Source organism: Paroedura picta, chromosome 3, assembly GCF_049243985.1.
Source record: "Paroedura picta isolate Pp20150507F chromosome 3, Ppicta_v3.0, whole genome shotgun sequence".
NCBI classification, from domain to species: Eukaryota; Metazoa; Chordata; class Lepidosauria; order Squamata; family Gekkonidae; genus Paroedura; species Paroedura picta.
In genome coordinates this window covers 113,931,116-114,075,294 of record NC_135371.1, presented here as the reverse complement: position 1 = coordinate 114,075,294, position 144,179 = coordinate 113,931,116, and the positions used below count along the sequence as shown (strand labels likewise).

The following is a 144,179-nucleotide window of genomic DNA, read 5'->3' as shown; positions in this document are numbered from 1 at the left end:
ATCCATTTGCAGGGACACAACTTTGCTTTTTAACTCCAGTTTTGTGTGCTAATCCATATTTAATTGCCTGGTTTACTCCATATTTTTTAGCCTGCCAATATAAACTTTTCTTCACTCTCCCCTGGATGCTAGATGGAAGGATGATGAATTGCTATTGTGGCAATATTAACCAATGGCTTAGCTGTGCATGCTTATATAGTGCCCCTTGGGCCTGTTGTTAGGTGCGAAGTTGTGTCCGACCCATCGCGACCCCATGGACAATGATCCTCCAGGCCTTCCTGTCTTCCCTTGGGCCTAACTAAGCATTTAGCCAGTGAGTCAAATTCCTAATTCATATGTCACATCAGCTATGAACTCAGTGATTGTGACTCACCCTCAGCCCTTCCTATGAAATAATAATATTAAACCTATCCATGCAGATGATTAATGAGACAATATATGTTAAAAGTTTTAAATGCTTCAAAAAATCCCCACTCTTCTAAATATGATTGTTATTGCTGCATTATTATTTATTGAGCTGATTGCTTACTAATAGGCAGGTATGATCATGGTTAGGAGATTTTACTGGCACAATATAGTCTGAGGTCAATGTTCTTGGGAAGGGGAAGAAATGATGGGAGGGGTGAAAGGAACTGGTTTGCTTTAATTTGGACATATACAGCAGCAGGAAAAACAGAGACTTGGTGGTGGGGGGGGGGATTGTCTGATCCAGAAACAAACAGAGGAGGGGTATCCAGGAATTAGGATGTCTCCTTTTCTGGATGTGATTGCACTCCACTTGGAGGAGCAGGTTTGCAGCCTACTGGACTCAAGCCTCCTATTGGATAAACAGGTAGTAGCAGTGGCCAGGGGCATCTTTCCCCAGCTTTGGTTTGATTTTAAAAAGGAGATGTCTGTCAATGGATGTATTTTCTAATTTGGCCCATAACATATTTCTGGAGATAGAATCAAATGCAGATTTAAAATCAATGAAGGAAATATAGAGGGTCTGTTTTTAATGAATATTTGGCTATCAAGTGATCAACTAACGTACAATGGTCCAGCATTGACCTTCCTTTTCTAAAGTCTCCTAGTTCTTCAATAAGCAGGTTTTCTTCTAACCAGCCTTGGAATTTCCAGTTTAAAAGCCTTGCATACAATTTGCTTACAATGCTCAATAAACTTATAGGCCTGTAGTTCAGTTTCCCTGAAACAAGGGAACTTGGGAAAATCAGTGTTCCCTCTTTTTGCTGTGGAATAGGACAAGACACATGTCGGGCCTAGGCCGTGCAGTTGGGAAAACTCGGGCTGTCCTCATGGGCTTTCCCTGCCCTTAAAACCACCCCCTTGGCGTCATTTCCATTGGCCCCTGCTGGCACCGCCATTTTCAGGAGTCACAAAGTAAATGGGAGAAATGCCTCATGCTGCTCCACTGTGCTGTGGGGCAGGGTAGGGCTTTTTTAATGTTTAAAAAATTGTTGTTGCATTATTACACAACAGCAGTTTCTTCAGAAGACCAAAAACGCCCCAGACTGACCTGTAATGCTGCTCTAGGTTGGGGAGGCTCTGCTGTGCTGTCAGGCAGTCTGGAACATTAAAAGAAATGCTCCAGGCCAGGCCACAACATGGCAGAACCTCTCAACCCAGAGCGGTGCTGTGAGCCAGTCTCAGGCATTTTGTTATTTTTAAGCTGTTATTGAATAATAACGCAACAACATTTTCTTAAATATTTAAAAAAGTCTCCGCCCCACAGCCCAACTATGTGCCAGGGGGCATTTTTAAATGAATAAGTGAGGATTTCCAGACATCAGGCAAGAGCTGTGGAAGAAGGAGCTGGCTAGTCAGCCAGCCACCATGTGAATGCCTCTCCTCTAGGCTTCTTCCTTCCTCCTCATCCTCGCCAGCTGTGCTCTGGAGCCCCGGCACCGGCCACCTCCTCTCTGCAGCTTGGACATCAGATATCTTCAGAGATGGAGACACTCTTGTAAAGGAGCTGTGGGGCAGCACCCATTATTGTGCATTTCTCAGTGTGCTGGCCACAAGGAAGACTCTGCCTATGGCTCAGTTTTGCACAGTGTGTTGGGTTGTGTCACAAAGCTGCTTCATGTTTTGTGTGTGGAAAGGGTTCCATTCCATAGATCTCAGTTGGCATCCCCTCTCCATACCTGGGGCCTCAGCAGCTGCCTTTGTCATCCTCCAGCTTTCCACCTTCCTGCCCCTCCCCCCCACACACACACATAGTCTGCAGGAGGCACCTGCAATTCACCATGGTGGTGGAGGGGGTAGGAGGAAGGTGGTGGGGTGCATGTGTGTGCAGTCATTGGGGAAGGGAGAAGGGAATAGGAAGAATCTGGCAAGGAAGGCACCGAGCTGCAAGGAGGATGGAGAGTTGCAGGCAATCCTTCAGAACATGTACATGCACATGCACATGCACTCCCCCCCCCCACACACACTGATCTAACCATCCAACCTGCTTGTTTTTTTGTCTCCTCCCCCCCCCCCCCCCAGCTAAGTACTATGAATTCTGCTGGGTCAAGCAGTGCTGCAAGCTGACATGGCATATTTTTGTTGTTGTGGATATGTGTAAAAATGCGATTCTAACAATTTATCAAAAAAAATTGAACGTGGAGGGGGGAGCTCAGGTGTGAAAAGATGGGGCTGGAATGTGATTGGGAATTGACACCACCTGACTTTGACTGACAGGCTGAAACTGGAAAAACAGGAGGGGAAACCAGCAAGAAGTACTGAGGGCATTTCTGCACCCTTTAAATAAAATGTAACACTTACCTTAAGTAGTCTATATATTTTGGCCCTTCTACATGACGTCGCCAGCATCCAGCATCCGGGCAGCGTCTGGCCAGCTACATCCTCCGTTTTAAAGTGCTAGTTGGTGAATCCCAAAAAGTGAATTCACCAAAAATATGTAGCGCTCCTAAATGGAGAGCAGCCAGATGGCCACCAACCAAAGAGAGGTATGGAGGAACAAGGTTTTTGCGGGGGCATCAGGGGGAAGTGATGGTGGAAAGCAGCAGCTCTTTGGAAGGGAATCTTCTAAAGCGGACCCGAGAAAAGGGCCAGGTGGCTGAACCCACCAAAAGGTTTGAGGAGGGAAGAGTTTTGTTTTTGGTTTTGCATTTACCTAGTCCACTGCGTCCTGGCGCCGAGATAGTCTTGCTGTTCAGCCTAGCCATCTTCCAAAAGGGGCTGGCCAGAGCCTGGTGGGGCGAGAAGAAGTAGAAGCAGGTGAAGATGGGGAGGGCACAGCACTCAGGCCAGCCTGCTTTCTCGCTCTGCTTGGATGTTGCAGGCTACAAGCAACCCTCAGAGCCAGGAGGAGGAGAGGCGATGCTTGGCTGCAGCTGGAGGGCAAGCCAAGGAGCTGGAACTGCTGTGAGGAGGAAGCATGCCATTTGCCACTCACCAGAGACCCAGGTGCATGCTATGGCATCAGCCTCCCCATGGGTGGCTTCCAGGCAGTCCACAGGCCCCGAGCGGCCTTTCCTGCAGGCAGCGCCAAGGCCTTCTCTCCCTTTAGGTGCACCCCCCTTGCCCAAGCCCTGGAAGAAGCCACCCACTTGGCAGCCCCATACCTGCTGCTACTCATGTGCATCCAATCGCTGGGTGCATTCTGGATGCAACAACTACATGCACCAAGAGTCTTGGTGCCGACTCCCAAAGCGACCCCAACTTCGGACTGCTTGTCATAGGAGATGGGGGGTCTCCGTGCTGCTCCATGCGCCCGCACAGTCGGCTGCTGTGCTTCCAGAGACCACATGGGGTAGCGTGTTAGTGTTAGTGTTTGTGTGTGCGCGCGTGCACACGCACGCACTTGTCTGCGTGCGCCCATGCGAGGAGAGAGGCAGTGGCTGCAAAAGAGAGGGGTTTTTTCTTAAGTGAACTGCCTGGAGCAAAGAATAGTCATTCAATCGTACAAGCAAAGGTAAAAAAATATCCTCTAAATTGTAGCACAAAGCATGCCTCTTTAAGCTCCCTCCTCAATCAGGAAGGAGATTTATTTTTAAAAGAAGCAAGCCTCAGAAAGCACTATGCATCCATGATTAGATGTAGTTGTTTCAAGGGATAACTACTGATTTTTTTGAAGAGGAAGAGGAGGAAGAGGAATAATTGCCACTTTTCTCTACCCGAAGGAGGCTCAAAGCCTCCCTTTCCTCTCCCCACAATAGACACCCTGTGAGGGGGATGAGAGAGCCCTGATATCACTGCTCGGTCATAACAGTTTTATCAGTGCCATGGCGAGCCCAATGTCACCAGCTGGCTGCATGTGGGGGAGTGCAGAATTGAACCTGGCATGACATTAAAAGTCTGCAATCCTAACCACTACACCTAGCAGGCATCTTAGGGCCTTCAAAGCATGGAGAAAGGGGATTGGCATGGAGAAAGGGGATTGAGTGGCAGGTGGAAGAGAGTCCCGCGTAAATCGTGTTGCTGTCTTCCACCATTACCAGCAACACTTGTGTAGGGGGACAAGTACGAAATGGCGGCAGAGAAGAGCAAGACAGCAGGAAAGGTGAGGAGGGGCCCAGAGAAGCGATTTTATTTATTATTATGGCAGTCAGCTGGCATAGTACTATTTTTACCCATGTGCAGAAATGCCCTGACTTCTGGTCCTTTGGCTGACTCCTGCAGAAGCAGAAATCCACAACAAAACGGAGCTGCAGCAGGCTGAAGGCTCACATGCTATAGGTGGAAAAATTGGCACTGCTAACCCCAGACCAAAAACCAGTTGACAACACAGCTTAGCACCCTCTGTTTGGTAAACATCAGAGACCATATCACTCCAGTCTTCTTCCCCTATACTGAGTCCCAGTTTGTTTCGAAGCCCCAATTCAAGATGCTTGCATTGACTTTCAAAGCCATGTGTGGTTTAGAGCTATGTTTTAAGGGTCACCTATGTCCATATGACCCTACCTGACTACTTTGGTCATCTTCAGAGACCCTGGATCAAAAGTCCCTGCAAACTAACTCTAAATGGATGGCAACCCAAGAAAGGGCCTCTTATTAGCCCACTTTCCTGTTTGTGTGTTATGACACTCCTTCTCCATTCACAGAGTGCCTACCCCCACAGTGTACAAATAGGTTATGATGTCACATCCATCCCCCTTCCCATCTCTTTTAAAATACTCTCAGTTCCCTTTAATACTTTCATTCAGACATCCTCTTTTCCCTCTGAACTTCCTAGTTTCCAACTCCCAACTGCTCACTTAACTGCAATTTTCCATCTGTCAGCTCCCCAACATTCTGTCACTTCCCATTGATCACTCCCAGGGAGAGGTACCTAGCCTGTCCATTTAATGTGTTCAAAAGTTTAAATACAAGACACATGTAATATTGTCACTATATGGAGAAGACCAGCCAAAGTCTCTCCCCCCCCCCTTTTCCTTCTTGTTCTCACCATCCAAATATTTTTGAATGTATGATGTGCACCTCCTCGGAATGCTTGTATTGGTTGGAAACGTGACGTACAAACCTTCCAAAAAGTGGCATTAGCAGATGCCTATCTCCATCACTAAAGCCATATTTGTCAATGACTGTACCTTACAGTAGGTTGCATGTGTCAAAAAAATGATTTTTCAGACACTTTTACACTCTAAATAAAATTAAGATTGCTTCTTAAACCAAAACCAAATTGAAAACTGGGAAGTGGGTGAATTTTTCAATTTCAAGCTGCAAGCCACTAAGAAAACCAAGCTCAATTAAACCAAGTACCCCATTCTGAGATAGACTGGCTTTTTGCAAGTAGCAACCTGAAGACTGAGCTTTTTGTCGAGGAGGAGGGGATGAGTATTAAAGGTGAGCAAAAGGAAGGAAAGAAATATCAGAGTTTTGCCCAAAGATATGAATGCCATTAAATTATTCTTGAAAGATCATTCTGCTCTACAGAGCATAGGTCATATACCTTCATTTCTGGAGCCAAAAGAAGAGACTGATTACTGGTGCTGATGTGACAGTGGATGGCCTTCTTCATTTTAATGTAGTTGCTGATTTTCTTCTGTTGGAATTTGTATTTGAGAAGTAAAATGGAAGGCAGGAAGGACTCTAAATGTTCATAGCTAGGAAAGTACTTTTACAATGTTTGGTGTGCAAATCCCAAATAAATGAAATATTTGGTGACAGAAGGAACAAGTTCATACTTTAATAAAAGTCACCAGAGTGCATCATCAGAACATTTTCCATATAAAAAATTAGCCTTGATTCTAGTCATGATACTTTCTGCTGGGATGCATCCTAGCTTTGTCACCAAAATGCTGCTTAAAATGGCATTTCTAATGTAAGTTTTTTTCTGTTTATAGACTTTTACCACATGACTTAGGTCCATCATAAAATGAGTATCTCTTGTTTCTGCCAACAATTACCACTCATATGAATGATACCTGTGTAACAGACCTTATCTGAACTATAAGAACTGGAATAAATTGCATGAATGAGGGCACGGAAAACAACCAAGGCAAGATTTAACCTAGCTCTCATAAATGGTCATCCACCCAAACTAGATAAACTGCCAATCCCACTTCTTCTGTATGCTGATGACACCGTTTTGCTTTCCCATTCCAGAATTGGTCTGAATAGATATCTGAATGCTTTCCACGAATATTGCCAACTCAATGACCTATCAATAAACTTAAAAAAAACCAAAGTGATGGTCTTTGCACAGAAGTGGTCTCCCTCAAACTGGCGCATTGGTGGTCATAAAATCGAGCAGGTCAAATGTTTCAAATACCTAGGAATCACCTTCCAACATAATTTGCACTGGACCAAACACAGAAATAGGATTACTTTGCAGGCTAACTGTTCCATTACCCATCTAAACCATTTTTTCTTCCTTAAAGGCAATCAGTTTGTCCCAGCTGTCTGTCGTGTGTTTGACTCTAAAATTCTTCCCCAAATTTTATATGGTATCCCTCTGTGGATTTCAGGTTTTAACAAAAACATAGAGAGGTTACAGTCTGCCTTCCTCCGGCAGATTTTGAGAACTCCAAATTGCGTCCCTTACTCCTCTTTATGTCTTGAAACTGGACACAATCTTCTCGAAACTAAGGCCTGGATTTTCACCTTTAAATATTGGCTAAAACTGCATTTTAGGGTTCGATCAGATAGTCTATTGGCCTGTTTACTGAGAGACACTTTTAAATTTAAATGGTTCTCTACCATCCTGACTTCACTCCAACAAATTGGCATTGACTACGATTACATCTTATCTCTGAATGAATCCTCCATTATGTACCAGATCAAACAAAGGCTACTTGATCAGGAATTTCAAAAAATCCATCCCACTGTGCCAGCAATCTGCTCTCCCTGTGCGCTTGGTCTCCAAGTGAAGCACGGGATAATGCCGGCTTATTTCCATAACTTGGCAAATCCCCTCCATCGCAGAGTGTTTTCGCTTGCTCGGCTTAACGCCTTTCCATCTAAAGTATTACAAGGGAGATTTGCCAAGATCCCCTTCGAAAACAGACTATGCACCTGTGAATCAAGTTCTCCTGACACCATCCAACATATCCTACTGGATTGTCCCTTGTTCACTGAACAGAGAAGGCATATCATACCTCTCATACCAAAACGGAGAAACCATTCAAGAGACCTGATTTGCCAATTTTTACTGAGCAATAAGGATGTCGACGTCACTTTTATTACGGCTGAATTTCTGTCCTCAGTTTTTAAATTTAAACTGTCTGACGTATCCTGACTAACTTTATTCATCCTGTTTATCTGCTTTATGCCAATAAAGGTATTGTATTGTGTGTGATAACCTAGCTCTCAGAAGAATATATTCGAAAGTATAGCAAAACTGGTGAGAAGCTAAAGAACAATAGGAAGACTATATTGGAATGCTGCAAGAGGCAGAGGTCAATGCCAGCCAATAGATAAAGGTAAAAGTATCCCCTGTGCAAGCACCGAGTCATGTCTGACCCTTGGGGTGATGCCCTCTAGCGTTTTCATGGCAGACTCAATACGGGGTGGTTTGCCAGTGCCTTCCCCAGTCATTGCCGTTTACCCCCCAGCAATCTGGGTACTCATTTTACCGACCTCAGAAGGATGGAAGGCTGAGTCAACCTTGAGCCGGCTGCTGGGATCGAACTCCCAGCCTCATGGGCAAAGCTTTCAGACGGCTGTCTTACCACTCTGTGTCACAAGAGGCTCTTAGCCAATAGATACATAACAGGAATTAACAATGTTTTAGAGACAAACTGCATATTAACATTTTAATAAATCTAACAAGTATAGCCCTTCTCATTTCTTCACATGCTGCCACTGGTCCCACAGTTGTCCAAAGGTCCTCTCACAACATCTCTCTGTCTCTACATAGAGCCTTACATCTACCTTAAATGCTTCGCTGTTAAAATATTTGAGCAAAGGGTTCCTGGGCGGAGCCTGTCTGGCCTCCACTTCTGGTCTGGGGGCGAATCAAGATGTGCACAGTCCTGATTGGACCAGCTCCACTTGCACCCGCCCCCAACAACCCAGCAGTGGCTGCCCAATCAGCATGTATATCCAGCCCTTGACCATCTCCTCACAGTTCTTTCATAGAATCATAGAATCATAGAGTTGGAAGGGGCCATACAGGCCATCTAGTCCAACCCCCTGCTCAACGCAGGATTAGCCCTAAGCATCCTAAAGCATCCAAGAGAAGTGTGTATCCAACCTTTGCTTGAAGACTGCCAGTGAGGGGGAGCTCACCACATCCTTAGGCAGCCTACTCCACTGCTGAGCTACTCTGACTGTGAATTTTTTTTCCTGATATCTAGCCTATATCGTTGTACTTGAAGTTTAAACTCATTACTGCATGTCCTCTCCTCTGCAGCCAACAGAAACAGCATCCTGCCCTCCTCCAAGTGACAACCTTTCAAATACTTAAAGAGGGCTATCATGTCCTCTCTCAACCTCCTTTTCTCCAGGCTGAACATTCCCAAGTCCCTCAACCTATCTTCATAGGGCTTGGTCCCTTGGCCCCAGATCATCTTCGTCGCTCTCTTCTGTACCCTTTCAATTTTATCTACGTCCTTCTTGAAGTGAGGCCTCCAGAACTGCACACAGTACTCCAGGTGTGGTCTGACTAATGCCGTATACAATGGGACTATGACATCTTGTGATTTTGATGTGATGCCCCTGTTGATACAGCCCAAAATGGCATTTGCCTTCTTTACGGCTGCATCACACTGCCTGCTCATGTTTAGTTTACAATCCACAAGTACCCCAAGGTCTCGTTCACACACAGTGTTACCTAGAAGTGTATCCCCCATCCAGTAGGCATGCTTTTCATTTTTCTGACCCAGATGCAGAACTTTACACTTATCCTTATTAAATTGCATCTTGTTTTCATTTTCCCATTTTCCCATTTTGTTCAAATCTCGTTGAACTCTGTCTCTATCTTCCGGAGTATTTGCCAGTCCTCCCAATTTGGTGTCATCTGCAAACTTGATGAGTAGTCCCTCCACTCCCTCATCTAGATCATTAATAAATATGTTAAAAAGTACCGGGCCGAGCACCGAGCCCTGAGGTACCCCACTACTCACCTCTCTCTAGTCTGATGAAACACCATTGACAACAATTCTTTGAGTGCGGTTCTCTAACCAATTCCCTATCCACTTAACTATCTGAAAATCCAGATTGCAGTCCTTCAACTTATCCATCAGAACATCATGGGGAACCTTGTCAAAAGCTTTACTAAAATCCAAGTAAATGACATCAACCGAATTTCCCCGATCCAGCAAACCTGTTACTTGGTCAAAAAAGGAAACCAGGTTGGTCTGGCAGGACCTGTTGGAAACAAATCCATGCTGACTTCCTTGGATCACCAAATTGTCCTCCAGATGTTTACAGATTGCTCCCTTTAATATCTGCTCCATTATCTTCCCCACAACAGAGGTCAGACTCACTGGTCTGTAGTTTCCCGGGTCATCCTTCCTCCCTTTTTTGAAGATTGGAATAACGTTTGCTCTCTTCCAGTCCTCCGGGACATCTCCAGTCCTTAAAGAGGTCCCGATGATGATGGACAAGGGCTGTGCAAGTTCTCTGGAAAGTTCTTTGAGCACTCTCGGGTGCATTTCATCCGTCCCAGGGGATTTGAACTCATCCAGTGCAGCTAAATGCCTCTCGACAACGTCTCTATCCATGTTAACCTGCCACCCAGACACTATCCTTTGTCTACGGCCATCTCTAGATGTGCCTAAACACTTTGACCTGTGGGAAAAAACAGATGTTCAATAGGCACTAAACCTTTCTGCTTTCTCTGCATCTTCCGTTAGAGTTTGTCCATCCGCACCCAACAGTGGGCCTATTGCCTCCTTTACTTTACGTTTGTTCGTTACCTGGTGAGTTAGCTACCCCTGGCAGCGAATTCCTTCACTGCCTTCAGGCCAGCTGTGAAGGAAGCCTCTAAAAGCCCCTGACTGAGGAGAGGGAGGTGTTTCCTTCTGAGAGCAATGCAGGGGAGGCTGTGGGTATACTTGTGGTTTCCTTTTGAGGAGGGGAAGCTTTCTCCTTCTGTTGGATGACGGCTGGGATTGGGCAGGAGCTCTAGGGTGCCTTTCATAGTCTAGGGTCCAGGGAACCAGTCAGCTGAATGGCAGGTCAAGCTCTCTTCTCATTCGTGCCAACCTTGTTTTGTGTTAATTAAGGCTGTGGCCATTTAAAAGACAGAACATCTGTGTCACATCTTCTCACAGCTTACATGCCCCACTGCAAGTCAATGGAGGAATGCCTGGCATTTCTATGATGTGCCTACATTACCAGAAGGGACATAGGCACACTGGAGGCAATACTAATTCTACCATAGCATTTCCCCCAAAACCAGAGTGGTGCTTCCTCATGTCTCCAGTATGTCTACATCATTTTCGAGTCACAAAATGGCAGCTATTTATCCCTGTTCCAAGTTCGTGTGCCTCTGATCCCCTATCAGCTGCTCAGAGGGACCAGACTACCCTATCCCCAAATGTAGGATAAAGCTGGGGGAAGCATGAAATTATAGAAGAGATTGAAACTGATTTGAACCAGCAGTTGTAGCAAAACATTTGTGACACTTAAATATACATTTACATTATGTCACCTATCCCCTGGAAACTGTAATATGATCTAGAGTTATTTGCCTTTCAGAAGCTATAAAATAGCAGTATAAATAAAACTTAACCTATGATTACCTTTGACTGTTGAATTCCTACCTGCTGTACAACCATTTGAAACTAAGAAATCCCCTTATGTATTTGCACATATTAACTGGAGGGGGGTGGGAGTGAGAGTCATATGGTAGAGTTTAGCATGTCAGTCTAGGACTGGATAGATCCTGGGAGGGTTGCTGACTGCATAGAGAAAACTCTCTTGTCCCTGTGGTAGAGGCTTAATAAGGTTCTCATTTACCATCATGCCATTAAAGACTTCAGGGACTTCTTTCCACAGATAAACCTCTATTAAAGGGATGTGATATTTCTCTTTACTTTCCAGAAAGTATACATGTGTCTATGTGTCCAAATAATTTTTTAAAAATCAAGTGTGTTCAGATGGAAAACTCCACCTTTGGGAAGGAAAGAGTCGCTAGCTATAAACAAGGCTCACTAGGGACAAGATAGGCTTTACCTGACTGCCCCTTAACAGGAATTGATTATGATTATGATTGTGATTATTATTTATTATATTTATATACCGCCCTCCCCGAGGGCTCAGGGCGGTTTACAGACAACAGGGAAGGATACAATTAACACATGGTAACAGGCAACAATAACAGCAGTAATATTATAACAATAATAATTTAACAAGATAATAACAATAATACCATAAAATAGAAATTGTAAGAGCCTCAGCTCAACTCTTACTGGACCCTGTGGGCAACCGATTAATGTTGGTCATAGATGGGGGGGAGCTTGAGGGCCAACTGGAAGCGGTGGTTTGGTCGACCTCAACCAAATGCCTGGCGGAGGAGCTCCCTTTTACAGGCCCCATGGAACTGATTATGTTCTGTCAGGGCCCTGATCTCTTTTGGGAGCTCGTTCCACCAGATGGGGGCCAGAATGGAGAAAGCTCTGGCCCTGGTTGAGGTCAAACGGGCTTCCTTGGGACCAGGGACCACCGGGAGGTTGGATGTAGTAGAGCGCAAGGCTCTCAGAGGAGTGTAGGTGGAGAGGCAGTCCCTCAGGTATACTGGGCCTAGACCGCGTATGGCCTTAAAAGTGGTAACCAACACCTTAAGCCTGATCCAGAATTCAACCGGGAGCCAGCGCAGCTGCTGGAGGATGGGCTGGATGTGGGACCTCTGAGGTGTTGCTGTGAGGACCCTGGCAGCCGTGTTCTGGACTAGTTGCAGTTTCCGGATCAAGGGTAAGGGTAGGTCAGCGCAGAGTGAGTTACAGAAGTCCAGCCTAGAGGTGATCGTCACATGGATCACTGTGGCCAGGTGTTCTGGGGCCAAGTAGGGCGCTAGTAGTTTGGCTTGGCGAAGGTGGTAAAATGCCAGCCAAGCTACCATCGTGATCTGAGCCTCCGTTGAGAGGGAGGCATCAAGTATCACTCCCAAGTTCCTGGTGGAGTGGGCCACTTTTAACTGTACTCCATCCAGATTGAGTAGGCGCGCTTCCTCGTTTGGACCTTTCCTGCCCAGCCACAGGACCTCCGTCTTTGAAGGGTTGAACTTCAGACGACTCTGCTTGAGCCATCCCGTCACCGGTTCCAGGCAGCTGGCTAATGTTTCTGGGGTGGCCATCCATCAGGAGGAAGAGCTGGGCGTGATCAGCATATTGGTGACAACCCAGCCCAAACTTCTGCACCAGCTGGGCAAGAGGGCGCATAAAGATGTTAAATAGAGTTGGAGAGAGAATGGCCCCTTGGGGGACTCTGCAAGCCCGGTGGTGGTGGCTTGATAAGTTCTCTCCTAATGTTACCCTCTGTCAGCGATTCCGGAGAAAGGAGATCAGCCATTGGAGGGCAGTCTCTCTGATCCCGGTATCGGCGAGGCGGTGAGCTAAAAGCTCATGATCTACTGTGTTGAATGCTGCTGAGAGATCTAGTAAAATAAGCAGCACCAATCCTCCCCTATCCAGCTGGTGGTGGAGGTCGTCCATCAGGGCAACTAGCACTGTCTCTACCCCATGGCCAGGCCGGAAACCAGACTGGGATAGGTCTAGGACCAAAGCTTCTTCCAAGTATGTGGACAGTTGGTCCATGACCGCTTTTTCAAGCAATTTCCCCAGAAATGCTAAGTGCGAGACAGGGCAATAGTTGGATGGCAGTCGTGGATCCAAAGAAGATTTTTTGAGTAGTGGGCAAACCACTGCCTCTTTTAGACTCTCCGGGAATTCTCCTGTTGAAAGGGAAAGGTTGATTATCTCCCAGAGGGGGGCTACTACTCTTATGTCGGATGTTTTCAGTAGCCATGATGGACATGGATCTAGAGATCAAGTGGTTGGCTTCGCTGTCTTTAGTAACTTGTCCACTTCGGTCAGCGTGAGTCATCTGAAGTTACTCTGTGAACTCTCTAAAGATGGCCGAGGGGCCTCTAGTTCACTTTCTGTCTCTAAAGTAGGAGGGAGGTTGTGGCAGAGTGACGAGATTTTATCTGCAAAGTGACTTGAAAAGGCCTCACAGATGATGTCCAATTGGCTGTTATTTTGGTGCACTTCTTCTAGGGCAGTAAGAGATCTAACTATCTTAAATAATTGCGCTGGGCGTCAGTTAGTAGATGCGATTTCAGTCAAGTAGAATTTGCATTTTACCGACTTCACCGCCATCTCATAGGCTCTTAACTGCATTCTATAGGATGCTCTTGCCACTTTGTCACAAGTCTTCCTTGGAGGAGGGCAGTCACTTGGAGGAGGGCAGCATGCTGTTTCTGTTGGCTGCAGAGGAGAGGACACACAGTAATGGGTTTAAACTTCAAGTACAACGATATAGGCTAGATATCAGGAAAAACATTTTCACAGTCAGAGTAGTTCAGCAGTGGAATAGGCTGCCTAAGGAGGTGGTGAGCTCCCCCTCACTGGCAGTCTTCAAGCAAAGGTTGGATACACACTTTTCTAGAATACTTTAGGATGCTTAGGGCTGATCCTGCGTTGAGCAGGGGGTTGAACTAGAAGGCCTGTATGGCCCCTTCCAACTTTATGATTCTATGATTCCTCCAAGCTCGCTCTAGTCGTCTCAGCTCCCGTTTTTTCTCGCAGAGTTCCTCGGTGTACCAAGGAGCCCGCTTACGACAGGGGTGGAGAGGGCGTCTGGGAGCAACCTCACTGATGGCTGCCAGAATTCTGTTGTGCCAGTTGCTGACCAGGCCATCTAGAGAAATGCCAGGAGGCACTGGGTCCTGGCGCAGAGCATTCAGGAATCCTATTGGATCCATAAGTCTCCACGGGCAAGCTGAAATCTGCTCAGCACCCAACTGAGGAGGGGGTGGCAGCCTTAGCCGGGCCTTCAGGGCATAGTGGTCTGACCATGGCACGGCCGTGGCCGAGAACAGATCCACATTCAACCCTGCACCGAAGATGAGATCCAGGGTGTGGCCTGCTTGATGGGTGGGGCCAACAACAAACTGCGAGAGCCCTAGTGTTGCCATGGCTGACACTAGATCCAGCCCATTCCTGGAGGAACTACAATACGAAAAAGGAAGGAGGAAGGTAGCTCAGCATGGACGTTAAAGTCACCCAGAATTGAGAGTCTGGGGGACTGTAGCGCCCAGGCCGCTACCTCCTCCAGTAGGGCTGGCAGGACATCTGGGGATGCATTGGGTGAGCGGTACACTGGCCAGATGGCCACTCTCTCGGTTGAGTCCCACCCGAGGCCAACACATTCAATTCCTGGAATTGACGGTGCAGGGAGAGCCCTGAAGGAAAAGCTCTCTCAGATTAGGATAGCCACACCCCCCCCCCACAGTCTGAGACTGATGAAGGACAGAGAACCTGGCAGGGGTTAGTTCCTTGAGGGCAACAGTTTCTCCCTCCCTTACCCAGGTCTCCGTCATGCACGCCAGGTCCACGTTGTTAGTTGCAATGAAATCTTGCAGAGTGAGGGTCTTATTGTTAATCAACCTGGTGTTGCACAGCATCAGTGTCGGAGGCGGGTTGTCCACCTTTGCCTCCACCCTAGTGACCCGAGGGATGGGGCGGAGGCGGGAGGGGACCCGAGGATGTCTGTGTTTGGGTCTCTCCTCTTTTCCCATCTCCTCCAACTGCTATCTCCACCTCTTCTCCTCAGTATCGGGATCCTTGACCCCGTTGCCCCCCTTGTTGTCATCACTCCCTCCGATTTAGTTGGTGTGTGCTGTGGTTGGGATGAGTCCATATTTATTTTGTTTTGTTGGTCTGTGGAATTCACGTGGGTCTCAGTAGGTGCCTGGTTGATTTGGTGGTTTTGTTTTCTAGGGTTTCCTCAGACCCTGGTTCAGTCTTTAGGGGTGGTGTCTGTTCCATTTTGGTGAGGGTGTGTTTCTTTGGAGGGATAGTCCTGATCGCTTAAGGCATGTCAGGGCTTTCCATTCCTGTTGTGTGTGGGTGTGGTTTGTTTTGAGGGCTTGGTCCTGGAGGGGTGGCTCTGATCACTGGTTGTGGTATCTTGGAGTTGCCCAATCCAGGTGTGTGATGTGTGGGAGTTAGGACATGTGGTGTGTTGTGGGGGGGGGATTCATTTGGGTATACATGAGGGGATAAATTGAAAGGAGTAGGCTTGGGGTAGGGGCCTGATGCTGCGGGGCCTGCTTAGGAGTATCTAATATGGGAGACAAATGATGTCCCACATATTGGGAATGCTCAGGGACACCATACCCACAAAAGAAATGACCCTGCAACACTTCCACGGTTTCTAAATGCCTCTTCTCCCTACCAGTGAAACTTCCTCCTTCTCAAAGATTAATCTTTTGGTACTTAAAAGGAGATGAGTTGACTGGCAGTTGCGGGGGGGGGGGGGGGTGAAGATACTTAATCTACTTATATGTTTACATTCTCCTTGCAAAGAGGGTTGTTTAAAAAAAAGAAAGCACACACAATGCCAAATGCAAATCAAGGTGAGCCAAGGGGAATGCTCTCATAATTACCAAGTGAAAGACTGAATAGAAAAAAGGTAATGACATTACTAAATTCTGGGTTCTTTTTTCCCTCTTACCGCTGCCTCCTCCCAGAAGAGAAATAATAAAATTTGTTACAATCTGGACAAAACACTGAATTTTGGCACCAGTCCCAGCCAAGGGCATGCTAAAGGCCTAAAAGTCATATTCAAGCTTTGGAATAGAAAGTTCCTTTTGATAGGAACTGACCCATGGAGCATTCATTCCCTCTCTCAGTCACCACTTCAAGATGAATCCAGAGGAGTCCGGGAGAAATTACAGAGAAGATTAGAACCAGAAGAAGGAAAATTTATGATAATGTACAGTTTATAGATTGTGTCAGGGAACTTGGACCAATTCTAAATCAAGATGGCATTCATCTCTACAAGTAGATTCAGGGGGATAGCCATCTTGGTCTGAAGCAATAGAACAAAGTTTGATTAAACTGGCACCTTTAAGACCAACAAAGTTTAATCCTGGGTGTAAGCTTCGTGTGCATGCCTATGAAGAAGTGTGCATGTACATGAAAGTTTATATCCAGAATTAAATTTTGTTGATATAAAGGTGCTACTGGAATCAAACTTTGCTATGGCTCTAGAAGTCATGGAGAATAATACAGCCTCGTGCCTCTAAAGGAAGTCTGGCCATAGAGATATATCCATGGGTTTCCCTTTATCATTTGGTATTTTCTATTACTGTAGCTGAGAAAACTGATTTCCCCAGCTTTTCCTCTCTTTTAAAAAGGGAGTTGGTAGCAAGTATGTTTAAAGCTGCTCATCATCCAAACTGGGTCAAAACAGCCCTCTTAATTCTTTTTCTTTGGGATTGCACTGCTTTATGATGAAAATAGGGGGGGAAATCCCTGAAAACATCACTGCAATGAGTGATGATGGCTTATTCTCACACTCTCTTTCAACAGCCCCACCACCCATCCTGTTCTGCACCAAAAGAGCTGTAGGTGTGAATGATTCATTTCTTTGTTGCTTAATCAGTTCATCTGTCTCTACAAGCACATGGGATATCAGACAGTCTGAAGAAAGAAAATCTATATACCTGGATGATAAGTCTGAAGACTATTGATTACATTTCTTGTGGTCTTCTGGAGGGAGGGAGGGTTAAGATGGAGAACTACTTCCAATGAAACGAGCTGGATAATTATTTAAAGAGGAATTGACCAAATGTGCTATCTTTATTCCACCACCTCAGCCTACTTGCCATGCTTGGACTAAACACAGTCAAAACCTCTCTCCAAGAAAAAAGAAAAATGCCAAAAGCCTGAAGCAGGGGGAAACAGGGATATTCTGATGGCCTTCACCAATTGTAAATACCCCAGGTTGTTGGAGTACAGGAAATCTTGAAGCTGGCTGATTCAGAAGCACCTGATTACCAGGACCAGAATATTCTGGTTTGTGGGTGATAGAATTCTGTACTTCACTCCTCTGATCACCACAGATCTGCCCAGCAATCCTAGGAATAGGATTGTCAGCCTCAGGTGGGACCTGGAGATTTCCAAGAATTACAACTGATGTTCTGAAATCAGTTTCCCTGGAGAAAATGGCTACTTTGGAGAGTGCATTATGCCCTGTCGAAGTTCCTCCATTCCTAAATCACCAAGAATTTCCCATCACATAGCTGGCAACTCTGTTTAGGAATGAGCTGCAGGTCCCATGCTTCAAGTCTGACAAACACATGTGTTCAATGTTTTTTTGTGCATGCATCCACCCTTCTTTCCCAAGACATTGCATTCTTGTTTGAATTGGTCTGTGCAAGATATTAGATGCACTGTCCATAAAATGCCTTTCCATGTGATGGTTGCAATATTTAGACTAGCTCGCTCTATCAGTTTTCCTGACAGAAAGTAGGACAGTGTGGGCATTTCCACAGCCTTTAAATGTAGTGAAATGCTTACCTTATGTAGTCATTATATTCCGGCCCCTCCATATGATGTCACCAACATCCAGTGTCTGGGCAGTAACCGGCTGACTACATCCTTCAATGAGGAATCTCATAAAGTGGATTCCTCCAACCTATTTAGTGCAAGCTACAGGAGAGCAACCAGCAGGCAACCAGCAGAGGGAAGTTATGGAGGCTCAAACGCGCTAAAGGTGCTTGCAACATCCCACCCTCGCACCTGCCTCCCTCTCCCTTGTTCCTGGGGATGGGAATTTCTTTTTAAAAAGGCCTAACATCCTGGAGCTACAAATAAGTGAACAAGCGTACAGGCAATGCTGGAAATGAAATGTTTTCCCCAAAGTTGTAACACAAATCATGCCTCTCTGAAGTCCCCCCCCCCCAATCAGGAACAAGATTAATTTTTAAAAGTTATATGCATAGGTGTTTAAATGGAGAACTATGAATTTTAAAAAAAATAGCAGGTATTGCAGGACCTTTAAAACATAGAGAAAGAGGATTGGCTGCCTAGATTGATTGACAGATGGAAGAGAGCTGCGTGTAAAGCATGTTGCTCTCGTCCGCCATTTCTAGCAGCACTTGTGGAGGGTGAGAAGCGTGAAAAGGTGGCAGATAAAACTGAGACAGGAAAAAGGTAAGGAGGGGCTGGGAGGCATGATAATATTTAGCACTATACCATTCAGCTGGTGTAATGCTATTTTTTTCTGATGTGCAGAAATGCCCTGCAGATTTAAAGAATGAATCAGAAGCTGAGGTAAACACACCATAGGCTGGCTCCAGGCTAAATTTCCCATCACCAGACTGTAATTTTCCTGCCTGCTTACCCCCACTACAGCTCACTGAACTCTACAAAATACTGCTCCTGGTAGTGAAAGGAGACCTTACAGAATTGCATGAAAGGGGTCTGAAGCAGAAAGGAGAAACTAGTGGAAATTGCCGTTTAGTCTAGATCCAGCCCTCTGCTTGTACAGGGAATTAGTCCAAATATAATTACCTCCATCTTCTGGGCCTGTCCTAGTTGTCTTTCTGGCAGCACTGTGATTTCTGCAATTTCACTTTCAAAGCAATCCTGCACAGAGTTATTCCAGTCTAAGTCCATTGTTGCGGTCAATGGTTTGTTTAGGATCGCTCTGTGAATCATAAAAATCCTTCATAGTCTGGTAACTACAAGTCTAGAATACTACCGCTCCCTATATACACCCACTTGTTAGTTGAGAACAGCTCAATGTCTTTGGATCCTTTCAGAAGGTAAGGCTTTCCTAGTGGCAAGCCTCTGTCTATAGAACAATTTGACAGTCTGGCAAACAACAGGGGATATGTTTAAAGAATCAGGTGGGGTTAAGCCACAGGGAAAGAGAATCTTATCTGAAGCATGCCACACAAAAAAACTAGATTGCAACTGTCTCTGCCTGGCTGGAAAACCAACAGAGGCACTCCTATAGGCCATAAAATCCATCAAACAATGTTGACTGGCAATAGCTAAAATCTAGGCCAAGCCAGGGAACATACCTTCCTAATTGTTGGGAGTCCAAATAGAGGTAGCCATGAAGATGAAGACAGGGGTGGAAAGAACCCCATTGCCTTTCTGTTTGAAGCCAGAATTAGAATAGCAGCTAAGCATATACAGTGGGCACCTAAAGGAGACCTTTGACATCACTGAAGACAACTGGTATGCAATGGCATATCATTTTTCAAACTTTCTGCACTCAAGTGACACTTTTTACATTAACATCTGTCAACCACTACACATCTGCTACAGATCACTATAAATTGCACAGGATTCTGGTGTGTGTTTGAGAATGTTCACTCAATTCACATGGGTCATTTTTAGCTGTTTGTCTCATTGACAAAACTCATAAAATTCCAGGAACATGGGGTATTCTAGAACAGTGGTCCCCAACCTTTTTATCACCAGGGACCACTCACCGGGGACCACTCAACGCCTTTTACTGAGGCCCGGTGGGGGGGGGGGTAGTTTACTCCTCTACTCTCTGATCGCTATGGTAATGTTTAAACATCCCTTCAAAATAAGATACAGACATGCCACAACAATGAAGTGTATTGTAAAGGGGTGGGGGGACTGAAGTAAAGGGGTGGGGGGGGAGAAGGGGTCCTTCGGGGCCCACCTCCAATTAGTCGAAGGACCACATGTGGTCTGTGGCCCACAGGTTGGGGATCGCTATTCTAGAAGGTTGTATAGAAAAGAAAACACCAGTATATCCTACTTGATATATTCCTTTTAACAGCACTTTTGGATAGATCATGCAATGGCATTTAGTGCCTGATATTAAGTCTCTGATAGCAACTGCCAGCTAACATGCAATGTTAAAAGCTTTCATCCTTCAAACATGGCAAAATCAAAGCCACCAAGAGATGCCAACAAGTCTAATGCTTTCAAGGTTATTTGTTCAAAACATGCATTTAAATTTTGCTTTGCAATTTTCAAAAGTGGCAGAAATGTCTCTCTCAAAAAATCAAAGCTTATAAAATTTAGGAGCATTTCAGCTGTATCTGCACCCCATTAAACTTGTGTTGTAGTTGTATATAATAAAAGCAGTTTTTGCCATTAAATCACAGCTGACTTATGATTACAGGGTTTTCGAGACAAGAGATGTTCAGACAGAGGTGGTTTGCCATTGTTTGCCTCTGTGTCGCATTCCTGGTATTTTTGGGTGGTCTCCCACCCAAATATTAGACAGGATCAATCCTGCTGAGCAGCCAGGATTTGATGACATTAAATAAGGACAAAGTAAGGAGGGAGTAAGAGAGATCTTATAAAGAAACCACCTTATATACTGTAGCCAGTAAGACATTTTCACCCAGTACTTCACAGATTCATGAAATGCACCACTGGGCTTTGCTTCTAAAGCATGCCTTTCAATCTGATCAGTGAGTTGTCATGTACATGGATTAAATGCCCTGGTCTGTGCTTTGTTCACATTACATGAAGGACAAAGTCGTAGACTGTGCTCTATTGTATTGTATACCAGCTGTCACAGTTATGCTCTAAATACAGTTAAAACTGTTATGGCAGCAATGTTTTCAGGCCACAAGTAAGCCTGTGTATCAGGTAGCCCTTTTGCTTGTCTTCATGAGAACAATCTATCTGTGCCTATTTTGTGGTCAAGATACTCTTCAATGAGAGACAGCTGTGCTGTGCTGGAATTGTTTATGCACTGTTTGAGGTTCCGTTTGGGCTTTGTTTAGAAAAAGGGAGTAAATTTTTGAGAGAGGCAGCAAACCAGAAAATGGCTGCCTAAGAGACATTGCTTTTATTTTTCCATCCATGCTTGTGCTTTATTCTGCAAGTTTGTAATAAAGCCTTAGGAAGCCTTAGGAAGGCTTTAAGCCCTCTTTAGTTTTCTGTCTGGAGAACAAATTCTGGCTAGAATGCCTCCCTTTTCTTAGGTGGAGAAATGACTAGCAAGCTCAGGTAACTGTACAAAAACCAAAAAGGGAACCAAAGCCCAACCAAACTAGACAAGTTAGGAACCCAAAGGTTGAGCTACAAGGATAATTTTAAACTGCAAATATTTATTACAATAAACGTTTCTGGTTTCAGTTTCATGTGTAGTCATGAAATTATATATGGTATATCTAGTAACCTAGATAGTAAAGAGTTAACTGAAGCCTGATCAGGAGTGGCGGGAAACTCCACCCCTCAAATTATTCTTTTTCCTTACTTTCATTTGCCTAAGTTAGTTGGAGCTAGTTTGCAAATAAAGAAGTTGTGTTTTGCAGCTCCTGTGAGTGTCTGGATTTATTGATTACAAAATTGGCGACGAGGTGCAAACATGGCTTCATATGGCAAAATTGAGGAGTTTGATTCAGAAAAGGAGGAATGGCAACTATATATGGAACGATTAGATCACTATTTTTTGGCTAATGAAATCACTGAAATCAATGAAACAGAAAGCAATATTTCTCTGTATCTGTGGCAGAAAAAACTTATTCCCTCTTGCGAGGCCTAGTGTATCCTGAGAAGCCTGGAGACAAAAGTCTCCCAGATTTGCACAAGGTTTTGACTGAACATTACACTTCAAAGCCTAATATCATTGTGGAACGTTTTAAATTTCATAATAGAATGAGGAAAGAAAGTGAATCTATATTAGACTATATAGCGGAGCTCAGAAAACTTACAGAACATTGCTCCTTTGGAAATGTTTTGGAGGATATGTTAAAAGATAGACTTGTGTGTGGAGTGCAGGATGAGAAAATTCAATGGCAGTTATTGTCAGAAAACGATCTGACTTGGCCCAAAGCTGTAGAACTGGCAACAGCCATGGTGGCTGCAATGGAAAATGTCAAAAATTTACAACTTAACACCCAGAATGTGCAGATGGACTCCTTACATAAAATGCAAACTCAAAAGCAAGAGCCTCAAGCCCAAGGGGGATTTTTCCAGTGTGGAGGGAGTCACTCAGCCTTGGTTTGCAGGCATAACGTTTCCCAGTGCCACAAATGTTTGAAGGTGGGGCATCTGGCCAGAAAATGTACAGCAAGATTTCAGTGGGTTCAGCAAGGCCCACAGAATGATTCACCCATTCCTAAGGAGAAGGGGAAGAAGCTGGAAGCTTGTTATTTGGAAGAGGCTGAAAAGGAAGAAGGCCTGGTTCACACGCTGTATTCTATTAAGGCACAAAGAGTAGCACCCAATACAGTCAATGTGGACTTGAATAATGAACCTGTGTGCATGGAAATAGCTACAGGGGCTTCAGTGACAGTGATTAATGAAAAGACTTACCAACAGAGCAAGGTAGGCCTCAAGGCCCTGGAAAATGTGAAATTGCAGACATACACTGCGGAAAATATTCCTGTAGTAGGGCCAGTGTGGATCCCAGTGAAGTATAAAGGGCAACAGCAAGATTTACAAGCTGTGGTCATAAAGGGGGATAAGACCAAATTTACTTGGCAGGAACTGGTTGAGGGAACTGAGAATTGATTGGGAAGAAATATGTAACTTGGACTTGAAGGGAATGCCAGCAGTAAAAAAAAAATCCTAAATGCTCATTCTGCAGTGTTTCAATAGGTACTGGGGACTTTAAAAGGCATTAAAGCTAGTTGATATATGAAGGAATGAAGTCAGCCAAAATATTTTAAACCTAGACCAGTTCCATATGCCCTTCGAGATAAGATAGAGGCAGAACTGGATCGACTGGAGATAGAAGGGATCATCTCTCCAGTGCAGTTTTCAGAATGGGCAACTCCAATCATCCCAGTAGCAAAATCTAATAAAATCATTCGTATTTGCAGGGACTAGAAAGTTGTAGTAAATGAAGCCTCCAAATTAGACAATTACCCAATTCCACCTACAGAGAATCTACTGGCAGTGCTTGGAGGAGGTCAAAACTTTAGCAAGTTGGACATGTCCCAAGCCTACCAACAGATGGGGCCATTTCGCGCGGCTTCAAAATAGCACAATGGTTGCTAATTGGAAACGCTACTAATTTGCCATAACCCACGACGTCGTAGACAATCTGCAACAATCCTGAAACCGACCCGCAAAAAGCGCTTCGTTGTAGCGCTTTCAGGGGAATCCAGAAAAGTGGATTCACCCTCCGGATAGCGATACACTCCTGCAACCAATCTGCAACAGTAGCGCTAAAGACCTGTGCGTTACCATTGTTGCTGGTTCTTCAAAGTCCCTCCCCCTGGCTCTCTCCTCCAAACTTCCGGCGAAGCGATCGCCATTTTTTTTTCTCCGAGCGAGCGGGGATAAACGCACCAGCGAGCCTCTTTCTGTTTAGAGGCTTCCCTGGCTTCAGTCCTTCACCTTTAGTCACTAAGCACAAACCACATAAAAGCCCGTTTGCTGAAATAAAGTCCCTTTATTTTTTACACATAAATTCAGCCGAAAATCGGGCCCATGAGAGGGGGGGGGATTTTTTTTTTATCACTCGAGGCAGCGTGCAAACGATCATACAATCAAACGACAGCTCACATTAGGCAGCTGGATGGGTCTCTCCGTAGCAACGAATCTACCTAGATTCGTTGCTATGGGTCGGTTTTTTTTTTTTTAAAACCTTTCTTAAAGGGAAAGGGGCTGTTTGGGAGCATGCTAACGGCTGCCCATTGGCTGCTTGACGGCCAGGGGCGGGACGAGCTTGGCAATAGCGCTTCCTTTCTAGCGATTTCTGCCGAGACCGGAAGCCTGTGGGAAACGCTAAAAAACGCAACTGATTCCACTACAAAGGCAGGTATGCATAACGACGAATTCCACTATTTTAAATGGCGATTTTTCATTCCGCAAACAATTTGCAACAAAGATCCCCGTGCGAAAAGGCCCATGGAATTAGAAGAGGACTCCAAGAAATTCACCACAACAAACACTCATACAAGCTTATACCAATACAACAGATTACCCTATGGCATTACTTCAGCCCAGGGCATATTTCAGCGAGCGATGGAGCACCTGTTGAAAGAGATTCCAGGGGTGGTGGTCAGAATTGATGATAATCACTGGTAAAGATGAAAATGCGCACCTTTTGACACTTGAATTAGTACTTCAAAGATTGGAGGAATCTGGCCTACGTTTAAGACAGACCAAATGCTTTTTCATGCAGCCTGAAGTACAGTATCTGGGATATAAAATCAACCATGAAGGGGTGCAGCCCCTCATTGATAAAGTTACAGCCACTGATAAAGCACCAGCACCACAAAACACAACAGAGCTCCAAGCCTATTTGGGAATGTTGAACTATTGCCATTGGTTCCTCCCAAATTTTTCAACCCTACTAGAACCCCTACATTCCCTCTTGAGGAAAGGGACTGTCTGGTGCTGGGGGCCAAAGCAAGAAGAAGCTTTTCAGAAATCTAAGAGGCTACTAAAATCTTCTAATCTACTAGAACATTTGACCCTACAAAGGAATTGATCCTATCTTGTGATGCTTCCTCTTATGGCATCAGTGCAGTATTGTCCCACATCATGGAAAATCGTGAAGAGCGGCCTCTAGCGTGTGCTTCATGGTCACTTAATACAGCAGAGCGAGGTTATTCACAAGTGGAGAAAGAGAGCTTATTTTTGGTGTGAAAAAAATTCCATCAGTACCTGTATGGAAAACAGTTCACTATTGTCACAGATCATAAACCTTTTATTGGACTCTTTAATGAAAGTAAAGCAGTGCCCACCTTGGCAGCAGCCACGTTGCAATGTTGGGCTCTGACACTAGCAGCATACCAATACAAGATAATTTATAAAGTGGGTAACCAACATGGTAATACAGATGCCCTGAGCAGATTGCCACTACCAGAAGCAACCAGGATGGGAGATGCCCCTGAGGAAGTGTTATTGTTGGTGGAACATCTGGATCAAACCCCTGTCAAAGCCTCTCAGATCAGAGTCTGGACCAGACAGGATCCAGTTTTATCTCTTGTAACTCATCCTGCAGGGCTGGCCCACACAGAATCCTGAAGAAGCAATTGGCCCCTACTGGAGCAGGAGGACTGAACTAAGTGTAGAAAATGGATGTGTCTTGTGGGGTACCAGGGGAGTCATTTCTCCACAGGGAAGACAGAAGGTTCTACAGGAATTACATGAAGCCCACCCTGGTATTTCCCACATGAGGTCTTTAGCCCGCAGCTACATCTGGTGGCCAAATCTGGGTAATGATTTAGAACATGAATGCAAGCAATGTGCCCAGTATTAATGTCATCCACAGACACCAGCGCTGGCTCCTTACATCCCTGGGAGTGTCCAGGGAAACCTTGGCTTCGGCTTCATCTTGATTTTGCAGCACCATTTTTGGGGAAGATGTTCTTGATTATAATTGTTGCCCACTCCAAGTGGATGGAGGTTCACGCAATGAACAGCACCACCTCAGCTGCAACATGTGACAAACTTTGACAGACTTTTGCTTGTCACGGACTTTCAGTGGTACTTGTCACAGATAACGCACCAAATTTCGCTAGCCAGGAATTTACAGAGTTACTGAGGAAGAATGGAATTAAACATATTTTAACATCTCCCAGCTTCCAATGGCTTAGCTGAATGGGCTGTCAGAACATTCAAAGAGGGAATTAAAAAGATGTCAAATGGGACTTTGGAGACACGATTGGCTCGATTTCTTCTGAAATATAGAATCACTCCACAGACCACCACCAGAGTGAGTCCTGCTCAGCTGTTGATGGGGAGAAGGTTACGGATCCACCTGGATTTAATGTGTCCCAAAATAGAAGAGGAGGTGCAAAGAAAACAGACTCTTCAAAAAGCCAACCATGATTACCATTCAAAGGATAGAGACTTGGAAATCCAGGATCATGTCTATACCAAAAGTTTTAGTGCCTCCCAAACTCTCTGGATCCCAGGTAGAATTCAAGCACAGACAGGGCCTTTTCAGATTGGCAGAGTCCTCAGGCGGCATCAGGATCACATCCGCAGAAGAACCGGTGTGCAAGAGTCAGTACAAGGAGGAGCGGAACAGCAATGCCTGGAAGACCAGAACCCCAGCAATATTTCAAAAGCAGATGACCCATGTTCTTTGAGGTCTCCTTCTAGATCATCAAGGAGGGAAGATACAGAACCTGAACTTTCCAGACCTGAGGAAAATGAGGCTGTGGAAGAACACCATTATACCAGGCATGCAAGAAGACCTCCAGCGTATTTGAAAGACTACAAAACAACAACAACACTTAAAGGGGGAGGGATGTAGTAAACTAGATAGTAAAGAGTTAACTGAAGCCTGATTAGGAGTGGAGGGAAACTCCACCCCTCAAATTATTCTTTTTCCTTACTTTCATTTTCCTAATGTAGTTGGCGCTAGGTTGCAAATAAAGAAGTTGTGTTCTGCAGCTCCCGTGAGTATCTGGATTTATTGATTACAAAAGTATACAATTGTGAATTTTTAACCTGTGCACTTAATTGTAATAAATATTTGCAGTTTAAAGTTATCCTTGTAGCTCAACCTTTGTGTTTGTAATGAGCTCAGGTAACTAGACACAATTGTCCTAGGTTATGAACTGTTAGATATCCCCTAGGAAAGAATACTTCTGTGAATGATATAACTATCAGGCTAAGAAAACAAAACAAACCAGCAGTTACATGGATGCATCTCAGTGTGCCAAGTACACTTATGTTCTTACTGCAGAAATTTCCTTTAAAATTCCTTGATGGTGGCTATCTCTTTATGGTACATAACACTTTGCCATATAAGAGGGGCTCTGCAGGATCAAACAATCCCATTTCCCAAAGGTCACAGAGGTCAGAGATTTCCCCCTTTGTTGATGGATCTAACCTCAATTAACCTGTCTAAAGTTAGCTAAGCTAGTGGCCAACAGTGAAATTTGCAGCAGTTAATTTTGTAATTCACAGTGCAATCCTAAAAATACTTTATTGGGAATAAACATCTTTGAGTAGACCTGTTTAGGATGGCAGTGTTAATTATGCACTGTATAAGCCAAATGAAAAATGCAACACATGCCATGCAGAAAATACATCTATTCTGAGAAAATAATTTGACGGAGATAAAAAGTTTCCAAACTTCAAATGCATATTTTCTAACTCTATTTGTCAAAGTGATAACATTTTTCTCCCTTCAGTGAGCTGTCGCATTTTTCTTTGGAGCTTGAAAATCATTCTTGTGGGAGGTTAAATTTAAAACCTTTTAATAAAACTATCTTTCTTCACAGTCTTTTCTGGTATTTCTCAGCCCTGGAATTATATGTAGAAATAATTTTGCAACTCTATCCGAAACACCTAGTATAAATATACTGCAACTCACAGACTTTAATGAGTACTGAGTTAAATGTGTATGTGTGTGTGGCTGGGGGGGGGGGGAGAACAATAATATAAATCATGTATCAACAGCACCCCCCATTGGAAAGCAAAGTTATGACTTCAATGTTGTGCTTCATCTCTGCAAATTGCTTGAATATAGCAATCCAATGTGACCATATGTGGAATTTTAACTGTATTGATATTATATGCTTTCTGATTTTCATATGAAGTGTACTAAATGCACAACAATTAATAATTTATTGTATTATATCTATTTATAAACTACCATATTATAAAATATTTATCTATGAAAATGCAAGTAAACTCCTTGGCAAGTTACTTCCTGCACATTATTCACATTAAAATTACAGGTGCCTGGCAACTTGAAAGCAGCAATGAGAAATTTTCAAGTGGGATTTAACATCCATTTAGTTCTCTGATTTTGCATGTGTGCAAAATGGTAATTATGTCATTCAGATGCTTGAAAAAAAATTAGATGGATATAATCTTTTTGAAAGGTACAAAATGAGTATTGAAGGCCCATAATCAGGTCTTCTCTCGACATTTTAGTTGCTCTGCAAAACACTTTCCTTCCTTTAAATTTCAGTGCTATCCTTGATAGGCCATGTTTTCAAAATCATGGCATCTCTGAATGAAACTTCTGTAGCCATCTGGAATCTCAGTCCTACTCTGACCCTCAAACATGAGAACAAAGTTTGAGTCCAGTGGCACCTTTAAGATCAATACAATTTTAGTCAGGTGTAAGCTTTTGTGCACATAGCACACCTCTTCAGTCACAATGAAATGGGAATTACAAGTCCACACATATAGGCAGAGGGTAGACCATAAATAACATAGCATAATGTTACAGAATTAACAACCTAAGTGTATAAGGTTATAATTTGTTTGGTTTTAACACAATAAAAGAATTAAAAATGTGTGGACTTGTAATCCTGATTTCATTGTGCCTGAAGAAATGTACTGTGCACACAAAAGTTTACACCTTGAATAAAACTTTGTCTTTGAAGGTGCCACCGGGCTCTAACTCTGTTGTACTGTTTTAGACCAACACAGCTGCCCACCTGCATCTATTCTCAAAACATGAGCCCATGTTAATACAGTGATTGCCTTAGATTTCACTATGCTGAAGGTTCCCTCAAGACCAGCATTAAAACTGTCTCTTTGACCTTTTGCTGTTCTCTGATATAGATGCTGACAGCTTTAGCCAATTGTGCTTATTAATTAACAAGCTGCCAAGAATCTTCAATGCCATGTAATTACTGAGTATTTAGATAGTTATTTATACCCAAATAAAGTGAGAGCAAAGAGGCTAATTACAAGAATGCTTCCAAAAGCACAATACTGTAATTTAAGAAAAGGGGGCTCCAAAAAAAACCCAAAATGACCTAAGGAAGAAAGGTTTTCTTAATACGTTAATAATTTTTGCTGCCAATGTAAAAACAGGTAGTACTAGTTGTTTCTAAAATGACAAAACACAGCAAGCCTGTGCCTTACCTCTGCATAGCCCATACCTTAATATAAAAACATTAAAAAGCTCTAAGAGTCACTTGGGTTCCAATTGTCTGACCTTTTCCATTGTCACATTAAGCAAGGACTATTTCTGGACTACAAATACTTACTGAAGGACAGATAGATTATATACTTTGCATTCTAAAGTGGAAGGTTGCTATGGTTTCCCACTGCAAGCTCAAGATTCTCTTCATTAGACTGTCAGAGACACAGGGACCAATCACATTTAATCAACATCCTTCTCAGACCCAGACCTGAGATGACTTGATATACAAGGCCAAAGGCTTTAACAAACTCTTACTCAGGACAATTGCTACCATTTCACATGGAGCTAATTAACACAAATAGAAGTCAAACCACTGGGTAATCTTAGCACCTCTTTTTTACTTGGAAGCTTCCCAGCCTCAGAGCATATTGTTCCAATAGCAGAGAACTGAGCAGGCTGTTTAAAACATACATAGCATATATACTCATGTATAAGCCAAGTTTTTCAGCACTGTATTCACACTGAAAAAGTGCTCCTCGGCTTATATACGGTAATAGAAATAACAGCCTGCTCCCAGCCAGCCAATTGTTACATTGCTTCTGCAGGCCTCCTGCAAGCTAAAGCTTGCTTGCTGTGGCTGTTTGTAGGACAGCAACGGTTTGACTGAGGGACTCTGATCTTTTTTCCCCCTTTTGCCTTCACTTCTTCCAAACTATTCTTTTAGTTTCTGGGGGTGGGGTGGGGTGGGGTGGGTTTTGGGGGTGATTTGGGATTTACTGTTTCTCCTAATGTTTATTTCTTCTTTTTTTCTGAGGGGCTGCATTGTTTGCCTTTTCTTCTTGGGGTTGTGTTTCTTTTAAAAGTTGATTTTTACAGTTTTTTTTATTTCAGTGTTGAGTTTTATAGCTCTTTATTTCAGTGTTTTGTTCTGGGGGGCACTGCAATTGTAGTTAGAGTAGTCCATTCTCCCAGTTTGGTAGCTGTTATACTTGTTGTAATAGGTTGCCAACTTTGGGCACTGTTGCTCTGCTCTGGTTTGCTGGCCCTCTTATGCACTTACAGAGCTAGTTTACTGTTTTCTCTTTGAAATAAGTATTCAAAAACATTTAACCTACTGGTGCCTCAGTTAATGTAAATTTACCAGTAACTGCTGCATTTCTCACCCTCGGCATATGAGAGTCAATAAGTTTGCCCAGATTTTGTGGTAAAATTAGGTGCCTCGGCTTATATGTGGGTTGGTATGTTTCTCTTCAAGCCCCCAAAAAGTTCACAGTAGCTAATGATAGACATAAATAACAACGAAACCACCTATGAAAACATCACCTCTAGAACCATCTCAAAGTAAACTGGATTTAACACTCACATGCAGAAGTGCCTTCAGCTCATAGCCAACTAAAAGCACCTCCAGCAAGGGCCTTTAAAGGCAAGTGAGAAGCAGAGGTGGTTTCCCATGACCTTCCTCTGAAGAGCCTTCCTTAGCAGTCTCCCTCCCAAGGACCAACCGTGCTTGGTTTCCAAGATCTGACATGATCAGGCTATACCATGATAACTTCCCTCCCCCTAATACTTACTTAGCAATCAGTACCTAGATAATCAACAGCTACAGTGCACACAAACTATTACTGGCTCACTAAAAGCCATAAGTGTTGAGTTGTGGTTTGTAGGATTCCACCCCCACTCCCCTCTCAAAGAATATTCTGTAATGGAGTACAGCTGTCCTGCCTGCTCAAATAAAAGTGATTGCTGGATAGACCTAAACTTGCTCATAGGTTTATATCCAAATAAACAGTCCATCATATATGTTGTTCCCAGGTTATGAAAGAATTTAAAGATAATGACCAGAATCTTGAATTGCACTTGGAAACAAATTGAAAGCCAATGCAGTTAGTCCAAAACAGTTAAATGTTCAGGATCACCTATTCAGATGAGCAGATAAGTAACTGCATTCTGTAGTAGTTAGAATTTCTGAGGTATCTTCAAGGTGAGCCCCACCCAGACTAAATTGCAGTAATCAAAACTCAGAGTTACAAAGGTAAGATGGGCCAAGCCTAGAGGGAAAGCAATTTCTTAACCATGTTCAGCAGAATAAAAAATGTTCTTTACCACAGCCTGAGAAGAGTATAAGTAACTCTGTAGAATCCAGGGCCATTTGTACAGTGTACCTCCTCTGCTGAACAATCCATTTGAATTGTTTAGTTTGGGTTCTTACCAGCAAAGCTTTTTTTCACCTTTGATTCTGCTGATTTCGCAGATAATGGCATTTTCCCCAATTCACTTTTAAGGTGTTCTTCCTTACTCTCTCTATGTGTATATTATTACTATCTTTACACCGCCCGTGGCGCCACAGGCGCCACGGACTAAATAAAGCCGTAAGGGCTGTGTAGGAGGAGTTAGGGCGGGCTCGGTCCGGGATGAGGAAGGGTGCCGATTGGCCCCTTCCTCTTGACGGACCATCGGCCGAGCCAATCGGCAGGCGCGAAGCGCCTGCCGATTGGCTCGGTCGATTCCCACCCCGCTCACAAGGAAGCAACTGCGAGCCGCACGAAGCGCGGCTCGCAGTTGCTTCCTTGCTGGCGGGCTGATGCGTCGGAGCCGCGAAGCGCCTCCGACGCGTCAGCCCGCCGCCCCGCCGCTCAAGACTTCGCTGTAAAGCCGCCTCTGCTGAAGCCTCTGCTGCCGCCGATCAAGCCCTCGCCTCCGCCGTTAAGCCGCCTCCGACGCCGCCGATCAAGCCGCCGCCACCGCCATCAAGCCGCCCCTAAAAATGGCCGCCAGTCAGAAAACCCAGCGCCGGGTAAGAAATCTTTTACTCTCCCATTGCCTCCTAGCGCCCATTGTATTTAGGATACAATGGGCTCTTTTACTAGTTATTAGTAATGGTAGTAGTTAGATTTATTTCCCACCACTCCCTGTAGGCTCATGGTGTGTCACAGTAGTATTTTCCCCATTAAAATACGCCTTAAAAGACTTTAAAACAATCCCAACATGGCGGAAGCTCTCATTATTCCCACCCCTGCTATCAGAGCGGCAAGGAGGATGGGGAGGAGATCTAACTCAGGGGTAGTCAACCTGTGGTCCTCCAGATGTTCACGGACTACAATTCCCATGAGCCCCTGCCAGCATTTGCAAATGCTGGCAGGGGCTCATGGGAATTGTAGTCCGTGAACATCTGGAGGACCACAGGTTGACTACCCCTGATCTAACTTACTAGGTCTTGGGGGGGGGGAGAATGCTGACTCTTATTCGTTGGCCCCGTCCTCAACCAAAAACCTGGCGAAAGAGCTCCGTCTTGCAGGCCCTGCAGAAAGCTGGTAAATCCCGCAGGGCCCACAGCTCACCCCGGATCTCATTCCACCAAAAAGGCCCTGGTCGATGCCAGGCGCGCTTCTCTAGGGCCTGGAACGACCAGGAGATTCTTCCCCGCCGAGCGTAGAGCCCTGCGGGGGGGCATAGAGCAATAGGTGGTCCCTCAGGTATGTGGGTCCCAACCCGCGTATGGCCTTAAAGGTCAAAACCAGAACCTTGAACCTTATCCGGGCAGCAATTGGCAACCAGTGCAGCTGCCTCAGCACAGGCTGGATATGGGCCCTCCAAGGTGTGCCAGTGAGGACCCGAGCAGCTGTTTTGCACTAGCTGGAGTTTCCGGATCAGGGACAAGGGTAGGCCAGCGTAGAGCAAATTATAAAGATAGACATAGTTGTAGGTTTAGTTGATAAAATAAAGAGCTGGGTGTTGACAGTACAATGATGACATGACACCTAAACTTAAAGCCTATGTGATCTCATTAAATGGTCTACAATGTAAATACTAAAAAGCGTATATGACAAGATGGATCTAAAGGCACATCACAATTAACTAGCCAGAACATGTTTGAAAAAGTCATCTGATACTAGTCATCTGATATATCTGATACTAGAACCTAGAAGGTTACAAAGTTTTATATTAAGTGTCTTCGTCACCTCCAGAAAAAAATCAGTACAAAGTACAAAGAAACACATTGCATGCTGATGGGAACAGCTATTCGACAAAGCTGAAGGTGGAAAAGTGTCCAATTATATTTGGAAGTGTCCAATTATATTTCCTTATTTGGAAAAAAGAGTTGTTAAGCATCTGACTACTCATCGGTTCTCCAGAGATGTTTCCTGGTCAGATATAAAAATATGTTCTAAAGTTTCACATTCTCTAGGCATGCATAGGCATGATTTTGGCCAGATGATAGTACATGGAAAAGAAAGGCTTCAACCTACTACTGCACTATTTTTTTTGACCCAGAATGGCCCCAGTGGGGTCTGCATGTGTACTGATGAGCTAAATGTTACATTTGCACAATGAGGCAAATAGCACCCCTGAGTGCATCTCAGGTCAGGAAAATGCTGTGTCCAACTTATGCTCCTGATCTAAATTGGAACATGAAGGTGAAATAAGGGCAGTAGCTGTGATTAACACATAGCAGGGACTCTCTGAAGGAAATAGTAGAATGAATTTAGAGTCAATACAATAGCTATTAAGAGCCTCTTGTGACACAGAGTGGTAAGCGGCAGAAATGCTGTCTAAAGCTGTCTGTCCATGAGGTTGGGAGTTCGATCCCACCAGCTGGCTCAAGGTTGACTCAGCCTTCCATCCTTCCGAGGTCGGTAAAATGAGTACCCAGCTTGCTGGGGGGGGGGGGTAAAACGGTAATGACTGGGGAAGGCACTGGCAAACTCACCCTGTATTGAGTCTGCCATAAAAACGCTAGAGGGCGTCACCCCAAGGGTCAGACATGATTCGGTGCTTGCACAGGGGATACCTTTACCTTTTTACAATAGCTATATAAGTCTGTCTGACAAGCTGAAAGCATAACCTTTCAATCTAGCAGGGTCTGACATTACACAACAGGCTTGTGATGGACTGTCAAGGGTTAATATCTCACAGATTCTGCAACCTTTGAGTGATAGGCTGTTCAAATGGAATTTTGTGGAGCATCAGAAAATAAATGACAGTTGAAGAAGCGCTAGGAAAGAGGCTGAAGGAATGAGAGGATCCCAATGTGAGCTGAAAAAGGGACTGAGATTCCAGTGTAGAGAACTAATCCCTGCCAAGTGAAAAGGGAAATGCCTTTTAAGAGAGGAATTATCCCTTGGTTGGTATATAAGAAGGATTTTAGGAACTTAGTTGTGTGCCCCTCGCTTCAAAACTTTAAGCGTCAGTGAAAGTCAGGAACTTAAACTTGAGTGTTTAAGCAGACACTAATAAGAAAACCTCTCTCCTCAAAGTTTCAAGGACCTTGCAGAAAAGCAGCAATTCCTGCTTGTTGGCAACAAATGATCTTGAATTCAATGTGATTAGAAAGTTAGCAGTTATTATAATCTGTTCCCCTCAGACATTCTACCCCTGAATCTACCTGATTTCTCCCCTCTAAGTTAATTAAAATATTTTGTTTATTTTTGAAACATTAAAAGCCTCTCACGAACCATTACAGAATAGAACCAGGCGATTTTTGTCTCTTCAAATCCCCAAGCTAAGCCAGTATCAAAATAAATAATGTAAAAGGATGGGACAGCCATAGACCAACAAAAGAAGAAGAAAATAGATATAGGGATTGCTCAGCAAGAAAGAATAAACAAAAGGAAAATCATGTGTGAAAGGAAGAAGGTGAAATGGCCATAATGCTGCTTTCTGATGAGTAGGAATTACTCAGGCAAAACTACGTCATCGATTTTATTACATCAGAATGTTCTGACAAGGGAATGAACTCTAATTCTAATTAAATCTGATAACAAAATGATAATCTAAAAAGCAACATTTTCCTATCAAAACTGTTTAGTGCCTTTAGTTGTTGTTGTTTGGACCTATAGTTTTGGGGGTTGTTGAAGAGAGTACAACTCAGTATTGATGTTGGTCATGGCCTTGTTCACAAAGTAGAATAAATTCACGCACTATCCACATAGGGAATATATCTGATTTTTCTTTATAAATTTATTGAATAATTCTAATGGTACAATGCATGTACAGCTGAAAACTTCCACAGCTCCAATGGGGGCCACACTTGTACATCCCTGCTGCATTGCTGCTGCGGCTCTAATGCAGCCCCCATTGCAGCCCACTGCCTCGACCCACTGCCTTGACATTGCTGCCGCCACAGCATCTATCATGGCCCCTGTTGTGGCCCACTGCCACCTCTACCGCCTCCACCACAGCCTAAAGGCCTCAGACTGCCTGGGGCTGCTCGTGGCCCCCATTGCCACCACAGCCTCCGCCTATGACCCACCACCGCGAACTCCACCACTGCCACGGCTTCCTTCACCACTGTGGCTCCCACTAAGACCGCTGTGGCTCCCACCAAGACCACCCTTGGGCACCCTGCTGCACTGCACCTGCGAGGTCTACCTTGCCATTTAAAAAGGACAAAAGAGAGAAAAGCACCCAAAAGAGAGAAGTACCCAAGACATGGGGGGGGGGGAATTCCACCTAAAAATCATTACCTCGCAGGGAGAGGGGAATGGGAGGGGGGCAAAACCAGACAGTAACTTTATTTTTAAGATGTATGTGTGTATATATATCTTAAAGCACAAAAAAGGATTACTGGAAGACCGGGGTGAGAATAACTTAGGTGGGAATATTTCAGGAGGGAAAATCAGGTGAGAAACATCATTCAGATTGGGCAGCTTTATATGCACTAGGGAAAGGGGGGAATCAGGCAGGAAACACCACTCAAATCGGGAAGCTTTATGTCACAGGGGAAAGGGAGGGCAGAGAAGAGAAAGGGTGGGAAATATTGCATGCCTAAGGGAGGGGGGAGAAGGGAGTGTGGGAGGGATAAGCACTTCCCAATCCATACCCTAATAAAATTACCCCCTATCCACCCCAGCCAATTCCAAACTGATTGCTCCCCATCCAACTTACTCTGTCCTCACTCACCCTCTCCAACTTCCCCCAAAGTGATTGCCCAAACCTAACAAATACTCCCAATTAATTCTCCCTCAACCAAATCAGTCCCATATGGGCATCCAAATAAGACCCCTCTCCCAACACACAACATGACCCAACCCCTGCACATCGTACACCTGGACTGGGCAACCCCAAGATACCATAGCTGTAGGTCCTATGGTTAGCCAGGAAAGGTCCAAGCGAGGAAGCACACCTACCAAACCTGGACATATGGCTATCAATTGCCCACTTCGCCATGAACCTAGGGGTGATTCTTGATTCCTCCCTCTCGATGGAGGCTCAAATCACAATGGCAGCATGGCTGGCATTTTACCATCTTCACCGAGCCAAACTATTAACACCCAACTTGGCCCCAGAACATCTAGCTACAGTGATGGTCACCTCTAGACTAGACTTCTGCAACTCTTTATGCTAGCCTCCCCTTATCCTTGATCTGGAAACTGCAATTGGTCCAGAATGCAGCTGCCACGGTCCTCACAGCCACATCTAGGCAGTTCCACCTCCAGCAGCTGTCCTGGCTTTCCGACTGAATTCCAGATCAGTCTTAATGTTTTGGTTATCACCTCTTGTTAGCCGCCATGAGCCTTGTGGGAGTGGCGGGATATAAATGTAATAAATTAATTAATTAATTAAGGTCATACACAGCCTGGGCCCAGTGTACCTAAGGGTACACTGGGTGTACCCTCTGCCTATACCCTTCAAAGAGCCACACACTCCACCAGTTCCAACTTCCTAGTGATCCCTGGCCCCAAGGAAGCCCGCTCGACCTCAACCAGGGCCAGAGTTTTCTCCATCCTGGGCCCTACCTGGTGCAACAAGCTCCCAGAAGAGATCAGGGCCCTGATGGAACTCGAACAGTTCCATAGGGTCTGCAAAAGTGAACTCCTCCACCAGGCATTTGGTTGAGGTCGACCAGTACCACCACTTCCTATCAGCCTCCCCCCTACAATTCCCCCATGTTATATTCATAATGTTATAGTTATTATTGTATTATTATAACACAAGAAACTTTTGCAACAACTATGGAGGTGGGGGATGTAAAGGATTTAAGTCGCCAAAAACAAACTGGTCATTATATAGACCCTCTCTTTTGATTTATCGTGTGAGTCAAGAGTGTATTTAGAGATGTAAGCTTTAGCAAAATCTTCCCCAGTCATCTATTCCAGAGACCATTGTTAAAAGTGCATGAGAGCCCTTGGTAAATTATTTGAGATGCCTCACTTTGGCCATAAATAGTATAACTGGTTCTACAGAAAGGCCAAAAAGCTTTCTCAAATCAATCATTATGCTCATTAGACTGTTACAAAAGTTTCAGGTTGAAATGTAATTGAATTCTGGGGGGAGAAAATATTAATGTACTACTTTAAATTAAATAGAGCTGGTAGGGATTGTCATGCCAGTCAGCAGCACTAACAGCCTACCTACTGATAACTTCATTAAAATATAGTGTAAATGTAATAAAAGGTAATAAAAGCTTCAGTCTTGTCCTAGCTTGGCGTGCTGACAGACTGCCTAAGAGCAACTCATCAGAAATCAGGTAGGAAGGAATGAAGTTCTAACTGCAAGCTTGTGGGACTCAGAACAAGAAAGCAAAAGATGACAGAGAAACAGCCTTGACATAAAACTATCAGGCAAAGATTAGTGGAATCTAACCCACCTTGACTATTTCACTATCATTTAGCCTCTTAACATAATTGATACTTTTAGATCTCCTTCAAATTCCTGCCTGTTCTGCTCACATTCAGCTTTCCAGTCCTGAGTAAGGAGTCAGTTTTTGTCAAGCAATTTGACTGCTGGTGAACAGCTAGAGCCTGTTTGGTTACTTTCCATCTATTCCAACAGGGTAGTGCAGTCAGCAACATTTCTCACATGTACATTCTCAGGTCCATTCCGCACGACTTTAATATAGCACTAGTCTTGCATTTTGTTTTCGCCACTAAAACTACATTCCGCATGACGTCGTGAGCAATCTGCAACACTCCTGCAACCCTAGCGTGAAAATCGCTTCGTTGTAGTGATTTCCAGGGAATCCAGAAAAGTGGATTCACCCTCAGAAAATCGCTACACTCCTGCCAACAACCTGCAACACTTGCAAAAAAGACCAGTGCGTTCTCAATGTAGCGGTTGCAACAAAGTCCTTCCCCCTGGCTCTCTCCTCCGAACTTTCGGCGAAGCGATTGCCATTTTTTTCCCCTCGGAGCCAGTGGGGAAAGCAATGAACCAGCGAGGCTTCATTCACCCAGCGAGGCTTCTCTGGCTACAGTCCCTCCACAGAAGTGCTTTAAAGCTCCCCTAAGTCCCCAAGCACAACACAGCTCCCTGTTTGCCAGTTCCCTTTAATTTCGGCCAAAAATTGCGCCCGTGCAGGGGGGGGGAAATTTTTTTTCCACTTGGGGGAGCGTGGTAACGATGACTCGCCAGCTAGATGGGTCTCTACATTAGGAAGAATCAAGGCATATTCGTTGAAACGTGTGTGTGTGTGTTTTTTTTTTTAAAAAACTGTGCTTAAAGGGAAAGGGGCTTTTCGGGAGCATGATAACAACTGCCCATTGGCTGTTTGTTTGATTGACGGCCAGGGGCAGGAACAAGCACAGAAAAAATCGCTTCCTTTCTAGCGATTCCTGCGAGACCGGAAACCTGTGAAGAACAAATTAAACGCTAATGGATTCCACTATAAATGAAGGTATACGGAACACCGAGATTCCACTATTTAAAATTGCATTACTGCTTTGTGCAAGCAATTGGCAAAATTGGTCCTTGTGTGGAATGGGCCTCATTCTATTTGATGGAAGCTCTTTCCTGGCCTAGACCTGTTGGTGCTACCGAATTGTTGTTTAAATAAAGACTGACCAGATTATTTTATTTTATAAAAAAAATTGTAATTTATACTTCCGATGACGTGCTGAACATTCAACAGGCCATGAGCCTTCTGAACATTTGGAGTGCTAAGAGAAGCCCCCCCCCCCACCTCCACAGACCACAGGGAAAAAGCGCCCTGTGATCCGTGGTGGTGGCACAAGGACCAGGGAGCTGGGCAGTGCCTCTCACTCCGGGGAGGGATGCTGCACAGCTCCCAGAGTCCCCTGCCCCTGCAGGGTGCAGAGACAGAGGCGGCACCAGGGGAAGGAGCCATCCAGTGCCTCTTCGAATGGGGACACACTGGCTGGTTCTTTCAGCCCCCCACCCCACGGTACAAAGGCAAGGCTCTCTGCACCTGCAGGACCATGAATGGGGGATGGGGAGAGGTGCTGCCTGGCTCTTCAAGCCCCCCCCTCTCCAGGTGCAGAGAGAAGTCTCTGCAGCCTGCAGGGCAGCACTGGGGCCAGGGAGCTAGCCACCACTTCTTCTAGTGCTGAGAGGCCCTGCCAGACTCTTTAACCCCCCCTCCCGCTGGCTTCAGAGAGATGCCTTTCTGTGCCCACTCCCTTTAAATCCTTCCCCCCCCCCCCGAGCCCTTACCTAGCACCTGGTGCATTGCTGAATGCAATGGGCTTTAATTCTAGTTTGTAAATAAATGCTGTTTGGGGGAAGGAAAGGATGATGTTCTTCTCAGTTAACCCATGGTAGTGAATTTTAATACAGCCTTGTAGTCTGACTATCTGATTTAACAATCCATGACCCTGGAAAGAAATTACTTAACCTACTATGCAGATATAAAAGTCACCATATGGCAGAAGGAAGTCAAACTCTGATACTCCCCCAACACCTTGAGTGGCAAGGCAAAGAATTGAGACTCAGTTCATGGGAGATCATGCTTGATGAAAATGATTGTTTACCCAGGATCTTCACCCCAAAGCCTGGCCATCACTATGGAAACAAGCTGAACATCTCTTGGCCATTGGAAATATGTTTAAATTGTATTGCATTTTAGGTTCCTATTGGAAAGAGAAGCAAGATCAAATACACAATAAATAACAATATTAATACAAAAGAGTAAACAAATATGTTGAAGGCCTAATTTTTATCATTTTTTTTCCACTGTTAGTGCCATAATAATTTTTTTGTCCTTATAAATGGACACAAAACTGTTCTGGAGAAAAGAGGTGTGTGGGACCGAGAAATCCAACTGAGAAATCCTTTTTTAGATAAAGCACTTAGCTGCAATGGACTTTGGATAGGGATTGTATCTGAAGGCATCTCCCATCAAAATAAAAGCATTGTTTTAGCACTGACAATCTGATGAGTACCCTGATGTGGATATAACTACCCTGAATTACTCTAAATGTGATGTGTATTTAGATGTGCATCAGAAGATCCTTCGCCCACATTCTGTAGCACGTAGTCTTGCATTAGGTGGCACTAGATCTGGATCAGAGCCAATGTGTTATGGTTCCACAAAAGCTGACAATGAAACTATTAGCAGAATGAGCATTTAGCATGCAATGAAGTGGAGCCAATTCAAGGTACAGTATAATTTCTTTATCAACTAACATTGCTGGATAAGAAGGAAGTTAAAGGAAGTTAAATCCTTGCTTCATGGTTGACAGAATGGAAAAGAGAAGAAGGAAGTCTAAGAATTGTATTCTGGGGACCAAACACAGAAACAACATTTAGATGGAAGAGGGTGATGATGATGATGTCAGCCATTCAATCAAGTTCAGCTCTTAGTGATCTGATGGCCCCACTGTTGCCATGATTTCCAATCTTGCATCACTTCTGTTAATTGTATAATGTTCTTGCGGGTGTCCATTTTGATCATGTCTAACCACCACTTTCTTTGTCGGCCAGCTTTCCTTTTTCCACTGACCAATTCTAGCATAATTGCTTTCTTCAATGATTTGGATCGAATGATGTGGCCAAAGTGAGTGAGCCGGAGTTTCATGATTTTGCCTACCAGTGATATATCAGACTTTATGCACTGTAGTATTTCCTTGTTTGTGACTTGCTGTCCATGGAACACACATACCTTCTCCAGCACCAGAGTTTAAACGAACCTATTCTTCTTTTGTCTGATTTTTTCGTCATCCAACTTTCACAGCCATAAGTGGCTAATGGAAATATGATAGGAAACCAGCATGAGAAGGAAGGAGCAGGGATTTGTGTTTGTGTGTGTTTTGGGGGGGTATCTTTGGTGTGACATCACTTTCACTGTATCTGCACGACACTGTAGGTTCCCTCCAAACCATAGAATTTGGGGGAGAGGGGTGTTATAGCATGTCACACTTCCATGGTGTGACAACTTTTTTGCTCTGTCCTTTTTGCCCTGATACCCTACTTAGTGGGGGAAGGAACAGCAGGTGGAAAGCAGGAGACTTCCATCACAGTGGGAGACTTGGGAATTCTATATGCAGCAGAATTAAATGGTAAAATTGTAAGGCAGTTTGGATGGGCTGTACTGAGGTTGGAAGAGTGGTTGTGGGGAGAGGAAAGGGAAGGTAATTGAGCCAGTTTGAGAATCCTGGTAGAGAAAAGTGGCATATAAAAACTCCTCCTCTTCTTCCTCTAATTCTTCTCTTTCCTCTTCAAAAGTAACTCTTGAGTTTCTAAAAGGCTTGACTTGAGAATCTAATAATATGTCCCCCAAAGAATATGTCCATATCTTCCATGGTAGCTGAATATCCATTCTGAAGGCATTTAAAGGGCTCATGGTCCCTTAAAATGATTTCTTCAAGCCATGTGCTTTCCCAGAAAACATTTAAAGAGACTCTTTCCCCTTTAAACACACTTTGACTATCTGGTGGTTGGATAACTGCAAATTTACTGATAAAGTATTTTTGGCTATATTTTTGTTCATATATAGTGAAATGCACACCTTCATTCACTATGTGTTTCTGATGCTGGGGATCCTGATATGAGGGCATTCTTTCAGAATTTTAATAGACAGTACACTGAAACAACTACAGAAAACGCATAGCAACATATGTAGAACATAGAAGATTCTGGCAGACTCCCCTCCTTCTGCATAGAATCTTTTATCCTGAATATTTGGTACAGCACTTGTACAGATATTCTGTCTTGTTATTTTGGCCTTGTTCCCAAGTTGTTTAAAGTCTAACACTAGCTTGAAATGGACTGGAAAAGTGGCACAATGGCATTCAAGACTTAGAATGGAAATGAGTCTTTCAGCTTGGGGGCATAGGAATTGTTTATTTTCTAACTGAAAGCCTGACAAACTCTTCCTAAGGTCTGCAAGTCAAGCTGTGTTCATTTTGATTTATGTACTGTTACTTGGCAGGAGGCCTGAGGATCTAATGTTGCCTTTACTTCTACCTATGCAGTCCCACTGTTAACAATTTCAATCAGAGCATGGCTTGTGTAAAGTCAAACTATCTTCAGTTTGTCTGCCAGATATAATGAAGGGTAGAGTCTAATTGTGCATAAGAATTTAAATATCTGATTTACAATCTCACATATTAATGCCAATTATTTTGAGGATATGCACAGAAAAAGTACACATATGTTGTTATTGATACAGTAGTTCAATATAACAAGTAGTTCAATATAACAAGGGCTATTTGACACTGATTTGTTATTCCTCCATGAGATACTGGGGTGTTGTGCTGCCTCCACTTGGACCGGTTGGGTTGGTTGGAGGCTGTTGGGCTTTATTGTACTAGGGGTTTTAAGGAAGTATTTATCGATTGTGACCCACCACGAGCCTTACGGGCAAATGTTATCCCCATCTTCAAGAAAGGGAAAAAGGAGGATCCAACTAATTATCAATTCGTCAGCTTGACATCTGTAGCTGGCAAAATTTTGGAACAAATAATCAAACATTCGGTCCTTGAGCAGCTGGCAGTGAGAGCTGTGATTTCTAAGACTCAGCACGGGTTTCGCAAGAACAAGTCATGTCAGACCAACCTTATCTCTTTTTTTCGAGAAAGTGACTACCTTGCTGGATCAGGGGAATGCCGTGGACATAGTTTATCTGGATTTCAGTAACATTTTTGATAAGGTTCCACATGATATTCTTGTTCACAAGTTGGTAAAATGTAGTATGGATCTTAATTCTGTCAGATGGATCAATAACTGGTTGACAAATCGTACTCAGAGGGTACTTGTTAATGGTTCAGCATCTTCTTGGAAAAGAGTGACAAGTGGAGTATCCCAAGGATCTGTCCTGGTGTTGTTCAACATATTTATAAATGATTTCGATGAGGGATTAGAGGGGAAACTTATTAAATTTGCAGACGATACTAAACTGGGAGGGGTAGCAAACACAACTGAAGACAGCAACAGGATACAGGATGATCTTGATAGGCTCGAGAAGTGGGCTAAACTGAATAAAATGAAGTTCAATGGGGACAAATGTAAAGTTTTGCATTTAGGTAGGAAAAACCAAATACACCAATATAAGATGGGGGAGACTTGTCTTGGCAGTAGCATGTGCGAAAAGGATCTAGGAGTCTTAGTAGACCATACATTGAACATGAGTCAGCAGTGTGACTAAAAAGGCAAATGGGATTTTGGGCTGTATCAAACGGAGTATCGTGTCCAGATCACAGGAAGTGTTCTGTCCACCCAGGCAGCTTTTGGCTGGAGTTCTGAGAAACAGGAGATATTCTTCCCTGTCGCTTTAAGAGAAAGGATTCTGGGTATTGTAATAGGCTTGCTCTTTCCTGTGTTCCTCAAATGCGATTGGAACTTAAGCCCAATTTCCTGGTAATAGCCAAGGCGGGAAAATACCCCTTCCTCTTTCTTTGCAAACTCTTTGTTAGTCTTCAGCCATACCCAGCAGATGGATGCCTCTCTCTTTTTCACCTACCCAAACTTATAAAGAATCACTTTTCCCTTAGAAGAACCTTTGCAATTGTGCAAGTGATGCCTAATTAAAGTGATCTAAAAACGTTTGGTTTGAGTTGAACACTTTCTGGAAGCAGCTCTATAGCCACTTGAGCTGTGGGACAGAAGAGGAGGTGATGATACCACTTTACTCTGCTCTATTTCGGCCTCACTTGGAGTACTGTGTTCAGTTTTGGGCACCCCAGTTGAAGAGGAATGTTGACAAACTGGAACATGTCCAGAGGGGGGCAATAAAGATGGTGAGGGGTTTGGAGACCAAGACGTATGAAGAAAGGGTGGGGGAACTTGGTCTGTTTAGCCTAGAGAGGAGACAACTGAGAGGGGATCTGATAGCCATCTTCAAGTATTTAAAAGTGTGCCATATGGAGGATAGAGCAGTATTGTTCTCTCTTGCCCCAGAGGGACAGACCAGAATGAATGGGATTAAATTAATTCAAAAGAAATTCCATCTAAAGATCTGGAAGAAGTTCCTGACAGAGCGGTTTCTCAGTGGAACAGGCTTACTTGGGAGGTGGTGGGTTCTCCATCTTTGGAAATGTTTAAACAGAGGCTAGATAGCCATCTGACGGAGAGGCTGATTCTGTGAAAGCAAAGGGGTAGCCGGTTACAGTAGATGAGCGATTGGGATGTGAGTGTCCTGCATAGTTCAGGGGTTCGACTAGATGACCCATGAGGTCCCTTCCATCTCTATTATTCTATGATTCTATGGGAATGGTGGGATATAAATCCAATAATAAATAAATAAATGCAGGGCTATGATGGACTCGTATATGCTTTCCAACTCTGGGGTAAAATTTCCCTCCAAAATAAAATATTGTTCCCTCACAGACTGAGTTGCCCTTGTAGCATGGTTTCTTTGTTACAAAATGAAACTGACTGTCCCACCCTGTCAATGATAGACTTTGTGGCTTGGGAAGGGGTTAGAGCCTTCTTTTCCTAAAACCTTTGTCAAAATGGCAGTGAGACATCTTTTAACAGCCAACAATAAAATATTTTATATTATAGAGGACAAGGCTCGTTGGAATAAGGAATCCAAGTTTTGTTATAAGCTATTTTATTTTTTGAGAGAGGGGGGAGAAAGAGAGAAAGATATTTTTGAAACCATTGTTCATCCCAATGTGTGTCTTATATCTACATTGACCTTTGAACAAAAACCTTAATAACAAATAATTCAGGATAAAGCAAATATCAATAGAGAAACACTAAAGAAAATAAGAGCCTCTTGTGGCGCAGGGTGGTAAGGCAGCAGACATGCAGTCTGAAAGCTCTGCCCATGAGGCTGGGAGTTCGATCCCAGCAGCCGGCTCAAGGTTGACTCAGCCTTCCATCCTTCCGAGGTCGGTAAAATGAGTACCCAGCTTGCTGGGGGATAAACAGTAATGACTGGGGAAGGCACTGGCAAACCACCCCGTATTGAGTCTGCCATGAAAACGCTAGAGGGCGTCACCCCAAGGGTCAGACATGACCTGGTGCTTGCACAGGGGATACCTTTACCTTTACCTTTAAAGAAAATAAAATATGTCTCAATGTAACTTCTAATTCTGTATGTAGTTATACAGGCTTTTAAAATATGTTTCTCAGTATAAATTTAACTTTTTATGCCAATAATGGTACTCTGAATCTATACATTTAACTACCCTTCTCATAGTAGAATCTCCATCTTTCCTCAAACTTTGAAGTTGATATTTTTTCAGGCTAGCCATTTAGCATTACAGTCTTCTAAATTTGGACAAATACTGCTCTTCCATTTTGCTGCAAAACTAGTTCTGGTGGCAGTCACCATATATTCAAATATCTATTCCAATATCTTTGGTAGTATCTTAATTAATATTCCCATTAGCATATTCTTAAAATCCATAGGAAATGTGAATATCAATACCTTTTGCATTCTTCCATATATTTCCTTCCAAAATCTTATTGCCTTTTTGCAGATCCACCACATATGATAAAAAGTTCATTTTCTCAATATCCCTTGGAGTGATATTCCATCTAAAAACATTTTGTACCAATTATCTCTTAATGTCTGACTGGCTGTTTCAAATTTACATATGTATTCATCATAGCAAATTATCTTTTTGCTCAGTTATTGTCTGATTAAACTCAGTCTTTTCTCTTAAGGTTCTTGCATCCATATCCATTGCTCCCTTTAATCTTGAAACAGTTTGGTGATAGATTAACCACTGGACAGTTTATTCTTCATCATTAATATATTGCCAAGATTAAGATTTCCCTTGAGTAATTATCATTTATCCATAGATTAGAAAGTCATTTTTACTTCTCATATTCTTATCAGAGTAAGCTTCAATTGGAAATGATGATGAGTTTGGCAGACTCAACATGTTCCATTGTGATTACCATACTCTCAGAAGTCCATTTCTAAATATATGACTTTTTTCTTGTATTTTGATTGATTTCTTTATCCATGTATGCCTTCTTCTAAGTCTGCTGGATCCAATTTCACTATATTCTGTTAACAGTCTTTGATCCAATCTATAATCCAAACCAAACCAGTAGCAAAATGGTAGTTTAATGTTATATTTGGAAACGCCAATTTTCTTTCTTTTTTAATCTTGAAATAATCTGAATCTTATCCTTGGTTTCTCACTACTCCATATAAATATGTTTATCAGTCTTTGACACTTTTGACAAAATTCTCTCTTCTGTATGTATTGGCAGCACTGGAAATTTAAAAAAAACTTTGGACGTATATTCATTTTTACTGCTGAAATTCTGACCAACCAAGTGATTTAAAACTTTTTCCATCTGAATAAATAAATTTGCATAAATTTCCAGGTCTTCTGATTTTTTTAAAAAATGTTGTTTTGGCCAGTTATGCTTATTCCCAGATAGTGGATGGGATCAGTGGTTAATGTGCAAGTTTATCTTTATGACATTTTCTTCCTGTTGTGTTAAAAAGTTATTGAGGATTTTTGTCCTTTTCTGATGCTCCATTAAATACTGCAGCAATTCTTGAGGCTCGAAAACAGTTAATACCATGTCATCTACATAACTTTTCATTTAAATTTTGTATCATATGCCTTTATTCCTTTAATTCTTGCATCATCTTATTTTGTAAGTAAAAATGCCAACATTAAGATAAACAATAAAGACAATAAGAGGAATTTTAATAGAAGTTGCAGCAAAAAAGAAAAGAGAAAGAACAGAATAAACAAATTAGTCGGGAAAATCCATACAATGGAACATAAAAAGAATCTCATTAGTGGAAAGAAGATAATTAAAAAGATCAATTAGAGACTGAAGAGATTCAGAACAAATTTTAAAAGTAGAAACATTTTCAACATACAAATGACAACTGCAAAATATGTGGTGCATTGTCTGAAGAAGGAGAAAGAAAAAAGAGCAGAACAAGCTTTTGAACAGCACTGTTAGACCTTTCTCAGCTCCACCTACCTTACAGGGTGACTGTTGTGAGGAGTGGAAAGGAAGACAATTGTAAGCCACTTTGAGACTCCTTTATGTAATGAAAATTGGGGTATAAAGACCAACTAATTTTCTTCTTCTTTAATATAACTTGGCTTTTTTCACTGAATGCAGTTTAAAATGTGGACTGTGGCCCTGAGTTTTTCAATTGGATGCAAGGCATATACTCAAAACAACAAGGAATCAAAGTTTTGACATACTAATCAACATTTTATGGAGATCTTAATTATAGGCTTTTGAGAGGTTTTCAAGTTTTTTCTTAGATACCGAGAATAGATTTCTCTAGTCTGAGTGGCTTTTGTTAGTGTTTAACAAAACATATATGTTTTTCTTTTTTGTCTTTTAATCTTTTGAGTTCCATTGAACTCCGCTAGTTTCTAGAAGGCAAGTACTTTCTCTTAGTATACCCAATTTCTGCTTCTTGAAGTATCAGTTTCCCTCTGACTACCAAGGAGGCTAAAGCACTTGTTCTCTCACATAAGTCCAGGAAATCCTCATCCCTGATTTCCTTTTTTAATTAGGAAGGGATACTCCTTGGGCAATTCCGCACAACGGGCAATTTCGCTAAGTCTGAGCATTATTGAAAAGTGCTGGTAGCAAAAGCGGCAGGTCTTGGGAACGCACGCAGCCGGTTCAGTTGAAAAAAAGGCTCTCCCACTAGCGCTGCTCTCGTAATGCACAAGTTTCCGGTCTCGCCGAAACTGCAACAAAGGAGGCGATATTTTTCCGCGCTTCTTCCCTCCCCTGGCCATCAATCAAACAGAGCAGCCAATTAACTGTTGTGTTCATGTTTCCCTTTTAAAACAGTTTTTTAAAAACACAAAAACACCAGTAGCAACGCATATTCGTTCATTTGATGTATCACAAAGACCTTTTTCACTGGCTTAGGATTTGGTGCTTACTCGTTCACACGCTCTGAAAGTAAAAATATATATATATCCCCCCCCCCAGTACTATTTCTGGCTGAAATTACGGGCAGTGTCGAACCACTTTAAGAGGGGGCTTTTTATTAGCTGCCCTAATTCAAATGAAAGAGTTTTCATGGCAGCAGTAGTATCTTTTGGGCTGATCCTGCGTTGAGCAGGGGGTTGGACTAGATGGCCTGTATGGCCCCTTCCAATTCTATGATTCTATGATCTTTAGCTACCTGGGCTTGTGGTTCAGGCTTTCCTTCATTTTATTCCCACTTCTCTCTTTCCTCCCCTAACTTCAGTCTTTCCTTCATTTTTCCAGTCATTTTTTCTAATTCTTTTGCAAAGCAGACAAGTAAAGAGGTTCTGAATTCCATTTGCTGCTTGCAAAAATATTATTAAAGAAGATAAACAAGGGAAGGAACTGACTAACAGAACATCAAGAAAAGGTGGTGGGAATATACAAAAAAACTGTACACATGCAGAACAGAAGTTTGCTCTCTTCAAAATGAAAAAGATATAGAAATAGAATTTGAACTGACCATTCTTGAGGAGGAAATTGTATGAGCCTTGAGTCAATTGCCAAACTCCAAAGCCCCAGACATTGACATCATACCCATTGAACTGCTGAGATGTGTACCAATCAAAATCATTACATCTTTGTACCAGGAAATCTGGGAAACTAGAAACTAATCAGAGGAGTGGAAACTATCTGTGTTTATCCCACTCTCAAAAAGGAACAAAAAACTGTTCCAATTACTATATAATAGCTTTCATTTCTCATGCTGGTAAGATCCTGCTCAAAATTGTACAACATTGCATAGCAACAACCATTGAAAGGGAATTACCAGATGTTCAAGCTGGCTTTTAAGGAGGGTTTGGCACTCATGATCACATAGCAAACCTGTGCTGGCTTTTGGAAAACTCACAGAAATATCAGGATGTCTACACCTGCTTCATTGACTACAAGAAAGCTTTTGATTGTGTGGATGACAACAAATTATGGAAAGCCCTGCAATGTTTGGGGGTGCCAGTGTATTTGACCAAACTGATGCAGTTGATCTATGCAAACCACAAAGCCATTGCATGTGTGCCATTTGGTGACACTGACTGGTTCAAAATAGAGAAAGGAGTGCATCAAAGTTCTATTATTTTCCCCTTTCTGTTTAACTTGTATGCTGAGATCATTATGAGAGAAATTGAACTCAAAAAATCAAACACTGGAATTATGATTGGAGGAAAGAATCTTCGATATGAGGATGATATTACTCTCCTGTCAGATACTATGGAAGGCCTAGAACAGCTGATTACAAAGGTCAATCAAGTAAGCAAGAAATTTGGCCTTTTCTTAAACACTAAAAAGACAAAAATAATGACCACAGAATGCATTCAAGAATTCATGGATCACAAATTGATGTGAGTGGTGATTGCAGGATGGAAATAAAACATCAAATTCTCTGGGTCATTTCAACAATTATGAGCTTGAACTGAACATGGAAAAGCAAGGACATAAGCCTGACTACCACTTAGATCTATCATATCCAGTAGTCACTTATGGCTGTGAAAGTTAGATGATGAAAATATAGGCAGCTATATTTCCTTGGGGCCAGGGATCCTCAGCTGCTTAGCATTGCTCATTTGAAGACTCCTCTGGGGAATGTATTCAGAGAGGCGGTCCCTCAGGTACACAGGGCACAGACCGCACAAGGTCAGAAGATCCAGTTAATATATACCATGCTATTCCCCATTACTATGTACAGGTGGGAAAGCAGGACAGTGAAGAAAGCTAACAGGAAGAAAGTAGATTCTTTTGAAACGTGGTGCTGAAGGAGAATCTGAAACCAAACCAAGCCTGAATTCTCCCTAGAAGCTAAAATGGCTAAACTGTGGCTAATGTACTTTGGTCACATTATGAGAAGACTAGTATCAAAGCCCATTTAAAAAATGGGCTTTGAAAGGGGCGGCAGGCAGGAGGGCGTGAGAGGGTGGCCGCGGTTCCCTTTGGCCACAAAACGGGAGTGGAAGGCCCCCACCACCAGCGGCCCGCAGGGAGGCTGCCAATTCCCCCATCAGCTCCCTCCCTGCAGAAGCATACCTGTGGGCCGCAAAGCCCTTTTGGTGCCTCTCTCCTCATGGGCGACAATGGAGCTGCAGCCACAAGGGTTCTAGCAGGCAAGGAGGGAGGGTGGGAGCTGGAGGGGGAGGGCCAATCATGATAGACCTGGATGGACAGGGCCCCAAACAGTCTCCTCCCAGGAGGCTGTTTCCCAAATATATAAGGGAGCGAAATAGTGTTAAGGATGTGAGTCCCTGGAAAAGTCAATAATGCTTGTGTGGACAGGATTTTAGCTTTAAGACATTTTCTTTGTTTTCAAGAATTCTCCCCCCCCCACCCATTTATCAAGAGTGTTGCTATACTTTTCAGTGCATTTCTGAGTATCATAAATAAGTTTGGCCTGTGTGTAAATCTTGAACAGTAGGTAACAAATTTCACATCCTTTCCAGTTTCTTCCAGAAGCTACAAGATAATTAGACCCTGAACTGACTTGAACTAAAGACTTTAATTATCAGCCTCTCACCAACATTCCCTCACTTACAGTCGGTGGCTTTTAGGAGGAGATAGAATTTTGTCCATCAAAGAAGAAATCACAGCAACTACATGGTGGAAAAAAATAATGGTAAGAATTCTTTTGTACAACATAAAAGTACCTTTCAAGCCAAAGCAGAAATTGCTGCTCCCTCAGTTATCTATTTCCTCAGAGTTCCTGGCAGCTAATTTCTCCCAGTTTTGATATCCTGCAGCACATCATCAACAAAGGGAAGGGAGACTGGCAGTCTGTGTTTCTTGTATTGCCAGATAGTTTGACCCAAGATAGCTGAATAATGAGAATTATAACATTACTAGTAGAAAGCCCACTGCAGGCTGAAAAAGCAGCGGGTGCTAGCAGGATGGTGGTTGGGGGGGAAGCAGTGATGGCAAGGGACGTAGAGGGCTGACTCCCCCCTGCCCACCTCCCCCTCCCAAGGAGGGGGGGAGCACAAGTCGGCCTTGGGCTTGGCAGGCCCTAGGGCGGCTGGTGCCGCCTGCCCAATTAACTTTAGGGAGGCAACTCCCACGCCGCCAGGTCCCTCATGGCACGGTTGGAAGCTCCTCGTAGGGCTCTTGGGTGCTGCTGGGCTGCCTGGCAGTCTGGGTGCTCAGCTGCTGCTGCCGCTACCTGCCACCCTGCATCCAGGGCTGGATTCCCTGTGTGGCCATGGCACTCTAGTTCGGCCGGGCTCCGCTGGCCTGCATCGAGCAAGCCCAGCGCCAGGTGAGTGGGAGGCAAGGGTGGCCAGGGCAGGCTGGGGTGAAAGTGTGCTCAAGCTACTTGTGTGCTACCTCTGCTCTGCTGCCACCCCCCTCTGCTGCTGCCACCTCCAGCTTCTCTTGCAGCTCTGCGGCCATCTCCTCGTTTGCCCCGTGGCTGCCTCCTCAGTGGCAGCAGCACCACTGCCACCGCCTCCTGGCAGCTGCCACTGCCCAGGTGGAGCACCACACACATGCCAGTCATGGCAGCCAGGTTCCTCTGTGGCCAGGCTGCCGGAGAGGCGAGTGGCCACTTAGGGAGGGCGGTCTCTTTAGGGGCTAGCACAATCAGGGTACGGCCAGCTTTGGTGGCTGCACCCTGATTGGCCCTGATTGGAATCTGGACCATCTCGGTGGGCCGGACATGCTCCACCCACTGGAATGTTTCACAAATATATATATGCACCATGGATAAGGATTGCATCCTGACCTGGATGGCCCAGGTTAGCCTGATCTCCTCAGATCTCAGAAGCTACATAGGGCCAGTCATGGCTGGCACTTGGATGGGAGACCACCAAGAGTGTTTAGGGTTGCTACAAAGAAGAAGGCAAGGGCAAACCACCTCTGAACACCTCTTGCCTTGGAAGACCTGCATGGTTATGGTAACTCAGTTGTTGATGGCATTTTCTACCACCAATGTTATTTCAATAGATTACTTAGTTTGTTTATATGGTCTTGGACCAGAATAATTTCAGTACATTTAGTTTTCCGAATAATGTAATGACTTTGATGTCAACTCACTCTCCCAAGAGAATGGCCTGACCTGACCTGGCTTAGCATAGCACAATAGAGCACAGCTGGCAATTATATATTCTATTCATAAATTCTTATGCAATTAATGTGCATATTAGATGTTATTATCTGACTGCACATTGCTATATTTCTCTGTAGCACGTGTACATTGGAAATGTGATGCCAATTTATGATATGGTTATATTACTGGGGAAAACATTTAACCTGACAAACTACTCACAGGACAAAGAAAAACAAAATGTATACATATGAAGAAAACATGGACTGGGGTGATGACTGCACTGTGAGTTTTATAGGAAGGTGTTAAAACCTTCATATTCAAAATCCCAGCAAGGTGACCTTTTTGTGGACTGACTTAAGGCAAGGAATACAGATCACATCATCTTTTCTATTGACCTGTAGCTTTCTTATTGTGCAGGCTGAAGGACATGATTGGAAAGAAAAAGTCACAGAGGAAATGGAGTGCACATTCTAAAAACCTGCTTCAGGTGTTAAATCATTTCATTATTAAGAACCAGGTCTGAGGTCATTTCAATCCTCTCTCCCAATTCTCACGTGTTGACTGTATTAAATTTATCTAAAGCCTGAATATTACAGGCAAAAATCTCTTTCTCAATGCTACAAAAATTAGCAAGGGATAGAAACAGTGAGTCAGAGAACAAAAAGCTGTGGATACCTAAGATGATGCCCTCCTTTATTTTGAAAAGGGCTAATTACTATCAACTGGCTTTTTCTCTCCAGTTCTCCTCTGTGCTATTTAAACTGGACCTTGTTTCCCTTTATAGTAGTTATTATTAGAGAAACAAGGTTTAATAGCTGCATTTGGCAGATGCATCAGCTAAATTTTAAGATACTGACTATGGCCAATGTGAGTTGGAAAAGTACATTTCAATTTAAGGATAGTTTAAAAGTTAGGACATTTTGTTCCCTTGTGCAGCTTGGGTTTTATAGGAGTGTTCAAGTCTACATATGTCGGCAATATGGAATGTCATCCAGTAACAGATCCTTGCAGGAATTTTCCAATTTCATTGGCAAGCCATAATTCATCCTCCTACTCCTACTCATAATCCATTTCTCATTTTTCTACAATAGTGAATGTTATTCTCCAGGTGTTTGTTTCATCATTCACCATGATCTTGTCTGATTTGTGCTCTCATGAATTTCTGACTAATGGTAAGCCATACCTCTTGCAAAAAAATCCAGTGCAGCATAGCAGCAGTTCTATCATGACTTTTTTTTAATAGTCAGTTTGAGCAATTTTACTACAGATACTTACAGTGTGATTGACTATTTCACCCTTTGTCATACAAAATCAACATTTGCTATCATTACTCAATTTGGATCATTGAAACTGCAATCCCAGGACACAGCAGAATAGAAAAGAATAGAAAAGAACAGAAGATCATAAAATTCCAAGGCCTACAAAGAGAATTAGAGCACCTCTGGGAGAAGAAGGTGACCATCATAGCAGTTGTCACTGGAGCCCTTGGAGTAGTGCCTAGAAGTCTCAAGAAACACCTGGAGATTCTGGGCATTGAACAAATAACACAAGCTCAGCTCCAAAAAACAGTGTTGCTTGGAATGGCAAGAATCCTGCATCTACCATTCCCAAAAACTTGGCTAGATCTCAAATTGCGGAACACTGCCATTCAGATTTGTGATTGTGACAATTCATCATCCTCATCCTCATTATAATAAATCTGCCTTGCTCTGGATGGACTGTTTGTGTATTCCTAGCAGTATAAACCCATGCACAAGGGTCTACTGCTTGAAAGTTAGAAGCCCACTAACTTAGGCCATATACAAATAGTCACAAGCAGAGAGGCTCTGTGTATGCACATCAGGTGCAAACTGGATAGGTGTTTATGAATGCTCATTGTGCATGGTGTTCACTGATGTACTTCCTGTCTCCTTTATTGACTGATTTGATTTGATTTGTTATCTGCCACTCTCAGCACGCCAGCTCGTGGCAGGTTACAGAATTAAAAACCCCACATACAATAAAACTCCCATCAAAACCCCAATAAAATAATATAAAACAATACCAGCATGCTGTTTTCCCCAAACTCCTCAAAAGGAAGAGACAAACTGGGCTAACTTGGACTTCTTCAGAGCAGTAAGTGCTTCAGAAGACTTCAGGAGATAACTCCTTGGATCTGCAGGGGACCCATTACAGGAGGATGTTTGGAACCCTTTCAGGTTTTGTTTCCAGTTCCAGCAGCAGCCAGCAGCCTTTTTGTGAATGCTGCTGCCTCCCAATGCCCCCAGCACTCTTTCTCAGAATTCTAAAAGTGCTTACAGCTCTGCACCATAGTCTCCACATGCACTCTGCATAATTATTATTGTTTACAGTGATTCTGGAATATTTGTGGGTCCACATAGTAGCTATATATGGATTCTTCTTCATATGGAGCAACCTCCACAAAGTTCAGGTTTTGCCATACATTTACATCAAAAGTATTTTTAGAAGCAGCTCCTGTTTCAGAGAACACAGTAGGGGGTTTCTTCTGACATCTTGTTTTATAGCACAATACTTCCAGTTGCATCTGTTACATTTCATCATATCAAATGGAGGAGGAAAACTGCCTATCCATGTTGTATTCTCACACTGAAGTGTCATTTATGTCCATTTGTGCACTTGGAATTCATGCCAAATATAGTCAAGCAGTATAAATATGCAAAGAGGTCCTCAGTACCGGACTGCTTAAAAAATAAAATAGCTTTATTGTGAAGAGGAAAGTTTATTTTGTCTGTTCTAGAGGCAAGCAGGGAGAAAGTTTGCTCAAAGGAGCAGGAAGTCTCCAAATGACACATCTCCTCTGATGTCCCCTGTAGGATATTCTTCCTATCCTTTTAAATTATGCACACTAAAAATCCTGCACATTCCAGCAGCCCACAGTAATTTTCATCCAAGAAACCCATATATGGAAACCTTTCCCTGTTTCCCTCTTACCTTCCTATCCACCAACTTATCAACCTACTTTTTATTTCCCCCCATCTTCAACTATATTATTTATTTATATCCCAATTTCCCCCTCTTCCTGCCTTTTCCTGACAAAAGTCAAGGGATGAAAGCTGGCAATACTGTTGTCTAGAGGTTTTCTCATGTTTGTAGAAAAAGTTCTTCTGTCTGTTAATGGCTTAAGCTTATGGATTTAGTCACAATCATAATTAGATATATTGATACTGATGTACCCATATTAGTCAGTTATTTTCCTGAGATATTGGCTAAAGTGAATGAACTAATATAATCATAAGTGCTCATCCAGGTTTCAGGTATGCCAGCATACTTATGTACACCCAAATGTACAGGTTTATGACAGCTTCTTTACACAATCACATTGCTGTTCTGTCACATTAAGATCCTTGGCAATTTGCATTATTAGGTGTAACCACATACATTCTTCCTAAAAGGAACTATCGTAATAATTTGCATAAACGTGATCATACCCTTGGAATACTGAGTTTTTAAATAATGTTTTCTTAGGAAAAGAATATCTTTGGATATGACCCATAATAATGCCTTAACTTCTTTTTAGTCATCTTATAAGAATTAGAGGTTTGTGGGTGAGATAAACCCGTTGCTTAAAAAAATACGGTGAATCTATTTTTTCCAGTGAATTAATCCAAGAGCTATTTAAGACACATCATATAAAAAAAGAATCCCTTTTGATCTAGAGGATGATTATATGCACAGTAATTTCAGGAAGAGTGGCACAAAGGATGTTCTCTGACTGTATTTTTTAAAGAAAAAGAAGCAAGGAACATTTCCTTCATGCTATATAATTTTTAATTTAGATAACTCAGATTATTTACTGCCAAGTGTTTCTAACCAGAAATAAGATGCATATTCATGAAGGCTGATTTACTGTAATCATTTTTCCCCCTGATGTTCTGCATCTGCAAATACTTTGAGAACTTGAGTTCTGATTCATGGGCAATTATGTGGGCATATCTCATAAGGTTGACATAGTGGGGGGAAGATTTAGTGGGGGGAAGATTTGTCAGTACGCTCAAGGATTTGTGCTGAGACCTCAGTGTGCTGAAATTCTTCACGGTCCAAAATGTGGATGTTATGTGCATTTAAAGATAAGGCATTCTTAATTATTGATTGATTGATTGATAATTTGATTTATATACCGCCACTCCCCAGAATGGTCTCAGGGCAGCTTACAAGAATAAAATAGAAAAACACAATTAAAATACATGAAAATGCAATCTAATTTATCTTCATTTATCATCTAAGGCAGTGGTCCCCAACCCCCGGGCCGGGGAGCAGTACCTGTTTATGGATCAGTCGGTACTGAGCCATGGCTCGTCCTCCTCCCCGGCTGCTGCCTCAGGGGCTGCCCTGCCACACCTTTGGTGCTCTCAGGCGGCCGCCATAGCTTGGGCTCCGCCTCGGCGTGGCACTGCGCAGCTGCTGCTAACGGTGCCTCCCAGCAGGCGGCGGGAAGTCAGGGGCGCTGGTACGAAAGCAAGTGGAGCAGGGGCTCAGGTGGCGGCGACATCCCTCGGCAAAAGATTACACCACCCCCCCCCCCCCGGCCTCAGTAAAATTGTCAAGTTTGACTGGTCCCCGGTGATAAAAAAGTTGGGGACCACTGATCTAAGGGTATGGTCACTTTTAAGCATCTACTGTGTTTCTTTTCTTTTTCACATATACTCATAGCAATATTGTCAGCAGGTCCAGCACCAATTCATTCCTGATGTATGCATAAAAAGGTAAAGGTATCCCCTGTGCAAGCACCGAGTCATGTCTGACCCTTGGGGTGACGCCCTCTAGCGTTTTCTTGGCAGACTCAATACGGGGTGGTTTGCCAGTGCCTTCCCCAGTCATTACCGTTTATCCCCCAGTAAGCTGGGTACTCATTTCACCGACCTCGGAAGGATGGAAGGCTGAGTCAACCTTGAGTTGGCTGCTGGGATTGAACTCCCAGCCTCATGGACAGACAGCTTCAGACAGTATTTCTGCCGCTTCTGCGCCACAAGAGGCTCCCTGATGTATGCATACACTCATTTAATTAAGAATTATACGTACTTTTTGGCAAATAATGTGTGCCTCCTCTTCTCTTACACTAATGTTGCTGCTCATTTCTCCTCATAAATGGTAGACCTGCAAAGACAAGGTTTGTTTTTGGGTTACTTGCCAGAGAAACAAACCCTTCAGTTGAATGAGGGCAGATAAACCTCTCATAGTGCTTTGCAGGTCTAAAAGGACAATGCAGCAAATATATATATATATAGAACTCAAATTTAGGAAAATCAAGAGAGACAAGCGGACATTCAGATTCTTTTATACAGGAACTTCTTACAAGTCATCTCTTGCAATTCAGTAAAGCTTTCTGGCAGTTCAGGCAAAACCAGTGATTTTACTAGGTGATGGTATAATCCCTTAATTTAGATAACTATTTTAGAGTTCTGTTAAATGACACATATGTCAGATTACAAATGAAATTAACAAAATGAAATTGGAATATTTCATTTCTAAAAATAAATATTTTGTATTGGCCTGGCTTGTTCACAACTAGACTCCACAGAAAATTACTATAATGTATTGTATCTTGCCTTATTGGGTATCTCCCCTCAGGCAGTTTACAAAACTACAAATCTCATACCATACAGTTTGTTATGAGTCACTTAGTTTGTCAGAAGGGTAGGATATAATTCTTTTAAGGAAAAAAAATAACTGCAGACTATATGACATTAGCAATAAACATCAATGTGACCACCCAATATATCCTCTGAATCCTAGAGCCAGAAGGCAACACCAGGGGAAGGCCTCAGCATCTATGCCCTGTTGTTGGCCATTCAGAGGAACTAGCTGGCTGCTATGGGGGACAAGATGCTGGACTAAATGGATCATTGGTCTGATCCAGCAGGGTACTTCTTATATTCTTAATACAAACAACATAAATTAATTCAGGACTAAATTACATGCTACACACTAGCCAGATGCAACATTAACTTGATGGTCACAAACACTGATGTGAGAAGTTGTATTTTGGCCTGATGAGTATCCCTTCTTCCTTACTCTCTAGCTTCTCCCTCCAACCACTGCAAAATGTTACAGAAAATTGTAAACTCAGGTCTGGAATATGAAGGAGATAAAACACTATGGTGAAGAATTTCAGTGGAAAATGAGATGGCTAAAGTATCCTCTATGCCCTGCTTGTCCTTCATGTAAATTGTTCCCCTATGTACAATAGGAACAAGGATATAGCCATTTGACCACCATGCACTGAACACCCTCCCAAGGGCCTTGCAGTTACTATGCTGGAAGGTTTAATAGGAGGGGTCCCTCCAGAAACATTACTCTGGTAGGTCTTTTTTATTTTTAAAGAGGAGACTAAACACTCTCAGATGGGTATCTCAAGTTGGAAATGGTATATTCCAATAACTCAGACATACAGTTGTGCATATGATCTACCAAGACATCACTACTTAAGTTATAGCTCATTTCTTGTTCATTTTGTTTAATACAAAGAAAAATGAGTTTTTTTCATAGCATTATTACTTTGACAGTTTCCCTTAAATTCTCATTTTGATAACAAATGGAGAGGTAAAGTTGACAACCCTATTAAAGCAGTTTGGTATTGATTCAAGAAAAAATACTCCATGCATTTCACACTTGTTTAAAGGTGTCCAAGGAACAAATGAATTCTGCCATTTGTATTTCTGGTTGCTGCTCACAATCAGAAAAATCTGTTAATCACACATCATTGGATTTATCCTTTGTGTAGAAGAGAAGGCATTTTATGAATAAAAGATAGAGAGAATGTATAAAGGGGAAGGATACCAGTGTGATGTGGTGATTAGAATGCTGGATGAGGATTTGGGGAGATCCAGGTTCACATTCCCATTCAGTCATGAACATTATCAAGTGATTCTAAGGCAGGGGTGGGCAAACTGTGGTTCTCCAGATATCCAAGGACTACAATTCCCATGATCCCCAGCCACATGCTGGCAGGGGCTCATGGGAATTGTAGTACATTAACAACTGGAGAGCCACAGTCTGGCAACCCCTGCCCTAGACCAGGGGTAGTCAAACTGCGGCCCTCCAGATGTCCATGGACTACAATTCCCAGGAGCCCCTGCCAGCGAATGCTGGCAGGGGCTCCTGGGAATTGTAGTCCATGGACATCTGGAGGGCCGCAGTTTGATTACCCCTGCCCTAGACCATTCACAGGCCTAGGGCCTAACCTACCTCACAAATAAAAAAGGGGTGAGATCCACGTATACACCTTTGAACTTCTTGAAGGACAAGCAGGGTACTATCAGCACTCACATTTTCCCCCCACTCTCAATCCTGCCAAATTCTGATTGATCTGAACCCAGATCTTGCAACATATTTGCATCGTTCCTTTTTACTGACTCAAAACAGCTTTCACCTGGATGCTGTCTTCTGCACTTAAATCATTCCAATTGTTAATCTCCTCTCTCCTTCCTGCTTGATGAGGGGATGGGGGTGGCTGGTGGCGGCCACATGCCAGCATCTGTAGGTCGCTTTTATTTTTACCACTCTTCTTGGCCAGCTCTGGAACTAGAGTGTGAGGGTAGGGGAGCAGGGGTTTTGTGAAGCTCCAGATGGCATTGAAGGAGCATGGGGTGTCTTGAGAGGACATTATCTCCTTTGTTTTGTCCCCTGACAGCTCTAAAACCAGAGAAAGTTGGGGTAGGGGCAAGTGCCAATGGATCATGAGGAGGCTTGTTGATTTTTGTTTTCCTGACCAGCTCTGTAACTACAGCAAATGTGGGGGGGGGGAGCACAAAAGGAGCACAAGGTGGCAGCCTCATGGAGAATGATGGAGGTGTGGCTAGGCTTGGAAGAGGAAAGGGAAAAGGAAAATCTGAAAAGGCAAACATCTTCACATGGAAGAGAGAGCTTTCAGAGCACTTTTCTCCAATTAAGCAGATAATATCCACTCTCAGATATCCCAAGGAAAAGGTGGTGTGGCTCCAGAGTTGAACAGGGGCATTGCGGATGGAATAATAAACCTGATTTACATCAGACTGGAAATCAGATCAAGTGCAGATTGCTTTTTAAAATCTGAGCTGATAAAAAGCCCAGTGCAGATAAGATGTAGGAAACAGATTAAATAATTAGAAGCTATTGCTATGTTTCTAGCCAAGCCAGTGGCTACCAACCTTGTGCTTTCTGACGTGAGTCAATTAGCCACTTTAGTGAGTACTTTACACCTAGTAATCTACTAAGGCCTTGGACGCAATTAGACATTGTTCTTTCTACATATGCACTTTCAAGGAGCTGAATCTTTGTCTGGTAATGGCCACTAGTATCAAGATCCTTGCTCTTTTGAAGGGAGGAAAGAGGAGAAATTGTTACTTGGAAAGAAGGAATTAGGAAATCTTTGAAAATACCATAGGAGAAGACAGGGCAGGAAGATATGATGACCCCTAGTGGATCAGACCAGGGCAGAGTCTGCACTTACTTTGTTTATTCCATTGTCAATCCTGTTGAATCCAGATCGCTTTGAACTCGGGTCTTCCTCTCCCCCTCCCCTCCGCATTGAAATAGGAAAGTGTTCTGCACGTGGTTATGGTAGTTCAGAAGGGGGGGGAGCCAAGTTTCTTTCTTTTCTTGAAGGGAGGGGGAGAGGAGCCAAGCAGAGAGCCTCTTTATTTTCTTGGAGGGGGGGGCAGAGAGGATTGAAGAAGGCAGAGGAGGGAGAAAAAATCCAGGACCAACAGCAGTTGAGAGAAATTAGAGGCTTCTCCTTTAAGGCAAGCTTGTAACATGACCAGGTGTGGCCTATCAGAGTTTCTGTACCACAGAGCTTGCTTTCCCAATCCGGATTTGAAAAATATTGAGGGTTAAAAGCACTCTAAGATATCGCACAATAAAGGTAGGGTCACTCCAGATCAATCCTTCTTGCTGTAGAAGGAAAATTTAAATCGCCCCAAATCCAAACAGAAATCGCATTCTGTGTAGAGGGCAGGGACTGAATCGACCTGGGATTGGAATAAAAGCTCTGTGCAGTTTACACCCAGTGGTCCATCTAGTGGCCAACTAGTTCCTCTGGATAGGCAATAACAAGGCTGTTTATTCCTGTAGCCATCATTACATTCTTTGGCAGAAAATTCCACATATTAATCACTCCCTGTGTAAAGTATTTATTTTTATGTGTCCTGAGTGTACTGGCCATCAGCTCATTCGATGCTCTGGAGTTCTTGTATTTGAGGAGGAGAAAATTTTCTGTTTGTCAACTCTCTCTACTACATGCATAATTTTATTAACCTCTATCATTCCCCCCTTTAGTCAAATCATCTCTTTTCTAAACTGAAATATCTCAAACTCCTCAACCTTTCCTCATAGGGAAAGTGCTCCAACCACCTAATAATCTTGGTTGCCTTTCTCTGTATTTTTTTTCCAGCTCTGCAATGTCTTTTTTGAGATACAAATTTAGAGCCTAATGGCACCTTTAAGACCAACAAATTTGTATTCATTTTTATTTGTTTGTTTATTTATTAATTTGTTTGGTTATATGTTTGTCTTAAAGGTGCCACTGGACTCTAATTTTTTTCTGCTGCTTCAGACCAATATGGCTACCCACGTGAATCCTTTTGGGGATATGGTGACCAGAACTGTACATAGTATTCCATAGAAGGCTGAACCATAGATGTATACAGGGACATTACAATAGCTGCCATTTTATTCTCAAACTATTTCCTAGCCTGCTTGGTGTAGTGGTTAGGAGTATGGACTTCTAATCTGCTGAGCTGGGTTTGATTCCGCGCTCCCCCACATGCAACCAGCTGGGTGACCTTGGGCTAGCCACAGCACTGATAAAACTGTTCTGACTGAGCAGGAATATCAGGGCTCTCTCAGCCTCACCCACCTCACAGGGTGTCTGTTGTGGGGAGAGGAAAGGAAAGGTGACTGTAAGCCACTTTGAGACTTCTTTGGGTAGAGTGGCATATACGAATAAACTCTGATGATGATGATGATTAATAATAAACTACGACATAGAGTTTGCCTTTTAAACTGCTGCAGCACACTGGAGTGACACTGTCATTGAGCTTTCCACTATGGCCCCAAGATCTTTTCCCTTCTCAGTGTTAGCAAGTTCAGACCCCATTAAGTTATACTTGAAACTGGGGGACAGCATTTGAACTACTTCCCCAAAAGACAGCTCAAAGCACAGCTGGGACAAAGGAGAAGAAGAAGGGATAATGATAGCAATGGCAGTAGACACATCATCTGAGAAGGAAAAATGCTGACATTGTCACATTTACCAGACACCTCCTCTTCCACTGCCTTGTGATCATTTTCTTCCTTTTTCTGCCCCCAGTCATACTATGACATAACTATTCTTCCTTCTTCCTTCCTTCCTTCTTCTTTCCTCCAACTTCCTTTGACTCATTCCATCCCACTTCAATATGAAGACAAAAGTTTTTATTACCCCCAGCTCTCAGGTAAATCTGAGCATGTTCAAACAATGGCTGCTGACAGCCTGCATTTGTGCAAATGAGTGATGCCCAACTGTGCAGATGCCATTACGTTCAAAATCCTGCTCATTTCAAATTGCCAAAACATCAGCAATGCAATCATGTGTGGTTCTCTGTCTGGGAGAAAATGGACATTACACATTGGGCAAGTTTAATTTTCAAATACATTGTCTGCAGTGTTCACCAGATAGTCATGAGTGTTAGTACTTTGCAAATCATCTGCTGCTAGCTACAGAGGTATCTGGTAGTCTTCAGTTCTTCCCCAGATGTTGTACAGGAATTTTGCAAGAGGATGGAGTTGCTTGCTTCTCATCTTTCTTGCCTTGAACAGCCTGGCTGACCTTTTTGACAGGCTATGGTCAGGGAGTGAAATTAGCAATGCTCTTTCTAAAAACAACCCTTAATATGCCACAACCCCACTACATTCAAAAAGTTTGAGAAGCACTACCCCAAGTTCAGTTATGCTATTGGCAGTTACCTATTGAAGGAGCTTGTGGTATTAGGTACATAAATATGCTACCATATGTTCCTGCTTTTTAGAATCTTTGTCATTACCTTTTTTCCAAAGTGATCATAAACTAACTGCAAGAAAAGCACAGAATGTGAGGACCTTTCGATCGTGTCATTCTGAAAAAAGTTACATCTTTTTATCTTCAGCGCAAATATTGATTGACCTGCTTTTTGCTAGGATCTTCAAGCCCCTGGGTTTTCTCAAAAAAAAAAATGAAGCTCTCCACAGAGATACTAGAGAAAGAAAAGTAGGTTATGTTGAGAACATGAAGGGTAAAGTTGGTGGCACAATTTCAACAGGGTATGGGGAAGGCATAATTGTCCTATTTCTACACACGTTAAGTGCTCCTGACTTGTTTTCGTAACTTAAACTGACAATGTTGAAACTTGCATCCTATTTATGACATGGCTAAAACTGGCCATTTTGTTGCACTATCCAAATGTACCATATTCGTCTAAATCCATATTTAAATATTCTAGGTCAAGGAGACAGTTCTCAGATATAGCAAACAAGGTTGTGCATTCAGCTAAGTCCAAGCCCAAAAAATCCAAAAACATCTTATCGGTATTTTCTAGATATCATTTCAACTGGATATAGATTGGGCTGTATTTTGGGCAATCCAAAATGGACAAGCCCCCCCAAATCTAAAAAATATTCAGAATGTTCCAAATTTAAAGTGCATTTAAAGACATTGCAGTCCCCTTAAATGCCTTCTGGGTGAACTCATCACTTGGATAAGGTTTTTAAAGGGACTTCAATATCTTTAAACACTTTTGGAGTTCCTTTATGGCTTGCAAAAATAATTCAAAGGGACTGCATTCCCTTTAAATGCCTTCCCCCCCCTCCATTGGGAACTATGAAGGTTGGGAGCACCTTCTTTGGGGGCCCATAAAACTGATCCAAACTTGGGGGGATTGGGGAGAGGCAGCACCAGCTATGCTGTAAATCTGGTACCTCTCTTTTAAAACCCCCCAAAAACAGCCTTAACAGAGCCCTAGATCCCTTCCGGATTAATTCTCCATTATATACTATGGGGATAATAAGTTTTTATAATGGTCCTCATGGGATATAAGGGAGTTGAAAAATGTCAGGATTCCCTAATATTTACCAAATCTGAATATCATACCAGGGTTGAGATTTGGGAATGTTGGTAAATACTGTTATTGTGAAGGGTTCACTATATCCAATCCAGAAAAATACTGGGTTTCTTTTGCACAAATACCCCAGTAGCAAATTAGAACTCTTCCCCTGACCCAGATACAGCATCATCAGTTGCTAAAATTAATACCATTGACTTAATGAAAGCAAGTATAAAAGATAATTAAAAACAGAGAGAGGAAATAGGCTAGCTTTTGTGCTCAAGCATTTTAACCTAGTTTCTCCCCTCAGCCCACATTGAATTTAAATGCTAAATTTCTGTTATGCACAGCATGATGAGATGGATCCCATGTAGACAACAATAATGGGGCCAGTCCAAGATTTCTATGAACCAAGTGCAGAAACCTGGGCTAGGATTCACTGGCACAGCAGCAGTTCCTCTGCCAGTTGGGAGGAGCAGTTCCTCTGACAGCAGTTCCTCCCCATTTGTGGGGAGAAGGCATGTTTACCAGTTCTTTCCTTCAGCTGAAGATCCCCATTTTGCTCCTGCCTTATTCCTTCAGGTCAATTGATTTCAGCTACAGAAAGAGGGGGAAGCAGGGAATTGGCTTTCTTATAGTGAGACTGCTGATTCTGCTTGAGATCACACCTGCCTTCCCCTAGGAACAACATGCCTTTTCCACACTTCTGGAAGCCACTCTTCCCTATGCTCTCCTAAACAAGGGCAGTCTTAGCCAATGTGAACAGGGACAGTTGCCCCATGGAGGATCCCTGACCACCCATTGCCCTGCCCCCACCCCGGAGGAGGGATAAAAAAAGAAAAGGCTCCTGCCATCATCCACTCCAACACTGTCTGGCTTTTGGCAGCTCCCAGCATACCTCGCAGGTCGAGTGATACTTTGCTTGGTGGTGGGTGGGTGTGGCAGTGATTCTGAGGCCCCACCATGGACTTTTGTCCAGGGCTCCACACTAATGAAGACCTAAATGCTGGGAGAACACCATGAAGGGCGAACAGAATGGCAAATAGAGATCATAGTAGAAGAGACACAATGTTTTTTTCAGAAAGAAGGTGCCTGAACACTGAAAGTAGGCCCCTCCCCAGAGAGACAATTCCATTCACATCACATCTGCTGTCCTTTAAACCAGTCTCTCCAGCTGGCTTTTGAGCAGTTGGAGGACCATTGAAGGATGAACTTAGTACTGAATTTGGCCAGTTGGCTAAAATTGGTTGGCCCTTCAGACATCTATTGATTTTAGGTAGCTGTCCAGCCTTGCAAGATGTTAGAACCACCCATGTACAAGTGTCTCATCAAACCTGCTGTAGTGGTTAAGAATGATGGCTTCTAATCTGGCAAGCCGGGTTTTATTCCCCACTCCCCCACATGCAGCCAGCTGGGTGACCTTAAGCTCATCACAGCACTGATAGAGCTGTTCTAATCAGACAGTAAAATCAGGGCTTTCTCAGCCTCACTTACCTCATAGGGTGTCTGTTGTGGGGAAAGGGGATTGTAAGCCGCTTTGAGACTCCTTTGGGTAGAGAAAAGCAGCATATAAGAACCAACTCTTCTTCTTTTCCTTTGTCAGATTTTGAAATGTAGCTGCATTTAGTTTAAGTTTGCCAGCTCTTAGTCTCCTGCAGTCTTTAAGATTTACTGCTAAGTAAGCACAGAACTACAATGGGATATACTTGTCAGAGGTCTTCCTGATGTCACAGCTATGAGCTGTTAAAGGATTAACGTCCTTCCACTGGGATGCTCCATTATTTATGTTTCATGCTACCATTTTGCCAGTTGTCACAAAGGGACATAGGAACATCTGCTGAAAAGCTGTGGCTGTCACAACCTCTCAGCCTCTCTTGACTGACCTTTCTGGGGAGGTTGCGGTGATAAAAGACAATAAACCCATGCTTGCTACTCTAAGTTACTTGCACAAAGATCTGGATATAGAAGTAATAATAAAATACAATTATGTACCATTCCCCCAACCATACACATATTGCATGAAAAACAAATGTTTTATGGTGTGTTTCCGAAAAGGACACCATATCAGGAGTATTTTCAAACACTCATAAACTCCTTTGTTTAGTATTTAGCATCCTGGAACACTCCATCCTAGAAGCCAGACTAAAGAAATCATAAAAGATCAAACTAGTAACCTAGTTAGTGGGGGATATAGTGGTTAGAGTGCTGGACTAAAACCTGGGATATCTAGGTTTTTAATTTCCATTCTGCCGTGGAAGCTTGCTGGGTGACCTTGGGCCAGCCACACACTCTCAGCCTAATCTACTTAACTGGTTGTTATGATATATTGAGAAGCAGACAGCAATGTACACAGTCCTGAGCCCTTGAAGGAAGGTATTAAAATGTACTAAATAAAATGAATAATACATAAAGAGTTATGTTGTATACTTTTAGTTTTGTATCCTGATCACTGGACAAAGCAAAAATTAAAAATCAACCAGTTGCCAGATCTGTCACCTACTCTGAGTGACAGATAACAGCAAAGGATGTGATGCACATATATTGGTAGAATTAACTCCTAATTTTTAATCACCAGTTGCTTTTTACATCAAAAAACTATCCCCTTCAAAACACTTCAGTTCTTCACTGTTCTCTGTGGTGTCATGTTTCCCAAACTGAAGCACTTTTTAAGGCTTTCTCTAAATGGACCCACTATCCCACCAACCTATTAATAATAATGCAAACACCTTGAAAAGTCATGTACCCTGAGTAGAATGTGAGACATCAGTTGGCTTAATTAAAGACTCATGCCCTCTGTATACCTTTCAGGGCCTGGTTTAAGAACATCAGGGACACTTAGTGTCACAATTTATGGGAGTACTCCAAAGAGGTGGATGTCAAGACTTTGTGTGGGATAGAGAAGAACAAGAGTGCAGTGTTTATTGAACTCTTCTGTAGAGTGCTTTCTGCCTAAATTTAGATTGATGGTTCCCTGACCAAACAGGAAACCCAAAGGCTGGAATAATGCTGCCATCTCAAGGCAGAACAGAAAAAGGCAAGGGATAGAACACTGGGTAAGAAAAGACAGCTGAGGAAGGGAAAAGGCTGTTTTCTTTCAATCTGAGTGTTGAAGATCAGATAAATATTTTCACTGTGGGACCAGGAATTACAGCTTTTTGCACCCTTGCTTGGCATGCTGCACAGGGTGAAATCTCTTTGACAGATCCATTAAAGTAGAGGAGCCCAACTGGTCACACACAGAGAGCCAGTTTGGTGTAGTGGTTAGGAGTGCAGACTTCTAATCTGGCATGCCAGGTTTGATTCTGCGCTCCCCCACATGCAACCAGCTGGGTGACCTTGGGCTCGCCACGGCACTGATAAAACTGTTCTGACCGGGCAGTAATATCAGGGCTCTCTCAGCCTCACCCACCCCACAGGGTGTCTGTTGTGGGGAGAGGAATGGGAAGGCGACTGTAAGCCGCTTTGAGCCTCCTTCAGGTAGGGAAAAGCGGCATATAAGAACCAACTCTTCTTCTTCTTCTACATGGGTTGTTTCTAAAACACCCAGCCAGAAGACTTTTTAAAAAGTACTTATTTTGTTTTAAATGTGTTTTGAAATGCAATTGTGGTATACAAAAACTATTGTGACACAGAAGCTAAGCAACTGAGCTACGAACCAGAAAATACCTCATCCAAAAGTTGCTTCTACAATAAGCTTATTATCAGGTCCACTCAGACCCACAACGATGGGAATGACCTGTCTGACAGGTTATAGGAATTGTTGCGGGAATCACTTGGATCCAAAAGGCCACAAACTGAGCCAGCTTGTACAACAGGTTCTTCTCTCTGTTGTAGCCCACTGAGGCCCTGAACATCTGTTCTTAAGGGTCAGGCGGCCTCCATGAATAATACTAGGGGTAAATGGGGGATCTGGAGTAGAATGGGTAGTCACAGGGTATCATCCCACTCTGCCCTGTCAACAGAAGCACTATTTCTCAAGTGTTAAGTTACATCACTGAATGATAACTTGGATCAAACACAAGGTTCAGAGAAGGGCTCTGCTATAAACACCTTCCTGCAATCCATTTTACTTCCATTTTGCCAATTGTGCGGTCCTTCGTGGAACTGTAATCACCTTAGAAGGCTTGTAGGAGAAGTATGTCTCTCCCACCTCAACTCTTTCTGCCTGCTAGCAAATCAAGAAGAAACGCAAGACAGATTCCTTCTAGATTTGCTTTGGCAGAAAGAGTCTGTTGGGAGGTGCTTATTGGCAAGCAATTTCCCTCATGCATTTCTGAGGAGGAACAGTTCCATTCAGGACTGCATCACATATGCAACTGAATGTTTGAATCACCTAAGGTAGTGTGTCAGATTGCTTTTTCTTTACAAGATCACAAGCCCATCCAATTCCATAAGGTTCTGCTCAGTCCACTAGCAAAACTAAGAATAACTACATTTCCCCCCTCCTCCTTAAGGAGCCCCAGGTTCTGCTTACCAATGCAGTACTGGAAGCCCTGTATGCAACAAGCAATCAAGCTACGCTTAGACATCCCAGAGCTCAGGCTGATCTTCTGTTCCTATGACAGCTTCAGCCAGTGGCAGACACAATTTTTAGTCAGCCCCATTACACTTGATTACATCCAATCAAAATGTAGTTGCAATCAGGCAGCAGAAGGCCAGTCTGCGCTGATTGTCAGCATGGTGTCAACATCCACATGACCAACTTTAGCCCATGGCTGCATGGCTGGAAGTCAGCATGAGCTGTCTAAAGAATACAACTGCCGTAGTTTGAAATGGCTGTGTAGGCAAACCCTTAGGGAGTCTACTATCTTGAGTCCCTGTACAAATATATTACTTCACATTTGCATCTTGGAATTTCTAACAGAGTAGATACTCATAGCCAACTTAGAAAATCCTACCTTCTGAAAGAAGAAGGAAGGAAGGCCAAAATTTTGGTTCAAACACAGTTACTTAACAATTTAGATCCCCTTTCTTTATTCCAAATAATTTGATGACCCAACAGAGTTGGACAACATAAATGTAGATCCTATTTACATATTATTTTGGAATCATAGTTGACACCTTTGTACTGATTCACCATGACAGGCTATATTGCATAGGTATACCAGTTCCAATTAGGGTTCTGTGCGGCAGCGTCTGAATTGGCTGTTCCAGGTCGATGCAGCCAGCACCGCACTGCAGGGGGGAGGAAGGTCCTAGTGCATGTGTCGTCCCCCCCCCCCATAGCACTGGATGCATAGGCCTGGAACGGCTGATTTGGATGCCTCCACACACAACCCTAGTTCCAATGAAACCCCAAATAGCTGCTTTCTAGTGTGGATTTCTTTTCTGACTGACCCATATGAGCTACTTACAGATTACACATGTACCATGGAAGCCAAACACTGTGACAGTTCAGTAGCGGCAACCAACATAACTGGTTGAAGGGTGGTTAAGAGTAACTGTTTGCTTTCTGGCCCCTGCATGTATATACACTGCAGTGTTGGAAATTGTTAGTTGCTTCTTCAAGATACACATACACACAACCACAAAATACACATACACACAACCACACATTTCACATTTTCTTGCTTCTGTTTTGTTTGCCTGGCTGTAGGTGATTTTTACCAGTATCATCTATCTTACCACATGACCAGAACCACAAACCACTGGCGTCCCATGTGCAGCATGTAAACTTACAAGTGGCAAGTACATTGATATTTTTATGACCTAGTCCATTTCTCTCACTCAGAGGCAACATTTTTTCTCTGTTTTCCTCTCTTCCTGACTGAGCAGCCCTTTTGATCTATTTTCTTCCCTTCTGAAGAACAATGGCTGTTCCACCCTGTCAAAATATGATATTTTGCTGCTGGCTCAGCCCTGGAACCCAAGGGAAGGGATGAGTTCACCCCTTTATCTTAAACTACTGAAATGACCCCAGGGCCTTTTTAAAGTTCAAAAATAACAAAATATTCAAGATAGATGGAAAGGACAATTGAAATCAGGGGTAAAAGTTCTGAGGTAAATCAATAAAGAACTCTGAAGTAAAGCAGTACAGACACAGACACATACATTTTTAGCAATTGAGAGTTTCTTAAGTTTTCATAGTGACTTAGAATCTTTAAAATGAGAGGCTTTTGTTTCAATGTTTCCCAAGCACTCCAGTATACTTTCTTGACCTGATTCAGCCCTTACATAAATCCACCAGAAGGGCTGTATGTCCTCTGTATTATACTTTATTTCTTATTTGGAATAATAGATTAGACTAGTGGATTGTAATATAATAAATAGTAGGATGTAATTTGTTATGGTAGATTTGAATGTACTTCTGTGGTCTGGGGACAGAGGAGATAACTCTACACAGCTGTAAGGTCACCTCCAATATTGAGAGGGAATGGATAAAGCCTAATGACAGAGTCTAAGTTAATTACTCTCAGCATCCCATAAGTAAACATATATCTACCCATCAATTTCCAGTTTTGACATATTATTTCCTTCACCAAACAAATAATAACCATATAGATTAAGCTTGTTATTCATGTTTAGTCCTTGAATATGTTAATCATCTTCATTATGCTGTATGCTAATTTCCTGCTCACCCTCTACCTATATGTACGGACTGGGAATTTCTATTTCATTGTATCTAAAGAAGCATGTGTACACACAATTGCTTATAGCTTGAATAAAACTTTGTTGGTGCCACTGGAACTGAACTTCGTTTAACTGGATGGGGAAATTCTTCTCTCGCTAAACGTATCCCCTTTTCTAGACTGAAGAGGAGTCTTCACCCAGCTATCCCCATCTCCTGCCAACCTTCCCAGTACTACATTGGGGTCAAACTATACTCAGTCAGGGCTAAACACAAATTCTGAATATATTAAACCCTTCTCTGTCAGGACTAGACTCGGACATTATCAGTATTAGACTCTTCTCAGGGCTGAAGTCAAACTGTCCTCTCGTCAGCTCTCAGGTTTTTCTCTGCTCAACTGATGCTAACCTGTCAGATTTCTTGGAACAACCTGAGACACAAAGCTCTCTGGCTTTTACCTTTTCCACACTGGCACCACCACCGGGTGTTTCGGCCAGGACAGGGTGCCCCGCCTCTTCTCGGTCCGTACAGGGGAGTATTCCCGCTGGATCCAGTCCACCCCAGATTTGTGCTTCCAGATGAGGCAGCCATTCCAGATGTGCTGCACAGCTCTATTCCTGGGGGTATTCTTTATTTTTAAGAAGGTGGGATTGTGTTACAACATAATCCTACCTTCTTAAAAATACAAAATGCCCCAGAGCCATTTAGAGCATATATTGGCCCTTCCAGGATTCTGCAGATTGGATGAGGGTGGGGAGGAGTCAAGCTATGACAGCTTAATTCTTCCCTGCCAGACAGCCCTGTCCTGACCTAAGCCCAGATGGTGCCTGTGGCAAAGAAGGGAATGTGGAAGAATCTGCCTCGCCTTGATATAGAGCGCTTGAATCAGGCCAGCCCTGGGCCAGCCTCTGGTAGCGGGCATTAGCCCCGCAACTGGACGAGCGCCAGCCTGGGCCAAATTCCCCATGTGAAAAAAGGTAGGAGTGAGGAATTAACCCTTCAGAGTCCTTTACCTGTTTAAACAGCATTGATAAGATTTTTAAATGCAGCTTGTCACATCTTGTCTCTCACTATGCATGCAACAAACCTTTAAGCTACAATCTGACAAAAATCCTCAGATGAAAGATTATTCCCCATGTTTAATGCAGAAACAAAAGGCTATTGAATAAAGCAAGTATTTGCATGTGGTTGTTCATCATAATTTGTTTTGATGAAATGATCTTAAACTTAAACAGTCCATTTATATGAGAATTGACTTTAGGGAACAGGCTAAAGTTTCCCTAGTCATCCATTCAGTCACTGGCAGTAGTCAGATAGCCATATGCTTTAAGGCTGTCCTCGGGAAGGGTGGGACGTAATAGCTATGACCTGTTTTTACTTCCAGTTTCTCACAATCTGGAGAACACTGCCTCTAACCATGGAAGCTTCATCTGGCTTGTCAGAACTTATATCCACTTCATTTGGCTTGTCAGAACTCATATACACTAGAAATCTATTTGCCGTTCTAAAATAAGACATATAAAAATACACCATTTGTAAGCTTTCTTCGTGTTCCAGAATTAACCAAAGCTTAGTTCATGATAAATATTCATAACTAAGTGTGTGTGAGGAGAAACATTAAAAATAACACTTTCCTCAGAAGTGGTCTGTGTCATTAAGCATTGGCTGCAGGAGAAAACATTTATTAGTGACTAGAAATAGAACCCGCAACTCTTGTTAACAAGGACTACGTGATTCATGGCTTCAAGAGCTGATCTGAAAAATTCACCCCAGAAGGCAATGCATTTTTCATAATCCCTACACAAGTGTTGATTATGCAGATGCCTCTTTTCTTTTGCTGAGAGGGTGAGTCATAAGGAAGAAGCACTGAAATATAGTCATAGACGATAGAGCTGATTTCTGTTTCTGCTCATTTCCACAGAATGGAACACATTTAGTTTCCCTCACTAAAAGCGACAGATTCTCAACATAAGCATATTATCCAAGAAGTTAAGTCTGTATTGTCTATTAGATCAGCTCCTCCTCTGGCAGTTAGGTATATATTCAAGGGTTAGAAAAGACTGCTGGCCCAAAGGGGGAGGGGAGTAGAAAGACAGGTGGGGAAAACATCAGTAGAAATGAAGTTATTATTTCAGCTTTCACCTGGGGCTAAATTCACCGAAACAGAGATTTCACTTAGGGAAAGACAAATGCACAGCAGGTGCAAAGGCATTTTTGTTTCAGTTACATTTTATAAACTGGATAATTCCCCCCTCCCAGCATGGGAGATGTACCCTTCTTATATACCCAATGTATAAAGGTAAAGGTAAAGGTATCCCTTGTGCAAGCACCGAGTCATGTCTGACCCTTGGGGTGACGCCCTCTAGCGTTTTCTTGGCAGACTCAGGGTGGTTAGGCAGTGCCTTCCCCAGTCATTACCGTTTACCCCCCAGCAAGCTGGGTACTCATTTTACCGACCTCGGAAGGATGGAAGGCTGAGTCAACCTTGAGTCGGCTGCTAGGATTGAACTCCCAGCCTCATGGGCAGAGCTTCAGACTGCATGTCTGCTGCCTTACCACTCTGCGCCACAAGAGGCTCTTATGTATACATACATTCAATTAATATAGCACTTCCACACAATACTGTTATGCCAGCAAAATGGCATAAAACTAAAAAATAATGCTCTTCTGGCCATTCCTCACCTTCTGGCTCTCTCGCTTTCTTCGGCCACCTCTTTGCGCTTCTTAGCACTCCATACACCTGCTTGAAATGGTGGAAGAGAGCAACATGCTTTGCATGTGACTCTCTTCTGCCTATCAGTCAAGCCAGACAGCCAGCCATTTTTCTCCATGTTTTAAAGGGGCCTGCGATGCCAGCTAATTTTTTTTAAAGTAAAACTTCTATGATGAGACGCCTGTGCATGTAATCTTAAATGTATAGTGCTTTTAAAAAATGCCATCCCTTTTGGAATCATGAGCCTTTAATATTTTAAAAATTAATCTCAAGCCTGATTTTTTGGGGGAGGGGGGATTTAGAGAGAGAGGATTGAAGAAGGCAGGGGAGGGAGAAAAAAAATCCAAGACCAACAGAAGTTGAGAGAAATTAGGGGCTTCTCCTTTAAGGCAAACTTGTCATATGGGCACTTTTAGCAAATCAGGGTGTCTCTACCGCATAGGCAAGCCCAGATTCAAAACAGCCTGCTTTCTCAATTCGATTCTTAAACTATTGAGCGTTAAAAGCACTCTAAGATATCACACAATAAAGGAAGGGTCACTCCGGATCAATCCTTCGTGTTGCAGAAGGAAAATTTAAATCGCCCCAAATCAAAACAGAAATCGCATTCTGTGTAGAGGGCAGGGACTGAATCGACCGGGGATTGGAATAAAAGCTCCATGCAGTTTACAACCTGGTGGGGCCTGGAGATCTCCTTATCTCCAAACTATGAAGATCAGCTCCCTAGGCAAAAATGGCGGCTTTGGAGGGGTGACTGTAGCATTATACTCTGAGGTTTAGGGATGCCAGCCTCTAGGTGGGGTCTGAGGATCCCCTGGAAGTACAGCTCATCTCCAGGCACTCAAGCGCCCCTTCAAAAGGAATACATGTGGCCACAGATACCCCTCGGCTAGCCAGTATATTGCTTGGCTGAAGCCTGAGGCCTACTGCTGACAACTGTAGTCCCTGTTATTCTCAGCAAGGCCAAGTTGTTGCCTAATAAAAGTGGATCACCTAGTTCCCCACAAAGTCTCACTGTCTACTTTCTTGTAAAGCTAACTCCACTTGAAATGATGGGCCACTTATACCTTTGATTTCATAGGGCTTTCCTGGCAGATACTGATTTTTATTTACCAAGCCAAACTTGAGAAAAGTCACTTCAGTTCCTATGTCCCTCCAGCTATTTACTTGTTTACCATTTAGTTTCAGGCTGTACATATTCTTTATTTAGATCTTCCTGCACTTTCCAGACTCGTAGGACCCATACTGTCTGTCTGTTTGCGCCACAAAATACAAACAGTTGCTTGCAAGGGCTGGCCAAAGCCCTTAGCCCAGGTGGGACACACCCTCACGACTCCACCCCAATCTCAGCCTGCAAGCCTCTACCATCATCTCTACTATCGCTGCTCATCTCAATATTATAATGATCACCTCTGCAGGCAAAATGGCTACTTTGAAGTGTGCACTCTGAGGCCCTCCCCCAAACCTCCTGGAATATTACCAACCCAGGGGTAGCCAATGTCCAGGTAGGGCCTGGAGAGCTCCTGGAATTACAGCTCATCTTCAGACTGGCTGCTTTGGAGGGTGGACAGGGTTGTTGTACAGAAGAAACATTTAAGGCCTTCCATGCAGGTTGTTGTGGAGATGAAACACCTGAGGCCTACTGCATAGGGTTGTTGTGCAGATGAAACAGGAGGCAAAACAACCTCTGCAAAAGCATCAAGTTTCATCTGCACAACAACCTTGCGCAGTAGGCCTCAAATGTTCAGAGAGTGGTGAAGAGACACACATAGTTTGGCTGTGTCTTCCCTCCACCAGCAACAGTTTAAGTGAGATGAGGCTTTTCTGTGGTCTTCCTGTCAGCCAGTTGTTAGGTAGAAAGAGTAAGCTTTCCCCACTTAAAAGAAGAGCACACATATGCCCACAGTCTCACATGTATTGATCTCAGAAACCAGCCAATCACCATCCGTCCCCCTGACCACCCCCTTCCCACTTCCCTCCGAGGCTCAGAGGCTGCAGATCCCTGCTGCATGAGAGCCGCCAATGCTTGTGAGTTCCCTTCTTGGGGGCCTCCAGACTGCAGCCTTTCCAGGTCCTATGGGGAGGGAGAGGCCATCCACAGAGTTCTTCCATACACACCCTCCCCCCAAATCTAGTGTCTGTTGTATTCCTGAATGTAATGGGCTGGGCCCCTAGTACTTAATAAGTGCCAAATAAGAAAAATGAATATTTGCTTTTTGACACATTTTATCATATTTTCTTGGGTCATAGTCCCCCCCCTACTTTTTTTTTCTTTTGTAGCTCCCTTCACTGGACTGGCAAATCATCTACACTCAGATGTGCTTGAAAAGCTGTTTGTGTTTTGATACAAAGACTGGAAATAAAATCAGAAGTGGACATTTGGGAGTGCCTTTAGATCCAGTATCAAGATTCTTAGATTTACAAACTGATACTTCCCCCATCCCCCTTGAATCTATGATTCAGATTTTATAGAAATGTCCTTTAGTGTTATGTTGGTTTGATTTTAAGTGAACAGAGTTTAGTGGTAAAGTGAATCAAAGAGTGGCAATCTTGTTTTCATGCAAGAGATTACATTAGACTTTAAAATTTGTGTCCTACTCTGAAGAAATACCGAGACTCTGAAGACAGTTATAGCGTCTGGCATGTATATATGAATTCATTCCGCATGTAATTAATTTTAATCTCATGAACAGAGATGATCTCCTAAAAACCAGCAATGAAGGACTGAACTATTCTCAGAAGTTGAGTAAATTGATTCAAAGTGGAATTTGATTCTATTTCAGACCCTTAGACTGGACTGTCACCATTGTTGTCACCAAAATCTGGAGAAAAGCATCTCAAATCAACACAAAAATTTATGAGCCAAACCAATGAAACCAGACTTCCAATATTTTCCCAGCTTCTCCTCTTATGCCCTTCATTTCAGATTGATCTGTAGATGTTGTTTTAAAAGCCAGTAAAATACAGCCAACAGAAAATACTCTCACCTAAGGTGTACAGTTATTGCAAGTATTTACATGTCTCAAGAAATAATACAAACTGTTTTCCAGAATGTACTCTAGTAATATGCTAAGTGCCTGTGTAAATTACGGCACTTTCACCTGGATGAGATATATGCCCTCTTCGTTCTTGCTTGAAAATCCTTTTTAAAAGTGTCTTTACAGGAATGAACAGGCCCAACCAATTTTCAGATAACAGCTTGTCCATATTTGGGACAGGAAGACAGCTTAGTGATAGACCATGTTTTACAAATCACCATCTCTAGGTAAATAGATCTCTGGCAGCAGGGCTAAGAATAATCTGACACACATTAAAGATACTCTTGGCTAGCATTCTTCATTGCAACATGTTCTAAGAACATTGCTAACCAAAGGAGGGTGGATAAAATAACCCAGTCCATACTCTTTTCAACAGAAGAATACAGAATATAATTAATTTTCTCCATTTAAAATTATGGGACAAGTGAGCATTTTAACTGTGGATGAACTGTAACCTTTATGAGTACATACTAAAAAAAAGCAAATTTGTGAAGAAAATTATTCAGAGAAAAATATTCCCTCAGACTGTAATTACCAGGAGAATTTGGAGCACAGTTGCCATATAAAGCCTTTTAATTAAAGGCAAAGAAAATTCACAGTTTTAACATGGTGAAAACAACTTTTTAACAATTGATTCTTAAACACAATTACTTGACTGACTAATTGTAGAGGATGACAATTGGCATATAATTATTATAAAATAATTATAACTTTGTTTCATAAATCATGTCTCACAAATATTTTACTGTAAACATATATTTAAATATCAGAACCACAAAAACCTGAATTGTTTATTTATTTATTGCATGGTGTGTGTGGTCAGGAGATCCAAGGATTGCCTGGCAACCAGGCAAGGGATGTTCAAAGGTGGCATTTCCTGGCTCCACATCATGAACCCTAGTGCTCCTTAGTGGAGCTCCATCTGAATCTTTAGAGATCTCCTGTCCAAGTATTACCCAGGATCAGCCCTACTTAACTTCTGAGAACTGGCTTGCCTGGCCTGTTCAGGTCAGGGCAAGAAATTGGCATCAGCTGTAAAATATATGGGCACAATCCTGAGCATGTGGCACTAACAGAGCTGCCGAGAGGCCTGGAATTTTTAAAAATCCTTTTAATAGATGTTTCATAGGATGCTAGCTTACCAGGTAATGTTTACCTCTAAGGCAAGATTTCTCAACCACACTTTCATGAAACCCTGGGGTTTCGTGACAGCTCTGGAAGAGTTTCCTAAATGGGTGGGAGTTTATTAATTTTTACATCTATTTAAAATTTGTTAAACATTTATCGGGTGACATGACCATATATGATCATATTGACCTGCCCCTCACCCAAAATGGCCAATAATGGGCCTGAAGGGGGGTAGAGGAGCCATGGGTCAGCATGTACACAGCTATGCTTTACAACCATATTCTGCAAGATGCCCCTCCCCCTGCCCATTTTTTTCTGGAGTTTCTTGAAGCCTGAAGGGGTTTCTCAGAGGGCCCACATTCAGCCGGTGCTTCGTCATCTGCACTGGTTACCAGTCTGTTTCTGAATCAGATTCAAGGTATTGGTATTGACCTTTAAGGCTATACGCGGTCTGGGTTCCATCTACCTGCGGGACCGCTTGGTTGCTTATGCCCCCCGCTCTGCAGGTATGAATTTACTGGTTGTCCTGGGCCCACGGGATGTTCGCCTGGCCTCGACTTGGGCCAGGGCCTTTTCAGTCCTGGCCCCAACCTGGTGGTATGAGCTCCCAGAAGAGCTAAGGGCCCTGCAGGATCTACCAGCTTTCCGCAGGGCCTGGAAGACGGAGTTCTTCCGCCAGGCATATGGTTGAGGCCAGGGCAGCTCTCCCACTAATCCATCAGAGGATCCCCTCCAATATTGAGATCTCTAACATTGAGATCATTGTTAGATCTACTGCATTGGCACCACCCTCTTCTGAATATTATTCTCCCCACCAGGCTGAACTTGGGGGGGAAGGCGGGTAAATACGATCAGAATTGTGGCCACCGCCACTTATATGTTATATGTGACTTGTTGGTGTTAATTGGGGTTTTTATGGGGATTTTATTGTGTTTTAACTGTTTATGTTGTAAACTGCCCTGAGACCTATTTGGAGAAGGGTGGTCTAAAAATTAAATAATAATAATAATAATAATAATAATAATAATAATAATAATAATAATAATAATAATAATAATAATAATAATAATAAGTTGGGAAAGGCTGCTCAAAGCCATGAAAAGTTTCCTGTCCACTTTCACACAGCCTCTATTAAAGGAATGGGGTATTTCCTCCAGGCCCCTGGAATCCCTATTGATTAAAATAAATAGGGGAAGAGTCTTTTGACTAGACCTCCCCGAACTTGGGAGCCAAAGGCCACATATATACAATTTAAATTCTGAGAGGAAAACTTGATCCTTTTGAAGGACTCCATTAACAATACAATAAGCTGAATAACAACCACTGAGGAAAACCCAATTGAAAACGGTTCAATCTAGAGGCCGTTCTGGTTGTTCTAATATACATATATATATAAAAGAAGAGATATGAAACGTTTATTTATATTTATTGTGAAATTGTTTAGTATAGCCCAGGATAGGTTCTGTTTTCTGTTACAATAATTTTGAACCGTCCTTTTTTTTCCGTGGTAAAATAAATAGGATGCAGGAGCACATCTGAGATTTGCTCTTATACAACGTTCTTCCATTTCCATGGAAATTTTCAAAAGATTGTGGCTAGTTCATGTAGAACATTAATAGTTTGCTACTTCTTTCACCACTAATTGGATCAATTACCAACGTGTGCTGCTTTTCTTATATGTATCATTCAATTCAGTAGGTAAAATCAATAATGCAAGTATGCGTAACTTTTAACCTAATTGTACTTGATTGCAAACTACATCTGTGCAAATTCTCTCTCAGCTATACAATAAGAAAGCCATAAATAGTATTCAACAGCTGAAAGACTGAATTATATGCAATCAACAGCTGTTGGTTACAGAACTACTACTTTAATCTGGTAGTTGTTTCAATTACATTCACCAGGGAATACATTTCTGGATCCAATTTTCCTCTCCTAAAAATTGGGATGGAATTCTTAAAGACTGTACCCATCACAGAAAAGATCCAGTCTCCCAGATTTCAGAGAGACGGGAGAAAGTGTCCTGTTCTGTAATTTTCATTTGCCCCTGCACAGAAAGGAGGGTATCAGCCTTTTTCAGAATCCACGAGTAAGGATACTGAGTGGTTTTCTTTAATTAAAAAAGTAGCACATCCGCAAGAGTGATAAATTTCATCCCTTCTTTAGATGCACTCGATTTGTTTCAATGTTTCCTAGCCCAGATAACTTCCTACATCAGATTTTGATGGGCTCGGGGGCATGTTGCAAAGAGTGGAGCACAGCAAGGTAATGCAGGAGAGTAGACATAGCTTCCCTTCCCTGTATGTCCTTGTTTTGTTTCAACTGCTTGATGTGCAAAAACACAGGTTTGTATACCTATTCTCCTCACTGCTACAGAGTTATTTTGAAACTAGAAATTAAGCCTGCTGTAGGAAAAATACAGCGGGTGCTAGGGAATTTGGAGGAAGAGTAAAGGGAAGGAAGGTAGAAGAGGGAAGGATGGATGGGAGGGAGAAAGGAGGGCAAGGGATGGGTAAAGGGATGGATAGAGGGAAGAAAGAAAGGAAGGGAGAAAGGGAGAAAGACAGGAAGGACGAAAGAGAGCAAGTGAGAGGGAGAGAGAGAGAGGCAGAAAGGAGATAGAGAAACACAGGAGGGAAGGAAGGGAGGGAGGGAGGGAGGCAGGGAGGGAGGCAGGGAGATGGTGGAATGGGATGGGATGGGAAATGGGTATGTGTGAAGAGTCCACGGGGGGTTTCGGGGGGAGTCGTGAGGGGGGACAAATTGGGAGGGGGAGGTGGGGTGAAGAGTGTGCGGTAGAGAGGGGTGGCTGTGTAGGTGTTTGTAGTGGGGGAAACGGCGGCGGATCATGGGGGCGACTTGGGGGATGGGCGGGGGTGGGAAGCGTGTGGTGGGTGGGAGGCTTGGCGTGTGGGGAGTGGGGGGAAGCGGTGGTTTGCGGGGGTGACTTGGGGGGGCGGAAGAGCTTACCTGGTGTGTAGGGTGTAGGGCGTGCAGCGCCTCTCAAGTCATAAACGTGGGAGCAATGGGTGGCTTGCGGCCACCCCTGGGCCAGGTCCCGGCTTCGGCGGTGGGAAAGGAGCAGGGCCTCCACGTCTTTGACATGGCAGCCCTGTTCTTGTCCTGGCGGAGAAGTGCTTCTGGCGGCACCCTAACCCTCCAGTGGATGACGGCGCAGGTGGGCAAGCGGCCAATCAGCAGCCATTCTGCACGTGGCTCCTGATTGGCCGCTTGGCCCCAGAGTGAAACTGGGTTGTTTTAGCCAATCAAAGGTTGTTTTAGCCAATCCAAGGACATCAGCAGAAGGAGCAGGTCACAGGTACCTGCACAGTTGAGTCCACAACCCAGACCTCCCACCACCAAGTTAATATAGACTGTAAACAGCCTCTCAGTCTTTCCTCCATGATGAGTCACAGTCTTCTGAAGTCAGCAACTGTCTTGCTAAGATGGTGCATAGCCTTTTAGACTGGAGCTCTTTCAGCACATAACTGGCATTGCTTAATTGGCTAAGATGAGCTATTGGGCTGACAAGGCAGGAAGCGGCAGCTGGAGACTGGGCAGAGCAATGAAAAGCTCCTGCAACAACTTTAGAATTTAAACCCTGGTTTGTCTGCAGCTTCATTCCCTCCTGCTGGTCAGAGCTCTCTGCCTGCTGAGACTCCTGTGAGGTTGGGAACTCCTGGCAATGCTTTTCCTTCGAGGAGTCCTTACTAATAGGATCTGGGCTCACAACACCTCCTCATAGTCCTGCAGCCAACTGTCAAGGTGCTCTTTGCTTTCCCCAACATTCCCTCTCCTCTGAGGGGATGGGGGGATCCAGCACCCCTGCCCGCCCAGCCTGGCCCTTGGGAGATTTGTAGAGATGGGAAGGAGGAAGCCTCCCCTGGCCTTGCCTGTCCTTTGGGAGATATGTGTGTGTGTGTGTGTGTGTGTGTGTGTGTGTGTGTGTGTGTGGAAAAGAGGCAGTCCACGCACACCCATGGCCTTTCCCACCCAGGCTGACCTTTGGGAGATGTGGGGGAGCAGGCATGAAGGAGGCAGCCCCCCCCCCTGAATAGTTTCCCCTTCCTGGCCCAGCCTTTGGGAGATGTGGGAGGGCAGGAAGGTGGCAACCCACCCCTCCATGGCCTGCCCAACTTGGTCTTTAGAAGATGTGTGGTTGGATCAAAAGGCTGGACAGCGGAGATCTGTGTAGAAACTGTTGCATGGGGGAAGGGCTTCAAAACCAGCTGTTTTCTCTATGAGAACCAATGCTTTCTTTCCTTTCCCCCTTTCTTTCTCTTTCTTTTTGTTTCTTTCTTTCATCCTGGTTTTCTTCCATCTCCTTCCTTCCTCCATTTTTCCCTTTCTCCTTCCTTTCCTCCTTTCTCCATCTTTAGGATATGAGGAACATCCTGCAGAGGGTGTTGGATGAGATGTGTAGTTAGCATCATTAAATTAGGAACTTGCTGATACTTTTCAAAAAGTGTCCTCCTATGTCCTGATTGGCTCATTTGGAGTCATCCTGCTCTTTTAAGCAAGATGAGCTTAAAAGAGCTCATCCTGCTTAAAAGAGCAGGATGACTCCAAATGATGACTTCCTCCCTGTTTGCCTCCAGAACAGGATGAGCAAAGAATAGTTAGACAGGACTCTCTCTGGGTGCTGTGTCTAGGTGCAGGGGTCTCTAATATGGAGAGCTGTGTTTGATTCCCCAGTCCTCCTCCATATGCAGCCAGCTGGGTGACCTTCGGCCAGTCATTGTTCTCTCAGAGCTCTCTTAAGCCTCACTTCCTCATGGGACATCTGTTGTAGGGAGAGGAAGGGAAGCTGACTGTAAACTGCTTTGAGACTCCTTTGTATAGTAGAAATTGGGGTATAAAAACCAGCTCTTCTCCCTTTCTAAACAAAGTTGTTTGTTTTTTCATAATACCATTATTTTATTCTTTAAGTAGTCTGGTGCTTCTAGTCCTGTTTGCATTTTTTAACTCTTCCAGCACAACAGTTTGCACAGAGAACAGGCTGGTGGCGTGGTCCATGCGTGGCTGCTCTAGCACAGTTGGCAGTCTCTGGGCCCCACCACAGGCTGGCATCTGATAAAGCATACAAGCTTGGGGTGAAGGGGGAGGAGACCCACGGTAGATGCAACGCACCTATTGCCTGGGTGCAACAGAGGGGCTGTGGGTTGCTGCCAAAATCATGGTGCTCCAGGGCATCCCATCAGTTGGGCCTGCTATTCCCTCCTTTGCAGTTTGCTGGGACAAAATATTGGCTCTGAAGTTATTTTCTGCTGCAGGCCTCTCCCGCACAGGATCAAACCAGGAGCCATGGCCCAGCTATTCCAGTGCCTTTCCACTAAGCCCTGACTGTCTTTCTGGTGTTCTCCACCTGGCCCTGTGTTGCTGGTGGTGATGTCAAGGCTGCAGTGGTATGCCTCCATTCAATTTGCCTTATTGGCCCATTGATTAGAATGCTAGTGTTCGGTTTGGAGTATGTGGATCTGAGCACAATCTCTGTCTTTTAAACTTTACAGACAAAGAGTATGAGGCTCAGAGCAAGAAGGTTGCATGCGCAGCACTTTGCTGACAGTCAGCCCTTTCCTAGGAAAGGAGTGGGTGTTCTGCCTGCCACACAGGTGTTCTTCCCCTATGTGCTGGGGTTGTGTGTGTACTCAGGCCACATGTCTCTGTTGGTTTCAGACTGTTGCTGGCTCTTCCGTTCTTGTCTGCTGGCTCTCTGTGGAGGAAGGTAGTGGCATCAGAGGGCAGTGATTGGCTGCACCTGTGCATGCCACTCACAGGGGCAGCATTGGCTGCCATGGTCTGATTGGTGGTTGTTCCTAAGGTTGCTCTGGTCTCCAGTGTGCTTGCTCTGCTATCTTTGCAGGAAGGACATGTGTTGTTACTTTCCTGTGTGCAATGGCCATAGGGAATGCACCAGCAACATCAGTTTTGTGTCAGCAGCTGGCCAACACTGCCATATCAGTCCTAATTCAGGCAACCCCCCCCCAATATAAGACATCAAATTGCAGTTCAAACTGCCCTGTGTTCTGTAGCCACACAAGAATTGGAAGCATTTAGTAACTGGTTAACCCCTGTAACATGTATTTAGAGATGTTCTGACCCTACTGCTGCTTTAGCACTGACAAAATCCATTTTGATCATCTTTAAAATCTCTGGCAGCATGATCCCAAGCATGTTTATTCAGATATAAGTCATTATGAATACAATGGTATTCCTCTCCTACCTAGTCTGCAATCACATTTTACTTGAAAAGAAGCTCCACTGAACTCTGTGGGATTTACTTCTGAGTAAACCACACATAGGCTCATACTGTGTTAGTGAGAGATGTATCTCTTTCAGGATTCCTGCAAATAAGACTACTTTTGCAGCTTCAAAAGGCCTCTTGCAGCTGAAACAATTCTGCTGTTTTGGCTTCTCCCATAACCATGAGCAAGTAATAAAGTGCCAGAGCCTCTGTCTGCAAAGAAGATTTGGTTTGTCTCCATGAACATCTCTGCTTAAAGTGCTAATACTGAATGCTTCTTTTAAGAGACTAGGACTATTGTAGAAATGACATGGAAATACTACATATTCAAGTGGATAGCTTGGTCTGAAGTAGTATGAGAAAAATTTGAGTCCAACCTTTAAGACCAACAAAAATTTATTCAAAGCACAAGCTTTCGTTTGCATGCACACTTGGAAGTATTTATGTACCGTATTTGCCGGCGTATAAGACGACCCCCCAACATTTCCACTCAAAATATAGAGTTTGTTACATTACATTACAGTACTATGGGCCACTATGGGCAGCTATGTCTATCCCAACTGAAGTGCACCCGGCGTATAGGACGACCCCCCCCCCCCACTTGGAGGCATGTTTTTCAGGGGGGGAAAGTAGCCTTATACGCCAGCAAATACTGTACATGAAAGCTCATGCCTTGAATAAATCTTTGTTGGTCTTAAAGGTACCATTGGACCCAGATTTTGTTATGGAAATACTATGTCCTTCTACCCTTATCTCTCCCCAAAAGAAAACAAAGTCTGTTCTTTCAAACTCAGGTTTTCAAGTATAAGAAAAGTGTAATAAAATTCAATACTTTAAAAATTGTGCAGCGAAGGAAAGTTCTTTTAATGTTGCCATGCTGGATTTGTTTTGAAACCAACCCTGCAATGTAGCCCCATGTTTCTGTCCTCAAATTCTAATCAGGGTACAATGCTAGCTTATGTGGTGCCAGAGATAGATTAGCATTTAACAGTTTGGACATTTTTATTAGCCATAATATGAACTAAGGTTACAAATTGTTTGTAAGATCATTCCCACTCACTCTGTAACAAGAGAACTAATATTTGTGATAGATTACAAAATAACTTTTCACCCCCACCCAAGCATTATGGTCTATGGACCAAAAGTTGCTTAGGGTCACTGGTCCTAAAGAAATAAAACCGGCATGGTGGAACACTCAGGGCTTGCAAAACTGAGCTGTTCCGCCTGGCCTGTGGTTGAGGCCTAAATAAAGATAAGATCAAAACACTGCTAGCCTCCCTGCCTCTGTCTAATGGAATTGCTGAAGACTCCAACTATGACTTCCTCCCATTACCTGGAATAAGACATTTTAGCAGATCGGGATTATTTATCCTGTTTTGTTTTATTATAACTAATTAAATTTTAAACTGATTTAAATTTATAACATTGTATACTCATATTGTCATCTAAATTATGCAAACTGCCCTGAGCCTAAGGGGAAGAGCAGCATATAAATAAATGGGATTAGAAAGATGATTCCCCCCACCTGCACAGTTAAGTACTACCGCCCTGGCCCTTCCACACGTGCTAGAGCAGGCATAATAGCTTCAATAGCTATTATTATTATTTGATTTATATACTATCCTCCATTTGGATGCCTTATACTGTTGATTTATACTTTGAGGCAGCTTCGCGTTAACGCGATTGTCGTCAGAGTGCCCGTGACAGCGACATTCGCACACCCTACAGTCTCTTTCGGTTACAGTCCCAGCAAAAGTGAGCTCTGGGAAAAAGAAAAACCCGCCGTAATAACTCGGGGAGAAGTTTGGAAGACGCCACGAGATGGCATCAGACTGAAGGCTCCTCGAAACCCATAGCGGCACGTTCAGTTGTCCGCTCCCCCGACCAAAGCCAGCGCTGGCAGAGCACCACTCTCCTGAGGGCTTCCCTTCCAGCTCTGTTGGAAAAGACCGCGGCTGGGTCCGGGACCCATCCAAGATGCGGCAACGCCTCCGTAAAAGCAGGGGCGGGGCTGAGGGGCATGAGGGGCGCGGTCTGTTGCTGAAAGGAGGAGAGCGCGCGAGAGAAGCGCGTGTGCTTGGCATTTGTTTTAACGGGCTTTAGAGACGTGTTTATTGATTGCCGATTTTAAGTAGTCTGATTTCAGTCCAGGGCCAGCGGCCTTTCTCCCCGGTGCTCTCTCCGCATGTAAGGCAGGTAACGAGGTAGGTGGTGGCTCTGCCTCGGCTGATTGGAATGAATGGGACTCAGTAGCCTGACGGGACGGCGGGAGGAATCGGGGCTGTCGTCGGGAGTCTCCTCGGAGATTGTCCTAGTCAGGCGGACCGCCACGCGGAGAGGAAGTACTAGGAGGGCAAGCCCGGGCATGTTATACCCGAGGGCGGCCCTGGCGGCTGAGGCTCCCTTCTTGGTGGCAGGTGGAGAGCTGGGCTCAGTTCTCTGCTTTGGAGAACTGTTGTTTAGCTTCAGTTTCAAAGATGGGTGAGGGTTGGCTTTCTGTGTGGCCGCAGGGAGAGGTTCCCAAGCGAAGACACCTCAGACGGTTTGTAGTTGTGCCCAGGCTAGGGCAAGTGTAAGTGCTGTAGAGATCTACTGTTTTAGGGCAAGGCTTTTGGAGAAGCGTCTCATGCTCTTTATATTCTGATTTAGGCAGCAGCATCCCTTGGGGTACAGGAATTTGTGACTGTCCACACTGGATTCTTATAGTATATTTATATACATTGGTCCTATCCATGTAACTTTTTATCCATTTCATAACTGATTGATTTTAATTTGTACTTATATTTTTTATTGGTTTGGATGGTTTATGACCGTAAATAAAACTGTCAGCACAGCAGCTTCTGCCCGTACAGGACAGTTGTTGGACTGACAAGAGATCCAGATATGAATGCTGTCGTATCTCAAAACTCACGTGCTCTTCAGTGTAGTAGCTCTTCTATATGCCCTGGGATCCTGTTTCATTTATAGTTAACAGATGGTATTTTGCATGTCACCCATTTTAGTTTGTGGAACATGCAGTTTCAGTTCATGACCTGTAGATAATTATATACAATTTCTAGCATTTTGTTACCTCCCATCATGGAGGATGGGGTGGGGAGGGGTGGGGGGCTTGTTTTCAGATAAGGGCTGGCTTTGTGGCTAGCTAATGTTTCTGCTTGCCATGACATTGCTCCTTCCCTAAGGAGAATTCTGTTTGACATCTGAGGCCCATTATGTCTATGGCCCATTATGCACAGACCATAATGCCCACACTGACGGTGGCAGCGCTTTGGGGAAAATCCTTGATAATGCTCGCCGCCAGCACGGGCGCATCCTGGCCCAGGGCTACAGAAGGTCCGCGTTAAACAAATGCAGGAACTTCTGCAGCTTCCTGGGTACGCCAGGGGCCGGCGCTGTGCATAATGGTCAGCGCCAGGTCTTTCAGCCTGCCCAGCCCCGACCTGCGGTGTCTCTTCAGGGACACTGCACACCCCTGCGGGCTCTGTGGAGCCGCGGAACTAGCAGGGGTGACCCCCTGCCCCCACCAGTGCATGTGGAGGGGGCCTGGGCCCCCCACTCCCCCCAGCCCCTCCCCCTCACCGCTTCGCTTACCTCGGCTGGCAGCAATCCAACCTTCCTGGACCCGGCATAAAGTTCGCGTGCACTACGCTGGGGCAACCCAGCATGCCCACCCCCGTGCATACACGGGGAACGCAATGACACGGCGGCAGCGCAGTGTAGCATTGTGCCCAGCTGCAACGGCACGGCGGCAGCGCAGGGTAGCTTCCGCCATGCATAAAAGATCTATACGTGACATAAAAGATCTATACGTATACCCTTTCCCTCCAGTGTTGAGTGCTCGATCTAGTGTATCATGTCATTTTGTCCCAAAGGATGTTATTTGGATTTGGGGGAGTGTGACATATAGCCCACAGGCCATGAGTAGCTTACCAACACCTGTAGTGAGGCTTGTAGATCCTGCCATCTACTTGGTAACTGCAGGCATTGTTGCAATTTTTGCCACCAGTGGGCCACAACTTTAAACAGTGCCAGCGAAGCAGTGTCCTCAGTGGCCAGCCTTAGGTAAGCTGTTGAGAGGCACTGAAACAAGGCACTTCCATCTTGTTAAAATGCTTTCAAATCAAGTTTTGAATATTGAAACGGCATGGAGGTTAAGTAGCTATGGAATGAGATAGTGATCTTTACATTGCCTATTTGAACATTAAATGCTGCCAAATTCCCAGTATCCCAAGCCTTTACATTCTTGATGCAGTCCATTTAGTGCTAGTAGGAATCAATTCTGGCTTGGGTAATCCAGCATTGTGCAACAAGAGTTGAGGTGGAATTATATGTTAGGAGAAAAAGATTGAATTCTCAACTCTGTTTTCTCCATGAAGAAGAAGAGTTGGTTCTTACATGCCGCTTTTCCCTACCCGAAGGAGGCTCAAAGCGGCTTACAGTTGCCTTCCCTTTCCTCTCCCTACAACAGACACCCTGTGGGGTGGGTGAGGCTGAGAGAGCCCTGATATCACTGCTCGGTCAGAACAGCTTTATCAGCGCCGTGGCGAGCCCAAGGTCACCCAGCTGGTTGCATGTGGGGGAGCGCAGAATTGAACCTGGTATGCCAGACTAGAAGTGAGCACTCCTAACCACTACATCAAACTGGCTCTCAAGCACATTGCACTTGTAAAAACCAATGTCCAAAAACCCCAAAGAAGTCTGTGTGATGTTTGCTGTATCCATTGACTCACCCTTGTGGTTACCCAGTCTACTGACTTCAGTTCTTACTATTTTCCCAAGTGGGATCCAAAATAAGGCATAAGGCAACTGAAAGTAGATTTTCAGGGCAGAACTGGTAGGGGAAATTTAGTTATTCCCTGTCATCTGCTTGTGCTCCACTACAGACTTGTGCCTTCTCTCACTCTCCCCCACCCCATGATTTTAAGCAAATTTGGGCTTGGGAACACACATGTGCTATGATAACCAATATGAAATATGACCATGAATTGTATGTTATAGCCGTTGCTCCTTTGTCAGTGTAGAGGATTACTTTGTCCTCTTGCAACTGGTGACAGGATCAAATATAATCTTCATGCCATTTAGCATGTAAAAACATTTGCTGTAAACTTTCTGAACCTCTCATGTTTCAGATGATTGAAACGTTTGCAACAAGTGAGACTCTGGAACTGCTGCATCAACTGAATATGCTACTGGAACAGGAGCTAAGATGTCAGCCGAAACTGCTGGGTCTGAGGCTAATTGAATCGGCTCATGATAACAAACTTCGAATGACTGCAAGGTTGCGAGACTTTGAAGTGAAAGACCTGCTTAGTTTAATTCACTTCTTTGGCTTTAGTACAGAAACATTTTCTCTGTGTGTGAATTACTTAGACAGGTTTTTATCAAAGATGAAGGTGGGTTTTTAGATTTCACAGCTATACCACTAAAACTGTTCAAATACATGGCCTTCTCAGTCTTCAACTGGAAGGAGATGATCTCTGATATAATATTGATGCTGTATAAATCATATTGAGTAAAATCATAGTAATTTCTGCATGTCTAATAGATAAAGAAGCATGTTTTTTGCTTGTCTGTTCTATTCAATAAATACCTAGTCATTGACACTAAGCACTATGTTTGAGAGGCCTTGCTGAACACTTCAAATAAGTTTTACCCTATGCTTGTGTTCAACATGAAATATGCACTTGTGTCTTACACTTTGACATGTGTTCACAGTTACATTTCATGACATGTGCCAGACTTTTTGAAAGTGGGAGACAAATGAGTTGGCACGTAACATGCTAAAAGTTGTGATTCTGGTGTCAACGCTCAAAGGAAACATACACTGACAAATCAGTAGTGTTAAACCTTTCATCTTCTCTGTAGAACGCAGACATTTGGATAAGCAGCTCATTCACAAGGCTTACATGAATAATGTTCTGAAAACTGCAACAGCATTTGAGACATCAGAGCAAATGCTGGCCACATGCTTGTGTTGCACTGAAACCAATAGAGAAGTCCTACCACCCATGCTGGTTTTGCCTCATGTCCCCTACCTTGCAGTTGCTTTGTCACAGAAGATAGTGGAACCAAAGTTACACATGAACTGACTGGGAGCTTGAGACCATTCCATGAAGCACATGGGCTTACATATCTTTGGTTACCTTGTCCTTTTGTGCTAAAAGCATGAAGTTTATGCACAGCTACATTGGATACTCCCTGTTGTCATACTAGGACTAAACATGCAGCATCTTCTTCCTGACTGTACTCAAGATTTGTCTAATTGAAATTAAATCTCAGTGCTCTCTCAGCCTCACCTACCTCACAGGGTGTCTGTTGTGGGGAGATGGAAGGGAAGGCAATTGATTGTAAGCTGCTCTGAGACTCCAGGTAGAGAAAAGCAGCATGTAAGAACCAACCTTCTAGGTAATTTTAATACAACAGGGATGTCTATGTAGTGGAAGCTGCCTGACAGTAGACATTAAGCAGTTCAACAGCTGTGTTTGCATGTTTCTCAGAAAAGCATATGATGTGGCCACAGAATTTCCAATTCAAAACTTCCAATACTGTTCAGATTGGGCAATGACCAAAAAGTAGACTATACCTTACTTGAATAAGTTAAAATTAAATTATATGAACTTCATGGCTTTTTTAACTGTGTCTTGATCCAAATTTCAATAGAATAAATTTAAAAATCAATCTCTGATTATTCTGTGCATGCTTGCTTGAAAATAAATCCTGGTACTTAGGATTGCATTAAATGTGCAAGACATTTTAGAGAATCTCTATTGGATTTCAGATGTATCCTGTCTTTTAGGTACAGCCCAAACACTCAGGCTGTGTTGGTCTCAGCTGCTTCTACTTGGCAGTGAAAGCAACAGAAGAAGAGGGAACTATTCCTCTAGCTGCTGATCTGATTCGAGTAAGTCACTATCGGTTTACAGTTTCCGACCTGAGGAGAATGGAGGGGATTCTTTTAGACAAGCTATGTGGGCAACCAAAAGTAGCAACTGCCTTCCAGTTTCTACATCTCTATCATTCAGCGCTGCATGACAACCTGAACAACGAGAGGTAAAGTTGACTTTCTGAAATATTCTGACACTTCAGATTCCTTTCTAGGCAAGGTGTTGTAGAATGTGTGCACAGCTAAACAGAAACAGAAAATAATTATATTACTAATAGTAGTAAGAAAGCAACTCAATTGGGATTAAAATTGATGGTTACTAATAGTCTAGTCTAAACAGTGTTATATTAGGTTATTTTAGAAATGTGCCAGATAAAGTTTGAAGGGTGGGGGGAGGAAAAAGATCAATGTCACTTTTTAAAGGGCCTGATAATTTGTAGCTGATCCTACATTGGACCCATCATGTCATAGTACTTAATTTCTAAGCTTGATATTCCAAATGCATCATCATCAACATTTATTATGATTAATTGATCAGTCCTGATACTCCAAACTAAAATGTATACAAGTATCCTTCAAAAGGTCAAAAGAAGTTGTCAAGCCTTGTTGGCTATTCATAGCCAGTTTGGTGTAGTAGTTAAGAGCAACAGACTCTAATCTGGAGAGCCAGGTTTGATTTTCCACTCCTCCACATGCAGACCTTGGGCTTGTCACAGTCCTATTAGAGCTGTTCTCACAGAGCAGTTCTGTCAGAACACTCTCAGCCCCAACTACCTCACAGGGTGTCTGTTGTGAAGAGAGGAAGGGAAGGGGGATTGTAAGCTACTTTGAAACTCTTTGAATAGTGAAAAGTGGGGTACAAAAACCAACTTTTCTTCTATTCACAAGCTGTGTTTCTTACTGAAGTAGTCTAAAATATTCAAAATAGTGCTATGGCTAGTAATCAACAAATACCCCATGGTCTGTGTCTGGTATTTGTGGCCTACTTACTTGTATCTCATTTTATCATAGGGAAAAGCATCTTAGCTTTGAGAGACTTGAGTCCCAGCTTAAAGCGTGTCACTGCAGAATTGTTTTTTCTAAAGCAAAGGTAACACATTTGATGTATTTGCAAGAATTTTTAAAAGAGAAAATGGATGTGATCAGCTATCAACTTAATTGCTTTCTGTCACTCAGCCATCTGTCTTAGCACTCTCAATAATAGCAGTGGAAGCCGAAGAAAAATTGCTGGAATTGGTGGAAGCAGTAGAGTGCTTCAGAGTACATTCCAAGGTAAGTTAGAGATGGATTTTTAAATAACAATAACACATGAGTGGATCATTTTGACAGTTCCACGAACCTCAAGCTAATTTGTATGGTCTCTTACCAATATTTTCCATTACTGGAGAAGAAGCTTCAAAGAAATGCATCTTTTGTGTAACGAAAGCCCTAGATTTGGTCTCTGGTGCAAAACCTTCAGTATCAGGTTAGGAAGGACCAGGAGAGCTGCTGCTAGATAGTACATTGAGGAAGAAATCCTGACTTGGTATAAGGTAGCTTGGTGTAGTGGTTAGGAATGTGGACTACTAATCTGGTGAGCTGGATTTGACTCTGCGCTCCCTCACATAACCAGTTGGGTGACCTTGGGCTCCCCACGACACTGATACAGCTGTTCTGGCTGAGCAGTAATATCAGGGCCCTCACCTGCCTCACAGGGTGTCTGGGGAGAGGAAGGGGAAGATGCATTGATAGTCCTTCTGGTAGAGAAAAGCATATAAGAACCAACTCTTCTTTTTCCTGTATAGCTACCATTCCCAGTTCCCTGGACCCAAAATTTATACCTCTTCTTTCAGAAGCCCTTTTTAATTTTTCTAGATCACTCATCCAGAAAGCCTCTGCAGCTTGTATTAACTATGCTGTGGAAATGAATTGACTTGGGACAAAATTATATGTACAATAAGCATTTGTGATTGGACACGTTGTAATAGTTTCTAGAGAATAAACTTGAAACTGATGATGGGTTACGTTGGCTTAGAAACTATTGTTGAGAATAAAATTGTATTTTTTCACCTGATATTAATCCATTTAATTCAGTCAGTTTGCATCTAGATGCCCATTTGGTTTCTGGGGTTTGTCTTTTTGCTTTCTCCTGGGCATTCTTGATCTGGTTCTTCCTTCCAAACTTCTGTAGATAAATGGTAGAGAGCTGGACTTTTGGAAGGAACTGGTGTCAAAGTGCCTCATGGAATATTCCTCAAGCAAGTGCTCAAAACCAAATGCTCAGAATCTAAAATGGATTGTGTCTGGTCGCACAGCACGACAACTAAAACACAGCTATTACAGAATAGCCCACCTTCCTACTATACCAGAAACCAGTTACTCAACTGTAAGTACTTAAGGAATGCACTTTTGAGATTTGGCAACTTCTATAAAGTAAAGGAAAAAATATATATTTAAGCTGGCTTTCTTCTAACTCTTATTAGTGACTACAACTGCTCTGAGTCTGTGGGTGCCCTTAACCAGAAATCGAGGTCATATCTGTATTTGTTTTCTCTGCCCAATTGTATAAGAAAATGGAGATGTTGTAATGCTTGGAATGTATGATGAAATGTAGTGTTGAGGGGTTTAATAGTTCTGATTATCCTTGTGTTGTATAACTGGTAGGTGTTCAAGCAAGTTTGAAGCAATTCCAAAATAGTGTCTAAATGGGCAGTTGATTTAGTTAAAATAGTATAAAGAAAAACTGTCTTAACAAGTTGAACTGCCCATTTAGACACTGTTTTGGAATTAAATCCCAGTTTGCTTGAAATTATGCCATTTACAAATTCCGCAGGTGATTAGGACTTTTTTCTGGGTGCTACCTGTCTGAATGTTAACAGAGTGTTTCTGTTTTGGAAGAGCATTGTTCAAATGCCAGCCAACAGCAGACTGCACTGGTTCAAAAAACAGGTGCCATGGTGGATAGTCAATCACAAAAAGAGGACAGTTCGAAATGAGTATGATAACAGAAGAAAGAACCTTCCCAGTGAAGTCCTTCACTAGGATCTATTCTTCTTCACAAAATTTAAACAATATATATATTGGCCTTTGGCTCACAGGTATGGGGAAGTTTTAGTCCAAAGATTTCACCAGCAAATACTAAGTTGGAAAAACAACAACTGATAACAACCACTGATGAAAATACCTTTGAAAACTGTTTAAATCTGAAGACCGTTTTGGTTGTTCTATAACAATTAAAAGAAGAGATAAGACATTTCTATCTATGTTTATTGTTCAATTGTTTAAATGTTTTTTATAGCCTAGGGCAGGTTCTTTCTTCTGTTACCATGGTGGATAGTCAAAGCAATCTTCCCATTAAGGATTAATGAATGTCAAGTTTTTTGTTGTACATTGTTAATCTTAAAAATAATAATGCACTCTTATTTTTCTGATTAAAAATATAAATTGTCTTCCATGAATAATTACTTGTTACAAATAAACAAGTTATGTAAGAATAAATTATGGTGGTGTAAACTCATGCATCTCTGCTTTCCCTAATGTAATTGTTGTTCCTACAAGAAAATCATAGTGCAAGAAATGATAGTTAACATAAATTAATTTGTTTCTTGCATTGAAGTAATCTCTCTCTCTCTCTCTCTCTCTCTCACCCCACCCCTCCCTTTCTGATAAGGTAGAAGAGAAAGTGACTAACTTGTAATGTGTTTGTTTCCTTAAGGACTAAAATCTACATCATATCACAGATAATCTCTTCGCTGTCTCTGCCAAAAGCAAAGTTCCATGACTTTGTGGCCACATACTGTCTACCTCTTCGTTCAGCAACTGCTTGAACAGCATGTTGCACTGGGACAGTTTGTCTCTTTAGGTTTCCTCCAGAGAATAGTGATGTCTAGTCTTTAAACAAGTTGAAGTATGTCAGCTTCTCCTGTGCTTAATTTTGACTTGCGTGGAAACACTGAAGAACAGGATTTTGGTCCCAAGCATTTCAGTTCAAGACAGCATTTCCTGGATACAATTCAAAGCAAGCTCATCTTGCGGAGAACAAAACAATACATACTGGAACTAGTGAAATGCAAAGTAGTTCATGGTACTGCTACAGGCTTGAGTGGTGTAGGAGCCCTTTCATCTCACCAGACAACTTGTATTTTATTCATGAAACCTAGTGTTAAGATTCTATATCAGTTTAACACCCTCACCATAATCCAGCTTTCTGAAGAGATGACTGCTCCAGAAATACAGAACTGTTTTAAGTAGCCTTTGTCAGCACTCAGCAATATGTACATTGAGAGAACTTGAGTTATATTCAATATTTTTTCCAGCCTTTACAAAAGTAGCACAAGATGTTGAAACTGTCTCAGGGACTCTCCATTTGTGGCAAGTGTCATTTGGCTCAGAGTTCTGCTAAAGTGTAAATGCTGCTTCACTGAACTTTGAAGGGCTTGTTTACTACAAAAATGAGCCAAAGAGTTTAGGTCTTCTAATGGCAAGTTGAATGCCAAACCTAGTTTGTATTTCTATTTTTGGATAAAGTGACAAATCATCTGTGCAAAAACTAGCAGGAAAAATTTCTCCAGCATCTGAAGTACATAATGGCCCATAGGGACCACTTAGAGCAGGGGTAGTCAAACTGCGGCCTTCCAGATGTCCATGGACTACAATTCCCAGGAACCCTTGCCAGCATTCACCAGCGAATGCTGGCAAGGGCTCCTGGGAATTGTAGTCCATGGACATCTGGAGGGCCGCAGTTTGACTACCCCTGACTTAGAGAATGGGTGCTGGCTTTGTTGCAAGTCATACAGTACAGTTGTATGTTATATTAAGCTAATTACATGCTATGGAGTTCAGGGTATGTGTTTTTTAAAGGTCATTTAAAAGGTCATTTTAACTAGTTTGCAAGTTATCGTGTTACTTCGCTATTGTTTTCATCTGGATGATGGGTACTATAGCCTAAGATGTATACTACAGTCATGAATGGTAAATGGATTTAGCTGAGGATGGCCCAATATCTATAGAAGCTGTAGGACTGCTAATATGCACACCAGGCCATTTAAGTCTCAGTGAATTAAAATGGCTGAGATGGCAGGGCCCTGGCACTGAAGAGGGTCATAAATGTAAACGTATCCCCTGTGCAAGCATCAGGTCATGTTTGACCCATGGGGTGACGCCCTCTAGCATTTTCATGGCAGACTCTCAATACGGGGTGGTTTGCCAGTGCCTTCCCCAGTCATTACCATTTACCCCCTAGCAGCAAGCTGGGTACTCATTTTACTGACCTCGGAAGGATGGAAGGCTGAGTCAACCTTGAGCCGGCTGCTGGGATCGAACTCCCAGCCTCATGGGCGAAGCTTTCAGACGGCTGCCTTACCACTCTGCGCCACAAGAGGGTCGCAGACTGATAAATGTGAGAAGGGGAACTCAAAGGATTTATAGGGGGCCCTGGTAACTGAACCGATGAAATTCCCTTTTTGTCATGTATGATGTCATGAATTGCTAGAAAGTTCAACTTTTATCAAGAAAAAAATCATGTAATCCATTCCTGTGTGTGCGATTGAATTAATGCATTCAAGGAAAAAAATGTGCACATGGTTTTCCAAAAATGAGATATTTATCAGGTCTCGGTTGGGCTGTTTAGACATGTAAGAATAAATGTTTTAGCCACTAGTCATCTTGTTTCATCTTTTGTGGACTTACCAGCAGATTGGGCAATGGCTTCCTCTCAATGACCTTTTATATAACAGAGGTACCTGCCCCAGAATTTTGGGCCTGTGGCAGTCAACTAGGTAATCTACCCAGGATTTTTGTTTGGGCAGGTGCAGTATAGCTCTTTTTGGTTCTCTGTTCTCTCTCCCTGTATTTCAAAAACTCTCGCAAATAAATTGTAGAGAGGCATGTGAACATACTGACTGTGCACATAAAACACTTTGTCCCTTATGCTGAATCAGATCATTGGTCTATTGAAGTCAGTGCTATCTATTCAGACTATGAGCAGCTCTCCAGGACCTCAGAGTTATTCCCATCACCTGTTACTAGAGTCTTTTAACTGGAGAAACCAGGGACTGAATTGGGGCCTTATAGATGCAGGATTACTTATGTCCTTCCCATGTATATAATTAAAATTATAACAAATGGTCATTTTTATGCACAAGATATGAGGTTTTCCATGTGGCAACTTACAAGCCAAAACAAGCTTTGACTCATTAGACTGTTTGATTAGACATCAAGTTTTATACCAACTAATGTTGGCACTTTGAAATACCAGTGCGGTGCAAGCTAATTTGTTGTGAGGCAGTTGAAATGTAATACTTTCTCAGACAAGAAAATTACTACTTTTCTTAACAAACTAAGCTTAGATTTAGATATATTAAGTATAAGAAGACACTGCAATTATAGATACCAAGTATACATTGTTAGGGGATAAAAATCAGACAAACCACAATTAAGATGTATTGATTCATTGTTTGTAAATACAACTGACATCTGAGCCACAAAAAAACAATACAACCCAATATAATGCTTACCATTCTTTAGAAAACTAACTAAAACACATATTACCATTTCCTAATTGCAAAGGAAGTAGTTTATTCTAAATGTAAGTTTTCACAATTCAGCCAAACCCTATAATTTAGAACTCTATGTAGAAATAGGGCAAAAATAAGCATATCACACATCTACATCCACATGCCCTACCTGCAGCAGTTCAAAAAAAAGAAATCAGAAATCTTATTGCCGTTGTCCTTGTGAAGGAGGAAAACACTTGTTTTATTTGAAGTTCCAACATTGGCAAAATAAATTATATATCAAGGTAAAAGCCTCTGATATTAACAATAAGTTTGAGACTACCTTCTCCCAAAATGCAGTTTATTTCTTTTCATGTGAAGACAGGCCAAGTGAAAGGTCCTTCCACATATACATGGGTAAACTGAGTCAGGGCTCTCTACAGTTTGTGATGTAGTGAACAGTAATATAGTATCCTAGGCAACTTCATTTTGAATCCCCACTTCTACCATGGAAGCTCATTGGGTGATCTTGGGCCCTTCATAAACTCGGCCTGGCCTACCTCACAGGGTGAGTGTTGTAAGAAAGTGGAGGAAATTACAATGGGGGAGAAAAGCAGGATGTATTGCTGGAAAGTGCTGTCAAGTTGTAGCAGATTTACGGTGCCTTCATAAGGTTTTCAATGCAAAAGACATTCAGAGGCAGTTTGCTATTGCCTAGACTTCCTTGATGGTCTCCCAAACAAATATTAATCCTGGTCAATCCTGCTTAGGGTAGCTCCCAAGACCTGAAAAGATCAGGCTAGCCTGGATCATCCAGCCACTCACATTTCTTTTTGCTCTCAGTCATGTCAATTTCTGTTCAATCCCAGGGCCGCCCTCTTTCTGGTCTTTTTTTTTAAAGTGAAGGGACATTTTACATTGGAATTTGTTTAAAAAACAAATGTGTGGAGGTACTTCATTTCATCCTTTAAAACAAAATTAAAAACCAGTAGCAAAACACACACCAAATCAGCAGAAACCTCATCCCATCCTGAGCACACCTCTCATTTTGGACTCTCAAATATCCATCCAGGGGAGGTATAAGATATAAGCTGGCTGAGGATTCTGCTAAGTAAGAACATGTTGCAGTACCGGAACTAGATACACCAGATTATATGTGTTTTTTTACCCCCTGTAATATTGTACAAATATATATTTACATGTGTGCATCAGTTTTCTTCTGGTGAAGATTGTTAAATCAAAACATGTTAGGTACAGGGCCTAACAACTCGGCAATACTGCTAGACTTACTCAGATATTTTATGTATGCCATCAGATATTTTAATGTTTTTAAATATATGAGCTCCAATAAAATGTTTGTTTAACTGAACCCAACCAGCTTTAAAAGCCTTGTGCAGATAAACCGCAAGTCAGGAAATACAAAGAAGCAGATAAAAATAAATTAATCCCAAATCTGCTTTCAGTGACTCATCCTTTAAAGAGTGAGGTTGCCTGTGACAGATCCCTTCTTACTTCCCTACTCTAAGGTAAATTCCCCCCTCCAAAATAGAATATTGTTCCCTCATAGACTGAGCTTAGTTATAAAATGAAGCTAACTGTTCAATCCTGTGACTGTCGGATCTTTTTGGCTTTATTCAGCTCTGGAACATTTGGGGAAGTTGTAAGAGTCCTCTTTTATTTAACCTTTGTCATAAATGGCACTGAGGCATTGTTTAAAACAATAGATTTTATTTTACAAGAAGGAACAAGGGAGTTGGAATGAGGCAAGCTTTTTCTATATAAATTATTATTCAGTGTAAAAATCTTAATTACAGGCTTTTCTTTCAGATTTTAAATTTTCTTTTAAAATGGATCTTATGGAAACCTACTTGTAATTCCTATACACCAGGTATCTCATCATACTTACACTTTGCCTTCCGGAGCGATCGCTACCAGAACAAGGCCCTGCCTTTTGCACTATTTTCTGCCCCCTGGGTATTCAGCATGGTTATGGTGGTCTTGGTGGCACGGCCAAGGGGGTATATGTCTATCCATACTTGACGATGTACTGATCTGGGCCCTGGATGACCTGACATCAGAGAAGTTGACAAAATAGAACTATAACCCTCCTGGCAAGCTCCTATATCAATTACTTCTCAGCTGTTGGTGGCCAATCAGAGTGCTCAGAGCAGCCTGTTGCTCTGGCTCTCTCTTTTAACCCTTCACTTACAGTTACTGTTATTTCATCACTTCAAATCTGATTTTCAAAGTGCAGTCTATCATAGTGCCTAAAGGGGATAGTTCCAAAAACTACTTCAAAGATGACACTTCAAAATTAATTTTAGTAGCCTGTCACATGGGAAGCTTTGTCAAACAAGAAGTGAAGAGCGTTTGTGTTTTCTGTATTATTCTTTCAGCTCAGAGATTCATGCAACTTGTGGATTTTAATACTGCCAATATATCAAATAAACTAGTGCTTTACTAACAATTATAAATGTGTTCTTAATCTTGGTAAACAGAATCATTTGCAAAAAACATTAACTTTTATGCATGTGTTTATTTTTCATCACTACATTAGTACAATTTAAATAAAAGCCATTACCAAAGGCAGAAGTTCGGAAAAGGAGTAAACTACTGTGCAGGCTAGTTCCGCAGATGAATTGTTCGGCTGCATTAGAGTCCTGCATAATTGTTTCCCATTTCAAGACACAGGCACTTAGCTATCTTTCAAGGTTTGAAAAGTCTGGACCTCCTTTGCTGTAGTTCCCAGAGATTTCTGCTCCACTGAAATCAAATCCAGGATTCTGCAGAGAACAGAAATAGTCACTTACAAATATCAGTCATTATATACATACTAATAAAGTTAATTTTCAGTATTGTTTATCAAATTCTCAAAGTATACTGCCAGTGAGGTGCAGTCTAGGGTTTTGGAGATCCAGGTTCATACCTAGAAGCTTGCTAGATGACCCATGCTGTTAATCCCAGGAATCGAATGTGTTGGCCTCAGGTGGAGCACAACTGAGAGTATGGCCATCTGGCTGGTATACCACATGCCCAATACAGCTCAGATGCCCTGCTAGCTCTGCTGGAGGCAGCAGCAGCCTGGTTGTTACAGGCTACTAATCCTGGGAGACTTTAATATCTATGTTGAGCTGCCACCCTCTAAAAATGGACTGGATCTGGTGTCAGCCATGGCAAAGGGCTCTCAGTTTGTCACCAGCCCTACCCATAAGGCAGGCAACAGCCTGGACCACATTTCTGACATGGGGCTGGATGTGGATTTGCTCACAGCAGATGCCATGCCATGGACCACTATGCTCTTTAGGCTCGGCTACAACTGCTACCTCCTCCTCAGTTGGGCAACAAGTAGATTGTAGCTCGCCCGCAGAGACTTATGGGTCCGAATGGATTCTCGAACGCTCTGCAGGACCCAATGCCTCCTGGCATTTCTCTGAATGGATTGGTCAGCAGCTGGCATGACCGAATGGTGGCCACCATTGAATATAGTTCCCTGAACTCTTCTCTGCCCCCATCCTAAGTGGGCCCTCTGATATACTACAGAGCTCAGCGAGAAGAAACGGGAGCTGAGATGACTAGGGTGAGTTTTGAGGAAGACCCATGACAAAGCATCAAGAACATCTTATAGAATGCGTATGAAAGCCTATGAGATGACGGTGAAGTCAGTAAAACTCAACTTTTACTCGACTTCCATTATGTCCGCATGTTCACGCCCAGCACAAATGTTTAGGATAGTTTGGTCTCTCACTGCCCTGGGTGAAGGGCATCAAAACAATAGTCAATCAGATAACAGCTGTGAGGCATTTGCGAGCCACTTCAGCACTCCACTGTGACCTCCCTCCAAGCTTAGATACAGAAAGTGCACTAGAAGCTCCTTGGCCTTCTCTGAAGAGAACACTGAATCACTTCATATAACTCATACTGAGTAAACTGGACAGGATGCTAACTACTGTGTGGCTAACCACATGCACATTAGACCCTGCTCATTGTGGCTACTAAAAACAACTGATATAAGAATAAGGGCCCCCCCTCTGGGAAATAATCAACCTCTGTCTCTCAACAGGAGGATTTCCAGAAGGGCTAAAAGAAGCAATGGCATTCCTGTCGCTGAAAAACACCATCTCTGAACCCACAAGAACCTGATAACTACCAACCAGTCTCACACCTAGCATTTCAGGGGGAAATGGTAGAAAGAGCTGATGCAGATGAAATACCAGCATTCCTGAAGGAAGCTCCAGTCCTAGATTCATCCCAGTCAGGCTTCTGACCTGGCCATGGGGTAGAAAAGGCACTAGTCACTCTGATGGGCGACCTCCACTGCTAGACCAAGGCGGGTCAGTGCTGCTCATGCTATTAAACCAGTCAACAGCATTTGACACAGTCAGCCACAAGCTTTTTGCTCACTGCATCGCTGATGCCGGGATATGGGAGACAGGCCTCAAATGGCTGATCTCCTTTCTCCAAGGTTGCAGACAGAGAGTAGCAATAAGAGAAAAACTATCAAACCACCACCAGCTCACATGTGGAGTCCCACAAGGAGTGCTTGTCTCTCCAATCATATCTAACGTCTTCAAGCGCCCTCCTGCTCAGCTGGTGTAGAAGTTTATGCTGGGATGTCATCAACATGCAGATGACACCCAGCTCTTCCTCCTGATGGACAGCTGCCCTGATTTTTCCTTCAAAGCCTAAGCAAGATGTATGGATGCAGTGATGAGGTATGAGTCAAACAGAGTAATCTGTAGCTCAACCCTTCAAAGATAGAGGTCCTATGGCTTGGCAGGAAGGATCGAAGCGAGGAAGTGCATCTGCCCAACCTGGAATCAATGGCTCATTCTGCCAGGAACCTGGGCGTGATCCTCGATGCCTCCCTCTCTATAGAGTCTCAGCTCACAAAAGTAGCATGGCTGGCATTTTTCCACCTACACCAAGATAAGATACTAACGTCCTAAACGGCCCCAGACCACCTAGCCAGTGTGATCACCTCTAGACTAGATTTCTGCAACTCGCTCATTTCCAGGCAGCAGAGATCAGTCGCCCTGGAGAGAAGCCCTGGCTTTGGATCTCATGGAGGTGCAGGGATGCCAGGCTCCAGGTAGGAAACAAAGATAAATGCTGGGTGGTAGTAATTGCTAATAACAATAAACATCAAATAGTTTAAAAAATTGTCACAGTTTCTTCCTTCAATAAAAATATTTCATAGCAAAATTTGCTTAAAGCACTAAAAACCTTTCAGTCAATATGTTCTTCAGTTCAGTTCAATATCAGAGTAAATAAAAAACAGGTGTATGTTACAATCAAACACGAAAACATTGGTTGACAAAGAACTTGCAGAGGTTTTCTCAATTACTGCTTCTATGTCATCTTTTCTCAACATTTTACCATTGAGAAACCCTGAAATATTCTTCAGGCTTTGAAAAATCCTAGAAGTGGGATCTCCATGTCCCAGCTGAAGGCTACCATCCCCACCACTGGTAAGGGGTGTCAGCCTCCAGCCAGGAATCGAAAAACCCACAGAATGAAAGCTCCACTCCAGGCTGCAAAGATCAGTTCCCCTGGAGGAAATGGCTGCTTGGGATGGGGACAGAGGTTTGTGTTGCACTCTCCTCTAAACACACATAAACATAAAGCATGGGGTGGGAGAGAGAACAAAAACAGAAGAGAAAAACATCCCTCCCTTCAGAAATTGCAAACCTTAACCACACAATCACCTCTCCATGTAGGAAATACCTGAGTATCTCCCACCTTGGAGTGCTCTGAGAAGCAATTGGCCAGAAGGTCCATATTTAAAGGAAAAGAATCCCATAACAGTTAGTGAGAAAGTCAAAAAAAGCTTACACCATCCTCTTGCAACAGCTTCTTTTGCCTGTGCTCTAGCAGAGAGAATGACTTCGCAACTAACAACACATTCCTTGACATGGTAAAGGGGTGAATAGGCCAATTGCAGAGGCACCCTCTCACCCTTTCTCTCTCTTTCTATGATTCTTCTACTTTTCCTTTCTCTCTCTCTGTATTCCATCCCTTTCTTCCCCTCTCTTCCTGTACTTCTGTCCCTCTTTTAATTCCTATCTCTTTCATTCTCTCTCTCTTTCTCAGTAATTCTCTCTTGGTCTTCTTCTCCCTCTCTCTCTGCCCTTTCTAGCTCTCTCTCTTACTGGGTTTCTTTCCTTCTACCTATACTCCTGGCTGACATTCTTTCTCCTCTCCTTTCTTTCTCTTTTTCTTCCTTTCTACCCATTTCCTCCCCTCCCCTCATGCTAGCACCCATTGTATCCGCTACAACGGGCTTTAATTCTAGTGATAAGACTTGTTTATTCATGTGTCTTTCATTTATTCAACGTGATGATAACCTTCAAAACATATTAAAATTGTAAGTGGCAATAACTATATGCTTTATAATTTCACAAGGCAAGAAAAAGACTTTAAGCTATGGATATATCCTGAGGATAAAATCAATGCTGTGCTTTCAGGATCTCCAGTTTATACATGAAGTTGTGAACTAATTACTGTGGATTTACCTCTCTCTGGAACCTTTCCAAAGTAAGTTTCCTCTGCATCTGGTCCTGGACCCAAGGATCAGCAGCATACTCATTCTCTAACAGAGAACTCCAACAGTTTCCAGCATGACGACTGGTTTTGGTTAAGACAATTCTTATTAACTTCTGATCCTCTTTATGAAAAGTGAAGGGTTAACAAGGAGAGAAGAAAACAGAAGAGGGTTCCCCCCCCAAAAAAATTTAGAGACCCTTATTTTTGATCAGCAATCCAATTTTTTTCCCCTTTGCAATCATTACTACCAGCAGTATTTATGTACTCAACACAGTGCACTTAATTATACTATGCACATTCATATGACCAATTCTACCTCAAAGACAATTAGGCACAACAGAGAGAGACAAAAAGATATAGTTGTATGTGCTGCGTCACAATTTCTAGTGTTTCTAGTGATAGCATATAAAGTGATGGACTCTATATGTTTGCAAAATCATTTCCACAAGGTTTTTGAAGAACTGTTTAGAGGGAGGAGATCAAATACCTCTGTCTCTAGTGTTATAACCATAACACATTTCAGGTATCTGCAGATTTGTCTTCTCAAGGGAATGTGGGACCAGCACAGAAGACAGTAATTTGCTGCTCTAAATCATCCAGCAAATTTCATGGCTAAGTGCAGACTTGAATATAGATCTCTGGTCTAAATTCAACAGCTAGCCATTACATTATTCTTTGTATGCAGCAAGCTATCACACTGTGACTGCTATTATTTAACTGCATTTTCCAGGTACTTTTCAAAAGATAAATGTGTTCTATTTGTGCTCAACCCTAGTTAAATTTGATGTGACAGAGTCTAACACTAGTCTGATTTATACACTGCCCAGCTGATTATGATCCTCAGCCAATTAATAAATTCCACTCCACAAAATAATTCATGGTTGTCGTCTGACCCTTATGGATACAATCTTTTTTTATACAAATGCAACCCAGCCCTGTTTTTCTCTCTATCTCCACCTTCCCTGCACACAAACAGCACAAAAGCTTTCACAAAATATGGAAAATACTTCTCCCCATCAAATCCCCCCCTTCTGCTCAGGCTAGTAAGACAAGATTAGGAGCTCATGTCATTTGACAAGACACTGGATGTGTGGGTAACAAAGGTGCACTGGTTTCCCATATCCCTGGCCTGCCCTGGAGAGGAGGGCAATACCCCTCTACTTAGCCATAGGAATTAATCCATGCATGAGAAGTGACCATGTCCACAGATAAGATTAAAAACCCATGTAGGTTTAATTAATAAAGCAAACAGCTTGTTGATAGAAGAAAAATCAGCAACAAAAATAAGTGGCCTCTTGAATATTAATCTAAGTATAACTATAGGCTGCTTACCTAGCGTCCATGTTGCTTCATCAGCTATTGTAGAATCGAACAGTTTACCCTGAAAGGAAGTATTTTAATATATTCAAGATATATACATGGATACATATTTGTTATTTCAAACAAATCTTATTTACTGAGCACTTTTCATACTTTCCAAATGAATGCTGGCTGTAAATTACAATTTTTAGACTCTTAAAATTTGTTTTCAAATTATCTACTGATTCATACCATCAGTCAAAGTAGATCCTTTGGGGGTGACAATTCTAATTCTACATCCCATCCCAAGGTTTTATAATAAGGATCATGCATATAATAAGATTATGCCTCAGTAACCTTGTTTTTATGAATCCGCTATTCATGTCCTCCACTCCATTCAATTTAAAAGGCAGAATTTCAAGCCAGCTGAAAGGGGTGCATATGAGACAGCAAGCAACTTTCTAATCAAACTTACAAAAGATGAATGCAGATATCTAAAAGAGGCACTTGAGTGGCTCAATCAGACTGTGGCTCAAACTGGTAGCATCACATCAGTTTTTACTGATATATACAATATGGAATTGGGAAGAACCACAAAAGGAAAGGAATGGATTCTACTATGGAAAGTCAAGATAAAAATAAAACTCGCTTGAGTTTTCTCCAATTACATACCTAACATGAGATCAATGAGACACTTAAGTCAGTTCACCAAACTAAGCATCCAATGAGAAATAATATTAAACAATGCAGACAGCCCAGATATTTAGAGTAACCACTTCAGTTACATGGATGATATTTAATACTGCTTTGCTTGTCAATATACTTAGGTCATTCTTGTATAAATTAAATGAAGCATATCAATCTTCTCATATTAAAAGAACAAAATGTAAGATACTTAAGAGAAATTGTGCCTGTCTCCCCAAGTTAAAAAAATAGAAATAAAGTCTCATCATTCTAAAGTACAGTTGGGGCAGACTACTTAATAACTGAAACAGAACTTGCACCAAGGCTTGCATCTCAGAGGATCGCGAACTATCACTACCAATTCTAAACAGAGTTTGGAGTCTGACCACTGATTTAAATGGACTAAAAAAAGTGATACTCTGCTTTGGATGGCAATGAATGACAACGTAATAGGCAGATAGTTTGAAGTAGAAGAGTGAACACAGAGAGTACATTTATCAATAGAAATTGTTTTCAAAAAACAGATTCAGGTGGGTAGCTGTGTTGGTCTAAAGCAGGGGTAGTCAAACTCCAGCCCTCCAGATGTCCATGGACTACAAATGCTGGCAGAGGCTCATGGGATTTGTAGTCCATTGACATCTGGAGGGTCACAGTTTACCCCTGGTCTAAAGCAACAGAACAACGTCTGAGTCCAGTGGCACCTTTAGGAACAACAAAGATTGAGGTATAAGCTTGCAAGAATTGTGTGTGTGTGTGTGTATACCAAAGCTTCTACTGAGAACAAAACTTTACTGGTCTTAAAGATGCCTTGCTGCTTTCTAAAGTCTGATGTTTATATCATTACCAGATATCATTACTAGACTAGATAAGATGGAACACCAACAGAAAGCGAGCCCTGCCATAGGGTACACTTCGCAAAGCATCGATTTTCTCCAGGGGCGCTAATCTCTGTAGTCTGGAGATGAGCTTTAATTCTGGGGGATCACCACTTCCCACCCTAAACCCTCCCGCTTTCTTACCTTGAGCACATCCTTCCCTGCCACAGCCAGCGCCAGATGCCGGCTCTGCAAGCTGCACTTCACATCCCGCCCGCGAGTCCCCTCAGGCACGTTCACCTCGATAAAGACTTCTTCCATAGTCTGGTACCAGCGGCCCCACGGAGTGGCGCAGGGCACCAACCCACTGCGCTCTTCGAAATGCACCGACATCCCGCCCTGCCCGACCGCCAGCTCAGACGCGCACGCGCCCAAGGGCTGGGTCATTTCCCTCACGTCCCTCCTCCCTCCTTCACCGGAACTAATCAAAGCCAGTGCGACGCCACTTTCAGTCCCACTTCCGCCAGTTTCTCACGAGATAATAGGCGCTGTGAATGTGTCTTAACACAGCAGCACCACAATACTTCGAGACTTTTTCGTAGCGCTAATAAAAGATCACAAAATAGCATGAACTTCTCAGGTTACCCCCAGGTATTTTCGTCAAGATTAAGTGCTAGCATGGGAGGGGAGTTCTTCGGGCACAGGAATGCCAATCCTCAGGTGGCAACTGGAGACCCCCCGGGTTTACTGCTCATCCTCAGGTATCTGAGACCAGTTCCCCTGGAGAAATTGGCTACTTGGAGGGTGGCCTCCCGAGTATTCTATTCCGCCGAGGTCCCTCCCTGTCCCAACCTTGACCATTCCCAGATCCACCCCCTAAGCCTCCAGCTATTTCCCAACCCAGAGCCGGCGACCCTACTCGGGCATGTTGCCAGAGCTTCAAGGGCTACAGTTAGTACTCTTGTTACACTGGAGACAAGGTTTGGAGTGCCAGCTAAACTACATGGTGCTCGGCGCAAATTCTGACACGCATCCATGCAGCTTCTCCCTTCACAAAGACGTCTGGCGGCGACGTTCTTGCTGCATTTCCGATGACCACCACCACCCACTGTAAAATGGCCGGTCTCCACGGTACTTCCGAGCCGCTGCTTGCTAAGGACTCCCCAGCCAAGGGGAGGAGCCGATGCCCCTCTCCCCCGCCCGTTGAGCTGACGCCTTTCCCAAGGCTGCCCCGACAGGGGATGTTTTTAGTGCGCCGGCTCAAAGCCCAGGCTTTGATTCGTGGAGTGTCTGGGTGGCGGAGCCCTCTGATTTGCCGGTTTGAGCAATTATTAAGAGCCGCTTCGTTCGAATTTGTTCCGTTCCTTGCCGGGCTGCCCTCTGTTGAGCCATGTCGTTCCCAAAGGCTCCTATCAAGCGCTTCAACGAAGGACCAAGTAAGATGGGTTCCCGTGTCCCTTTCAGGGTCTGGCTTTCGCCTGTGCAAATCTGAAATGTTCATGTGACCGTGGACGCGGTCTCGCCTGCCTTTGTCATGTGTAACTGTCTCCAATACGGCGGCAATGGGGCGGCTACATGGTAGGATCCCCAAGCCTTTCCTGCCCAGGGTACCCGAGCAGCAGCCATTCCCCCCCCCCCCCTTGTACTACCGGGGCTTTTCAGCTTTGTTGTTGCCTTTAAAGAGCCATTGGATATCAATCTTCTAACCCTATCGTGAGTTAGCGACGGCTGAAACCTGTTAACTTTTGGCTTTGGAAATCTGGGGATGTTGGCTGGGGTGTGTGTGGAGAGTGTGGAGGCGGAGGAGCTCAGCGCGGATAGAAGGCAAAGGAGCTTGCTGTCCAAAGCTGCTCCTTTCCCCCAGGAAAGTGATTTCTGTGGTTTGAAGATCAGTTATATTTCTGGCAGCACTCCAGATTTGGCAACTGTATCTCTAGCTTCTTTTACTGCAGAAATATGCCTCTCCCGTTATATCTCTGCAACAAAAGCTATTAGAGGCTTACATTGTTTGGAGATGAGCATATTACAACTTTCTCGTAAAGTGATGGAATGCTAAAGTTAGGATAACAAAGTAGGTGGGGTATGGTTGTGGAACCACATTCCACACAGCATTCCTATTAACACGGGCTTGTCTAGCCTTAGAGATAACTGCATTTTCATAAAATTGTATTTGTGTATATATGTGTGTGGAGAGCCTCTTGTGGCGCAGGGTGTTAAGGCAGCAGAAATGCTTTCTGAAGCTGTCTACCCATGAGGCTGGGAGTTCAATCCCAGCAGCCGACTCAAGGTTGACTCAGCCTTCCATCCTTCCGAGGTCGGTAAAATGAGTACCCAACTTGCTGGGGGGTAAACGGTAATGACTGGGGCAGGCACTGGCAAACCACCCCGTATTGAGTCTGCCAAGAAAACGCTAGAGGGCGTCACCCCAAAGGTCAGACATGACCCGGTGCTTGCACAGGGGATACATTTACCTTTATATATGTATGTAAGTACATACATACATACATACATACATGTGAAGAACTGTGCTATTCAGGAAGAATACAATACTTTCCTGAAAGCTGCTCTGCTCTCATATGGCTGAGAGTAGGCATTCTGTACTAGAGGTACTAATTGATGCTATATATATATAATATGCTCAAGTATAGATGGGTCTATAGCAGTGGTCCCCAACCTGCGGGCTGCGGCCCGATGCCGGGTCGCAAAGGCCATGGTGCCGGGCCGTGGCTCCCTCTCCCCCCCCCCCGCAGTAAAAAACTTCCCAGGCCGCAAGCTTGCGGCCCGGGAAGCTTCTTACTGCGGGAGGGCGGGGAGAGGGAATCAGGGCCGGGCCACGCATGCGCGGCCCGATGCCCTGCCAGTCCCCAGCCTCAGAAAGGTTGGGGACCACTGGTCTATAGAAATCAGTAGAAGGATGGAGGAGGTAACAGGATGGATAAGAAGCCAGAATCCGGATATGAGTGAGGTGTTGCTGGTCAATGGGGATGCTTCTCAACAACTGTCCTGGAGGGGGTTACACCCCCCCCCGAAGGAGCATGTTTGTAGTTTGCAGGTGCTACTGGTAGTTTGCAGGTGCTACTGGATCCTGACCTACAGTGGGAGACTTGGGTCTCCTCTGCAGCACCACTTATCAGTTCTGTCTGGTTTGCCAGTTATAGCAATTCCTTGAAAAGCATAATCTGCCCACAGTGATCAGTGTTCTGATAGTATCCAGGTTAGGTTACTGTAATATACTCCAGTTGTTTGAAAATGGTTCAGAAACTTCAGTGAATTCAAAATAAGGCAGCCAGACTACTGTCAGAGGTTGGTTACAGGAATTGTATTGTCCCTGTACTGAAAGATCTTTCCTGATTATCCATATGTTTTGGGCACTATTGTTACCTTTAAGGCCACAAATGGCTTGGGGTGGGAGACACTATCTGAAGAACTGTTTTCTTCCATACTCTTCAGCCCACCCATTAAGATCGGTCTCTTAACCCCTATAGTATGTATGTCCTCACCTCAGAGAGGCAGGTGGCACAGACAAGCATTTTTTGTGGTGGCACCTTGCCTTTCAAATACCCTATCCCTTAAGGTTCCCCTGGTAGATACTTTGCCACAGGGTATCTACTTTGTATCTACCACAGGGTATCTACTTTGCTCTCTTGTTAACATCAGAACAAAGCAGGTATTTTTTTATCCAGGTTTTTAGTAATTATTAAAAATCCTGTCTACTTTTTTTACTAGCTTGTTTTTAATATTACATGGTTTTAATTAAGCCACCTTTAGTAGGATTCTTAGGAGCCTCTTGTGGCGCAGAGTGGTAAGGCAGCCACCTGAAAGCTCTGCCCATGAGGTTGGGAGTTCGATCCCAGCAGCCGGCTCAAGGTTGACTCAGCCTTCCATCCTTCCGAGGTCGGTAAAATGAGTACCCAGCTTGCTGCTGGAGGGTAAAACGGTAATGACTGGGGAAGGCACTGGCAAACCACCCCGTATTGAGTCTGCCATGAAAACGCTAGAGGGCGTCACCCCAAGGGTCAGACATGACTCGGTGCTTGCACAGGGGATACCTTTACCTTTACCTTAGTAGGATTCTGAAGAGGCGGCACAGAAACATCCTACAGGCAATTAACCCATGTAATCTCATAGATCCAGAATTCTGAATTAATCTATCCTAAACTTAATACCTGTTGTCCAATTCTGTGCTGCCTGCCCTGTATTTTGCTGTAGCCCTTTAAAAATAATTGGGCTACTCTGTTGACCCTAACTGGAGTAAAGTAAGGTAGGGCTGGTGTTCAGCATAGTAGTTTATTATATCATTAATGACCGCAGATGTAGCTTAAGTTACCTTTATTTATTTTTATTTATGTAATTTATTGTCTGCCTTTACTTGCACTCAAGGCAGATTATTTATTATAAATCAAATAAAATTAACAGGATAAGGCATCAAATGAAAGATACAATAGGATCTGGATTGCAGAAAGCCGAAAAAAGTATAAGCATTTAAATGTGTTAAACAATGCAGAAATTACATAATAGGAACATATAGCAACACGCAGCTACTTTTTAAAAGTTTGTTTTGTTTATTAATATATTATTATTGGATGAATGATACTAGTCCTAGACAAGACTGAAAGGAATGTGTGGAGTTTATGTAAATAATCAGATATCCATTGCAATCTATTAGTTTCCAAGTCCACAGGAATTTTTTTCTGTTGAGAACATTTGTGGTGTGAGGGGAAACTTTGGAGAAAAATGGGGAGAACCCCGCTTCACTCACAATTTTCCTAGTCTCCTTCACATCTCTACTCACTCTTATGGTAGAAATAACATTCCCATCCAACTTTGCATGTTATGCTGCCTAGACAGCATCATGCTTACCACAACTGAACTGTTATAAGCTTTGCTGAAATCCATTTGCACCAAAATGTGCCAAACTAATGTAGCTTGTTCTCGTGTTGCCATTTCTATGTAAAGAACATTTTTTGTAGTTCTATTAGTCTAGGCAGTCCTTAATGGTCTGGAAATGAGTTTCTTCTTTGCTAGCAGGAGCGTGTTGTAAAAATAAAAAAAGGTATGTGGCCATCTTGATGTACTTGGATTGTTATCTGATCTTTCGATTTCAGGATGCATAGGCTGCTTTGAGACCTGTAACTAACGAGAAAAGTAGGGTATAAATGTTTTAAATAAATAAAAGCATTATAAGAATAGCTTAAGCAATGTAGGGAACATCAGGATTTTCTTTAATTATATCTTATTCAAAAATGTAAGGTTGAGACACTTGTAATTAAGGCTCTGACTGGTGAATGCTCACTTTCCACCACCCTTCAACCTCAGCACGTGCCCCACCACCAGGCTCTTATGATGTCAAATCTTCAGACACATCCAAAGGACCTGTGTCTTTTGATAAGTCTCAGAGGTTTACAAAGCAGATGGGTAAGTCATGCAAAGTGGAAATGTCAAAGGCGCTTAGCACTGCTGAACTGGCATCTGCTTGCCTGCTTGTCCTGTCCCCTTACACTTTATCCATGGGCTTGTGATGGGCTTGTGATCTGTCCATGCAAAACCTTGCTTTTTGTCTTTCATTGCGTTCTTGGCCAGGTGCAATGCATCTTTTTAATCTATGAATTGTGAAGTCCTGTCCTCATTCAAGCTGTAATCCATTTATCTATAAGCAGACTGCATGTTGCTTCAGTGGTGGCTTGGGTTGTGTTCAGGTAATCAGCCTTGGGCTAACCCTCGGTGCAGTGCTAATTCTGTTTGTCACTAACGTTCGCTCCACTGTGCCTTCATCATGTCTAATCACAAAGTTTCCAGTATTAAACACTTTCCTGATTTTTAATGCATACTACCATGTATCCTGTTTGTCTGTGTTTGAATCAGAATTTTTGTTCTGATTTGTTAAAAGTACCACATGCTGATGGGGGGGGGGGATGACATAAAGATCAGCAGGGAGAAGTTGCAAGAGACTGTTATACCAATTTTCTTATTATATCTGGCTAATACATCTCTGCCATGAAAAGCTGATGGACTTGTTGGCGAGGAACAATATTCCTTGTTCTGTCTGTCTATAGTGAACAAGAAATGATGTTAGAATATTAATATCTCAGTAAAGCATTTCTCATGGGTAACAGATATAAATATTTAGCAAAGCCCCAAGATTAAGTGTAAACTGGGCCACATTTTTCCAATATGCTCTGACATATTTCCTCTAGAAGAAGAAAAAATCAGTGGCAATACTCTTTCCTTAGCCTTACTTAAAGCAGACTGTGACATCTAATATAGTTAATTACGTGCAGCTTATGCATTTTGTCCCAAGTTGGATTCCATCCCACAATAGAAGAAGCGTTTTTCAAATGTACAGAGTGCATAAACTATGCACTGCAACTATAGGTCAGTGAATCCTGATCTAGTAAATCATTGCAGAGAAATTTTGATTTTCTTAGCAGGGAACACAGGGTCTTGGCAGAATCCCTGTAATATGAAACCCCCACCTTCCCCAGCATGTGCAAGAAAAATGCAGTCTCTTGGTTCAAAGGTAAGTTAATTCTTTTAGTATTAAAGATCCATACTGTAGTATGTAATTTTTACACAAATATAAAATGACCCTTTTTTCCCTGACCGAGTATTGACCTAGCAAAGTCTAGAACATAGATCCAGCTCTCTCCAGAAATGGCTCTTTATGACAGAATAACACTATTGTCAGGTATACAGGTGAAACTTGGAAGGCAACTTGAGTACCTTTTCAGGTGAGTAGCATTCTGAAGCAACAGAACGAAGTTTGAGTCCAGTGGCACCTTGAAGACCAACAAAGTTTTATTCAAGATATATGTAGAATCATAGAGTTGGAAGGGGCCATACAGGCCATCTAGTCCAACCCCCTGCTCAACGCAGGATCAGCTTTCATGTGGAAGCTTTATACTTTGAATAAAGCTTGAGGACAGTTGTAATTGAGTTGCAATTGCTAGTGAGGTTAAAACTTTTCAACTTGTTGATTCCCTGCCCACATCCATTGCCATTTTCTCTCCCAGTTTTCTTTCGTGGCACCCACTATTCTTCCCCATTCCCCAACACCTGCATGGATTTTAATAAGAATGATAGTACATGTTTTGCTATAACACTTTAGTGATATGCCTACTATTGATTTTTTTTTAAGTGAGCAAAATGTCATCCAGCAGTATGATGAGGGAACTGGAAGGAAATAATGCAGAATCAGCCAGGCAGAATTACTGCATGCACAATGGCATACACAGCAATGAGTTCACAATTGGCGTTATCACCCCAACTAGTCAGACTGTTACCAAAATGTGCATTGTTTTCAATGCTACTGAATATTAATCTGAATTGAATTTATTAAATGCAGCATAATGCCAGCTAAATATTAATCTGTAAAACTCTTTTTTTTTTCCAAGTTAAATATTTTATTATATTTATATACCGCCCTCCCCAAAGGCTCAGGGCAGTTCACATAAAACAGTACAGATAACTTAGTTTAACAATAATACAGTGATAACTGCAAGCAACATAGAACAATAGAATAATATGGAGAACATTAAATTAACACATTTAAGAGTAGAAAATGTAAATTAACATCACCCTTATTTGTTCCTGAGCATGAGGTAATCTGTAAAACTCTTGATTTCCCCCATCTGTCGGAACATACTCAACCAAGTATTCCATTTTGCCTTCTAAAGGATGCTAAATTTAAGAGAACTGTTCTTAGAGAAACAAGAATTCCTAGTATAATATAGACCATTTGTTTTAATTAATTGGGTTGGTCTGTAAATTCTGGTCTTGTGCAGAGAACATCCTTCTGTCAAAAAAAAATAGAGGTACAGTCGAAGGATATTGAAAAGGTGTGAGCATTTATAGAATCTGCTTTATATTTGCTATATGAGCTAAATATTAGCTTTTACAAATGTGGTTTTGTGTCTCTCTTCATGTAAAGCCAACCAGCTCAGGGATGAAGCCAGAAAAGGATTTGGTCCTCATGAAAGACTTGAGGAAACAGAAGGAACTGGAAAAAGAGGTAGGAGCACCGCATCTTTCTGAACAACTTACTTACAGTGAATTGCAGTTAACTTCACAATACGTCTCGTGGGACCTCCAAAATGATTAGTTATATTAAAATTCTTCAGTGACATGCCTTATCATGTCTTTTGTTGAAGACTACTGCACTACTTTATGTAGCAGCCAAGGTACCGAAGGAAGAGTTTTGGATACTATGACTGCTCTTTTATTCCTCTAAAGCAGTGGTCCCCAACCCCCGGTCCGGGGACCGGGACTGGTCCATGAATCAGTCGGTACCGGGCTGCAGCTCCTCCTCATCCTCCTCCCTGGCTTCTGCCTTGGGGGCTGCACTGCCATTCTGCTGCTGGCTCACCTTTGGTGCTCTCCGGCGGCCACCATGGCTGGGGCTCCCCCGCGGCGTGGCACTTTGCAGCTGCTGCTGGCAGCACCCCCCAGTGGGTGGCAGGAAGTCAGGGGCGCCGGCGGGAAAGCAAGCGGAGCAGGGGCTCAGGCGGCGGTGCTGATTCCCTTGGCAAAAGACTACCACCCCCCCCCCCGGCCTCAGTAAAATTGTCAAGCGTTGACCGGTCCCCAGTGATAAAAAGGTTGGGAACCACTGCTCTAAACTATGTTTCAGTCATGAGCTTTTTCTAGTTTAATTGGCATAAATTAGATATTCAGTGCCTTCAAGTTGCAACAGGCTTATGGCAGCCGCTCATGGAGTTTTTAACACAAAAGAATGAGCACAGGTGGTTTGCCTATCTGCCTAGCAGCCCAAGTCTTCCTTGATGGTCTCCCATCCAATTATTAACTGTGGATAATCCTGCTAATATTTCAAAATGATGCACCTGTGCTAGTCTGGATTTTCAATGCTACTTAACCCACACAAGACACCTACAATTATCTGCCCGCAATAGGCTTTTCTACTCTCTACCCAGGTTTTTTTGTTAATGAAACTATAGTAGCTAAAAAGCAAAATGGACTTTTCAACTAAGAATTTTTCAATGTAAGAAAAATCTACCATGTATTTTCAAGAGAGTCTTAAAACAAAAATAGCCATTAGGTCACCTGATCAACAGAATTTACTCCCAAGTAATAGAATAGGATCACATCTTGACACATTGGTGGCTTTTAATGATTACTGGTATTCGCAGATATATCAGAATCAAAGAAAGGAATTATCTGATTTTGTTATTGCACAGTTATCTCTTAAGAGAATGATTAGTGGGACTTTCCATCTGTAATACAAATTTAACAATTGTTGCATGCTAATGTAGATCCGTGCACTTGTTGGAGAACGTGGTCAGCAGGATAAAAAAATACAAAGTCTGGAAGAAGACCTTGCAAAACTGGAATCAAAGCTGTTTGCTGCTATTAGGGAGAAAACCTCTCTCTTAGCAACTGTTGCTTCTCTGGAAAAGCAGCTTCTGGAGTTGACCAGGACCAATGAATTGCTAAAAACAAAGGTACTGATAACTTTCTTAAGGAAGGCAAAAAAGTATGTCTGACTGTAAATAATTTGGTAGAGATAAATAGCATGCACAAAACTGATGTCATTTTAACTTTGAAGATAAAAGCCAGCTTGGTGTAGTGGTTAGGAGCACTGACTTCTAATCTAGTGAGCTGGGTTTAATTCCTCACTCCCCCACATGCAGCCAGCTGGGGGGTCTTGGGCTCGCCACAGCACTGATACAATACGATAACATTTATTGTTTTTAGCCAAAAGCCATTACAAAACATAATTAAAAACAATATGGTACAAATACGGATAAAACGATATTTCTCCAATATTGCATACATACAATTGTAGACGAGGGCTACTGAGTTACAATTTAAAAGAAACACGGTGTATCAAGGTGGGGACACCTGTAAAAAAGCTTTGGCTCGGATCTTCCTGGAGGCCAGAGCGAAAAGTGCCACCCTATATGAAATATAGGGGTCGACATCTGATAACAGGCGACTTTATCAAAATCAGAAGTGGGGTGTGAGCACTAATAAAGGTGTTCTGAGCAAGCAATATTAACAGGGCTCTCTCAGCCTCATCTACCTCACAGGGTGTCTGTTGTGGAGAAAGGAAAGGGAAGACAATTGTAAGCCACTTTGAGACTCCTTCGGGTAGAGAAAAGTGGCATATAAGAATGAATTCTTCTGCTGCTGCTGCTTAATTTCTTCTTACCCTCTTCTACATCCTCTGCTCCTGGTGACTCTACTATACTGAATATTTTTTATTTATTGGATATTATCTCCTATGCTCAAATATGGGTATGGGGGGCATTCTGGAAAGGGGGAGGGTTGCATTATACATAGGCAAGCACAATGTGGCAGAACTATTTCCTAAGTTCCGAAAAATGTGTTCAAGGATGATGTGTGCTTACCGGTAGCCCTGTTTCGAGTGAGACTTCTGTGCATCCAGAGGCTTCCCTTTGTTCAGACCCTAGCCTGAGCAGTCATCTGCTTGCTAGTGTTGCTATCTCCAAAGTCTCGCTGGTCTCCTTGAGAAGTCATCATGTGCTAAAATATCTCAATGTAAAGTCCATCTGATGTCAGAGTACTTTGGCTGGGTTATGTCCTATAGTTTTTGAAATGTGTCGCCCATACGTTTTTTGAAGTTTTTGGGGAGAGATAATTTAACATGATTTTATCTTCCTTTCCTTCCCCAAATGTAAGTTCTCTGAAGATGGTGCACAGAAGAAAATGAACAATTTGTGTGCTGAGTTAATGAAGCTCAGGAATTTGATGCACATGAAGAAGGTCAGTTTGACTGAAATGGCTGTCTGCCGTGATTTAAATAGCCTGCATTTTAAACTGCTTGGTAGATATCTTAAATGTTGGATGACTCAGAAATTGCCCCTCCAACATACACTGTATGTTCCAATGAGTGTGTATTAAATGCTGTCAAGTCACTTCCGACTTATGGTAACCCCTATGGATTACTGACCTCTAAAACCTTTTATTATTAGCAGCCTTGCTCAGGACTTTCAAATTGAGTGCTGTGGCTCCTTTGTTGAATCAATCCATCTCATGTTGAGTCTTCCTCTTTACCTGCTTCCTTCAACTTCTTCCTAGCATGATTGTTTTTTCCAGTGACTCTTGTCTTCTCATAATGTGACCAAGGCTTGATAGCCTTAGTTTAGTCATTTTAGCTTCTGGGGAGAATTCAGGCTTGATTTGATTCTAGGACTCACTTTTTAATCTTTTTGGTGGTCCATGGTATTCGTAGAACTTTCCACCAATACTTCATTTCAAATTAATTGTTTGTCTTCCTGTCAGCTTTCTTCAATGTTATCCATGAATTGTATTTGGTAATGATGAGGAAGGGGGCGGGGTCTCTGCAGTTGCCTCTGGGGTTTGTCGTCCTTTGGGTATCTGAGAATTCCTGAGAGAGGCAGATTCTTGCGTTGTTGGTGTACTGTCTGGACAATACAGCCTGCAAATAAGCCACTTTGAATACAATAAGACTTACTTCTCAACAGACCTGCTTAGGATTTGTCCTTGCGTTGGACAAAAGAAAGAATCGGTAGTCTTCATGTGCTGTAATGTTTTTTATCTATGGGTTTTTAGTCAGCTTTCGCTAAGCAAGAAGCTGTGGAAATACAGATGGTCCAAAGAACCTTACAGCAGTCAAAGGAAAAAGTAGCTCAACCGGAAGAACAGCTGTAAGTTAATGTCAAGAGTTAATACTGCTATTTACTTGACAATAATGAAGTTGCACAGCAGTTTATGAGATTCTAGACAGGCAGTGTAGGCATCTGTTTTGCTGAATGGTAGGCTGTCATTCCTGTGTTACTTAGAATGACTAATGGGTACATTTGGGTGCAGTGGAAATAGATAGTATGGGAAACCAGAATAGGAAAAAAGAATATTAGTTATCGCATCCTAAATACCAGGGTGGATCAGCCGTTAAAGTCAGTGGGCTGATGGCTTGCGAGGGCTGTCCCACCAAACTGAGGGGTGATCCCAAGGAAGGTGAACTGCTGCAAGCAAACTGGCTGTATGTAACCTGAGCAGAACAAGTACAGTATTTGCTGGCATATAAGACTACTTTTTCCCCCTGAAAAGCATGCCTCCAAGTGGGGGGGTCGTCTTATACGCCGGGTGCACTTCAGTTGGGATAGACATAGCTGCCCATAGTGGCCCATAGTACTGTATTTTGAGTGGAAATGTTGAGGGGTCGTCTTATACGCCCAGTCGTCTTATACGTCGGCAAATACGGTAAGTCAGCTCACAGTAATGGCAGAGCCACCTTTTGCTTCTAACCCCACCCAACTGCCCATTCATTAGGAGGTGGTGCTCTTGCTGCCCAGTTTGCCCCTGCTAAATACCTTCAAACAAAATAAAACAGTCCAAGCTTTGCTGGACTGCTGATTTACTACTGGACACTGTGTTACTAAACGTTACAAGGCACCCTGTTTCTTGTTGCTTTTGAGCATATCATCCTTTTGAGAATGTTCTTGATCTGGGAGTCTTTCTTCCTATTGTGCTTAAAGAGGTTCAGATCTCCCAGAATCTCTATACTTTAAGATCTGTAGCTTAAATGGAAGGAGATGATGGGACCAATTTTTATTTGTTTAGTATTTGATTTGAGCTTTTATCCCACCATTCCCCAAAAGGGCTCAGGATGGCTTACACTAAAGATTAAATACAAAGTAACTGAATTAAATACAGTTTAAAATCTAAAACGATGCCCTTCTCACCTGCAGTTGTTTAAATTGAGATCCTGCAATGAGAAAACAGAAAAGGTGATGACTGCCTTTGCCCCACCCCACCCCAACTCCCACACCCCCTGACTGAACCCTGTCCTAAACAGTACCTATTCTCTGATGTTGTGCAACAATATGATACCAAGTTGCTAAACTGGTACATTTTATAGAATGTCACCTTAACTGACTCCAATTAAGAAATATACACTTAAAGGAGTTAATGAATATCAGGTGAAAATTGATCAAGATAGCTTGGAACACAGAAATGCTTATCCGTGGACTTTTTGGGTAATTTAGCAGAAGTGGCATTAATCCAATCTGAACTAGTAAAGGTGATTTTAAACTGATGTAAAAAATCAGCCAAAAATGAGAAATCTCTTGTCCCACAGTAATTTAAGGAGAAAAAGTAAACCAGAGTTTCTGGAACAAATGAAAAGGGAAAATGTTACTAGGAAGAACTTTAGCTATCCTATATTTTCAATAGAATTACAACTTTTTATTCTGCTAATGAAATATGACAGACATATACTAAGGCTCGTAAAAATTGTTTTTCTTTTATTATGGCATGGTGGAAACTGATCGAATTATAACTGCATTTTTTCAGTGACTCTTTGGTTACATGCATTTTACAGTAGGTGCTTGTAGTTTGCAGTGGACAGCTGAATCATATATTTTGTGTAAGATGTCTTTCATTTTGTTATTCATTTATAATCTGATAAACCTATAAAATTAATGCTGTGTTATTGTAGGATTGCATCTGAGATACACACTGAAGAGAAATATGAGATACACACTGAGGAGAAATGTGATTCAGATAAACTTTTGGAATATGTTGTAGAACTGAGGTATGTCGAATCTTGGTAGTTTGAGACAGTCTTCGCTGGTGATGGCAGATGGCTTTTTTCTTCCAATACCTTGCTAGCAGTAATATTCCCCCCAAATCTTCAGTGATTTATCAAGGAGGAACTGGCAACTCTAACTGATATCTCAGATTTCACCTCTGGAAGAAGTGTTCCATCTGAGTTCCATGGGGGGGGGGGGTTGAAACTTTGAATGTATACCTGTGCACTGCAGAAGTGATAGGGGACAGGAGTCTCTGTTCACTCTTAAGCTAGCATCAGTAGTAAGAGGAGGGAGAGGCCAAAGCAGTTCAAAAGGCAAATATGTGAAAAAAGGACAATTTTCTCCACCAAAGATCCTGCTGTCAGTCTTTAAAGAAACAATAAAAAAAATGTGACCAGTTTTGAGAGGCTGTGACATGGCAGCATCAACCACTTTTGGTAGCTAGTATGCCCATCTGCTGACTTTTTATTTACTTCATTGATACCAAAAATTCCTATAACCTGGAGAAAGTATGCCCTTGTTGAGCAGCGCTTAATGTGTAGAATGGGCAGCTGAGGTTTTTCTTTTTTCTGGTGCAGAGGTGAATAACATCTCGGCCTTTGTTAAAGTAACCATACACTTTTTCTCCAAATTGTTGGCAACCCTGTTTATACCCCTACTTTTCTCCCCAATAGGGAACGGGGATGGCCTAAATTGTTGTCCTCGCCTCCATTTTGACAACTTGATGCTATTAGAGGGCACTGTAAAGATGTTGGCTACTTTCCCATCTGGACACTTTGGGGACAAACTTGATGAGATTTCTGGGGGAATTAAAGGCATTTTATCCAATTCTTCCCTTAATGGTCAGAGTCACCACACATAGCTAGGCACTCAGTGTTGGACAGTTTGTTAAATGTCTGTCTTGTGCAGTTTTAGCTACCTGCTCACTAGAGAAAAGCAAGGTCAAGCCAGCTTAGTTGTAGGCAATAAAAAAATCCCATGTAGGATTGGTAGAACAAAACTGGTATATGCGGAAATTCAAGATTTTTAAAAAGGGCAAGTGGACTATCTTAGTGTGATTCTCAGTGTTTGGGGCCTCCGAGTGTCACTCAAGGGCCAAGCAGCCAATGGGGGCTCCCCATTGGCTGGTTGGCCCAACCTCGCCTGGGCAGGCCGGGGAGTCGCCACTCAGACGAAGAAGCCTTCCCCAGCAGTAAGTCCTCCAGCCGGCTTCCCCTCGCCCAGGAAGCCTTCTGCCGGGCCCTGGGGCAGGCTCGCCGTCCCAAGCCTTCTGCGAGCCTCGCCTGCCCCTGGGCCTGGCAGAAGGCCGCAAAGTCCCCTTTCAGGCCACCTACATTTCTCTGTTCCTCCCTTCCTCCCAGCATTCCCTTTGTTTTTTCCTATCTTCCTTCCTCCCTCGCTCCCATCTGCCTCTTTCTGGCTACCTGTTTCCCTACCTCTTCTTCTGTCTCTAACTTCCTCCCTATCTTTCTGTCTTTCTCTCTGTCTCTCTTTCTCCTTTTCCTCCTTCCTTCGCCCCATCCCTCCTCCCACCCACCATGCTAGGGCCTGCTGTATTTTGGCCACAGCGGGCTTAATATCTAGTATATATATATATGTTTTCAAACGGCTAAAATAAGATATACAAATTTCCATTAGGGGAAAAAAATTTCTATTTAGTGCCTATACTGTATCTAACCAGACTACTTAATTTGCCTCAATAAATCATCACTTAAACTTGAATGATATAAGTGCTCATGTATGTTTGTGCTTCACAGCAACACTGCAGAGCTAGTAGATAAATACAAGTTGGACATTGCACGTTTAGAGGAAATAATAGAAGCAAAGAATACAGAAATTGAAACACTGCAGACATCTCTCCAGTTTACGGAAACTACGCTTTCAATACAAATTAAAGAGCTGCATGAAAAATGCAAGATGTTTGAACAGCAAAAAGGTGACTCAAAAATACTTTGGATATTGCTTGGGTCTTTAAAGTCGACTTCACATAATTTTGATTAGGATGGGCCATCTCAGTTAAGGGGACACTTTTGCTATTGATAATAGGAGATAAAGTACTGCTTGCCTGAATACATTTATGTTTCTGTTGGGTGTAGGTACCTGATTCCACCAAGAAATGGGGGGGAAAGCACTTTAGACACACAAGTTCTGCCTCATGCTGGGTAATTAGGTCCTTGAAACCATCTTTTAGATAGTTTGGTATTGGTTTGGATCCTGACAGGAATCTGTTTTATAATCTGTCTATCGATGGCCGTAACATAAATTAGTGCTATGATGTGGATTACATGAAGGGGTTTTACTTGAAAGCATATTCTGACTAGTAACGAAGCTCATTGAATCTAAAAATACAATGGGCACTAGTTGTCCCCCCCGGACCCGGGCAGGCCAGCTGAGGCCCTTAGTGGGCCTTTTTGGGGTGGGGGGGAACTCTGGCAAGGACTCCACTCTTCCCCTGTTGCCCCCCCAAAGGTCTGCCAAGGGGAGGGGGAAGTGCTGGCAGGAACTCAGCTCCTTTCCTGCTGCTCTGGGATGCCCTAGCAAGGCCTGGCATGACCACGGCCAGAGTTGCTTGGGATGGTGGGAGCTCTGGTGGGGACTAGCCCCCCCCCCCAGCAGTGCAGTGGATTTCTCGGCTGGGACTGCTCAGGGTGGGGACCAGCGCTGGCAGGGGCTCCCTCCCTCCACCCCCACTCCCACTGGCCCACAGTCCCAGGCACTCCGCCCTCCCTCCCAGCTCCCACTTACTGGGCTGGCACTTCTTCCATATCGTAGAAGTTGGGGGGGGGGTGATGTGGCCAGGGGCGAGACATCTTTCCTGATTAGCCATTCGTTGGACAGATGGCCAATCAGAAATGGGGCAGCCTACCTGATTGGTAGTTAGGCAATGAGTCCCAACTCCTCCCAGCACTCTCTTACAGTTTTATTTATATGCTCAGATGAGCTATTCAACCATACAACTTATTGTCAAGTAGCTAAATGTCTTATTTAGTTGAATTTCTAGGCTAATCAGTGGGAATAATAAGGAAAGCTTTGCTCTTGCATTTTTAAATATTGTGATCCCGTGAATTATTTTTGGTTTGGTTTACTGACTCTGAAAGAGCTTGGGTTGCCTTTCAAGATGATCACATTGCTAATCCTCACAGCAGGTTAAAAAACACTAGATTTATCAAGTCTTCGAAGATTCAGAACATTTTACCTTTGCCACAAATACCTCTCACCTGTATTTAATCACTAGATTACATCCTATGAAGAGATTATATATTCATTCTCACTGTATTTTAAGTGATGCTGAATCAGAGTGAGGGATTATGTGCATATTTATATGCTCCGAATGATACTTCTAGCAAAATGCTATGTTAACTCATCTCTTTTTCAGATTTCTGCTGAAAGAGGGCTAAAGTTTCTGTACTGGGCATTTTCTTTACAAAAGTACTGCTTTTACAATAGTCTTTTCCCCAGCTGTTTGTTGCAGTAGAAGATAATAAAAATAGTAGCCCTTTTGAGAAATGTATAATCTAATAATTGTATTGACCCTTACATAAGCTTGCTTTGTGGGAAGCAATTCAGGTTTAGGAGCTAGAGGGAAGTTTAGAATGGTGGCATTACATTGGTTCCCACTAGAATGGCATAAAGTCTTACTGTGAAATAACCTGGTGGGAATGCAAGCAGGTAATATATATTGCTTTGTGTTACGTTGGAGAGAGAAACAATCCAGAAGTCTAAAAACCGGAGTGAATATCATTCAATGGGTTGAAGACAACTAACAACAAAGTTCAATTGCTGATATCAATAGGCCTTGCATAATGAACATTTTTATCTTTTAGAGGAACTCCTAATTGAAAATAGAGAAAAGCTGCAAAGTACAAATAATAAAATCCAACGTTTGAAAGAACAGTTGAATTTAGAAGAAGAGGAATGCCAGAAGCAAAAAAGAACCTGTAAGGTAACAGTTGGGAAATTAGACATTGGGGCCCAGTCTTTGTCTACAGATTGTGAATAGCTGTAAGGAACACAAAACCTGACATGTGTGTCGGGGAGTATATACTCAGGGAGTATGGCCTCGCTTTTCCATGTTCAGTTCAAGCTCATTGCTAAACGACCCAGAGCAATTTGTTGTTTTATTTCCATACTGCAATCACCATTCACATCAATCTGTGATCCAAGAAAAATGAATTCTTGAATGCATTTGATCTCTTTACCATCAATTGTTACTGTGACATGTCTGTTTTTTGCAGTGGTCATTATTTTTGTCATTTTAGTGTTTAAGGAAAGGCCAAATTTCTTACTTACTTCATTGACCTATGTAATCAGCTGTTCTAGGCCTTCCTTAGTTTCTGACAAGAGGGTGGTGTCATCAGTATACTAAAGATTATTTATATTTCTTCCTCCAATCTTAATTCCAGTGTCTGATTCTTTGAGTTCAATCTCTCTCATAATGATCTTGGCATCCAAGTTAAACAAGAAGCAGAAGGAATACAACCTTGGTGCACTCCTTTCTCCATTTTGAACCATTAATTGTTGCCAAGTGGTGTATGTATAATGGCTTCTTGGTTTACGTGGAGTGATTGCTTTAGTTTGATTAAATGCACTAGCATCCTCAAATTTTGCAGGGCTTCCCACAATTTGTTGTGATCCACACAATCAAAAGTTTTATTGTAGTCAATTAAACAGATGTAGACATTCTTCTGATATTCCCTTGACTTTGCCAAAATCCAGTGTGGGTTAGCTATGTGAATCAAAGGCCAGCTTGAACATCTGATAATTCTTTTTCAATGGTTGTTGCTATGCATTGTTGTATGATTTTGAGCAGGATCTTACTAGTATGAGAAATTGTCAGAATCCCCAGGTAATTCTGCCATGATTTTCTGATACTTGTTAGAGTGCTGCTCTGACCTGGCTCATTTGCCCTGAGGTAAAATAAATGATTTGGTTTGATACCCCAAGATTGATTTCCTGCCACTATATTTTATGCCTTCTCACCCTCCTTTCACATTCCTTCTCCTCCCTTGTTTTAGTGCCCTGTAGTTTCCCGGATCTTCCTGTCCCGGATGGCCAAATAGTTATCTCTATGTTTTGACTTCTTTGAACTGTGCCTGGTTCCAGTTCCCAAGGGAGGGGAGGTGAACCCCTATGTTGTTTGCCCTATGCTTTGTACCTCAGTCCTGACTATGCTTTCAATGTGGATACTTGCATTTTCTTAAAATAAAAAAACTATTTCCATGAGTTTACTCATTTAGAAATTGAAGTCTCACAGAAATGTGGCTATTGTATGGAAATTGGAACAGTTTTTTTTTTTTTTTTTGAGTCACCCTGTTTTGGTAGTGGCATGAACATTTCCACTCCTTAGGACAGATTTTCTGGCACAAAGCTGTAATGGTTTTGATTGGTACACATCTCAGAAGCTTCACAGGTATGATGACAATGCCTGGGGTCTTCTTGTTTGACAATTGACTCAGGGCTCATTCAACTTCCTCCTCAAGAATGGCCAGTTCAAGTTCTATTTCTATTTCTTTTTCATTTTGAAGAGAGCAAACTTCCGTTGTGCATTTCCCATGTGTCCCTTTTTGTAATTTAAGTGCTTGCATTTCTGATTCCAGTAAGCTTCACTGTCTATTCTTTCTGCCCTTTGAAAATCTGCATTTAATTTTCTTACTTCTTCCCCGTTGCCTTCAGCTTTTGCTGTTTTGTAACGTTCGGTTAAAGTCACCCATTATGTAAATGACATCCTTCTTGGGTACTTTTTTTTAATGGGTCTTGAATGGTGGTGTAGAAGTCTTCAGTTTCCACCTCTGTTTCATCAGTTGTCAGAGCGTATACTTGGACAGCTGTGATATTTCTTGACTTGGCACAAATTCAGGTTATGATTCGATCGTTGATCATTGAAAAACTTTCCATTGCTTGAGAAAAAAATTTACTTGCAAAGAAAGCCATGCCATTCCTTCTTATGAAGATATGTCCGGAATAGTAGATGGTAAAATTCCCTGATTGAAAGAAACCATCATCTGTGCTATATCATTCACTGATGCCAAGGGGGTCAAAGTTCAACCTGACATTTTTTTGACAGTTTCCAGTTTTCCATGAGTCAGTCCTCTAACATTCCAATCTGCTATTCGGTGCATCTTTGTAAAGTGTAGATCCTTGCTTTTACAATTGTCAGCATCATCACCTGGGGTTCCTGCTGGATTTGCCCCAGGCACATCATAAAATCCAGGGCTACTTGCTGCAAGTCCTTGCTCCTCCCCAGTCACTTGTTGGGTACCTTCTAACCTGAGGGGTTCATCATTGAGCACAATATCAAAATTGTTTGAGAGGATTTTCTTGGCAAAAATTAAGTTACCAGGTAGGTTGCCAGGTCTTTCCTTAACCCCCTCCCCATTTACCTAGGTGTGGGACCTACATGCTCAGGTGTGCATGGCTGGGTTAACAAGAGGTTTATGATGGGTTATTGCTGATGGATAACTTATCATATTGCTCTTTTATTGATTTCAGGAACTTTCTGCTACAATGCATCAGAAGTTGCTTGAGTTCCAAGAAGAAGTGACTAAAGAGAAGCAAATTTTAGAGAGAGAACTAAGAGAAACCATGGATGAGCTGGACAAACTGCACACTAAAGAAGGCAAAGTAGAGAAGATGTTGAAGCACCTGGAAGAACAATATAAGGCTCAGACTGAGGAACTAGCACAGCTGCAAACAAAACTTCAAGGGTTTGTGATAAATAGCAACTTGCATACCTTACTAATAGTAAATTGGTGCATTTGTAAAACTGGTTAGTATGATGCCATGTGATGTAATGTTCCCCCCCACACACACACACAAAATTGTATACATAAAAACTCAATTTGGGATGGGAAGCCTATGGCACCCCACTACCCCTTGATATTTAGCATCCTATGTACAGCAAATAATTTTTAAAGACTCAGCTAGCAATATTTAGTCACATGAGCTCTTATTATTGAGGACAATTTACAGGAAATGGATATCATAGGTTATGAGCTGAAACTTACACATCTTGTGACTTATTTTATTGATATTTGGTGCACAGATTTTATATCTTGAGCTTCTTACTTTTCTGACTGGATTGTATGACTGAATTATAGATGGTCATATTTATTATGCATATAAAGTATTAGGTTGCACCTGACTTATCACAAGCCTCTGGGGTTTTCAATAGAGGTGGTTTGCTAATGCCTTCCTGAAACTCCTTGGTGGTCTCCCATCACAGTACTAACTCTGGTTAAGCCAACCATGCTTAGCTTCTCAGATCTGACAATAGAAGACTTTGACTTTAATGTATTAATAGTTATTTTGTACTATGTGTTTACTATTTTCTTTTTCTGAAAGACATGCAGAGAGTCTTAAACTGAATTAATGTTGCCTTCCCCCCCCCCCCCAGGAAAAATACAGAGTTAGAGGAAATGGCTCAGGCACATAGAAATACTGTTGTACAGATGAAAGAAGAGCACAGCAACACACTGTGCAAACTTGGAGAGAACATTGCCGAATTTGAAACGTATGTAATACTTTGCTGCTGCTGTTGATTATTGTTATTGTTATTGAATTTATTACCTGCCGCTCCCAGCAAGCTGGCTCATGGTGGGTTACAGCGTTAAAAATCCCACAATAAAATATAACCATCCCCAACGAAAACCATTCTGAATCCAATGATCAACTAGCCCTTTTCCCCTACTCTGTTTGACAATACCCCTGTCCAATGCCTCTGGAATAGATGTAGTGAAAGGAGAGGCTGATGTCCTGGCCAAACTGAGGATGGGCCTCAATCTTATTGCCACCCAGCCTCAACAAAATAACAAATTCAACTTTTGTTTAGTTGAATGAATAAATAAAATCAGAGTCCAGTAGCACCTTTAAGACCAATAAAGATTTATTCAGGGCATAAGCTTTCGAGTGCAAGCACTCTTCATCAGACTATGAACTCCTTACATGACAGGGAATATATAGCAAAAATCAATTTTGTTACATCAGTAGACTGTCACACAACCAAATACAGCCAATGATAATTCTTTGTAAAAACAGCCAATCAATCCCCTGGAATTCAGTGTAGTTTACAAAAACACAAGGAGAGACCAAACTGCCTGTTATCAGTGATCAAAGGCTCTCACCTCCCCATATGCTGCTTGCTCCATCTGTTTCCATACAACTGTGAAACATGCCTGTCAGGGAATTGCTGGTAACTATCTTATCCCAAGGCCAAGGAGTCAAACTCAAAATTCCATTACATTGCCATTACCTTACAGTCACCAAATAAAATAACTTCTGAGGAATATGGATACATGGGTTGAACAAGTTTAGCATGAATAGTGAGATAAAAAACCTCGTTGAGTCGTGGATATGTCATAGTCCTGCCTGTTGACTGCTGCAGAATTGTTATAATTGGGTATCTTGGGAACATGCAGCACTTTATGAAGACTAATTCTATCAACCTCATCAATTCTATGCTCATCACTGTCTCTCAAACCTTACCTGTTTTAGTTAGCAAAAGTTTTCTTTGCTTGAAGTCTTGGGGAGTGTTTGACGGGAGCTGACTTGAGTCAGAAGTGGGACAAAAAACCTACCTATAGCATTTTGCTTAAATGGTTGACATTGTTTGAATGACAAAGTCTTTCAAACCAAGAAAAGGAAAGAGGAACAGGAGGGCAGAAAATGACATGTTATATGAGGTTAGAGCAAAGACATCTTTTTGTATGAGTAAATTACTAAAAGTGTCTTAAACCAATTTGTAGTATTTTTTGCTCCTAGCAAGTGAAATATTTCTTTTTTTTTTTTTTTTTATAATTTTATTGTTTATTATTATATAAAGCATTTACAGAGAAGTTGTAAGGAGAAAACGACCAGTTGATATGGTTTGCCATCTCTTTTAACATAGATATTTAGTTCTCATCACATATTATTCCTAGTCTAGAAGTTTTTACCATATTTCTTAGCCAAGTGATTGTTAATACATATGAGATCTGTTATAAGAATACATTCTGTTATTATCTTAAATGATATTAGGTCAATCTCCTTCATAAGTTGGCCCTGACCCAAGAATTACTACTGTTGTCTTGTTAATGCCTATAAAATATGGTTTGTCATCCTCTTTTGGCATACTTATTAACATACATATTCAATTCCCATCGCATATTAATCCTGATCTAGGAGTTATTACCATCTTTCTTAACAAAGTAGTAGTTGATACATAGGAAGGTATAATCTATTATAAGGATATATTCTATTACTGTCTTAAGTGATATAAAGTCAGTTCCCTTCATATATTAGACCTGTCCTAAAGATTACTATTGCTTTTTTTTTTTTTTTCTCACAAGAAGCCAGGAGAATACTCCATTGTTCAGCTCATCTTTCAGGTGGTCGCAGAAAATGAAATTGTGTTTTTTTCCATAGTAGAGTGTTTCTGATTGTCCTTCTGTCAGGGCCAGAGAAATCTGTTGCTTGATTCTTGCTTGTAGTCGCCTTTAAGGGGGCTCTGAATCCTTTGTCAATCTGGATCTCTTCCTCTGGTCGCACAGAAATATCTCCTGATAGCTTCCTAGTTGCTGTCGCTTTTGAATAGACTCTTTTTATTTTGCTGATCCAAGTCATTTCCTGCTCTGAATAAACTTCCAGGTTTTTGGTACTTTCCTTCCATGAATCTGTTTTCCCGGGTTCTTTAAAGATCCTTTGGGTTTTTACATCTCTGGCACTCTCTCCCTCCTGAAGTTTCACTTGATTTACTGTTGGCTGAGCTGCGTCATCAGCTGGTCTCTCCGGATCTTGGGCTCCATCCAAAAACTCCCCCTTAGTCCCACGAATTTCCTTTTCCAGCTTATTGACTGCTTTCAGTATCTCTGAGTTTCCTTTGCATAACAAATGGAAAAGCTGTGCCTTAGATAATTCTTCCATAGTTCTAGGCAGTCACAAACTATAAACAGAAAGTCTCGTGAGGTCTCGCGGGAGCACGAGCGATCCCAAATTATCAGTTTGTCGATCTCCGTATCAAGTCAAATTCTCCCACTGAACGTTCACCCATAAATCTTCAAAGCACTCTCTTTGTTTGGTTAATGGGTGTAATTAGCTGGGAGTCTCTCACTCGGGGAAAGAAGGAATTCGCTTGTAAATTGGTTGAGGGAGAGGGAGGGAAGAGCTTGTGAGAGGAGAGAGAGAAAAGCCAGAAAGCTTTCAATTCTTACTGTTGTAGGTTCAGCTTCTGTCAGCTTCTGCTCCTGTCGATCTGGTAAATGATGGTCTGGGAAGAATGTGAGGTCGGCTGGTCGTTTCAAGCTTGTAACGTTGTTTGCGACAAAGACGCCATCTTGACCTTGAGCTCAAGCCGCTATTAATCCAGGGAGATCTTGCTTCTCCCTACGGATCTGTAGGACCCTCAGGTCACCGTTCCCGGTTCCTGGGGCGACCGGTGAACAGATTTGCGTATCTGTTCAGGTCAGCCAGGTGCATAAGCACCTAACCCTCGGCATGGCTTAAGAGCTGAACTGAAGTCCAGCTTTTCTTATGGCGCCATCTTGAGGTCTCCAAATATTTCTTTTTTTTTTTTTTTTTTATTTCTTGCAATCAGGCTTTCCTTCATCATGGAGAAGGCAGAAAACTCTATTAGCCTTGGATTAGCTCAACAGTATTTGCTATTAAGACACAGGATAAAATCTGGGGCAGGGATACCATGGCGTATGCTCCCATAGTGGGGCCATCCCAGTCCCAACTGAGGGACAGCCCTTGTCCCATACAAGGCAGATCTGAGCCACTCTAGCCTAGCAACCCCACCACCACATACCTTGTTTGGGCTGGGTGTAAAAGTGTTTTCTAATGGGTAGGTATATGTGAGTAATTTCATGAATCCACAAACTCTCAGATGTGTACTAGTGTTAGAGCAGCCTCTACACAGAGCAAGTAAACATTTGATTATCACTGTATCCAGGGGCGTTAGCCAGGGCTTTTTTCCACCTCTTCTGTTTGGGTGATATTTGTACAATATATGTGTTAACTATATGTGTATCTGGCTTAAGCACTAGCCTTCCTATTCAACCTTTGTGTAGGGCTTAGGAAGTAGAAAGGTCATAGGTGAACTCTGTTCATAGAGTTCTGTCTGAATGTGGCAGATTAATAATGAATGCTAGAAATGTTTTGACCTTGCAGCTTCAATCAACATGCTGTCCTTGAGCCACCATTTAGAATATCTGCATAAATCTGAAGTGAACTTTAATATGCTATTTTGTAGTTAGTAGTCTTACTGTGCAGAGCTCTGGAATTACATGATCCATTTTGCGAAGGGACTTTGGAATTATGAGTGAATAGAATAGTGTGATATGAGTCTGTTTTCTGTTGTCACAATTCCCTTTTCTGATTGACTAAACTGAGTGACTTCTAATCTTAACACCGCCCGTGGCGCCGCGGGCGCCACGGACTAAATAAAAGGGTAAGGGGTTCTGGGGCGGGATGTGTCCGTGATGAGGAAGGGTCCGGATTGGACCCATCCTCCGGACAGACAATCGGAGGGACCAATTGGCAGGCGCACAGCGCCTGCCGATTGGTGCCTCCGATTCCCAGCCCCAGCAACTGCGAGCCGCACGCAGTGCGGCTCGCAGTTGCTCCCTTTGCCGCCGGAGGGAAGCCGCACCGGAGGGAAGCAGGGAAGGAGGCATGGCGAGTCTCACCTGAAGGCTGGAGGCGGCCCCTTAGAGCAGTGGTCCCCAACCTGCAGCCCGCGGCCCGGTGCCAGGCCGCGAAGGCCATGGCGCCGGGCCGCAGCTCCCTCTCCCCGCCCCCCCCCCCCCCCGCAGTAAAAAACTTCCCAGGCCGTAAGCTTGCGGCCCGGGAAGCTACTTACTGCGGGAGGGCGGGGAGAAGGAATCGGGGCCGGGCTGCGCCTGTGCAGGCCACGCCCGCGCGGCCCGATCCGCAGGCGCGGCCCGCGGGTGCGGCCCGATCCGCAGGCGCGGCCCGCGGGTGCGGCCCGACCCGCGGGCGTGGCTTCCGGGCGCGGCCCGACCCGCGGGTGCGGCTTGCGGGCGCGGCCGGGCGCGGCTCGATGCGCGGGCGCGGCTTGATGTGCGGGCGCGGCCTGCGGGCGCGGCTCGATGCCCTGCCGGTCCCCAAAAAAGCAAAGTACTTCTGCAAGCCTCCGGGACTTTTGTGGGAGCTCGCCTCCTTCCCTCCGGGGCGGATGGGACGTCTCGAGACTGCTGCGGCCTCCCTGCCCGGTGCCCTGACCCGTCCGGCCCCGCTGCTGATTGCCTCGCTGCCAACGCCCACAGCCAGTTCGGGCGTCGCCAATGGAAAGGTAGGCCACGCCGCCAGACTCGCGGGCCCAGCCCGAGCCGGCCCTGCCTGGCCGCGCCCTGCCAGACTCCCCAGCCTCGCTAGCGCCCGCTGCATTAAGCCTGCAGCGGGCTTATTTACTAGTGGTAGGTATATGTGAGGAAGCGTTCACAAAATTTACCAGTTGTGTACTAGAATTAGAGATTTAGCTCCTCCTATACTGTCTCCTCCCCCCTCTAGCCCCCCCCAAAGGTCCACCAAGCCTGGCAGCCAGCCCTCCCAGCCACAGGTGAGTGTGGGTGGCAGGGCTACCTGCCAGTGTCTCCACTGGCCCTTTTCAGGGCCCGCCAAGCCTGGGAGACACTGTGACACCCCTCTGCCAGCCAGCGGGGAGTGCGGATGGGAGACTGCCTACCTCGACATCTCCAAAGCTCACCGGGCCTTTTCGGTGCCAAGGGGGTTGGGGAATGAGTCCCCCCCCCCCCTGAAAAGGCCTGGTGAGCCTGGGATACGTCACAGCAGGCCTTTTCCACTTTCTCTCTTTTCTATCTCTTTCTACATCTCTCCTATATATCTTTCTTTCTGTCCCTCTCTCTCCCTTTCTTTATCTCCCTTTCTTTCACTCACTGTTTATTTCTCTCCTTCTCTTTCTTTCTCTTTTTCTGTCATTCCCTCTCTGTCTTTCTCTCCCTCTTTATGTCAATACTTGTATCTGTTCTTCTTTCTCTCTCTCTTCCTTATTTCTTTCCATCTACCTATATTTCGTTCTCTCTCTTTTCATATCTCTTTCTTAATCACTTTCCTTCTACCTCTCACTTTCCTATATTTTACATCCTCCTCCCATACTAGCACCCATTGTATTTACAGCTACAACGGGCTTTTATTCTAGTTTTTACATAATTCCTTGTCCTCCCTGTAACCAGATATAATTAAGAGGCTGGTACTATCATAGATCACTCCCTCCCCCCTCATTGAGGCTGGCCAAAAGCAACCGAGAGGATTTAATTTATAATATTTTCTAACTTTCCAAAAGAAACCCTTTCCTTCTCAATCCTGGCTCTAGAATTCAACCCCTAAGTTTGCTAGAGTCCTCCCCCTTTTCCTCTTCATGGTCCGCTAAAAGTGTGTATTGTGTAAGACTGAGGGCAGCTATCCATCAGCCAGCACTAATTGGTGTGGTACAGTGTCTTTAAAGTGAGATTTAAAAGCAGCTACGTCACACCAGAAGTTCTTTAAGAAAACAAGTAATAACAAAGCATAGCTCTTATAAAGGAAGCACAGATCATCAGGATACAGACAGCTGGGTTGAAGACCACTGGAAAGTAATCAAAAGAGAAGTGGCTATGTAACCTCTACTTGCAGAATGAGACCTCAGTATTCCTCCCCAAGAATGGTTATAAGAACTGGAAGCTTGACGAAGGCCAGCTTCCAATACGGGAACGGACTTTGAACACAGGCTTTCCTCTTCAGTGCAATGTGGCAATCCAAGCTGATAGTTGCTAATCCCTTTTTCCACAGCCTCATAAGCTAGAAACTTTCCACCAATCATATTCTGGTCAATTGCCCCCAAACGTTCACTAACTGATTTTAGAAATCTGGGACTAGAAATGAAAAAGATTCCATCTTAACTTCCTGGTCAGCTTGATTCCATGGTGTGAGATGAGCCCTGACTTCCCTTCAGTTTCCAAGTCATCTGTCACCATATACTTGTCCTTCTTTTAGATTTTATCGGCCAGCTCAGAGATGTATATGTGTTTTTTCTCCTGATTACAGGCAAAAACTACAAATATCGTTTATTTCCTCCTTTGAAATCGGTTAAATGATTTGTCTTGCAAATATGGTTTACAATTGTATCCCTCAATTTAGGCTGGGTACAATCAGGAAAAGAAGACTGTTCAAAATTTATGAGGCAGAAATCAAGCTTATGGAATTTTACTGTAACAGAATAAAATTTTATTTCTCCTGGTTCATCTTTAGGAGATAATCTTTTTCTGTGGTCTCCTTTTAAGATTCCTAGTTACCTTTTAACAGGCACCTAGCTTGATCCTTTTTGTTTTCTCATAAACACAGACTAAATTTGAAGTGTGCTCCTCTCCCAACAGGCTGACTTCATTAGCCTACCTCTAGAAGCTGAGTTTGAGATCTTGGATTTCTCCAATAGAACCCCTGGCATTTAATCTCTGACATAAAACAGCAGTTCAACAGATTCTTTTACTGTCCACTCCTCCCTCCCTCCCATCCAATTCCATTGGCCCTGGTTGGCTGTTACTTGCTCGACATGCACTTCAGCCAGGGATTGCTGCATATAAAAAAGAGTAGATCTCTTACCCATCAGAACCTTACTCAGACAATATGAAACGATAAGGTAAAAATATGGTGGAGATTGTATAAAGAGGAAAGTTACATTTTTTTTGTCTCATACGAAAAAGCATAAAGGAATGAATAGGGATAGAATGAGGAGTCGGTAGAGATGACCTGCTCAAGTAGGGAACATGGCACAGCATAAGGAAGCTGAGAACAAACTGAAAGTAGACAGTTCTCACATGGCTAGCTAGAGAAACACTAAAGCACAACCCACTCAACTAGGAATGAATGCATTGTCATTTTTTTCCTTAGTTACAAAGCTTGTGTGTCTGAAGAAATGGCATGCCTCAGACAGGAGAAGACGGCTCTGCAAGACCAGTTAGCTGAAATGAACAGAGCAGCTCAACAGACAACTCAAGCGATGCAAGAGGTACAGCGTGCTAAGGAAAAAGCAAAGGAGGAATATGCAAGGTATGGCTGGTCCTCAGGGCTAACATCTATTCATTCATTAAAATATTTCTACCACACCATTCCTCCTCTCAGCTCAAAGTGAGGGAAACCTCGATAATACAAAAGGTATACACAGTGCTAGATGCCATTTTTATGTCTCTCTTCTGACTGCTTAGAGCAGGCTGAATGGCTGTTTCATTCCTGATTTAATTCATTCCATGCTACCCCCTTCTGACAAAGATCTAGCTTAAAACTTATTACTGTTCATTTAAACCGTGCAAGCTGCCAAAGGAACTCAAAGAGTGAATTAGCAATCTTGACTCTTAGCCCTTTCAAGATGCTTGGTGGGAATCAAAAGTTCTTCTTCTGTTCTGTGAGTTGCATATTGAAGGTAATTCTATTGGAATTGAAATCTGTTGCCACAAAAATGTGTACAACTATAAAGAAACTTGCTATTTTCCTTATAGAATGCATTTCATGTGTATTTGGATCATCACATAAAAATGTTCTTCTCCCCCCCCCCCCCCCCCCGTGCCCCAGGATGCTGCTTGATGTCCAGACAAAATTAGCATTAAAGGATGCAGAAGTTAAAAGAATAAAAGAATCAAGCATTGCACAGATTGCCAACTTAGAAGCAAAACTAGAAGATCAAAAGGAAGACTTCAAGAAGCAACTAGAAGTGAAAGGGTGAGGCTTAACTAGTGATAGTGTGGGTCTTCAAAGATCAAAGTACATCTGAAGCTAGGATAAGATGAGTCAATTAAAACAAATGATAATATTTTGGAAAATTATAAGCTTTTTTTACTTTTTAGGAAAACTATAGCAGAAAAAGCAGAAGCTGATTACCAAGAGGATGTAAAAACCTGGCGTATCCGATATGAAGAACTGTATAATAAAGTGAAACCATTTCAGGTTAGTGTATGTTGAGCACACAAAATATCAAGAATCCTAAGGATTTCCAATGATTCAGAAAAATCAAATTGGAATGTTGACCTCTCCTGCTTCCCTGTAGTACCACATAATCTACAAGTCCTATCTGTCTTTGATGCTTAATACAAGCATGGAGAACTTGAAAGACACTGAGAACATTTTTGCTTATTATTGTGGTTCAGTAAATGTTCAGTGTTGTATTTCAGCAACAACTTGATGCATATGAAGCTGAGAAGAATGCGCTTATAAATGAGCATGGTGCTGCCCAAGAAGAGCTCAACAAACTTAGTGATGCATACGCTAAGCTGCTAGGCCATCAGAATCAGAAGCAGAAAATCAAGCATGTCATGAAGCTGAAAGAAGAAAACACACAGATGAGACAGGTTTGTGTTGACAGGGGAAGCATTTTACCGTTACTTGCTAAACATGGCCTTTTCATGATAGATTTTTTTTAAAGGGTTTTGTAAAGGTACTTCATCAAAGACTCTTGAGTAAACTCAGTAGTCATGGGTTAAATGACAGGAAGTAGAAAGTAGTAATATATAAACAGTTCTTCTAAAGGAGGGACTTAAGCAGTTGTGTCCTACGGATTTGTTGATGAATGATCTGGAACGAGAGGTAAGCTGAGTTTGTGGCCAAGTCTGTAGATGACATGAAATCATTCAGCATGGTGAAAAACAAGGCCAACCATAAAGAGATCCAGGAGGATCTCCACAAATTGGGTGTGTGGGCAACAGTGTGGCTAATGAAGTTCAGGGTATGTAAGTGCAAAGTGATACAAGTTGGAAGAAAAAAAATCCCACTGTTAAGTATATACTAATAGGGTCGGACCTTGGAGTCATAGTGAATAACTCAGTGAAAATACCAACATGTTGTGCTGTAGCAGTAAAAAGGACAAACTGCTGCAGATTATTAGGCAAGGGACTTAAAATAAAACTGCCAATATTATTGTGCCTCTGTATTGGAGAACCAGGTTGGTGTAGTGGTTAAGAGACGCAGTTTCTAAACTGGCAATCCAGGTTTGATTCCCCACTCCTTCATATGCAGCCAGCTGGGTGACCTTTGCCTAGTCACAGTCCTGACAGTCCTGTTCTCAAAAGAGCAGTCCTATCAGAGCTCTCTCAGCTCCATTACCTCACAGGGTATGTTGTGGGGAGAGGAAGGGAAGGTGATTGTAAGCTGCTTTGAAACTCCCTTGGATAGTGAAAAGTGGAGTATAAAACCAACTCTTACAAATGTATGGTGCAATGTATCTCATTTGGAATAATGTAATTGTAAGCAGGTCTAGTCACTATTTGGAAAAGAACATTGTAGAATTGGAAAGAGTACAGAAGAAATCAGCCAAGATGATCGTTGGGTTATAACACCTTCTGTATTAGGAAAAGCTGAGTAGTTTGAGACTTTACAATTTAGAAAAGAGATGACTAAGGGACAATGTAAGAGAAGCTTATACAATTATGTTTGGAAACTTTTTCTCCCTCTCCCAATATACTAAAACTCAGGTACTCACAGTAAAGATGATGGGGAGAGAAAAGCTGCATATAACAACCAACTTTTCTTCTTCTATTAAGATGCTGGGGATAGGATTCAAGAAATTTCCCTGAGTTATGTGCTGAAGTGCTAAATTTTGTTCTGCCCTTTGTTCCACAATTTTTAATAATTTGATCACACTACAGAGTTCTTGATTGTAATGTCACATCTAAGGAATTTCAAGTATATAATTTAGCTAATGCTGTGAGGGAGAGGTACACTTTCTGACATGTAACTCAGTGATCTAGTCTGCCTCTTTTTGTTTAAAAAATAACGCAGGGCATATAATTTTGTACTGAAAATAAGAGTAAATAATACAGAGCCTCTAAGAAAATTCTGCCTCTGTGAGCTGAAGAAGAGTTGGTTCTTACATGCCGCTTTTCTCTACCCGAAGGAGTCTCAAAGTGGCTTAAAATCCATTTCCTTTCCCCACAACAGACACCCCCCTGTGACACCTCAGGGCTGAGAGAGCCCTGATATCACTGTTTAGTCAGAACAGCTTTATCAGCGCTGTGGTGAGCCCAAGGTCACCCAAGCTGGCTGCATGTGGGGGAGTGCAGAATCGAACCCGGCATGCCAGATTAGAAGTCCACATTCCTAACCACTACACCAAACTGGCTGTGTAATTTTTGTGGTAGGAAAGGTAGTCACAGGACTCGAGAAGGATGAGGAATAACAGAGGAACCACATTTTGATCAATTTGGTGCATTTAAAACAAACAGATATGTTTTCACAAGGGTTATGTATTTTGTTTAAGATTCAGAATACTTCCTAGCATCCTTTGTTATAAAGTACTGAACTGGGGTGTTGCTCTGAGACATCAAAGCTGGCACGGTTTAAGAAGCTTTTAGCCAGTGAACAGCTAAACAAACTAATTCAGCTAAACAAACTAATTCAAACTTGTATTCCTGGTTTATTTTCTGCTGAATGGGATAAAGGAGTTTTGTGTGTGTTTTTTGTCATGGGACACCTTTCTGTTATGTTTATATGGAGTTCAATATCAAGGTCTTTTTTCCTCTTCAGGAGGTATCAAGACTGCGTACTCAACTAGCAAAGGAAAAGCAAATGCAGGGGTACCTCCAAGAACAACTAAATGCCATTCAGGGTATCAAGAGATTTGATCCTTCTAAAGCTTTTCAACATTCCACTAAGGAAAACATTGATCCCAAAACACCTTTTAAAGAAAGTGAGTATGGCTACAAACATTTCATAAATGGATATTTCCCCTTGCTGTATTGTTCCCTCAAAGGTCCGTCCCATCCCCCATCCTCAACACCGCCCCCACCCCCCAAAGGGACACATGCTTTTCAGGCAACTTACTGTAGTCTTTTCTTTCTTTTTTGTAACAGGTAATAGAAACAAAAGTTAAAATGTTCTGTGCTGAACTGGAACCAATGTTCTTGGGGTGCTTCCATACAGGTTCCAAGACTCATTACTTGAGAACAGTTTATCTTGTAGGACTGAATTGAGTGGGAGCTTGAAGGTACAAATCTGAAGATTTCCGTGTTCAACTGGCTGGTGTGCCTTTACTAAAAAAAGCTTTCTCAAAAAAAAAATCCAAGCAGTAAAACCAACTAATTGCAACTGTTCTGTTTCTTTTAGTAGCAGGGACTACTGAAAACTTGTAAGTCCCAGTGTGATTTTGCTGATGTTAAGTGCTGGCAGTAGTCAACAGCCTTGATATATCCTTAGTAGATAAAGGCTAATGTACATGTGACTTTTAATTCTAAAGCACAGGGTGGACTATAGATTAATCTTTTCATCGACCTCTTTTTGTTATGGGATCTAAAACTTGCTCCAGTCTATAGTTCTATGTTAAATTATTTAGGCTTAGATACAACTAATAAAAGTCAAATAAAACTTTTTAACATGTATTAATTAAAACGTGAACTAAGGTGAAAAACTGATTGTTTTTATGTATTTTTCAAATGCTGAAAATATTAGCTCAGTGCCTCAGTTTTTATCTATCAAGGAAAATGGCAGCATGCCTCTCCTTTATAGGGAAAGAGAATAACATGGCAACTCCACCTAGTCAAGGGATCTTCAAAACTGTTCTGTGGTGGTTACAGCCCAGGTCAGGTTTCAAAAGGGAGTTCTGGGTGTCCGTTGCTCAGCCCCTTGGCCTATGGGATCCCATAAGGTTCTACCTTGTCTCCTATGCTCTTTGGGCTAGTTTGTCACCAGATACGTGGATGACAGCTCTGTCCCGCACTTCCAGCTGATCTTGTGAAGGCTGTAGAAACCCTCAACTAGTGCCTGGAGGGTGCATATGGTCTTATAAGCTGAAAAGACAGAAGTGCTAGTAACAGGTGGAAGGTCTGATCCAGGATTTAAGGTGTCACCTGTTCTGGATGGGATTGCACACTCCTTGAGCAGGAACCAGATACATTGTCTGGGGGAACTCTTAAATCCAACCCTACTGGTATGGATAAGCAGGCAGCAGCTGTGACCAGGCGTTCCTTTTTACCAGTGTTGGTACCTGCACAGAAAAGATCTGCTTGCTATGATGCATGCCTTGGTTACCTCTAAATCAGATTACTACAATTTGAAGTGAAGGATTGCCTGCTCCCTTATGGATAGAACAGAAAGATCCCAAGCCTACTTGTTTTTGTAAGACAGCATTTCTGCCAACGGTTAATACCTTAAAGGAGGTAAAATCACAGTGACATTGAAGAGGAGTTGGTTTGGTGTAATGGTTAGGAGTGGTGACTTCTAATCTGGCATGCCAGGTTCGATTCTACACTCCACCACATGCAGCCAGCTGGGTGACCTTGGACTTACCACAGCACTGATAAAACTGTTCTGACCGAGCAGTGATATCAGGGCTCTCTCAGCCTCACCCACCTCACAGGGTGTCTGTTGTGGGGAGAGGAATGGGAAGGCGACTGTAAGCCACTTTGAGACTCCTCCTGGTAGAGAAAAGCAGCATATAAGAACCAACTCTTCTACTTCTCCTTCTTCTATGCTGGTTTTCTCTACACAAAGTAGTCTCAAAGCAGTTTACAATCACATTCCCTTTCCTCCCCCCACTATAGACACTTTGTAAAATAGATGAGACTGAGAGAGCTCTGATATTACTACTCAGAACAGCTTTATCAGTGCTGTGGCAAGCCCAAGGGCACCCAGCTGGCTGAATGTGGAGGAGCGGAGGCATCAAACATGGCTTGCCAGATTAGAAGCTGCTGCTCCTAGCCACTACACCAAACTGACTCTGGAGAGCTGGGGGGAGAGTACTGGGACATCCGTTCAACATGTGTTTGTCCAATAAAATCTGATAATGTAATGGATGTTTTAACCTTCCTTGAGCCCCCTATGTGGTAGAAGTATGGTTAAAATCTTGCTGATCAATTATTTGTCCTACAATGGCTTTAGTATTTAGGGGTTCTTAAAAGTGTGGGGGGGGTGCTCTTACTGAAATACCTGGCAACTCATTGGAGTTCCTAATAAAGTTGTAGTTGATGCAGATGATGTTTCAGCTATCTTGCATCCTCCAGAGTTTGTATATTCTTCCGTTTTTTAAGCCAATCATGTACTGAATGATTTCCAGGTGTAGGTTCTTACAGAGACTACTGGCTTTTTAGATATATGAACTGTTGTTTCTTTGTATGTGGCTGAATGTTATGTGCTATTTCCCATTGAGCTAGAAACAAGAGGAGTAGAATTCAGACTCAAGGGATGACACGATGGTTTTATTAGTTACTTTCGGGGGGGGGTCTCAACATGGTTAAAATACTTTATTATTATTGAATAATAAAATACTTTACCCATTACCTACAATCAAAAAAGGGAGAAGTAAAAGAAATCAAAACAGGAGCCCAATGAAATGTAACAACATCATACAACTAAGATCTTGCCTGCCAGCATAATGTTTGAATTGGTTCATCTTCATGCTCTAAATGGAAATAAATGTGGTTAATGTTCACCCTTATAAATATTGTTTCTGAGCTGGAGGTGTGACCCTATTGAGGCAGTATTATCATTAACGCAATGATGCTTTTTCCCTCTTCTGCTTTATTCTTAATTTTATTCCATTCATGGTTGTGGATAGATGAAGCTGCCTTATACTGAATGATATTATTTGTCCATCCAGGTCAGTATTGTCCATCTCAGACTAACAGTAATTGTCTAGAGTTTCAGATGGAGGTCCTTTACATCACCTACTCCACCACATTTAGCTGATGCCAGAGTTTGAACCTGGGACCTTCTGCATGCCTCTTCCCCTGGTGGTTATACAAGCTTATAAACTGAAAGGAGAACAGTTACATTTAAAAATGACCATGTATTTATGTGGCATAGCCCTCTTAAACACATGGCTTGATTTGTTTAGGGGATTTGTACATGTCAGTCCAAGATGAACCATTAAGCAAAATAAACATGTTTTTAGTCTGCCAAGGAAAGACACACCATAGAGGATTTTGTGTGTGGTTTTTGTGTGTGTGTGTGTGTCCTTATATTGCTTACTACTATATAGTGCTTTTTAAGTTTATATTTTCTTGTTATTATTTATTTGATACTTGATTTTATACCACCCCTCTCAGCTATTGCCATCTTGGGACAGTGAACATGACCAGTGTTATGTACAATAAAATTCATAAACAACTTTCAATAGGACCATCGGAGTACCATAAATTCCAGCAGGTACATTTATCAGCTTCAGGGGCGCCTCCGTGAGGGAGAGGGAGTGGGGCCATATTAGATAGTTCAATATAGTTGGGTCTGGCCTGGAGGAAAACTGGATTTGTCTCTTATTTCACTGTCAACATATAGCGTTTTGTTAGTAAAGCAATGGAAGGGCTGAGGGGCACCATAGTTGGGCAGTGCTTAGGGCATCAATTGGCTTTAATTTGGCCCTGATGTCAGTGAAGCTGAGAGCAATATCTTAAGGCAGTGGTTCTCAACCTGGGGGTCGGGACCCCTTTGGAGGTCGAACAACCCTTTCACAGGGGCCATGGCAGGGTAAGTAGATAGGCCAGGGGGATGCCATCCACACAACAGCCTTGCGGGATAGATAGAAATAGAATGTTTGTCTGTCTAGAGCAGTGGAAAAGTGAGATCGGCATGGTGGGACGAGGCAGAACTGAACTGAGACAATTTACTATTATGAACAAAGGATCTTCACACCATTGGTCAGTTTTGGTTTAATTTCTGTGAAAGAACACTTGCATAATTGCGTTTGGGGGTCACCACAACATGAGGAACTGTATTAAAGGGTCGCAGTATTAGGAAGGTTTTGAGAACCACTGCCTTAAGGAGCTGAGACTGGCAAAAGGCCACTAGCAGTCACTCAAGGTGGACTGGTCATAGCTGGGACACCAGATTAAAAAGCATTCACCCTCTTCAGGAATCAACAACTACATCAGCAGGAGAAACTGACATTCTTAGATGGCATGGCTGCTTCAGTTCACTCTGGTTAATCCTGGACAGAAGAATATGATGGTAAACCTTTTCTGGTCACCTCACTGTGAAGACCATGCAAAATGGATGAAAAAAGTAGGTCAGGTGGCACTCAATTAGTTAATGGCGAAGCCCCTCAGTTTCCAAGAACTGAGTAAGGCTCAAAGATGGAACATTTTGGGCATCCATCAAAGGGTAATATGTCAGAAATAACTCACCACATCTCACACACAGCCCTCTAATTAGCGAGGACAAAAGTCTACAAGGTTGGAAGAGGGTTTGAAACAAGAGATGTTCATGAAAACTAGTTCTACTGATTCCTGCTCATTTCAATACGATAGGGCTTCAAGAGCATTTTTTGCGGGGAGAAGAAGCGGAGGCTGTTTTAGCTTTACTGTATCAAAGCCCCTTCCCCCTACAAGTCTATGAAGGACACCGGACATGCTCAGAAGTGCACGTGACCTCGTGTTTTTGAATTAGCGTTTTGATGGCAAAGGTCGCCTCCGCTGTCTCCTCGGCAATCCCTTCACTCTGGAAGCAAAGTCGAGGGACAACCGCCCGGGGCGAGTTTGTCGCTTTGATCAAGCCTGGAGCTTTGCACTGGTGCTGCTTAGTCACAATGCCTGAGATGGTGCTCCAAGGAAATTGGGTAAGTTTAAAATCTTATCTATAAAATCGCAGAGGGCCGTGATTCCTTATGTGCCGAATTAAAGAACGAACAAAGATGTTTCTTGTTTCTTCAATATATTTGACCAGACGAAATGCGAATCTAACTGAAAAACCAGACACGTAGAGTCCAATTGAGCGTTTCTTTCTCTCCCCACGCCGCTGTAAATCCAAATAAACTTTCGGTTGCGTTGTGCAGTTGCCTCCTAACCAGATGAAAATACATACCCGTTTATATTACTGTATATTTGGAGCACTTTAAAATATAGAAATGTATGTGTGCAAGCTACACTGAACTTTTCATTTGGAAGGACCCAGGCAAAATAAAAACGTGCTTAACTTTCTGCAAAGTTTGGTGCGAGTTTGCTGTAGCAGGTCGCGCTGCT

At 42.9% G+C, this 144,179-nt stretch overlaps 4 protein-coding genes and 2 long non-coding RNA genes across 11 annotated transcripts in view; 3 read left to right on the top strand and 3 right to left on the bottom strand.

Annotated features, from left to right (window-relative positions):
* The window catches only part of LOC143831290 (uncharacterized), a 16,263-nt gene extending 11,245 nt beyond the window's left edge, over positions 1-5,018 (bottom strand). The window contains exons 1-2 of the long non-coding RNA XR_013228794.1: positions 4,909-5,018; positions 3,119-3,194 (exon numbers count right to left, since the gene is read on the bottom strand). This is a non-coding gene — a long non-coding RNA (uncharacterized LOC143831290). The remainder of the gene's footprint in view (positions 1-3,118; positions 3,195-4,908) is intronic.
* A 21,681-nt stretch (positions 5,019-26,699) lies between these two features.
* On the top strand, positions 26,700-95,499 carry CCNG1 (cyclin G1). 3 transcript variants are annotated; one of them, XM_077327193.1, is made up of 7 exons: positions 26,700-26,716; positions 89,156-89,419; positions 90,823-91,076; positions 91,921-91,999; positions 92,086-92,181; positions 93,080-93,274; positions 94,604-95,499. In XM_077327193.1, the coding sequence occupies exons 2-7, from the start codon at positions 89,156-89,158 to the stop codon at positions 94,607-94,609; spliced, it is 894 nt and encodes a 297-aa protein (XP_077183308.1). In that variant the 5' UTR covers positions 26,700-26,716; the 3' UTR covers positions 94,610-95,499. The 3 variants fall into 3 exon arrangements, with proteins under 3 accessions (XP_077183308.1, XP_077183306.1, XP_077183307.1); XM_077327191.1 differs by lacking the exon at positions 26,700-26,716 and adding an exon at positions 85,960-86,230; XM_077327192.1 differs by lacking the exon at positions 26,700-26,716 and adding an exon at positions 87,754-88,088.
* A 4,399-nt stretch (positions 95,500-99,898) lies between these two features.
* Positions 99,899-107,815, bottom strand: NUDCD2 (NudC domain containing 2). Its single transcript, XM_077327190.1, has 4 exons — positions 106,928-107,815; positions 105,258-105,306; positions 103,895-104,046; positions 99,899-100,165 (listed from the first exon to the last, which is right to left on the bottom strand). The coding sequence occupies exons 1-4, from the start codon at positions 107,168-107,170 to the stop codon at positions 100,082-100,084; spliced, it is 528 nt and encodes a 175-aa protein (XP_077183305.1). The 5' UTR covers positions 107,171-107,815; the 3' UTR covers positions 99,899-100,081.
* Positions 107,816-107,986: 171 nt separating this feature from the next.
* HMMR (hyaluronan mediated motility receptor) lies at positions 107,987-139,636 on the top strand. Of its 4 annotated transcripts, none has more exons than XM_077327187.1 (18): positions 107,987-108,159; positions 112,040-112,138; positions 113,152-113,240; positions 114,651-114,731; positions 115,990-116,178; positions 117,380-117,463; positions 118,274-118,368; positions 120,162-120,257; positions 122,013-122,191; positions 124,080-124,198; positions 126,745-126,959; positions 127,649-127,765; positions 135,136-135,294; positions 135,814-135,960; positions 136,086-136,185; positions 136,410-136,586; positions 138,757-138,919; positions 139,083-139,636. In XM_077327187.1, the coding sequence occupies exons 1-18, from the start codon at positions 108,114-108,116 to the stop codon at positions 139,100-139,102; spliced, it is 2,175 nt and encodes a 724-aa protein (XP_077183302.1). In that variant the 5' UTR covers positions 107,987-108,113; the 3' UTR covers positions 139,103-139,636. The 4 variants fall into 4 exon arrangements, with proteins under 4 accessions (XP_077183302.1, XP_077183301.1, XP_077183303.1 ...); XM_077327186.1 differs by having other exon boundaries at positions 113,149-113,240; XM_077327188.1 differs by lacking the exon at positions 112,040-112,138 and having other exon boundaries at positions 108,002-108,159; positions 113,149-113,240.
* LOC143832578 (uncharacterized) lies at positions 111,042-130,779 on the bottom strand. The gene is made up of 2 exons (XR_013229321.1): positions 130,440-130,779; positions 111,042-111,856 (listed from the first exon to the last, which is right to left on the bottom strand). It is a non-coding gene; the product is annotated as an uncharacterized LOC143832578 (long non-coding RNA).
* A 3,963-nt stretch (positions 139,637-143,599) lies between the features above and the next one.
* The window catches only part of MAT2B (methionine adenosyltransferase 2 non-catalytic beta subunit), a 25,194-nt gene continuing 24,614 nt past the window's right edge, over positions 143,600-144,179 (top strand). The window contains exon 1 of the mRNA XM_077327185.1: positions 143,600-143,776. Coding sequence (XP_077183300.1) covers positions 143,615-143,776 — 162 coding nt within the window. The 5' untranslated portion in view covers positions 143,600-143,614. The remainder of the gene's footprint in view (positions 143,777-144,179) is intronic.

Bases quoted from the DNA above. Each gene is read 5' to 3' on its own strand.
- NUDCD2 (XM_077327190.1), bottom strand. From the start codon at position 107,170: ATGACCCAGCCCTTGGGCGCGTGCGCGTCTGAGCTGGCGGTCGGGCAG. The intron at 105,307-106,927 runs GTAAGAAAGCGG...ACTTCCTTTCAG, and splicing joins CAGGGAAGGATGTGCTCAAG to GGTAAACTGTTCGATTCTAC. The intron at 104,047-105,257 runs GTAAGCAGCCTA...CTTTTCATAAAG, and splicing joins TGAAGCAACATGGACGCTAG to AGGATCAGAAGTTAATAAGA.
- CCNG1 (XM_077327193.1), top strand. From the start codon at position 89,156: ATGATTGAAACGTTTGCAACAAGTGAGACTCTGGAACTGCTGCATCAA. The intron at 91,077-91,920 runs GTAAAGTTGACT...ATTTTATCATAG, and splicing joins GACAACCTGAACAACGAGAG to GGAAAAGCATCTTAGCTTTG. The intron at 92,000-92,085 runs GTAACACATTTG...TCTGTCACTCAG, and splicing joins TTGTTTTTTCTAAAGCAAAG to CCATCTGTCTTAGCACTCTC.
- HMMR (XM_077327186.1), top strand. From the start codon at position 108,114: ATGTCGTTCCCAAAGGCTCCTATCAAGCGCTTCAACGAAGGACCAA. The intron at 108,160-112,039 runs GTAAGATGGGTT...CTTCAACCTCAG, and splicing joins GCGCTTCAACGAAGGACCAA to CACGTGCCCCACCACCAGGC. The intron at 136,587-138,756 runs GTTTGTGTTGAC...TTTCCTCTTCAG, and splicing joins AAAACACACAGATGAGACAG to GAGGTATCAAGACTGCGTAC.